This window comes from Uranotaenia lowii, chromosome 2 (assembly GCF_029784155.1).
Source record: "Uranotaenia lowii strain MFRU-FL chromosome 2, ASM2978415v1, whole genome shotgun sequence".
NCBI classification, from domain to species: Eukaryota; Metazoa; Arthropoda; class Insecta; order Diptera; family Culicidae; genus Uranotaenia; species Uranotaenia lowii.
Genome location: NC_073692.1, coordinates 270,301,322 through 270,423,217, shown reverse-complemented (window position 1 = coordinate 270,423,217; position 121,896 = coordinate 270,301,322). Strand labels below are relative to the sequence as shown.

The window sequence follows — 121,896 nt, the reverse complement described above, 5'->3', positions numbered from 1 at the left end:
GCTCCTACAACTTAAGGAGCAGTCGCAAAGGATGCACGAGCAATTTCTGCTGCTTGATGAGTCCATTTTAAGTCGTTCAGGGAACCTTACTCATCCGACCCAGCAAACTGGAGCGATTCCAAAACAGCCGCTGATGTCAACACGTTATGAAACTAATGCATTGGCGTTTTCTAGGGCCCAAATGACGGATACCTCAAAGGAAAGCGGAAAGGCGTCTAGTAAAGGATCACAGCGTTCAGCAAGGAGTCGGGAACAGAAGTTAAAGGCGCTAGAAGCTAGGCAAGCTCTAGAACGGAAGCAACTGGAAGAGCGACTACGGTTGGAGGAGCAGTTATCAGCGCTCAACGAGACGGATTCGGAAACTACTGAAAGTGTCGAAAAGGTCGAGAATTGGTTAAATAAAACTCATATTGTCGAAAACGTGTCTTTGGATGAAACTACGCTGCCCGGTTATCCAGGAAAGACTCCAAAGTCAGTGAGAATACAGCTGTCGTCCAATTCTTCAAAAAACTCGGATACAAACACGGTGTACCCTTCTCAAACCGTATGTACCAATTCTCACGTCATACCACCTAGAAGCGTAATTTATTCTGATGCAATTCCCACTGTGCTTCCTCCCCGCGGGTCTCAGTCTTCTGTCGTGATAACAGGGGTTTCACAGTCGATTCTGCCGAACGAAAACTTCTTGTCTTCTTCCACGTACATCCCACCGTCAACTAGCGAAGCATTTCAAGGTGCAGTAGGTCTTCCACCAAGTGATCCTGCACAATCATATGTTTCGAGATGTCCACCAAGTTCTGTCCCAGCACAAATATATCCGCCCGTTTATACTTCTCAGCAACCGAGGGTAGCCGTTGCACAGCAACACGCTCCTGGATCTTTGGGGGCCTGGCAACCTGTTCTCGTGAATTCTAACCCCTACGGCAATCCGCATGGTTCCAATCTGCCTCCGGTATCAGCATCGACACCACGACAGTTCTCTTCGTTCCCGCATTACCACCCAAACGCCGATGGTCTCTGTAATACTGAGAACCCGTTGAGTACGGAGCATCTTGCAGCTAGACACACTGTGACAGAACTGCCTAAATTTGGTGGAGATCCGGAGGAATGGCCAAGGTTCATTGCAGCGTACGAACGAACCGCAAGGATGTGCTGTTTTCGAAATGATGAGCTTTTGGATCGTCTCGAAAAAAGTCTGCAAGACAGAGCTCTCAGCACCGTAAAAAGTCTTCTTCTGCATCCAGACAATGTTCCTATCATCATACACCGTCTTAGTACCCTGTTTGGAAACCCGGAAACCATTGTAGACACGATGATGAAGAGAGTTAAGCTGATGCCGCCGCCGAAAGCAGACAAATTAGAGAGCATAATTGACTTTGGGGTTGCTGTTCAGAATCTTTGTGCAACTATTCTAGCCTGTCGGCTAGACGAACGTTTATATAATGCTACTCTGCTACAAGAATTAGTGGAAAGTCTCCCAATTAACCTCAAAATGAAATGGGCAACACATATACAGAAGACTGGAGCGATATCTCTTATGGATTTCAACATTTGGTTAACTAAGAAGGTCGATGCCTTCAGCAGAGTAACACGACCACAAGCATGGACGAAACCTTCCTCTAGAAATAGGAGAGAAGAAGCGTTTTTGCACGTACACTCCGAGCAGCCGTCCGTAGAATCCACTCGAAAGGTATGTCTAGCTTGTGCTGGAGATTGTGCGAACATAGAAAGCTGTAGTGTCTTTCTTCAGATGTCAACGAAAAGGAGGTGGGCATTAAAGAACGAGCATAACTTCTGTCGTAAATGTCTGGCTAAACACTTAGGGGCGTGTGAGAGAAAAATTCCATGTAACGTAAACGGCTGCAGATTTCTTCATCATTCGCTTCTTCATGACGACCGCAAGCATTCAGGACCGCCTTCCCATCCAACACAGAATTCGCATTGCAATACGCACAATTGTTCGCTAGGAGGGGTCTTGCTTAAGTACATCCGTATTACCGTACACGGTAAGAAACGATCTATCACAACCTATGCCTTTCTCGATGGTGGTTCTACCTGCACTTTGATGGAACATAGCCTGTGGCAGGATTTGGACCTTGCAGGTGAACAGTACCCACTGTGTATTAACTGGACAGCTGGTCAAGGGCGATACGAAGCAGGTTCAGTGAGATGTTCTATCGATATCACCGGAAGTCAATCAGACAATCGCTTTCATCTAACGAAAGTACACACAGTCGAGAGCTTGGCACTTCCTCCGCAGACAGTCTCTGGACCTGATCTAATAAATCGTTATCGTTATCTCTCAGATGTTCCTATTGACTCGTATACCGATATTAGGCCACGTATCTTGCTGGGAATGGACAATATTCGTCTCGAATACCCCTTGGATTCCAGAGAAGGTCTCGAAAATCAGCCGACGGCTGTTCTAACGCGCTTGGGATGGGTAATTTTCGGACCCAATGATCTTGAAAACGATCAGGCCATTACTCGAAAATCTGAGTTCAACTATCACGTTTGTCAGTGCGATGAGCTTAACGCAGCGGTACGAGACTATTTTTCTTTTGATAGCCTTGGAGTTCAAGCAGGTGGTAGGCAGATCTTGTCAAAGGACGACGAGCGTGCAATGGCACTTCTCAAGAAGAACACCACACGTAATGGCGCACGATACGAGACGTGCTTACTTTGGCGGTATGATAACATCGATTTACCCAGTAGCAAAAATATGGCACTAAGCCGGCATAAGTGTCTAGAACGACGTTTGATTCGGGAACCAGAGTTGGCGAAGGCTTTACAGCAGAAAGTATGCGAATACGAGACTAAGGGATACATTCGTATGCTGACAGCAGAAGAGGAAAACATGTATCGCGATCGTTGTTGGTACCTGCCGATCTTTCCGGTAACTAATCCAAACAAACCCGGCAAACTCAGGATCGTTTGGGACGCCGCAGCTAAAGTAGGCAAGGTCTCTCTAAATTCGTTTCTATTGAAGGGTCCAGATCAGGTTGTACCGCTTCCACATGTTCTACGCCGCTTTCGGGAGTATCGTGTTGGGATTACGGGTGACATACGCGAAATGTTTCACCAGGTTAGGATAAACAACAAAGATCAACACTACCAACGTTTTTTCTGGAATAAGGGAAACTTTGGAGACGTGCCAGCGACATACGTTATGGAAGTCATGACATTCGGAGCAAGTTGTTCGCCAAGCTGTGCTCAATACGTAAAGAACCTTAATGCGATACGATTCAGAGAGCAGTACCCCCTAGCAGCTGACGAAATAAAAAACGGAACCTATGTTGATGACATGCTTTGCAGTGTTGAATCAGAAGTGGAAGCGATTGAATTAGCAAAGAACGTGCGCATGATACACGCTAGCGGAGGTTTTGAAATTCGAGGATGGTTGTCCAACTCCAGGAACGTGATGGAAGCAATGGGCGAGAGTGATGTTGCCCCAAAGAATATGAATATAGGTGCTGCGCTCGCAACAGAAAAGGTTCTTGGAATGTGGTGGGACACAATCTCGGACACCTTCACCTTCAAGACTCCGAAAAGATGTCGTCCGGAATTAATGACTGGCTCAGAAATTCCCACCAAAAGGGAAGTTTTGCGGGTTCTCATGTTAATCTACGATCCACTGGGATTTCTCGCAAACTTTCTTATGTACCTGAAAGTACTTCTGCAAGAAATTTGGCGTTCCGGCGTTCAATGGGATGAACCAATAAACGAACAACAATTTGAAAAATGGTGTGTTTGGCTGAAGGTTCTACAACAAGTAGAAAACGTTTCCATTCCAAGGTGCTACAGAACCAAAACTTCTTCTTCTCCCGACACCAATCACATCCAAATTCACGTGTTTGTAGATGCCAGTGAAAACGGCTACGCTGCTGTCGTCTACCTACGATTTGAAGAGGATTCCGTGGAATGTGCCTTTGTAACCGCCAAAACTCGTGTCGCTCCTTTGAAGTATGTATCAATTCCACGCCTGGAACTTCAAGCAGCAGTGATTGGAGCACGGTTAGCGCAGGATGTAGTAGAACAGCATCGATTACCAATAACTCAGCGATTCTTTTGGTCCGATTCTCGAGATGTGCTTTGCTGGTTGAAATCTGATCACAGGAAATATACAAAGTATGTTGGAGCTCGTGTTGGTGAAATCCTGGAAAAAACAAATGTTGCAGAATGGAATTGGGTTCCTTCCAAATTGAATGTAGCCGATGAAGGTACAAAGTGGCAAAAAACACCAGATTTGCACTCGAGTAGTAGGTGGTTCAGAGGTCCAGACTTCATTTGGCAGTCGCGGCAAGAATGGCCAGAACAACTCAAATGTTATGGAGTAACTGATACAGAAATTCTTCAACATTCAAATGTCCATGTGATACGAGAACCTCTGATAAACTTCGGTGATCATTCGAACTGGTGGAAGCTAGTACGCCTAGTTGCGTTTATTCGTCGATACATCGGTAACCTTCGCCAAACATTATATAACAGAGAAAAAGCAGTGGGCATGTTGAAACAATCAGAATTGCTGAATGCGGAATACGAGATCTATCGAATGGCGCAACGAGAAGAATTTCGCGAAGAAATTAGCTTATTATCAAACACAAAAAACGTTAACCCTCGGATTCCCAAGACCAGTGTGCTCTACGGACTTTCACCCTTTCTCGACGAATACGGAGTATTACGGATGAAAAGTCGAATTTCCAATTGTCGGTTTATAGATCAGAATACTGCCCACCCAATCCTACTCTCGAAAAATCATCAAGTTACTAATCTAGTTGTTAAATTTACTCATGAGCACTACCATCATCTAAACCATGAAACTGTGGTGAATGAGCTACGACAGAAATACCATATCCCTAAGCTTCGCAGAGTATGTAATAAAATTCATCGCGACTGCCAAGCATGCAAGAACGCTAAAGCTCGCCCACAATCTCCGATGATGGCTGACCTACCCCCAGCAAGGCTTGCAGCATGTTCAAGACCATTTTCATATATCGGGATCGATTATTTCGGTCCAATGAACGTAGCAGTAGGGAGACGTGTCGAGAAGAGATGGGGAGTGTTGATAACCTGTTTGGTAGTTCGAGCGGTACACTTAGAAATAGCCCATTCCTTAACTGCCAGTTCCTGTATCATGGCCATTCGAAACTTCATTGCGAGACGTGGCACCCCTATCGAGATCTTCAGTGATCGTGGAACCAATTTCGTTGGATCAAGTCGAGAGTTGTCGGCAGCTGTTCAAGAGTTAGATCAAGACAAGGTTATGAAGGACCTCGTATCGGCCGATACAAAATGGACTTTTCTACCACCCAGCAGTCCGCATATGGGCGGAAGTTGGGAAAGGCTTGTGCAATCAGTTAAAAAAATCTTGAATAACATGAACCTTCCAAGGACTCCCACCGATGAAGTTCTTCGTAACAGCCTACTTGAGATCGAATTCATCATAAACTCGCGTCCCCTCACCTACATCCCTATTGAGAACGCTTCAAGTGAAGCTTTGACGCCCAACCATTTCCTGCTTGGATCCTCACACGGTTTGAAACCATTGGTGTCGTACCATGACAGCCTCGCTACACTTAGAAACACATGGAAAACATCACAAGTTTACGCCAATCTTTTCTGGAAAAGGTGGTTAAAAGAGTACCTGCCAACAATTCGTCGTCGTCCTAAATGGCATCATCCGGTGAAACCTATTGCAGTCGGTGATGTCGTGGTCATCGTTGATTCCGATTTGCCCCGTAACCTGTGGCCGAAGGGGCGAGTGGTTAAGGTCAACGAGCATGCCGGCCAAGTTCGTAGTGCAACTGTGCGGACTTTGTCAAACGTGTACGAACGACCTGCTGTGAAATTGGCGGTTCTTGACATCGGTGCAACAGAGTGTAAGCCAGGAACGGGATCAGGCTTACCGGGGGGGAGTGTCACGTCACCTACGGACGCACCGCAGTCACGCATCGAACCCCCACATCATTCGCCGTCACTGACAGGCGAGAAACGTCAAGGTGGTAAAGTGCATGACCAGCAATAACAGAGTTTGGTGACTAGGCGTTTAATCAGTAACAAACAAATAAACAATTTACAACAAATTTATTAAAGTTTAGTTACAATTACAGTACAATTTAAACAAATAACACTGGATTACACTACACTCGTTTGCAAGGAACACTTCAAATCAATTTATAGCTTCGCGCAGGTAAACTTGTTGTGTTAAAAGTGCAAGAATGAATTATGTTACTTAGGTCTATATCACAGGTATTGATTCGTGGCGTAAACCTAATTCGTCTGCTAAATTGAGCAGTTTCACAGTTAGTGCCTAATAATACTTGAAACAGGTAAATCCTAGATATAAACATAATTATTTATCGAGCATAACATTGTCCACATACATTCACCATATAGGTAACAGTAAGTGCTAGCAATACCGTACGGCACCCGAATTTCGGACTGAACACAAATAATTACTAAAAAGGCATTAAACGTAAGTTGAAATTTAAGATTATATTCAATGAAACACAATGCACACATATATTATAAGTAATCAAATCCCTAAATGCATGAATTGTCTTTACTACAGGGATAATTTAACGTTCTGTAATACACCGTTGAAATTACCGGAAGCTTCGTCGTTTTCTTTCTTGTTTCGGCAACAAACTTTTTATGAATCAGTACCTTTTATTTAATCCTCGTCAAATTCATGAGTCATTCTAGAAATGAGGGTATTCACTTTCTCATAACCACTGATCCACAGCTATTTTATGAGATTACTGCTTAAGTTTGTAAGTTTTGTAAGATTAAAAAAAAATCTAGCGCTCTCAGAAGATCGCGTGGTGTACCGTTATTTTGGACTCGGGTGAGTTTCCGTTTATTGATTATTGCATGAACTGCAAAAGTCGAAAATTTGACACTTCAGACTGGGTGCGTAGTAATGTTTTCGTGAATGTTATTGGGACTGAAAATTATATGTGGAATAAAATTTTGGGACTTAATTTTCTCAACACTGACCATGTTTTCGGTGAACAGCTTGCACTAGCTGTTGTTGTACAGAAAAAAATAAATGAATAAGGCTGGTTTATGCTCTGGGTCGAAATAACGACTCGTAAACATTGCATTTTAAAAGACGTACACCGTTTTAGCCGATTTAGGCTTTGCAGACTGAATAAATGACGTGGGCAACTTAAGATTTATATTTAATACCCAGTACCGATATGGGAATCAGTGGACCAGCGATCACTGTCTTACCACGCTAACCACTCGACCATCGAGACGTACATTTTTTTTTAAATGGGGTGTCACCAGTTCTAATCATGCTCCGCTTTGTGGCTTATAAGAGGTTGAGAATAAATGCAAACATTTCAATTTTATTAAATACACTTAAATAACCCCACTTCGTGGAATGTTTCAAATGCCATATTTAAAACCGAGTCAAAATGAATTTGAAAAAAAAACTGTGTTCAAAAAAGTGCTGAGCTAGTCCAGCGGGAGATAGCGTCTATGTAAAGATCTATCACTAAAATTTGACTTGCTTAAAATCAGTGCTTTAAACTGTATTTTGGAGAAAAGTCTTATTGAACTTATTAAGCCATGGCTGGGAGTACTTTCCGCATTTCACAGGTTAAGTAACAGAATCCTTTTTTTTTGAATCTTCGGAAGTAGAAGCTTTAACTAAATGTAGGCACGGTGAGTCAAAAGCTTCTCAAAGGTGATGAAGTGGAGATGGAAGACTGCTGATCAATTGCCTACGTGAAAGTAGCCTGGCTGCGTTGAACTCTTATAGTGGTATGAATTGTAACGTTACTGTAGCTGAGCTGAGAGATAAGATTTCATCCGATCTTTGAGTGCGAACTGCAATACTTGAATGAAAAGCTGCAAAGCTTGAACGATCCCATCCATCTGTTAAAAAAAATAGCCCGCGTATCTCAATACTTTGGTTTTACCTATTATAACATCTATTTTATGACTTCGTTCAAGAGAATATGAGCTTCTGATGTTGAAGGTCAAGATCGAGTGGTTCAAGAAAGTTATTGCCAAATATAGTCTAACCCATCATGTAAGCCTTAGATGTCCCACTACCAACGTTTATTGTCATAAGAAGTTTGTTCAACTGTAGCTGATATTTCAAGAAAGTTTTCCATTATTTACTGAGATTTGGACTCGCCCTAAGGGACCGCTTGATTATAGCGATGCCCGTGTCTGGGTACAAAGTGCTTTTACTTCTCGAAGCTATATAGACTATGGAACTAATTGGGAGTTATGAGCGTGGCTGCCAGTTTGTCTAAATTGTAAGTAGTTAAAATGTGATACATAGTTTGTAATTACGCAAAACCGGAAAGGCAGGGAAAAAAATTGACAGCATGACGTTAGTAAATGTTATTTCCTCGATTTAGAATATCGGGGAAACAATTTTCTTTTTCCTTTTTCCTGGGAGAAGAGGGGAGATCTGTGGTAGTCTATTGAACGATTGTGTTACATAAAGCTGTATAGTGTGAGAGTGTTAGTTATGTACCATCGCTCTTCCGATCACTGCTTGAATGTCTAAGCGTTTGCCTCTCGTAGAGCATCATTCAGTAGTTAACACTGCGGGAGATAAGACGTGTGTTGCTTGTTGGGTGATTCCTTGTGAAGGACCAACTTACATAAATCCTCCTTATTTATAGCTTACTCCGATTCACTGGTTTGATTTTTAAAACGAGCGGCCGAACTTTATTCGATTTTTCGGTTTTCTGTTCTTCTTGCAAGTCAATGCAAAATATCTTCTAAGTTTGAAGTTTTTGTTTCAAAAAATTATTCTTTTCAGTTTAAAACATTTTTCTTCGGTTGAAAGAAAATTTACTTTGTTTCTAAAGAAATATGCAATTGAACAAATTTCTTTTGAATCAAAGAATTTGTTTGATATCAAAGTCCAAAGTTATTCAATTCAAAAAATTTATTCTTTCTTTCAAAAATTATTCTTTTCAATCAGAACTATAATTCATTGATTCAAAGAAAACATGAGCTGTATTCAAAAAAATGAATGTTTTGAATCAAAGTCAGATTTAATTCGTTCCAAAATTCAAGTTTACTCTGCGTGAATACACGGAATCGTCCATCTTGTGACAGGCAATCGTAATCATAGGCATGGTAGGCGAACAATTCGCTGTCAAAAAGCGATCCGTCTCCACCCCCCACCAATGAGAAACTTTTGGTACTCCTTGCCTACTGTTGCTCAATATGCAACCACCCGTAGCTGTATAGGCACGCTGGTTATTACTTTACAAAAGCGTTGCCAGTAATGATATTTCACAACGTCGCTAGTTGGCAAGGTTGCCGATCACCAGCGCGAAAACTTCGGATTTCAACTTCAATGACAATATCTAATCTGATGTGAGCCTTTTTTATCTGAGGTTCAAAAATATTGATTTGTTGTGATTCTAAGTAAAATATCAGGTTGAAGGTCAGAGTGTATGATCTGAAAATGATTTTTTAGTGGAAGATCAGAGTCTTCGCTCAAAATCTAAACTATAGATTGGAATCTGAGATCTAAATCAAGAAATTAAGATGAAAAATTAGGGATAATATGATTTCCGTCTGATTATACTGAACTTATAACCAAAACTAAGTCTGACAAATTAAATAAATAAAATTATAAATTTTTGTTTGTTTGTTTCTGGCACTCTGGTGGTAGCCAAGGTTGCCGAAATCACAGAAAAATCTGTAATTTCACAGAATTTTGAGCAAATTTTCATCACAGAATCTGTGTCACAGAACACAGAATTTTGAAATTTTCACAGATTTCACAGAATTTTTTAATTTTGAATTGATTTCCGAAATAATATTTTTTTGGAGAATATTTCTTACGATGAATTAGAAAAGTATGATAAGATAAGTAATGTCAATTGATTTTTCTCAACTAAAATGTGAAAAAGACCCAATTTATCATGAACTTTCTATAAAATTCAAGGAAATAGCATCACAGAAATCCATCACAGAATTTTTGGGTAAAATCACAGAAAGTCAGAATTATTTTTCTCAAAAACACAGAATTTTTTTCGGCAACCTTGGTGGTAGCAGCTAAAGCCAATGACAGCCCATCTGGCCGTAAATTTGAAATATTGAACATTAATTTAGAGGCAAAGAAAAATCAGAGAGCTTGGCATTTGAATTTATTCTACTTTTAAGATCTCACATCACAATCACATTTTATTTTGATATTAGCAGATGGAGAAGAATCTGAAGCTGGAATTTTGTTTTGACTGTTCAAATTTGTCTTATGTACAAATCTTTGCTCACAGGGTGGTCTAAGTTTGTTTCTAAAATCTAAAAAACTTATCTTAAAAAACTTATTATGATTGTTGTCATATGCCTCATTAAATATTCTTCAATTATTAAATTTCAATGTTCATGGAGAGTAGGGGAGAGGGAGAATGTAGAGTATATGATGTGGAATAGAATAATAGAATGACAATGTTTGAAGAAATTAGTTAGGTATTCATCTCAGTGCATCGAGGGCTCAATTCTTATGAAGTTGCTCAGTTTCGAAATGTGGAAACCGACAGCAAAGATTTGTAGTAGGCTTTGACCCGGTCAGCTAAGTGAGAGAGCAAAATAACGAAAAGAGAGAGAGCGAAACAACGATAGAAACTTGGATTGAGCAAACGAGCGATTGAGCTCAACATGTCAGTTTATGGAGTAATTTTGGACGATATAGACGCGTCATGCGAAAGCTTTTAAATGAAACGTGGGCCAAAGGATACGACACCGTCTTCCAGAATGGTTGAGCATCAGGAGGTGCAGAAGAGATTTAACAATTAGTGTCAATGAGTGTATCACAGTGCATTATACATTTTGTTTTATTTGTCCCCGGATCATGAAGCGGGAGAAGTCAAGTGTTAATAATTAATTGAATAAATAATTAATTTAATTGACTCCATTCGATTAAATTCAACCATTTTATGAAAATGATGACATCCAAAAATAACAATAAATATCCACCATGAGCAAAGATTTTATTTACAGCGGTTTAACATTTAAAATCATCGGATTTTCATGGTTTTACTATGAAAAATTGGAAGCTGTTATAACCATGAACTTCATATTTTTGGGCTTCCGAATGTATGGAAAATCGCCATTTTTTTCATGGTCACGCTGCATAACAATACCCCTTTTTCATGGTTATTTTCGTCAAAACGATGAAATGTATGGTCGAAAAATATGAATTTCAATGTGCATTCACGGTATCGAGGACGATAATAATTAATGTGAAAACCGAATAATTTATGGTTCGTGAACATGGAATTCATGGTTTTTTCATCATACTTTTCTATTCGGGCTGTGAGCAGATTTTACTACGCGCAAATTATTTGCACGGGGGTCTAAATAGGTGCAATCTGCGCAGTTTGTTGAAGAAGGCAACGGTGCATATGAAAGTTGATTTTTTTGGTAGAAATAATTTGAAGTAACTGAACTCTGATGTTGGTCCTTTTTTCATATAGTCCCTTTCCAACTTTTAGCTCATGATAGTTTATATAAAGAATGTTATGGTATTAGTGAGTGCGGAATTGTTACCTGTCAAATCAGATTCTCTCAATAGTAGGTGTGTTCAACGAAACCCAATCGAAATCAATTGAAATGGATTGACAGTTGATCAGCTGTTTTTCCAATTGACTTCGATCGATTTCTATTTGGCTGTTGATTGAACAGTCATTCACTAATACTAACGCACAGGCGCAGTGTTTTCAGATGTAATTTTGTTTGCCAGCTTCGTTCAGAATTCGTAAGGCGGTTTACTCAAGGCAAATTGTAATAAATCTATCATTTTGGCCATTTCAATGGCAATTCTTTCCCGTACTCAAGTTGTCCGAAAAATTTTAGTTTAGGAAGTTTGTTGTTCGACTCGAACTAAATTAGAATATATTCGATCGAAACGAATCCTGCCTCCGAGCTTGATCGTTTTCGATTGGTTTCGATCGATTTCGATTGGCTTCATTGAACGTCAATTGGATTACACTGAACCCAAAATCACACTTAAAATACACTTGAAGATTCACTTAAAAGTAAGAATTCAGTGGATTTCTTCATTTCAAGTTACTCATGTACATTTCCCTTACCCCTCACTTAAATTTAAAGTGAGCGAGTCAATATTCACTTCCTCATCACTTGAGTTTTAAGTGACTGGCACTTGAATTCTACTGGGCGTCCACTTTCTTTTCCGCTCACTTGACCGATCACTTAAAATTCAAATGAATCTACGAATAGCGCATGTCAACAATGTTGGGATTGAATGTATTTATTGTGGTTTGGAACGGAAACTCAAACGAGTTGTGTTTGCGCTAGTAGACGCAGAAAAGAAGCTATTTATTAGTATGAAAACAATTCTAGAGCTCGATGAAAGTATTGCCATGATGGTTGTTTGTTATAAAAAGTAAATTGTGATGAATAAACCGTAACCAAAATATTAAATCATATTTTTCCTTTATTTCTACTTTTTCAATTTCAGAATTTCAATTCAGAATTTTAAAGCTCAACAAAAATAAAAGTAAGTATAAAATCAAGTGAATACTCAAAAGTACTAAATTTGTTTATTATTATTTGCAGAAAACAACAACAAAAATTTCCTGTTTGAGTGAAAAACTGATGGGTGTTTTCAAGTCGGAACATTTATTTGGATCCAATAAATTAGTTGCAAGAAACTGATATTTTTCCATTTTTTATTTCAATAATAAATTGAATTGAATCACAAAGTTAATGGTATATTAAAATGCCGAAATTCCACCTGGAAATTCTCTTTACTAAAAGATTTAAACGACCTGAGCATACATTCAAAAATTCACTTTGCTGCTAATTTAAATTTCACTTCGCCGCTCTCTTGAAATTCACTTGACGGTCACTTAAAATTCACATGAAATGACAAATGGCGCAAATTCACTCCAATCGTCACTTACATTTTAAGTGAAAATTATTTTCGGTGTAGATTCGATCAAAACATTGGCTGAGTGAACAACCATTTACCAATCGAAATCGATTTCAATTGGCTGTTGAACGGGCTTAGTCTAAAAATTCATGTAAAGCGTGTTCAACAGGCAATTGAAATCGGTTTCAATCGATTTCGATTGGTAAATGGATGTTCACTCAGCCAATGTTTTGGTCGAAACTAATCCAATTGACGTTCATTGAAGCCAATCGAAATCGATCGAAACCAATCGAAAACGATCAAGCTCGGAGGCAGGATTCGTTTCTATCGATTTCTATTATTGCTGATCCACTCTTTTTTTCTATTTCTGCGATAGCTGATTTGGGCTCCCGTAGGGTACCACTGTAAAAAAAATTACAGTATTCAAGCAAAAAATGAGCATTGTTCTACATAAGGATTATTTATCGACTGAAATTAAATCGGATGAACAAGCGGAAAACATTGAAAGATGATTTAATAAAAAGTTGTCCAACAAACGTGTATACCAAATATTATTATCGGATTATCTATTGTTTATAAAACAAAAAATTGTGTTTGTCTTGAGCAACCCCCTGGCAACTTGACGTTTCCCATACAAATCGCGTGTGCCAGTTTTTTCTGGTTCTCTGGTTCTGTCAAATCGAAAATCGAGCTACTCAACATGTCGAAAGGACCCATATTGAAATATGTTTTCTGTTACTGGTTCAATAACTAAAAAAAAGTTTTGAAATTAGAACTTTTTTCTATGTTTTATGTGAAGTGAATCTGTTTTCAAAAGTTTAGTCTAAGAAAACGAGTAGAGCGTTAATTTGTGTGTCCTACATAAGGTATAAAAGTTCTGGACTGCTTTAAATAAATTACTGATATCCAGTAGTTTTTTGGGACAAGTTTACCTTCCACCGAAACTGTTGAAGACACTCAAGCACAATAAATGTAAAATACAACACAACCCTATCAAACATTAAGAGATTTCCCTAAAGTGCGATGCATATGAGCATTTTAAATAACAAAACAATCACATTATCGCAGAACTTTTGCCATTTTATAGAAAAACTGTTCCTACACAATATATAAATCGGTAGAATATTGAACAAGATTAACAATTTTGGTTAAAACTTTTTTTTATTCATTCAAAAGTTATGAATTTGCCTGATTCTCACTACATTTAATAGTGTGCCCTTTCCATATGCATGACTCGGAAAGTATGTAAACAAGCGGCACACATGCGACATCTGCGATTTTGAAACAGACACACGAAACTCGACCAAACTGTCAAGTTGCCAGGGGGTTGGTCTTGAGCTTGGTCAATCAGCGGTCAAAATCACGCAAAAATGAATAATAAAAAAGCCTGTTTGCGATGAGGTCAATCAGCGGACAAATTCACAAAAAAAAAATTAAAACCTGTAGTTGTTTAAATAAGTTTAGAGTTTGACGACACGGTAGCGATCATTCATTGAATGTTGGATTTCGTGCTATGTTTTGCAATCGGAGTTATCCGTATAAAGTTTAACTGAAAAGCGGTTAGCGTGTAGAAAACCGTCAGATTTTATACTGATTTGACAGATCGCACAAATTTCGCAGTTATGAGTGCGCAGTCCAATTTTTTGCGATGCGAATGGTATTATTTCTTATAATAGATTATTCACCGCACACAACTCCTTTTTTTAACTTCTCATATACGATTTGTTACATTTTAACGACAACATAATTGAATTCGACCAGCATATAAAGTATCAAAGACGCATTTATCGCATCAAAAATCTTCGTCATGCCAAATTCGTTAATTCTCAGGCTATGGAAAAATGTGTTTTCAATAATGTAGATTGTTTTTTGTTTTGTCTGGAATTTTAACGCCCGTAATTAATTCAATCTCAATGAATACTAAGAATAATAATATTTCATTCCGATGACTTCATGTTTTGTCCTCTCTTGCAAAATAATGATTTGAAGATTGATTCAAGAATTTACTTCTTAACTTTTCAATGAAATTAGTGAGTAAGAGTGAATTTTTTAACTGTGTTTACTGCTCCGGCTAGCCTACCGCACGGAAGCCTACCGTCGCGCGATTAGAAATTTTCCCAGTAACCGCAATATTTACACTAACACAAATGCAGTTGTTTTTTTTTTGTCAAAAACAGCTGATTTGGTTTGTTGTGAAAAAATAATTTGAAGAAATGACGGGGTGTTAATCGGTGCGGTGTTTTCTGTCGTGTGCTAAGTCGGTGGTGCAGTGCTAGTCGTGCGGACTCAGTCGTGCTGATCGGTGGTGCTATGTCAGCCATGCTGGATCGGTGGTGTTGTGCCAGTCATTCTGAGTCGGTATTGCTGTGCTAGGTATTCTGGATTGGTGGTGCTGTGCTAGACGCGCTGGTCTGGCGGTGTCAGACATGCTGAGTCTGCTGTGCCAGGTATTGCAGTCATGCTGAGTCGGTATTGCTGTGCCAGGTATCCTGAGTCGGTGGTGCTGTGCTAGTCGTGCTGGTCCGTAGTGCTGAAAGAGATGTCGGTCGATGTGGCGTCACTGTGCTGTGCCAGAGGTGCTGTGTTAGTGATGCATTAAGTAGGAGCATCTTTCAGTATACTAGAAAATAAGTTTTATGTGAAATTTATTAGATGAAAAAAATTACAGATACATAAAATTAGGCACTCAAGCAGATTGATCAATGGAATATTAAAATAATTATGTAAATAGTACACTTAAATTAAAATAAAACAATTGAATTCAAATTCCAAATGTTTATTATCCTTTCTCATTCTTTTGTATCTGCCCTGTATGGTTGCGTACTTTATAATGCTATTTTGTTATCGGATTTAACTATAAACCACCTGTAACCGGAACCATCAACAAATTGACCCAATGCTCCTCCCATGCAGCGTCGTGTATTTCTCTCATAATGCTGCTTCCAACGCAGCCTCCTACACCATCTTTTGAGAAAAACGTCCTCACGCGTGTTGTCTTCTGGTCGTGGGAGATGCCAGTGCAGAGGGCTTGAAGTTCGGTGCTGCTATGACCTGGGACAGGACCATCAGGGTGATGTACCATCTCTATGCAGTTGAACACTGGCCTGCAGCACCAAAAATGTCACCAATCGCAACAAAAAAAAATTAAAATAAAACGCCATGACTCACTCAAAACAAAAATGGTGTAACCAGGTATATAATCAGAGCCGGTTCTTATTACCGTGTGTTTCCGGGCATTGTTGTTAACATAGGAGGGTTGTTGGTTCGTCAGCGACATTGGTATATGATGACCTTTTTTTGAAGAATTTGAACTCGAGCTGCCGGTTTATACAGATCTTGCAGCTGTGGGAATCAGTTTTGTCGCATAAGGTGTAGACCCGGCACATTATCGAAGCCGGTTTCTGCTTCCAACTTCAGGATGGCCGTTCTTTGTCCCTCGAGCACATCAGGATTGTTTCCGTCCGTCGATATTGGAAAGAAAAATAGAAGTATCTAAAGAAGATTACGATTGAGCTTGAGCTTGAGCTTAGATAAACCGTACATTTCAGTAGTTGCTACTCCGTGATTGACAAGAACCATCTAAATTGTACATAGATCCAAATAAATGGGGCTTGGGATTAGCTTACCATTTTCTGTGTACACGTTTCGAAGGTTCCTTATCTTATATGGTCAATAACGGCGCCGGCCACGTCCTCACGGTTCATCGGGGAAAGGGAGGGATTGTTAGTTCGACTTCCGTTGCTACTAGAGACCGAATACACCTCTAAATCTCCACGGTCGTCGTAGGAAGGGTGGTTTGTTAGTAGGGAAGGTAAATAAGATCTGGATTCCCTTTGGGAAGGGATGTGATCAAAGCAAAGTCAAATATTTATTGATCGTCGCGTTGCACACTATCGAGTACATTGCGTTTTTATTTAGAGCAAATACGTCCTAACGTGGCATTGTCATACACGTACAATGCACTTGGCACCGGTGCAACTCACCGAAGATTATCGCGCGCTTAAAACTAGAAGAGCAAAAACTTCCTAGCGTGGCATTGTCATACACGTACAATGTTCAATTTTATCGCGCGCTTAAAATGAGAAGAGCAAAACGTCCTAACGTGGCATTGTCATACCCATGCAATGCACTTGGCACTGGTGCAACGCACCGAATTTAATGTCGCGTTTAAAACGAGAAAAGCAAGAACGAGAGAGAGTGAGAGAGAAAAAACGAACCGAATTTAACCGCATTGGAAATAATCAATATTGGAATCATCATACACGTACACGTATTTTTATCGCGCACTGTAAACCAAGAGAAAACAAGTCCAAACGCGGCATTGCAATACACGTACGAAATAAACGCGGGAAAATTATCCTTCACCGAACACTGTACAAGACTTCGATTTCACGGCGGGTAGTCAAAAAACTCACTACTATACCAGAAGTATCTAAAGAAGATTACGATTATGTTTTTTTTTAAAGTGCACAGCCGAATAAAAAATGACAATAAACACAGCGCGTTAGTATTAGTGTCTGGCTGTTCATTCAGCAGCCTGATAGAAATCGATCGAAGTCAATTGGAAAAACAGCTGATCAACTGTCAATCCATTTCAATTGATTTCGTGTTACAATTTAAATTTCATTTGATGTTTCTAGTCCTAAATAATATGATACGATAATTTGGCAACCAAAAAACCCATCCCCATGTTGATAAATCATAGCGTGTCGTTAAAATTTACCCAAACAAACGACAAAATACACGGCGTGTGAAATACACGAGTACACTAAGTTTAGCGTGAGGTGGAAAACCCGGGAAATGTCATTATCATTTCCGGGTGTGAAGAAAAAAGATCGCCACAAGTGCGAAGTGTAGCGCGGCAGTGTTTTACGGGAATAATCCGAGAAAACCCGTAGAGGATACGACAGTTCCTCAGCCAGAAAATAAAAATAAAAAGGTATGTTAGCATTCGAGCGGGCAAAGTGCCGTAAAACTAACGAGAAATCGTATGTTTCGCTTTAGCTCCGACAAGCGCCTACCAGCCACGCGGCACGTGCTCGAGGAAGAAGATTAGAGGGCAGAGCCCCACTGGAAGGTGAGACACCTTGTTAACTAATCTTTTTTAAAAACTAAAACGAGTCTACCACGGCTTCTAGGTGTTCTCCCGCCCACCTAAAAGGGTGAATTGGCGCGAGAGGGAAGCGTAAAGCTTCGGAAAAGCAAAAAGAACAAGAGGGTCGCTCAGGTAAGACGCCACTTTCGGAAAAAAAAGCCTGCAACCTTTTCCTCTAACAAACGCCTGATATTCAACACAGGCGGCCTTCTTTTTTCCAATTAAATTGTCAGCACCTTTGGCTCGGGGAAGAAATTTCCATCGATTCCCGCAACTATCGCCGGAGGAAAGGTGGCATTTAGCCATTCAGCATCACCGGAACTCTCGGCCACAACTGCTTGCCTCGCCTCGGCCACAACTGCTTGCCTCGCCTCGGCCACAACGTGCTCGCGCTGGCAACTTCAAAGGTGGCAATTAGCCATTTAACATCACCGGGAGTCTCGGCTACAACTGCCTGCCTTCTCTCGGCTAGAACGCACTCGCGGGGCAACATCAAAGGTGGTTTTGAGCCACACAACATCCTCGTCGAGACACTTTGTTTCTAAGGCTCCCGTAGGCGTAGCATCTATTGTGGCAATTAGCCATTCGACTTCACCGACAGTCTCAACTGCACCTTTCGGCTGCACCTGCAGCGGTGCAATCAACTGTGGCATCTGGCCACTTATTGTCATCTGCAGCTTCGACTGCACTTTACGGCTGCACCTGCGATCCTGGAATCAACTGTGGCATTTGGCCACTCATCTTCATCAACAGTCTCGTCTGCACCCTTCGGCTGCACCTGCAGTGCTGCAATCAACTGTGGCATTTGGCCAATCAGCATCATCGGCAGCTTCGACTACACTTCCGACTGTACCTGTGTTCGTCGAATCAACTGTGGCCTTGGGCCATCTACTATCACCGGCAGTTGCGACTGCATTTTTTCGGCTGCACCTGCAGTAGTTTAATCAACTGTGGCATTTGACCACGTATCATCATCGGCAGTTGCGACTGCACTTTCCGATTGCATCGGTGGTCGTCGAATCAACTGTGGCATTGGGCCACGTATCATCATCGGCAGTTTCGACTGCAATCTTCGACTGCACCTGCCACCATCGAATCAACTGTGGCATTGGGCCATTCATCATCAACTACTCGTCACTACTCGACTGCATCTGTGGTCGACGTACCAGCGGAGGCATCGGTAAATTCGTTTGGGGCATGATGCCGGAGGCGGCGAGAGGAGGTTTGCCCACACCAAGGCGGAGGAGAAAAAGCTTCGTGGCCACTCAGTGCGCTGCAGCGCCTTCATGGAGGATGCCGTAAGTGTGATAGAATCTGAATGAAAATGCTATGGGGGAAATGTGGGTGAAAAATGTTGCAAAAATTATAAACTAAACTCAAATTTAAAGTTTTCGATCATTATTTATTTCGTTGGGTCGTCAACGGTAAGCCTCCGTAACATTCGATTGAGTTCTGTTGAACACACCTGTAATAGACAATATCTCGGTTATTAATTTTTTGCGACATCTCGTGGTAGAAAAAACAAGTTTCAGCCAGGACTAATAGCAAACGCTTGAAGCTGAATTTAAACAAAAACAAGCAAACGAAAATCATGTTGTTTTCGTTTGGTTTGCAAAGTCTATTTGCATCATCATGACCATAACACCATAAGCATAATACTTGGTGATGTTGCTTTCATTCACCTTATATTCAAATTTAAAATAATTGAAGTCAGGATGAAAGCAACATGCAACCATGCAAGCTGTGTGAGCACCATGTCACAACTGAAAAATTTAGCACGTGCTCACATACTGGTTACACAGTAAACGAAAATTACCGAATTCGGTAATTTTTTTACCGAAATCCTAACATGTGTAACTCGTTAAACTGTTCGGTAATTTTTTCGGTAAAAAATAAACGAACATCGGTAAATGAAGGATCGATTTACAGATGTTCGTTTATTTTTTACCGAAAAAATTACCGAACAGTTTAACGATTTACACATGTTAGGATTTCGGTAAAAAAATTACCGAACTCGGTAATTTTCATTTACTGTGTAGCTGGGACTCAAACGCACAAAAGATAAAGCGTTTGTTTAAGAAATAAATATCTCGTAGTTATTTATTAAAGTTTATGCATTGGATCGCAGACACCAGATACCCAGACTGACCACTGAAGGCTGATTTTGGCACTAATTCCGCAGCGCTATCTACGGGTTATCGTGAAAATAACGGCCACATACACAAAAGGAAAAATCTCGATATATCACGCACACATTTGCATTATGCTATTTGTTTGAATCTGAATTCTGAATCTGAATTCTGGATCTGAATTCTGAATCTGAATTCTGAATTCTGAATCTGAATTCTGAATCGGAATTCTGAATCGGAATTCTGAATCGGAATTCTGAATTCTGAATCTGAATTCTGAATCTGAATTCTGAATCTGAATTCTGAATCTGAATTCTGAATCTGAATTCTGAATCTGAATTCTGAATCTGAATTCTGAATCTGAATTCTGAATCTGAATTCTGAATCTGAATTCTGAATCTGAATTCTGAATCTGAATTCTGAATCTGAATTCTGAATCTGAATTCTGAATCTGAATTCTGAATTTGAATTCTGAATCTGAATTCTGAATCTGAATTCTGAATCTGAATTCTGAATCTGAATTCTGAATCTGAATTCTGAATCTGAATTCTGAATCTGAATTCTGAATCTGAATTCTGAATCTGAATTCTGAATCTGAATTCTGAATCTGAATTCTGAATCTGAATTCTGAATCTGAATTCTGAATCTGAATCTGAAATCTGAATCTGAATTCTGAATCGGAATTCTGAATCTTAATTCTGAATCTGAATTCTGAATCTGAATCTGAATTCTGAATCTGAATTCTGATTTTGAATCTGAATTCTGAATCTGAATTCTGATTCTGAATCTGAATTCTGAATCTGAAATCTGAATCTGAATTCTGAATCTGAATTCTGAATTTGAATTCTGAATCTGAATTCGGATTTTTTCCAATATAAGAACTGGATTTGAATTCTGAATCGCAATCTTTTTTTGAATGAGTTCTTTTGATAAGTTGTACCCGAACAAAATTTATAGCTTCGGTTTTGAAAGGTATGAGTCGATGAAATTTATCGCTGAGAATTTCGGATTGGATTTATTTTAGTAAAAATATATTTGAAACGGTAATTTATTTTAATAACACTATTTACTAAATTTATTCCTCAACATGTTTTAACCTTCAGTTTATTTCACACATATTATACACATTTCTAATTCAGCTTTTATGCTAGGTAGTATAATATTCCTGCATCTTAAAGAATGAAGTATTTTAAAACGTTTTATTTCTTTCTATATCGCCTTCTAGCAGAATATTGATGGTAGTTCTAAAGGCTTGTTAGAATATAAGAATATAAATTAAAGAAAAAAGTTTAAGGCGGTTTGAGCTCAGAAAAATCAATGAAAAATGTTAAAGTTAAAGAAAATAACTTTAAAAGCATACAGAAAAATAAAACAGCGTCCCATTCCGGTTTACAAATTCGTTCATCCTACATTCCAAAATATATTATATATTCACGATACTATAAATACAGCCTTTTCAAGTACTTCCATTTGTTTCTCTTTTCAAATGGTCATTTTTTTTTGTAAAATTTAGTTTACTAACTTATCATCGCTGTTGCTTCTGCTGGATGATGTTTTCCCATTGAGCTATAAGTTTGTGCGAAGATGGAGCCTCTTCGGGATCCAGATCACATAACTGGGCCAACGACATGGCTGGACGCATTCCTCCGATGCGCGAGCGATTATCGAACTGTGGCGATGGTGTTTCTCTGAAAGAATGAAGAAAACATATTCAAATTAAAAAACAACAATCAGATTAAAATATTCTCTCTTATTTTCAACCTTGGCGAAAGACTAGAACTTGTGAGTGCGTCACACAGCTCGCCGATCGATTTGGCTGATCGAAGTTTTCTTGAAAGTGGGAAAATGTGATCCTCAGCGTGGCCTTCGTCGGACAACTCTTCACCGGAATCGCTAGAATTGGAAATGTAAAAACATGTCATAAAAATCTTTCACGGTACAAATTCCACCAAGATACATACCTGTTACAATCCTGATATTCCAGGAGATCCGATTGCGACGCTACCCTGTGTTTGCGCAATCGTTTCAACTCGCTCTCTCGACTTTTGAGATCGCGGAGCTCTTTTTGAATTTTTTCCTCGACAGGAACATAGCCCCGGCGGATAGGTTTTCCATTGGAATCACGCTCGATTGTGGGAGGTGCGCTGATAGCCGTCGGTGGAATCATCAAATTTGAGTGCCGCAACTCGATAGAAGACTGAAAAAAAAAGTAACAACTCAATTGCAAATTCGTAAAACATAAAGTGATATGATATAAAGAAATTATTTTTTAAATGCATAGTATATTATAATCTCATTGTGTGAAATAATATTTTAACTTGCGATACTTTTTTCCTGCTATCTGAATCTGAAATCTGAATCTGAAATCTGAATCTGAAATCTGAATCTGAAATCTGAATCTGAAATCTGAATCTGAAATCTGAATCTGAAATCTGAATCTGAAATCTGAATCTGAAATCTGAATCTGAAATCTGAATCTGAAATCTGAATCTGAAATCTGAATCTGAAATCTGAATCTGAAATCTGAATCTGAAATCTGAATCTGAAATCTGAATCTGAAATCTGAATCTGAAATCTGAATCTGAAATCTGAATCTGAAATCTGAATCTGAAATCTGAATCTGAAATCTGAATCTGAAATCTGAATCTGAAATCTGAATCTGAAATCTGAATCTGAAATCTGAATCTGAAATCTGAATCTGAAATCTGAATCTGAAATCTGAATCTGAAATCTGAATCTGAAATCTGAATCTGAAATCTGAATCTGAAATCTGAATCTGAAATCTGAATCTGAAATCTGAATCTGAAATCTGAATCTGAAATCTGAATCTGAAATCTGAATCTGAAATCTGAATCTGAAATCTGAATCTGAAATCTGAATCTGAAATCTGAATCTGAAATCTGAATCTGAAATCTGAATCTGAATTCTGAATCTGAAATCTGAATCTGAAATCTGAATCTGAAATCTGAATCTGAAATCTGAATCTGAAATCTGAATCTGAAATCTGAATCTGAAATCTGAATCTGAAATCTGAATCTGAAATCTGAATCTGAAATCTGAATCTGAAATCTGAATCTGAAATCTGAATCTGAAATCTGAATCTGAAATCTGAATCTGAAATCTGAATCTGAAATCTGAATCTGAAATCTGAATCTGAAATCTGAATCTGAAATCTGAATCTGAAATCTGAATCTGAAATCTGAATCTGAAATCTGAATCTGAAATCTGAATCTGAAATCTGAATCTGAAATCTGAATCTGAAATCTGAATCTGAAATCTGAATCTGAATTCTGAATCTGAAATCTGAATCTGAATTCTGAATCTGAAATCTGAATCTGAATCTGAAATCTGAATCTGAAATCTGAATCTGAAATCTGAATCTGAATCTGAAATCTGAATCTGAATTCTGAATCTGAAATCTGAATCTAAAATCTGAATCTGAAATCTGAAATCTGAAATCTGAAATCTGAATCTGAATTCTGAATCTGAAATCTGAATTTGAAATCTGAATCTGATATCTGATATCTGAATCTGAAATCTGAATCTGAAATCTGAATCTGAAATCTGAATCTGAAATCTGAATCTGAAATCTGAATCTGAAATCTGAATCTGAAATCTGAATCTGAAATCTGAATCTGAAATCTGAATCTGAAATCTGAATCTGAAATCTGAATCTGAAATCTGAATCTGAAATCTGAATCTGAAATCTGAATCTGAAATCTGAATCTGAAATCTGAATCTGAAATCTGAATCTGAAATCTGAATCTGAAATCTGAATCTGAAATCTGAATCTGAAATCTGAATCTGAAATCTGAATCTGAAATCTGAATCTGAAATCTGAATCTGAAATCTGAATCTGAAATCTGAATCTGAAATCTGAATCTGAAATCTGAATCTGAAATCTGAATCTGAAATCTGAATCTGAAATCTGAATCTGAAATCTGAATCTGAAATCTGAATCTGAAATCTGAATCTGAAATCTGAATCTGAAATCTGAATCTGAAATCTGAATCTGAAATCTGAATCTGAAATCTGAATCTGAAATCTGAATCTGAAATCTGAATCTGAAATCTGAATCTGAAATCTGAATCTGAAATCTGAATCTGAAATCTGAATCTGAAATCTCAATCTGAAATCTCAATCTGAAATCTGAATCTGAAATCTGAATCTGAAATCTGAATCTGAAATCTGAATCTGAAATCTGAATCTGAAATCTGAATCTGAAATCTGAATCTGAAATCTGAATCTGAAATCTGAATCTGAAATCTGAATCTGAAATCTGAATCTGAAATCTGAATCTGAAATCTGAATCTGAAATCTGAATCTGAAATCTGAATCTGAAATCTGAATCTGAAATCTGAATCTGAAATCTGAATCTGAAATCTGAATCTGAAATCTGAATCTGAAATCTGAATCTGAAATCTGAATCTGAAATCTGAATCTGAAATCTGAATCTGAAATCTGAATCTGAAATCTGAATCTGAAATCTGAATCTGAAATCTGAATCTGAAATCTGAATCTGAAATCTGAATCTGAAATCTGAATCTGAAATCTGAATCTGAAATCTGAATCTGAAATCTGAATCTGAAATCTGAAATCTGAATCTGAAATCTGAAATCTGAAATCTGAATCTGAAATCTGAATCTGAAATCTGAATCTGAAATCTGAATCTGAAATCTGAATCTGAAATCTGAATCTGAAATCAAAATCTGAAATCTGAATCTGAAATTTGAATCTGAAATCTAAATCTGAAATCTGAATCTGAAATCTGAATCTGAAATCTGAATCTGAAATCTGAATCTGAAATCTGAATCTGAAATCTGAATCTGAAATCTGAATCTGAAATCTGAATCTGAAATCTGAATCTGAAATCTGAATCTGAAATCTGAATCTGAAATCTGAATCTGAAATCTGAATCTGAAATCTGAATCTGAAATCTGAATCTGAAATCTGAATCTGAAATCTGAATCTGAAATCTGAATCTGAAATCTGAATCTGAAATCTGAATCTGAAATCTGAATCTGAAATCTGAATCTGAAATCTGAATCTGAAATCTGAATCTGAAATCTGAATCTGAAATCTGAATCTGAAATCTGAATCTGAAATCTGAATCTGAAATCTGAATCTGAAATCTGAATCTGAAATCTGAATCTGAAATCTGAATCTGAAATCTGAATCTGAAATCTGAATCTGAATCTGAAATCTGAATCTGAAATCTGAATCTGAAATCTGAATCTGAAAGCTGAACCTGAAATCTGAATCTGAAATCTGAATCTGAAATCTGAATCTTAAATCTGAATCTTAAATCTGAATCTGAAATCTGAATCTGAAATCTGAAATCTGAATCTGAAATCTTAATAAAATAAAAAAAATTAAATTGTAAAAATTGTGTTTTATATTAGGTACTTTTTTACTAACGATCATTTGCAAAAACAAATTGGTACCTACGTAGAAACATTAATTTTTTCTCTCATCGGGATGAATAAGCCACAAAGATGCTTAAAATCCCTCGAGAAAAAAAAAATAATTTTTTCTCAACTTTTCCATAAATATATTAATAAGTCCGCCATTTTCAATGCATAATGAATTTGGATGGTTTAATTAAATATCAGGTCAGCTTCCACACTACTTACTGATAAAAAACGCAGTTGAAACTGTTTAAATTTATATGTATCACATAAATCAACACTAGGCTTCTTTTATTCAAAACCATCAAAAGATAGGATGGCATACTTTCACTCTGACTGAGCAGTTTGCATTGCGGCTCTGATTCATAAAATTTTTTGTTTTGTTTTTATTTATTAATATGCTTGCGTTGAAATTTATCAAGCTGCCACAAACGAATCAAACAGATAGGTAGGAATACATACGCAACTGTACGCGTACAAGTTCAAGATCAGTTAACCGATGCAATGTCGAATCCCGCTGATATGGAGAGCTGAAAGCTGTATTAACTTACCACGTGCTGTTCGTGTTTGATAGCGTAATCGGTGTTGATTTGTCCGGTGCCTGTGCCGAAAACGCTTAGATTTCCATTGCTCCCCATTCCGTTATTGTTGATGGCGGCGCCGGCGCTACCATTGGGCGTCGTCGTCGGCGTCGATTGCATTTTATTGAGCCGACCCCGGGAGGCAATGAATTTCTGCATTATGCCGCGTTGATTCGGATTAACGTTGAAGCGCCGATTGCTGGGAGAAATTTGGAAGAGCTGTGGCGTGGAACGGGCACGGGTCAACGCTTTCGATGGAGGCGACGCCGATGGAGCGACTACTGGTGACGGCGACTGTGGCGCGATGAATTGCTGCTGGTGCTGGTGATTTCCGTTAGCCATCGTCGCCTGATGGTGTCGCAGGTGACCGTTACTAGTGCTGATTGGCGGCGTCCCATTGTTACGAGCCTCGATTTTGTCTTTCAGATTGGACACCGACGGCGAATGGACCGGGCTGGGCGACAGCGAAAGTCCCGAATCGTCCGAGTTGGCCGACGATAGGCAGTCATCGTTCGAGTCGGTCAAGCGCTGAGACTGCCGTAGTTCCTGTTCACGTCGTGCCACTTCGTTGATCTCTTCCTGTATCCGTTTAAGTGGATCTTCCGTCTGCAAAAAGAGAGATGGTTGATAGACAGATTAAAATTAGTGAAAAAAACAAAAGAGGTAGTGGGTGCTATAAAAGTTTTTATTGTTTTTATTCCACGCACTTAGCTATTAGGGGGAAGTGTTCCTATATGCGCATATTGGGTAATATGCGCATACAGCCGATTGACGATATGGCTGGAGATTCATCATATCTAATTAGTGCAGTTTGAGGGTAATACGCTTTTAACATATGGCATAAAAAAATTAAATTATTATATAAAGTCGAAAAAATTTAAAAATTCAAACAAGATTTTGGTCAGTTTTGTTATAATATATTGAACTTTCATTATTGTGCATACAGATTCTGTGAACAAAAATTTTAGTGGTTTTTCTTTCTTATTCATCTGGAAATCGGAAATTCAACAAATCGAAGCTTTTTGCAAAGTTGTAAATGATAAGATATTGGAATAAGAGACAGGTTCTGAATGCCCATATCAAGGTAGGTTAAATGCTTATATCAAGAAAAACAGATTAGTCTTATAAATTTTTTACTTTCTATCATTTAAACATAAAATCTACGCTCAAATCACGATCTTACAGCGAAAAAAGAAGAACTTCCTACTGATCCGATAAAAATACAATATGAACAAAATATTACCCTGAAATATGGCCATATGGCATACTTAACTATGTTTCATGCAAAAGAACTAGTGATGTTAAAATTTTCACCAAAATTTCAGCCTTGACGTATGCTTAACATCCGTTTCTACCATTTTCAATTAAATAATATCAAAATATTGCAAGTGGTAATGAAATATAGCTAAAAACATAAATATGCGCATTTAGCCCGCCAGTTTCGGAAATCGGCTATTTTGACTTCTTTTATTATAAAATTATTTCACAAAAACTGTAAGAGATTTTAACAGAAAAATTTCACTAACGTATATAAAACAGATGTCTGCTCATGTGCATATAGTTTTCAGACTCCTATCTTTTGGAGTATAGGAGAAAATGAGTGCTTTCCTTAATATGCGCATATAGCCTTCCTCTCCCCTACTTTACTTTTGAGTTCAAAAGAATATACTTTCTAACGTATGGCGAAACGTTAGAGAAAAAATAAAAATATTTAACCTTGTATGTTTCTATCGTTACTTATTCTTAAAAGTTTGATCAATTTGTTAATTCTCGAAATAACATACCCTAAGAAAATGGATAAACCACACCACCTTTATTGTTTTGCGACGCAGCTTGACATTGGGGAATGGTGTTGTCGAATCAAACTATAAGGTGGTTTCTAAATTGACGTTAATTGAAGTCTATTCTTTTCCAAGAACTACACTAAATGGCATAAATTTAACGCCGAAAAGATAGGAGTTCCGGAAGAAGAAAAACATACAAAATAAATCCATACAAAAAACAGAAGGTAATCAAATGGTACTTCCTTTGAAAAGAAACTGAAGAACGCAGCAGAAACTTATAGCTCATATAGGTTAAGTCAAGGTTTTTCATGTGTATGAATTCCGTTCATGTGTCAACGAAGGGATATGAAAAGGACGAAAAAACACTTCAACAAACTCGGTCCGTGACGATGAGACAACCTCGGGCATTTACAAAGGTAATTTCCAATCTAATGATTTGGCTAAGCAAAGATTTGTGTGCTGAACATATTTAGTTTCAATTCTTAAATTCACGAAATTTAATTTCAATTTTTTCTTAGTTTTGTAGGGTTTATTTGATTTTATTCGATGCTTCTTCATTTATTTTATGTTCTATTTTCAGATAATATTCCTCTACAACCATTTATTTTTACGTTACGTTAGTCGAAGAAAAAAAAATCGAAAAATCATGCTCCAAAAAGGGCTGTAGGCTCAAAAAAAAAACTACTCAGAGCAAAAGTAAGATTACATTCCTAGAATCGGTATGAAATTCCTATTCTTGTTAATAAAGTTTTTTTTTGCGAAAATCATGAATATATATTCTCAAAATCCAGGTAGATACAAGTTGCAGGTTTAAAATAATCTGAGAATCTGAGAATACAACAACCACACAGTGCGGTTATCCCATAGAGCCGATGGACAAAAGTAGTAAAAACGTGATATTCGGTATAATATGAATACAACAGTTTCCTTTTCAAGTGTACATGGAATTCACCGGAATTTGGCCCATGCATGCTTTATTTCAGCTCAAAATATTTCAAAACTCAAATCACAAAGCTTCATATAACTTTTTTAATGAGATTTTAAATTCACAAGCATATCGAAAAAACAGTTTTTTTTTCAAAATTACTTTTATGATATAATAATGATTAGTTCAAGAATAAAAATAATCTTTATTTCGGTTTTCGTTTTAACACAGTAGGTAGTTCTTTTTCAAAAAAAAAATTCATTCCTGTTATGTAAATATGACCCTTCGTAAATTGCTAATATCTGCGAAAAACGCAATTCAGCATGCATAGTGCGAGAAGACGGGAGCTCACAGACGATTTGTTTGCATAAACCAAGAACTAATCTAACAAATGGAACCAAATATGACATGAGAACAATCATACAAACGAGCAAATGGAACAAAATTGGGCATGAGAGTGTATTTAATACACGGAATGTTTGATCTTGATCCGTTCCTACCAGATAGGGAATATAGGCAGGAAGAGGGACTCCGATACAAATTTTATAGCACAGCTCGACAACTAATGAAGCAAACGAAACCAAATTTGGTATGAGAGGGTATTCGAGCACAAGAAATGTTTTTCCGTTGGTTTGTTGGCACCCCTCCTTCCATTCAGTAGAACGATAAAACGTGGGAAAAGAGTTACTCATCAATTTCAAAATTTCGATAACCAAATTTGCATGGGAGAATATTTTTGTTCGGGCAATATTTCTTCGATGGTTTGAGACCCCTTTCTCTTGCCAGAGGGGAGATCTAAAATGAGGAGAGGGTCACCCATTTTTTGAATAACTCGAGAACTTATAGAGAATGAAGCTCCATATGATGACATGGGATCGAATTTGTATACAAGAATTATTTTCTGATGTTATGTTCCTTCCATTAGGGATAAAGGGATGGGAGTGAGGGTCAATCTCACAATTTGTACAGAAATTCGAGAACGAAGAGGTAAAGTAAGTGTCCCGTGACGTTATTTTGTAACAAAAAATGTTTCTAGGATAGTTTGAGACCCTTTCCACATTAAAAAGGGACAGCGAAGATTCCATTTATAGAATAATATTTTGGCATGAATTATAAAATTATGAAGCAAAGAAATCCAGAGTCATGAAAAGGATTAAAACACGGATGCAAAAAAAAGAATTCAAAATTAAAAAAAGCTATTTGATTTTGAAAAAACATTTTAATGATATTGAAATAGAATTCAGAATTTTGTGCAAATAAATGAAAAGTTAAGTAACTAGGTACCACAAATTTCAATAATTTTCGGAAGGTGTAGCAAAGCGCACCGGGTCAGCTAGTTTGAATATAGAATGGTAGTGACGTCTTGTGACGCAAATTTGTTCAGACTAGCTGAAGCTGAGCAAATTTTGTTGATGAAACTTACAAAACTAATGGCAAATACTGAAGTAGCTGTAAGGACCAAAAACAATTTTTTCTTGATCAAAAGAACAGGAATTTGCTGCAAAACTTATCAACAGTAAACAAAAAATTCAAAAAAAGTTGTTGTTTTCGAATAAAAATTTTGTTTTGTGCCTTTTTCATGCATCCACTTTGAACCAATCCTGTGCGTACACGCTAACTTTTGGCTACCCCTTAAAGGCGTAAAATTGACCCGTTATTGAGAACCTCCACTATCTGTCAAACAACGGGTCATTTTTGCGGGTCAATATTACCCCTTATTTCGAAAAGCTCGAGTCCGCTTCAAAGGAGTAGTTTCAGATGTTGTTACATTCATAACGTTGTTATTTGTCCGGTAAAATGGCAGCGATTAGAAAGATTGTAAGTATTTGATTGAATACATATTTGTATTGCTTTCTTTCTGAAATTATAATGCCGTCATCTTATTATTTCAGCGCTGCGCAGTTCCCGATGATGAAAATAAGCCGTTGATTGGAGCCGATGTTTAAAGGTCGATTCGCGATGGAGGGTAAATTAAAATTTTGAAATAATAAAAAATATTTTAATATTATTTTCATTTAAATAAACTACATGAAACATATGATATTTTGTTGTGATTTATTTCCCAGCAAACATTTCCCATAATAAGCTCCTAAAAATTCTCGACAAAAGCCTTTCAAATAAGGGGTAATTTTGATCCGTTACAAGCATTTGGAATAAGGGGTAATTTTCATCCGCTGAAGCGTTATCAGGCTGAGTACCCCTTAAAGGGTAAAGCGACTTTATCCATAAAAAGGAGTTCTCCCAGTCTTATCGAATAACGGGTCAAAAGTATTCGTTTAGTGGTAGCCAAAAGTTAGCGTGTATAGGAAGCAGAATTATCGTATACGCTAACTTTTGGATACCCCTTAACGAATACTTTTGACCCGTTATTCGATAAGACTGGGAGAACTCCTTTTTACGGATATAGTCACTTTACCCTTTAAGGGGTACTCAACCTGATAACGCTTGTAGCGGATGAAAATTACCCCTTATTTCAAACGGAACAAGTTATAACTCCATGAAACTTGGTAAAGTTGGTTTTAGGTTTGATAGAGTAATATTGATGACCTTTTGTCCACTGGACACCGCACTGTGTTACCGCTTCAATTTAGTTTTTCGAAGTCGGCAACAAACCTACGGATAACCCAAACATCTTTTTTTCTTTATTTGTTCGCGTTTAATTTTGTTTTTCTTTTGTTATTATGGCTCGTTTAGATGTTAACGTTTAAATTTAAATTTAGCTTTAATTAACTTGTCCAATGTTGTCCTATTCGGGTTGGTTGTCAACTGACAGTTGACCTATTTGAAAGTCTCTACTCACCGGATCTTCTAGTTTTAGCGAGAGAGAGAACTGGGGTCAACGAGAGAGAGACTACCGGAGATGATACGACGGGGGTCTTGGGCGAATGGAACCCAGAACCTCGTTCACTTAAGTCGAGACCAGGAAAGCAACCACAAGTAACTTTTACCCAAAAATCCTCACCGTGCAGAAGTTCGGATCTTTGTGCGTAGTGTGGCCCACGCGCCTACTTTTCCGGAAGTGTACGGGTGTGACAAGTGTGTCCGGTATACGGTGCAACATTTCCGGGCTTGCGAGCCGGAATCAGTGAGGTGCTGTCGCCACCTCCGTTACATTGGTGCGTCAGTTGGCGCCCGTACCTTCCCAACCGTTCCGAGAAGCGTCACGTCGCTTTCCAACGCTTCGTCGGATTCCAAGGTCTCGAGCGCACCCGCTAAACAGTCAAGGTAGCGGATCCGAACGGCACCACTGGTGTAACCCACGTGGTGTAATCCCTCTGGAAACCATCATCATCAACCGGTTAGCGGCCAGCATCCCCTTTGCCGAACCGGTTGGTGTTGGTAAATAAATCCCCGACGGTCGGTCGACCGTAGCTCCGTGTGGATCCAAGAACCAGACAGTCCCCGGGAGCCCAGGACGTTCCACAAAATCCGGTGTCCGAAGCAGCAGAAGGCCTCCCCACCTAAGCCTTCCGGTGATCACCCCCATGGCCCACAACCTGAAGAAAGGCATCAAACGGCAAGTTTAATAAAAGCATGAAATCGTAACTTTACACTTTTTTTAGCTTCATAAATAATTGTCGAGCCATACCCTATATGTTTGTCTTGTCCGCCAGAGTTTGTTCCACTTTGAATTACGATTGGTTGTTCCCATTCTCCCTAGGACGTCGTAGCGACCCTGAGAAAGCGTAAGTATCGTCTGAGCTAGCTGGGAGTATTGGCCAAGGCCTTTACTTTCAATTGGCGATCTAGCGGAAACGGAAAAATACTCTATTAGTCTTTTAGTCTATTAGACTATTTTTCCAACGTTCCTCAGGGAGACACGACTTCCAGTCGTATCATTAGCGCGAGTTAATTTATTTGGAACGTTTGTCTCAAAGGTTGCTAAGAGATTGTGAAAAATTAAAACTCGCTTAAAAGTGTACCCGAGCGAGAGGGGGGCGGGGAGATTTCGATTTAGGCGTTTTGAAGAGCTGCTTCGGCATTTAAGATCGTTCGTTTCCTTGCACCGCCTAGTTGCTTCGTTAAGACTGGTTTGCAGGATCTAAGCTTTCTAAAAATATTTAATAATTTTCGGTTACTTCTAGAGCTAGCTCATTCGTTTTTGCCATCCATAATGGGGACAAACACGAAAGAGTTAAGGGAGAGATTTGAAAGCCAGTATTTGGAGTTACGTCCAGATTTACTTGGAGATGTGGAATTAAATGCCGAATTAGAGATGAGAGAAGTTGAGATCACTGGTGATAGCTCGTTAGCCAGACGTCGTAGGATTTTACGTGATTTATTAAGACAAGAAAAGGAAAAAGGTCTACCGGAAATGGTAATTCTGATAAATCCTGAACAGGAGTTCATCATATGTAAGGAACGATTAAGCCTGATTGAACAAACATCTCAGTTCTCAAGTAGAGATCCCCCTAAAGTTAAACATACCCTTCTTCATTTGGCCAACCGATTGGCAGTCTTGGGTGGTAATTGTGAGCCTCCACTCAAAACGGAAGTAATCGAGCTTCTAAACCGCGTTTGTGAACACCTTGATATATATTTTCCGAAAGATAGTTCAAACTCTAACGAAATGCAAGGCCTCGTAGAAGAGCTGTTCGATAAAGCGGAAGGCGGAGAGACGGGAGATTCTGGCGCGGAGAAGGAGGCCATCGAGTGCCTAAAACGCATGGGTGTCTTGTCGATAAACCCGGAAAAGCCGGACGTTAACATGTTTCGCGATTCCTTAATTGCTCTAGAGATGGAACTAGCACAGAGAACAGACGTACAAGCTCGAACAAAAAATCTTCAAAAAAGTGTGTAAAATTTCAAATGCAGACATCCAAAAAATATGTTGAAAATTGACTTTAAACAGTGGCACCTATTGCGCCGTTCAAAAGTTACAAATCAAATTTTCAAGTGTACAGTTTTCGAAAAGGCGTAACCGTATATATGAACTCATAATTAAACTAATACCGCTGGAAATTTTACACAAGTTTCGTGGGCTAGCTTGTACGTCTGTTCTCTGTGGAACTAGCTACCCTTCGAAATATGCATCCGCAGACGGTTTCAAATTGCGCGTCAACGGTAACATCGAACCCCATACCATCTTCTAGCATTCCTCCGCGATATACCGGTACGATCCGACGACGACGTTACGACGTCCCTAACAGCAGTACCATCGTTACTGATCAATATTCGCGACCGATCACAACCCCGATAATTACATCTTCGATTTTTACCAGTAATTCTTACCAACCTTGCTCAACAACAAACCCAATGTCGACCCACTATCAGTACAAATACCCTGAGTATGCCGTTCATAGAACCTTTACCCATTTAAATTCGAACCCTTACAACCCCTTACCAAACTCTTCAGCTTGGCCAAACAGCTATACGCAACAGGTGGCACCCTACGGTGCACCTATACCACTTAATTATCAAAATTCATTACCTACCGTGATAAAACCAAGCCTGTGGCCGCAACCACCAAACTCGTGTGCTAATTCATCTTACCATCTACCACTACCGGCACAGCCACCGACAACTGACAATTTCGAACCACCGAAATCATACGCGCCAGCCACACGTGCTCAACCAATACTTACGCCTCAACCTTTTGCCCACGCGGGTGGATTTCCACCAGGCTCTAGCGCGTTACCGTACGCACCGTACAATCCATCGCCCCACGCGTATCCGCCAAACGCAAACGCTGCTTTTGGTCACAAAACCTTACCTGTGTCCATGTGGAAAATAGAGAAGTACTCTGGCACCGATCGCGGAACGAAACTCAACGAATTCCTCGCTTTGGTAGAACAACTCGCACTTTCCGAGCGCGTGTCTGAACTGGAATTGTTTCATCTATTCGACGGTCCTGCTAAAACCTGGTACATGTCGATGCGCCATCCGTACCCAGGACGTCTAGCGAATTGGCAACATTTAGTTTTCGAACTTAAGCGTCATTTTGCCCACCCCGAACTGGATGTTCTTTTAAAATCCCAAATATATCAGAGACGACAACAAAGAAGCGAGACGTTTCAAGATTTCTACTTCGCGATGGACAAAATGTTTCGGAGCATGATGTCCCCAATGGATGAACGGGAAAAGTTAGAAATCCTGAAACGCAATTTGAGGAATGATTACAAAAAGTCATTACTTTGGCAACCCATCTACGATCTTTCTCAGCTAATCGATGCTGGCCATATCATAGACTCGTCCAATTTTTCCATGTATAACCAAGTCTTCGGTCAAGACAGAATCGTCAATATTGTTACAAAAAATAATAACCCACACCCTAAATCTGAAAACGCGCGCCCCTCTCGTCCTTACCAGAATTCAAACGATAGCTGGAAAAATCAAAAAAAATAAACCCACCCACAACAATCCCAACAATAAATTTGAACCCAGAGATGCTAGAAAAGCTCCTGAGTTGAAACAGAACCCTCAAGAGGGCCCTTCTTCGGGTCCATCTCAACCACGTCGTACGATTGATTACCTGGTAGCCGGTTTCCAACCTCCGCCCGCGAATGTTTGCCTCAATTGCCGCCACTCTGATCATCAGGTTGAAGAATGTCGTTCGCTAAAAGGTTTGATCTGTTATATCTGTGGATTTAAAGGTTTTGACACACAGCATTGCCCGTATTGTCAAAAAAACGGAAGACCGACAACCGAAAATCGCCGAACGTCGGAAAAGCACGCGTAAATTCGAACCCCCCTGAACCATCCCTATATAATTGCGAACCAGTCCGTTCCGAATGGTACGAAGCTGGCCCCTCTCAAATTCTCAAAATCACTTTACCAAACCACCGCGATAATCGTCCTTACGCCTGGGTCTACGTACATGACACACGTGTCAAAGGATTGTTGGACTCGGGTAGTAACCGAACGCTCATAAGCGAAAAACTTTACTTGCGTTTGCGCATTAATAAATAAAGACCTCAAGCTGATAATGTGGAATTAAAATCAGCCGATGGCGGAAAACTGTCCATATTAGGTGAAATATTCGCTCCTTACAAATTTGAAAACCAAACTAAAATTATCGCGACCTTAGTAGTTAAAGACTTAGTGGTTGATTGTCTGCTAGGTATGAATTTTTGGTCAAAATTTAAAATTTACCCCCGTGTTCAACAGTGTGCCCTTCTCCAAGAAGAGAGCGACACCGAACCACTTACCCTAGAATGCATACTTACCTCTCATGAGACTCTAGAATTGGAGAAAGTTAAACTTTTGTTCCAAGCAGCGAAACCAGGTTACTTACCTACTACACCTGTAACGGAACACACCATCGAAATATCCGAAGAGTGGAAGTCCAAACCCCCTGTGCGACAGTACCCCTACACAATGTCCCCCAAAATACGGGAAAAAGTTCGCGAAGAACTCGACCGCATGCTCCAGGTCGGGATCATCGAAAGGTGCCAGTCAGACTGGTCACTTCCGGTAGTCCCAGTTATCAAACCTTCGGGCAAAGTAAGGCTTTGCTTGGACGCTCGCAAACTGAACGAGCGCACCGTTCGGGATGCGTACCCTCTTCCCCATCCGGGCCGAATCTTGGGACAACTTCCAAAAGCACGTTATCTTTCTACGATAGATTTATCCGAAGCATTCCTTCAGATTCCGTTGGCTGAAAATTCGAGAAATTATACGGCTTTCAGTATCCAGGGTTCCGGAATGTTCCGGTTTACCCGGTGTCCTTATGGATTGGCCAATAGTCCGAGTCGCCTAGCGCGGGCTATGGATTTTGTGCTAGGTAATGGAGAATTGGAACCCTATGTGTTTGTCTATCTCGACGACATAGTGGTAGTCAGTGAAACTTTCGTTCACCATCTACAACTACTAGTCGAGATAGCTAGACGACTTAGGGAAGCCAATCTCTCCATCAACCTGGAAAAATCCCATTTCGGTGTGAGCGAGTTGCCATTCCTAGGATACCTCCTCTCAACAGAGGGGCTGCGAGCAAATCCCGAAAAAATACGGCCGATCGTCGAATACGAACGCCCAACAACAATTACTAAGTTGCGCAGGTTCCTAGGAATGGCCAACTATTACCGCCGTTTCATTGAGGACTTCAGTGGAACGACGGCGGCCTTGTCGGAGCTTCTGAAAACGAAATTGAAAACGATTACATGGACAGAGCAAGCTGAGGAAGCTTTCTGTGCTATTAAGGAAAAATTAATTAGCTCCCCAATACTCGTTAGCCCAAACTTTTCTCTAGAGTTTACTATTCAGACTGACGCAAGCGATGTCGCGGTAGCAGGCGTCCTCACTCAAGTCCAGGATGGACAGGAGAGGGTCATAGCCTACTTCTCGCACAAGCTTAGTACGCCCCAAAGGAACTACCATGCGTGTGAGAAGGAGACTTTGGCTGCTATCCTGTCCATCGAGGCTTTTCGGGGATACATTGAGGGATCCCACTTCACTCTTGTGACCGATTCATCTGCGCTAACCCATATTCTTCGAACTAAATGGAAAACATCCTCACGCTGTAGTCGGTGGAGCCTGGCACTACAACAATCCCAAGCAACCAAAAGTTCGAATATCACTTAAGGAACGAACTAATAAGTTCATATATAGCTGTACAAAAGTTCTGTGGAACTTTTTTGCTGTTAAAAATGCTTATTCGAGGTCCATGGAACTTTATTCTTTATCAAGTTGAGCCAATACTCAAAAAAAGCTTTAAAGTACTGTTTTGGTTTCTGTTTCTACTTTTTGGGAACTTTAAAGTTTGTATGAAGAAAAACAATCTACTTGTTACGTACTTCTTATTTTTTTCAAAATCAAGTAGCTATCAAAGGGTTGCAAGTCTTTTTGTACAGCTCAATAGTTCGTAAAAAGTCTCTGTTGTACTGTTTTGTAAACTTGAAAGTTTTTAATTAGTCCCAACGGGCGTTCAAAAGCAACTTCGTATTATAGAAACTTTGAAGTAGATTTAAAGGCTAAAATCTACTTTTTTCGAACTTCAACACGTGTTTGCATAAATAAACACATCGTTACTTGGGAAACAACTATATGAAGTACACATTAAGTTCCGGAAGAACTTTTTAACAGCTTGAAAGTGGGAATTAAGTAGAAATAAAGAACCTGAAAGTCGTTTTAAAGAAAATCATCACATCGAGTAAAATCGTTGCCTACTCATGATGTTCATATAGTTCAATAAGTATGGATCTCAACTTTCAAGCGGTGAGCTCGGGTTCGAGGCTTGGTAAGAACATGTTTTTAAATGTAATGTGAGTTAGTAACAAATATAGTTGATTAATATGAATCAAAATAGCAGACTTGAGAAGAGGCAATTGAAGGAGCAGAAGAGTAATTTTTTCGATTTTTTATGCTGCTTATAAAGTGGATTTTGAAGCTGGTTAAAAGTTGTTTGACGATTTATGCGAACTTTTTGTCAACTTTAAAGTTCGTTTAACTACTTAAAAATTGAGCTGAAAAGAAGTTATATTAGCATCCTCGATTAAGCTGATCAAACCTGATAGAGGAATGTTATCCGAACTTTTGGTTGCTTGGGATATCACATGACCATCCGCCACCGCAAAGGCAAAGACAACATAGTGGCCGATGCCCTTTCTCGATGTGTTGCTGTAGTGTCGGCCGAACCTTCTTCAGCGTGGTACGATGACCTTAGGGAGAAGGTTATGGGCCAGCCAGATGAATATGTCGATTTCCAAATAAGAGATGGTCTTCTTTACAAGTTTGTTTCAACCGCAAATCTTCCCTACGACCACCGGTTCGAATGGAAACTGGTTATTCCACCCGAAAAACGAGAGTCGATTTTAAAAGAGTGCCACGAAGAATCCATGCACATTGGCACAGACAAAATGCTTGCCAAAATCAAACAAAAATATTACTGGCCAAAAATGACCAAAGAAGTCAAAGAACATATAAAATCATGCACGATGTGCAAAGAAACGAAACCCGCTTCTGTTCCTGTCGTCACGACTATGGGGGAACAGAGAATAACGACCCACCCCTGGCAGATAATCGCCGTCGACTTTATCGGTCCCTTGCCACGAAGCCGAAAAGGTAACCAACACTTACTGGTGGTAACGGATCTCTTCAGTAAGTGGTGCATGCTTATCCCTGTCCGGAGGATCCAAAGCACCACCCTTTGCACAAACCTACGCGACCAATGGTTCTTCCGATTTTCAACTCCGGAAACGATAATCACGGACAACGCGTCAGTTTTCCTATCGCGCGAATTCAGAAGGTTTCTCGAACTGTTCGGCGTGCGGCATTGGTTAAATTCGAAATATCACTCGCAGGCAAACCCTGTCGAGAGAGTAAATCGAACCATCAATGCCGCAATCCGAACCTACGTTCGAGAAGACCAGCGACTTTGGGATACCCGTATCTCCCAGATAGAAACCGTCCTAAACACGACTAAGCACGCCGCGACCGAATTAACACCATTTTTCGTGATACATGGCCACGAGGCCTTTACGAAAGGTTCAGACCACCGGTGGTTTGAATCCGAAGAGCAACCGACTCTTGAATCCCGCGAAAATAACCGCAAAGAGCTCTTCGAGAGAATCTACGAATTGGTTCAAACCAATCTCTCAAAGGCTCACGAATCCGGAAAACACCGATATAATCTGCGTCATCGAAAAAACGCTAAACCGTTCGAAGTTGGACAACTCGTTTACCGGCGCAACACGAAACTATCAAGCGCGACGGAAGGCTATAATGCCAAGTATGGTCCGGTTTACTTGCCCGCGCGCGTAAAAAAACGAATCGGCTCATCCTCCTACGAATTGGAAGGAACCGACGGGAAAAATCTGGGGGTGTGGCCGGGCGTTCACCTGAAACCAGCGTAAAAAAAAAAATCCTAGCCTATCTTAATTCTAACTTAAAACTAGCACTATCTCGCAGGTTGTCGTTACAATCCACTGCCAGGTTCGCCGATTCATCCTTATCAAGATTCCTCTCTTCCGGTCGGTCAGTCTGGGGGAAAATATTTAATGGCCTTCCAGTCCAGTATGTGCCGCGGTACGGTTGCCTCCTCGAACATCACATAACCCGTCGTGAGAAACTGCCGAACCATTCTAAAAATGGGAAAAAAAAAACCCATCACAGAGGTTAGCATTAATAATGTTATTTCACATACCTGTTCCAAAAAGTAAACAAAAGCGATTCCCTTCTCCGGGCCACGAATCTCCCAATCAGCTTCGCTTGATATACCACCTGTTTCGGATAAAAGAAAAGCGCTTTGGTTAGTAACTTGTGTAGGAAAACGAGTGTTAATTAGCGAAATTACTTACCAATTTAGAAAACTAAGTTGGTTGAAGCACCACACCAAAACTTTGCACCACCATTTTTGTTGTTTTGTTTTGTGTCATCGCGATGACAGATCGAATCGGCTGAAAAGCCAGTCCGTTTCATTCAGACGTGGCAAAGTCAACGAATTAGCATCTCCATTCGATAGGAGTGGGCGTTTTGTAATCGCTCTTTCGTTTAAAGAAATTTATTTCGAACAGAGGCGTAATTAGGTGTAAAATAAAATAAAATTTTCAATGAAAAGTTTTTTTTATTGATAAATTCTGGATCTTCTGGTAGTTCAAACGTATGCCAGTGGATTGACCGAACGTGTTGTGATTTAGAACTGTGCGCTGGAGACCGGAGTCTACAATGACGCTGATGGTCAGTACTCGGCGGCTCGATTCTGAGCCTGCAATGAAATTTGAGCGGAGTTGATTACAACATTGATGCCCTATGACCCCGCATAAGTTCTGGTCACAAATATTGTTTCGGTCAATTTAAAGGTGAGGCGATTGAGCCTTCTGATGTTTCCAAAAATAAGAGACAGTTGGTTTTTTGTCTCTCGAAATTTGTAAATTTAGGTAATTAAGAATGAATGTGTGTGTGACTGATTTGAGTGTGTGAATTGGAGGACGCGTCCATTGAATGAAGTGTGTGAGTGGAGATTTTGAATGAATGTGTATGGGTTTTTAGGTTTTCCCTGCTTTTAAGGGAAGTAATAGAAAATTATTAAATATTTTGGGAAAGTGGATGTCTTGTTTTCCTGTGGAGATTTAGCGATGTGTAAGGGGATTGGCCTATGAAAATAGGGAATCTATGGAAGTACAAGGAGGGGAACGTGACTGTGGTGTACCAATAAAAACACACGAGCGGTTTACTTAACTAGTTACTGCTTTATTGAACGGTGAGAAAAGACTGAGCTAATTGGGAAACGGGACGCTTTATTTATACTCTCTCATACTGGTGCCGTTCTCTCTCGATTATGCCATTTTACTCTTCGTCGCCTCGGTCGGTCTCGCTGGTTGCTGTGTTATATATGAGACAATACACTGCAACTACTCCCTCTCCTAGTTCCGAGGCGGTTTCACCACTCGATTGTATCTCGTAACATAGGTACCATCCGGTTGATGACGACCAACGCTTGACGGAACCGGAAAGGCTTCAGATGATGGTTCTTCTTCCGGTAGGCTCTCCATTGGATCTTCGTAGATTGAGTCGTCAATCGGCTCAGGACCAAGGGTGGCTCCGTCAGCTTCGTTACCATCAAAATCGTCGTAGGGGTACTTCATTATTTGGTGGCTGCGACGTTTGACAGTTCCCATCTCTTGAGTGTGGCATTCGTAGAGCACAGAGCCTAGCCTTGCCACGATGCGACCACGAATCCAGGACTTCTTGTTGGGTTGGCGGTAGTCCCGGACGTAGACCGTTTCGTTGATGTTGAAGCTGACATCCTTCTTGGTACGGTTTTGGTATTCGACAGTTTCTTTCTGCCGGATTGTAGACCTGGACTTCAAGTTGTCGAATCTGATGCGCATTTCCCTTCCAAACATTCGCTTGAAAGGACTTTCCCCAGTCGACGTGTGTGTTGTGGCTCGGTACATCTCCAGGAATGAATGTAGTTGGACACTTATCGGCTTCTTTGCAAACGAGGGGTCACTCGCCAGCTTCTTCAGTGCCGCCTTGACCGTCTTGACCGCGTTCTCGGCTGCTCCATTCGAACACGGGCTATACGGTGCTGTCGTCAGATGCTTAATGCCACGGGAAGAACAGAATGCCTGGAATTCTTCCGATGTAAAGGCAGTGCCGTTATCCGACACCAGAGTGCTGATCAGACCGAATCGGGAAATATATTCGGCCAACTTTTCCGACGTCTCCTTGGAAGTTAATGTTCGAACGGGGTAAACTTCCAACCACTTGCTGTAGCTATCCACCAGGACTAGAAAATCGGCACCTTGGAACGAAAAGTGATCGACATGAACTCGATCACCCGGGGCAGATGTCAACCGCCACGGTGAAATTGGATCACTCCTCTCCGGCCGCAGTTGGAGACAAAATTCGCATTTCTTCCCGATGTCCTCGATTTCCTTGTCTAATGATGGCCACCAGAAATATGACCGTGCTAGAGACTTCATCTTGACGATCCCCATGTGTACGACATGGAGTTCACTCAGCAACGGTTTCCGAAGCTTCGCCGGGATGACGATGCGGAAACCCCAGAGAAGGACGCCTTCCTCCACGCTTAGTTCGTCTCGTCGCTGGAACAGCTTCTTGATTTCGCCGTCCTCAAGGTTTTGAGGCCAGCCCGATTTCAGATACTCCACGACTCGACTAATGACCTTGTCCCTTCGGCTTTCGATTATGATCTGCTTCCGCTCCACCAATGAGCGGGTTTCGACTTCGATGAAGTTGAGAAAACTGATGGTTTCTTCCTCGTCGACCTTCTCGTCTTGGTTACCTGTGCATGGAAATCGAGAAAGAAAATCTGCTACGACGTTGGATGTACCTTTGATGTGTTGGATCTCGAAATCGAAGTTGGACAGATAGACTGCCCATCTTTGCAAACGCCCTGCTGCGGTTTCCGGTATGCCTTTTTCCGAAAACAGACCGGTCAGTGGTTTGTGATCTGTCATCAGGATGAAACGACGCCCAGAGAGATAGCTGCTGAATCTCTGGACACCGTAGTAAATCGCCAGCGCCTCCCGATCGATGACCGAATAGTTGGACTCGTGCTTCTTAAAAACTCGGGAAGCAAAAGAAACTGGTCGCTCCTTGCCGTCTGGGAAGACGTGTACGATCACTGCTCCAATGCCTTCCTTCGACGCATCACTGTAGAGTTTAATCGGCAGATTATGGTCATAATGGGCCAGGACCGTGTCATCCGCCAAAAGCTGCTTCGCCGCTTTGAATGCCTCCTGGCACTCCTTGGACCAACGGAACTTCACCTCTTCTTGCAGCAACCGGTACAAAGGCTTCAGATGTTGTGCCAAACTGGGACAAAACTTGGCATAATAGTTGACCAGTCCCACAAAGGCACGAACCTCCTTGACGTCTTTTGGAACTCCCAACTGGATTATTGATTTCACTTTTTCAGGATCTTTATGTAGACCATCACTGTCGATGTAATGTCCAAGATAACTCACACCACTTTTGAAAAACTCGCACTTGGTCTTATTAAGCACAAAACCTGTTTCTTTCAACTTACTAAGCACTTGTTCCAGGTTCTCTAAATGTTCTTTCACTGTTCGTCCAGTTACCAGCACGTCATCCAGGTAAATTATCGTTCCTCGACAACCTTGCAGGACTCGTTCTAGGGTTGCTTGAAACACTGCACACGCCGTTTTGGTCCCAAACGGCAATCGATTCACGTAGTACACACCACGGTGAGTACTCCACGCCAACAGATGCCTTGCTTCTTCATCCACTTCCAGTTGGTTGTAGGCATTCTTCAGGTCCAGCTTGGAAAAATGCTTACCACCTTGTAGCGCTGCGAAAATGTCGTCAATTATCGGGAAAGGGTGGTGGTCGTCCTTCAACCACGGGTTAACGGTCAGCCGATAATCTGCACACAAACGTATCGATGAATCCTTCTTCAAAACTGGGACGAGGGGGGTGCCCCATTCTGCTTCGGTTGATGGCACCTTGGAGATAATGCCGATGTTCTCCAATCGATCCAGTTCGTCTTCGACCTTCTCCTTGAAAGCCAACGGTACCCTGCGCGGCTTGAAAAACTTGGGGACAGCTCCATCCTTCAATGGTAGGTGAACTTTGCCGTATCGATAACAGCCTAATTCACCCTCGAAAACTTCTTGGTACTTGGTCAGCAGCACGTTCAACGGAGCTTTAAACTCTTTCATGCTCTCCGTCAAATGGCAAAAGTTGATCCTCAGTCCCCAACGCTGCATCGTCTGACGCCCTAGCAGTGGTTGCCGGTCACCCTCGAAGACGAAAATTTCCTCCCTGGACTTGTGGCCTTCGAATTTCATCTCCACCTCGAACTTTCCTGTTGCTTGGAAACAGGACCCATTTTTTTTTATAAATTACTTTATTTGAAACGGCTCATACCTTTGAGTTTTAAGGAGCCAAACTCGTTTTGTGTTTATAACAATTGATTACTTAGGTCTAGCACTTTTTGTTTCAAGAGGAGAAAAAGAGAGAAAGGGAAATAGGAAATTGAAAAGAATTATAGACGGAGATCGATAGCTTTTAGAAAAAGATAAATTTCGAACATGTAGTCCAAATCTAGCACAGCTAACACATCTCTCACTGGAACATAGGGTGGTTTTCCTCGGGCCCGAAGGGAGTCTATCAAATTCGTTCTAGCGACAAGATGGACCTCGCACGACCAAACAATATGCTCGATGTCGTGGTAACCTTGGCCACAGCCACACAAATTGCTGCCAGCAATATTTAAACGATAGAGTACCGCATCCATGGAATAATGATTGGACATGAGACGGGAGAATATACGAATAAAATCCCGACTCAGGTCCAACCTATTAAACCAGGGTTTGAGGCTTACCTTTGGAATAATCGAGTGGAGCCACCGACCCATGTCATCCTCTTTCCATTTGCGCTGCCAGTTGACAACAGAGTTCCTTCGTGCCAAGAAGTAAAATTCGTCGAAGACGATTTCACGGTGATACGTGTCGCCTTCTGTCGCCCCCTCTTTTGCCAGAGAGTCTGCCCTCTCATTACCCATTATCGAGCAATGTGAGGGGACCCAAACAAAGGTGATGGCAAAGCAACGTTTTGATAAAGCACTCAGAATATCCCGTATCTTCCCGAGGAAATACGGCGAGTGCTTTCCCGATCTTATTGAACGGATTGCTTCAACAGAACTAAGACTGTCCGTTACAATATAGTAGTGTTCTGTTGGCCGTGATGCGACGCTTTCCAACGCCCAAAAAATGGCTGCTAACTCTGCAATGTATACAGAGCATGGTGATTGGAGGTTATATGAGGCGCTAGCTATTTCGTTGAAAACTCCAAATCCCGTTGATTCTTCTATTAGAGACCCGTCGGTAAAGTACATTTTGTCAGCATCGACGTGTCTATATTTAGCATCGAAAATTCTTGGAATCAAAAGTGGACGATGCGAATCCGGGATTCCACGAATTTCTTGCTGCATAGACAAATCAAACTGGACAGAAGAGGTGTCGTAGTCAGGGATGAAAACACGAGTTGGAGAGTACGAAGAAGGATTAACCTGCATGGACATATAGACATGATATATAGACATATATCTTATATGAAGATTTTGCTCAAGTAGCCTTTCAAAATTTACGATCACCAATGGGTTCATGACCTCACACCTGATGAGGAACCGAAGTGATAATAAATTAAATCGATCTTTTAGTGGAAGTATGCCTGCTAAAACTTCAAGACTCATGGTATGCGTTGAGGGCATACAGCCCAACGCTATGCGGAGACAACGATATTGAATACGCTCGAGTTTGATGAGGTGAGTTTTAGCAGCTGACTGGAAACAAAAGCTACCATATTCCATCACTGAGAGAATAGTTGTTCGATACAATTTTAAAAGATCTTCTGGATGGGCTCCCCACCAGGTGCCAGTGATTGATCGGAGAAAATTGATTCTTTGTTGGCATTTTCCTTTCAGATACTCAATGTGGGCTCTCCAGGTACACTTGGAATCAAACCAAACCCCAAGATACTTGAAACACCTCGATTGAGTGATCGTTCTACCTAGGAGTTGAAGCTTGGGTTGAGCAGGTCTATGCTTTTTAGAGAAAACAACCATCTCCGTTTTCTGAGGGGAAAACTCAATCCCAAGCCCCAAAGCCCAGGAAGACAATCTGTCTAAAGTATCTTGTAAAGGTCTGTGCAGATGAGACTCGGAAGATCCTGTGACAGACACCACGCCGTCATCTGCAAGTTGTCTTAGAGTGCAGCCTTCAGAGAGACAACTGTCGATGTCACTTACGTAAAAGTTGTACAAAAGTGGACTCAAACATGAACCCTGCGGGAGGCCCATGTAAGAGGTTCTTCTAACTGCATTATCTCCGTGAGCAAAGTTCAAATGTTTCTCACAAAGCAAGCTGTATAAGATGTTGTTCAATAGAGGAGGCAGACCACAGGAGTGCAACTTGTCAGACAAAACCTCTATTGAGACTGCATCAAAAGCTCCCTTTATGTCCAGAAACACTGAAGCCATTTGCTCACGTTTTGCGTACGCCATTTGTATCTCTGAAGACAGCAAAGCAAGACAATCGTTTGTCCCTCTGCCCCTTCGAAACCCAAATTGAGTATCTGAAAGGAGACCATTTGTTTCTACCCATTTATCCAAACGAAACAAAATCATTTTCTCCATCAATTTACGTATACAAGACAACATCGCTATTGGACGGTACGAATTGGGATCAGACGCTGGTTTTCCAGGCTTTTGGATAGCAATGACTCTCACTTGTCTCCACTCTCGGGGAACAATGTTATGCTCCAAGAATTGATTAAATAAATTTAACAAGCGAAATTTGGCAGCGTCCGGAAGGTTTTTCAACAAGTTAAATTTGATTTTATCAATACCCGGAGCTGAATTGTTGCAAGAGAGGAGGGCAAGTGAGAATTCGACCATCGAAAAGCTGAAATCCATACCACACCTATCTGAAGGCACATCCCGTATTATTTTTTGTACAGGCGTAGAGTCTGGACAGACTTTCCGTGCGAAGTTAAATATCCATCTATGTGAATATTCCTCACTTTCATTCGTAGATGATCGATTACGCATGCTGCGTGCCACTCTCCACAAAGTGCTCAAGGATGTTTCTCTTGATAAGCCACCCACAAAATTCCTCCAATACGCCTTTTTCTTCCCCTTGACCAATTTTTTAAACTGATTTTCAAGGGAAACATATACTTCAAAAAGGGCGAGAGTTCCATATTTCCGAAAATCTTTGAATGCTTTTGATTTGTCCTTATAAAGCTTGGAACACTGCTGGTCCCACCATGGGTTAGGAGGCCTTCGAGGAACTGATGAATCTGGGATGGGTTTTGTTTGAGCGCGAAGTGCACTTTCATGTATTAAACGTGAAAGAAAGTGGTACTCCTCTGTAGGAGGTAAAACATTCGTAGAACCGATAGCTGATGTTATTTCGTCCGAGTACTTTTTCCAGTCGATGTGTCTTGTAAGGTCATATGTCATATTTATTGTGTTTGAAGAGCTGACCCCATTGGTGATTGTAATTTTGATAGGCAAATGATCACTACCATTGGGATCAAAAATCACCTTCCACTGGCAATCCAATGATAGTGAATTTGAGCAGAGTGAGAGGTCAATTGCACTGTGTTTTGCAGGTGGTTTAGGGACTCGTGTTTTTTCTCCCGTGTTCAAAACTGTTAAATTGAAACTATCACAAATGTCATAGATAAGAGTAGAACGACTATCGTCAATTTGTTCTCCCCAAACAGTTCCATGCGAGTTGAAATCACCCAGGATCAACCTTGGCTCAGGCAAAACTGAACACAGGTCCTCTAGGTGATTTCGATCCACTGCAACTCTCTGAGGCCAGTACAAACTGACAACACATAAGTCCTTACCTCTTATAGTCGTATGACATGCAACAGCTTCAATTCCGCCTGATAGAGGAAGGTGGATTCTAAAAAAGGAGTGGCTCTTTTTGATCCCCAAAAGCACCCCTCCATAAGAATCGTAACGATCCAGACGGATAACATTAAAATCGTGGAATGAGATGTTCGATTGAGAAGAAAGCCAAGTTTCGGACAACGCAAAAATGTCACAATTTATTTCATGAAGAAGATGTTTGAACGGATCCATTTTCGGAATTAGACTACGACAATTCCACTGTAAAACAGTGATATCTCCGACCTCTCGGCTTAAATTAGCCATCGAGAGAGATAAACACTGAAAGAAGGGGCCAGGTTTGCATCAATTGCTTCAAAAATGTCTTTGCCAAGGGGAGCATTGCGAAAACAATGTCTCTTATGGATTCAGATACGTTGAAAAACGATATTATTCCATTTACGATATCAGTTAGCTTGAAAATTCCCGCTTGGGAGGTTGGTTCTCCCGAAACTACGTTGGATATTGGAGACTTCGAAGATCCTGCCACTTCTGGTTTACTCTGGGGTATAAATTTCATGGGGAATCCAGGAGGGCCTGTTTTGGAATTGCTCGAACTTGATGGTTTTTGTCTATTATTTATTGTAGAGCTAACTGAGGGTACTTTTTTTGGAACTTTGGGGGTTTTAGGAGCAGGTTTAGCCCGTTTCCGGGAGTTTCCAACGAAGATAACTGGTATATCCTGATCAATGGAATCAGTGTCTTCACTGTCAACTGACAGCACTGAAAAGATGTTACTGCATTGGGGTTGGGTCGGAGGCGCCGCGCTCTTTAAAATTGCGGCATAGGAACGTTTTGACCGTTCCTTCAAAGAGCGCCTTTGTTTATCCCAGCGGCTCTTGAATGCCTCGCACAGGGAGATATCATGGGGTGAGCCCCCGCAATAGACACATTTCTGCTCTATTGCTGAGCACGCCCCTTCCCCATGAGTCTCCCCACAGTTGGGACAACGCGTCTTGTTGTAGCAGTGGGACGCTGTGTGTCCCAATTTTATGCAATTTTTACATTGCATTGGTCGAGGCACAAAGAGCCGCACAGGAAGCCTCAAAACTCCGTCAATCAAGACGTAGTGAGGGAGGGCGGTACCTGCGAAGGTAACACGAAATGAGGCTGAAGGAGTGTACCTTTTATCTCCATTAACGACGGTGGTAGTTCTGAGTTGGCGACAATCCAAGATTTCAACCGAAGTCGAATCAAGGCTCTTGAACTTACCAACGCCGTTGGATTTAATGTACTCCTCCTTGAGACTCATCTCTGTGATCACGCCCTCGATCTCTACGTCTCGAGACGGGATGTAGACACGGTACTCAAGGTTTATGAAATTGCTGGCTACAATTTCATTTGCGGCTTTCCGGTCAGCCACAACAACGCGCAGCTTATTCGGACGTACTTTTGTAATACTAAAGCTTAGTTCTTTTAGAAATGGGACACTTTCATTTGCTAATAGCTCGTTAACTACTTATTGGATATTAAAAATTTTGACAGCATTTTGTTGCCTGTAAAAAGTACTATTCGACCTATTTTTTTCAAAATTTAAAATTTACGCGTTTTTGAGATATGTACGATGCAAGAGAAAAAGAAAAAAATAATTTTGCACAGTTTCCTTGAAAATACGTCATCATCAAATTGATAGCTGACAAAACCGTTGATTATTCAAAGAATTACTGAGTTTTTGTGGTGGATAAGTATGCAAACACTGTCAATAATGTCCACAAAGTTCAAATCAAGCATTGAAGTGAAGCACATGATCGGCAACAACGGTTAAGGATCATCAAGGAAGTCAAGTCTCATACCAGCATTTTTAATTTTCAATAAACGAAAAACTAAGGGTAGATCGCTGAAATGTCCAAAACAATTTTCTCCGATAAACTGAAAGTGTTGCGTAGTAATGACTCATTGAAATCCAACCTCAAACAACCATTTTTTGATAGTTCCAAAGCTCTTAAGCTGTAAAACCGATACCGAAAAAAAAACGTTCAAAAATGTGGTAAAAAATAATCAAATTTGTTCATTTCGAAACAACTGAATCCACTAAAATGCTTCCAGTTTCCAGTTTCCAGAGAAGTATTGGACCAAAAAGTATCAGAAATTGAAGAAGGAGGGTGAAGCCACCTTAAATATAGATTTTACGAAGTATAAGTTGGAGAAACTGATCAATACCACGACTGAAAAAAGTGTGCGTCGGCCAATGGGAGATACCAAGAATAAAGTAAAAATTTCTTTAACAAAAAACGGTAAATATTTTTTTTTCAAATTTTTTCATGAAAGATCATAACATTACCTTCTTTTTCTTCATAGAAAGTATTTGGTTCCAACGAATGGTTTTTGAGATACAGGCATTCGTAACTGTCCCATTTCTAAAAGAACTAAGCTTTAGATACAGAGGGCCACCTCGCCAGATCTTTGGTGATCTGTACCACATTTAGTTGCTTACCGTTTTCTTTGGGCCGGATGAAAACCACCCAAGGTCCAGTGAGAGATGAGCCCTCTGTGTATTTTCGGAGCCGGGTTGTTCCACTCTTAATCGAGGGCGATAAAGAATTATCACCAACCTGAGTATGGATCGCATTTGAGGGACCAGAATCATCTGTATCCTCCAAATGCTCTTCATTCTCGTAGGTGAAATTCTCATCGTCCTCGGTTGAGTCGTTTAACTCCCCGCCTTCGTCCATTTTTATCAACGGAGACACAAGTGCCTTCCGTTTTCAAAATATAAACGAAGTACAAAAAATCCAAAATATAATGTATGTATGTATGTATGTAGATAATCCACCATGGGTGCACGGATTCACCGCAGTTTCGCCAACGTATGCGTTAATTTGCATCCTTTAGATTTTTATTTCGGCCAATCTTCAATGCAAATCATCACATACCCGACACCATGGCTTCGTGTGAACTGACATGAAATGAAAATGTTTCGTGTAGGTGTATGTCTTACTTGTAGAACGAGCAAACTGTTTCGCAGCCGTATAAAATTCATAACATATTTAGGGTTAAGAATCTACAACAGGTATTCCGCATACGTGTAGATACCTGCCCAGCTGGCAACTTTTTGTACGTTCTTATATAATATATTCAATCAATGAAATATTTGTATGGTGAAATAATCTTACCTTTTTACCTGTCTTACCTCAAGACACTCTCAGCTTACCTGTAGCTGGACCCCACCTTGTTTAATTTCAAAACCTGTTCACTTTCCGTCCGATCTAAAACAAACAATGTTTATATTATTACAAATCATCATCCCTCTATTCAATAAAACCAATAATTTGAATGCGTTGAACACTAGGAAACTTAAATTATACACATTAATTTTTTTCAATTATTGTTCAACACATTATTTAACGTATTTTGTTTCCTAATTGTTTGTAAACGATCTGATTTATAAACTTTTCATTTTTAGGAGCTTTGTAACTTTTTTTTGCTATGTAAAACTGTTGGAACTTTTATTGGATTTTGAGCGAAACTGTATCAACGATAAAGCATTTGAGGCACTTACCGTGATATTATTTAATTAGTTTTGAATCTATGTGAAAAACATATTCAAGCAATATACACTTATTTACTAAAACACGTATCATATAATATTCAAGTTTTAACTTAAAATAGATTTGAGATTTTAAATATTTTCTGAACACTAGTTCTATAATGATAATGCTAGCATTGAACTTGTCTTGGGAAGAGTAATGCGAGGAAATTCTTTAATTAAATTGGATTCTTTTTGGAAAATTTTGGTGCAAATGGTTGTTTCTAAAGTCTCTTACGACTTCTACTAATTATGAGATAAAAAATATGAATTTCTGTACTTCATGATAATAGTTCTTTGAATTTGATAATATTCTTTTGGATAGTTAATTTTGCAATATTTTTAATATTAGTCCAAGAAAATTCTACGGATTTTTAGCGTTTTTCATAAGGTTTTTTGATGAAGCTAACTCATATTAATTGATAATAGAATACCACATAATGAAAAAAAAAACTAATGATGTAATAAGAATAGATACTTATCTTTAAGATGATTCATGAAGATTTTTTTTTATAATGACGCATAATATTCATCAGCAAATAATAAAATAATTTCCAATCTTATGTTTGAAAATGAATATTTCATTTTTCTTCTTTGATTTATTCCTTGGAATTGGTTCTATATGTTGCCATCACTGAATATTACCCAGTCTTATTGAATATGTTTAATTGAAGAAGCACGCAGTTAATTTTTTTCACAAAAAAACTAATAAATTCAAAATTTTACTTGATTCGATTTAGTGGGATGGAAATCGTGACCCGTTTTCCTAACATTTTTTTTTAGATAATCGATTTTCAGATTCTTTGACGTGTTAAGACGACTCTAAGTATGATAACTTTTTTTTTTAAATACTACAAAATTAATTTATACATTGTTTTTATTTTATAGTGAATTTTCAAATTCATCTAAAAGACTTTCTAATGAAACTTTTTTTAAATCAATTCATTCGTCAAAAAAAGTTCGATTATAAAGAATCGCACGACATGGCCTGATATTAAAGACATCCAATTATCCAGCAAGCCCAATAAAAAAAACACCCAATTTGCAACCATACAACAAAAAATGATTTAAGCGTTCAGTGTACATCCGAATGGTTGTCTTCATTTTGTCATTTGGTGCTCACGACATAATATTTTTTATATATAAATATGCAACTAAATCCTTTGTCCTATCCAACAATTTTCTCATTCTCCTTCGAAGTCATTCAATCAAGATTTGAGTGTCAAATGACCCACAGAAATGTGAAGGAAAAAAGATAAGAATAGCATCATTTCGTTTTTAATAACTATGAAAAAATTAATACAAATTTTAAAGTATAATTTTACAGAACAAAAAATACATATTTGCTAATTTAATCGTTGAGACATCGTTATTTAAGTACGGATATTTCAAGAGAATTAGGTTGAAAATCGAAATCAGATGGAAAGAATAAACTGACAGCAACTTGGTTCCCCTATAAAACTTACAATTCCAAAACAAACCTGTTTGTGCTCTTCAGTGAGTCCAAGAAAAATATCAACCATTAAGCCTCGATACATTCCAAAATCAGTAAATATTTTAGTAAGAACGAATGACATCTAAAGCTCTTCCACAACAACCAAATTTTCAAAGCAATCAAAGCAGAATCGGATTAAAACAAAATTCTTCACCAGGCGACGTCTGCGCCCTTCTGACCCCTGCTACGTATCGCAGGCCTCTGATGCTGCCCGGGAAACCCCAAACAACACGGGAGACCCGCGACCACCCACAGCAACCAAAATAGTACCGTCGACCTTTTCCATCAAATTGCAGCGAACATAAATTGAATGGACTATGTCCTAAATTGTATGAGTTACTTACTGCACATTTAAACATTCTATTCTTATCAGGTGGACTTTGAAAATGCGAAAATATAAGGCAAATTGGATTAGATATCAAATCGATAACAAATGAAAAAAAAAAACCACTTATCTTTCGTCTTGTTGAAAGTTTCGGACATCAGCAGCAATCGATTTTCATCGTTCTCATCTGTTGTTTTTGTCATCACTAATCAAATCACACAACTTGACGTTTGGTAGCGTTATGGTTCGTTTTCTTCTGTTTCAGTAACGCCACAGGGTGCCCACCAAATTAGCTGCGTTACGCCAAACTTCCTTCAACAAAAAGAAAATGTTGGCAACACGATTCACGACACACGATTATGATGGAACGCGGTTGAAAGTGGAACTATTAAAATGCTTCCGACAGCAGCAATCAAATTAAAATTTTCACCACTTAACAGGCAAATTTTTGAAAACTTCCATCAATTACAAACTCCACACACTTCTGCTTGTTGAATAAACACAGAACTTTTATTCAAAACGATATTTTAATCACTTAACAACGATTTTCTCCTGCACTAAAATAAACAACAACGTTTGGCTTGCAAGGTTGCCAGCGATCTCCAAGTACAAAAAATCCAAAATATAATAAAGTGAAAATGATAGTGTAGGGAAAGAGAAATAAAAAGAAGTTACAAACTTGTTTCCTTAATCTTAATCGTTGATTTTTTTGAGTGTCAGCGATGGTCCAAATTTCCAATCTCCACAATGGCCGACCGCCACGTGGTTTTCGTCTGATCTGATAAAACTCCGTACGTATTGCCTGTCCGCCTTGACCAGGACGCAGATGGTCGACAAATTGTGGTTACCTGGATCTGTTGGTTCCCCGATAACGGCAATCAAGTCCGAATTATTCGGGCTTCCAAAAGGATCCACCCGCCGTTGCGGTAGATTTTATCCGATGGATCCAACTGTCTGGAAGGAATACTCCTTTTCCGATCGTGTGATAATGCAACCACGGTCTAATTATAATCGCACTTGTACTCAACAGGACCCATTGTAACAGACGAACTGCTCCTTTCCGCCAGTCTCAAGATGCACTGTTTTGAAATATTGACTGTACAGCGCATTTGAGATGGCATTAACCGGACTCCCAGTGTCCAGTTCGAACTCGACCAAATGTCCGCCCACACGGACAGGAATAACCACGGGAGGGGGCGCATCCAACTTGTTCAGCGCCAAATGGTGAACTTTCGGTTTCCGGTCCTCTTTCGTTGCATCTTTCCTATTCGGGCAAACTTTGGCTAGATGCCCCTTCTTGTCGCACACCTTACACACATAGGACTTGTACTGGCACTTTCGGAAATTATGATCCCCCTTTCCGCACGCATAACAACGGAAATTTGGGCTCGCCGGTTTCTTCAGCTTGTTTCCTTGGTCTGATTGGAACTTGTTAACCTCCAAGGACTCCCGCTGGCGCAACGTTGACTCCTTTTTCATCGCCACCTTAACCAGGGCTTCCAAATTTGAGTCAGGATCCTCCTCGCACACTCGTTCATATACTGGGCCACGTTTCAGACCCACCACAAAAATGTTTTTGAGAAAAACCGGAAGGTCGTTCCCAAATTCGCAGTCAGCGGCCAACTTCTTGAGACGCGTCGACCACTCTATCACCGTTTCGCCGTCGCCTTGACGCGCTTCGATGAATCTCGTCCGCTCGTGGAAAGTCACCAACGTTGGGGTAAATCGTTGGCGCATCAACGAACAAAGTTCGTCGAACTGCTTTGTTTCCGGCTTGTCCGGAAAACACAGGTTCCGAATCGTCTGGTAAACCTCCATCGACACCGCTGTGAGCAAAAATGCCGAGCGGCGCTCGTCTGCTTCCTCCTCGACTCCATAGGCCACGAAGAATCTCCTTAGCCGTTCCTCGTATAGGGACCATGAATCGCCAATATTAAACTCTGGAGGCTTGACGTTCATTTCGAAATCCCTTTCGTCGCCAATTTGTGGTGTACCAATAAAAACACACGAGCGGTTTACTTAACTAGTTACTGCTTTATTGAACGGTGAGAAAAGACTGAGCTAATTGGGAAACGGGACGCTTTATTTATACTCTCTCATACTGGTGCCGTTCTCTCTCGATTATGCCATTTTACTCTTCGTCGCCTCGGTCGGTCTCGCTGGTTGCTGTGTTATATATGAGACAATACACTGCAGTGACGAAATACGAACAGTTTGGAAAAACGTTTCAATCGGAAAAAAAAAAATTATAAGGGTCCGATCTGGAGGCAATTTTGGAGAAAGCGTTTCATTTGGGTTGAATCAGATGATGATGGATAAAAAAATTTTCTTGTCAAAATTTTTTCTATGCGACCTGGGGAGAATTGTTACCGCTTCAATTTAGTTTTTCGAAGTCGGCAACAAACCTACGGATAACCCAAACATCTTTTTTTCTTTATTTGTTCGCGTTTAATTTTGTTTTTCTTTTGTTTTTATGGCTCGTTTAGATGTTAACGTTTAAATTTAAATTTAGCTTTAATTAACTTGTCCAATGTTGTCCTATTCGGGTTGGTTGTCAACTGACAGTTGACCTATTTGAAAGTCTCTACTCACCGGATCTTCTAGTTTTAGCGAGAGAGAGAACTGGGGTCAACGAGAGAGAGACTACCGGAGATGATACGACGGGGGTCTTGGGCGAATGGAACCCAGAACCTCGTTCACTTAAGTCGAGACCAGGAAAGCAACCACAAGTAACTTTTACCCAAAAATCCTCACCGTGCAGAAGTTCGGATCTTTGTGCGTAGTGTGGCCCACGCGCCTACTTTTCCGGAAGTGTACGGGTGTGACAAGTGTGTCCGGTATACGGTGCAACATTTCCGGGCTTGCGAGCCGGAATCAGTGAGGTGCTGTCGCCACCTCCGTTACATTGGTGCGTCAGTTGGCGCCCGTACCTTCCCAACCGTTCCGAGAAGCGTCACGTCGCTTTCCAACGCTTCGTCGGATTCCAAGGTCTCGAGCGCACCCGCTAAACAGTCAAGGTAGCGGATCCGAACGGCACCACTGGTGTAACCCACGTGGTGTAATCCCTCTGGAAACCATCATCATCAACCGGTTAGCGGCCAGCATCCCCTTTGCCGAACCGGTTGGTGTTGGTAAATAAATCCCCGACGGTCGGTCGACCGTAGCTCCGTGTGGATCCAAGAACCAGACAGTCCCCGGGAGCCCAGGACGTTCCACAAAATCCGGTGTCCGAAGCAGCAGAAGGCCTCCCCACCTAAGCCTTCCGGTGATCACCCCCATGGCCCACAACCTGAAGAAAGGCATCAAACGGCAAGTTTAATAAAAGCATGAAATCGTAACTTTACACTTTTTTTTAGCTTCATAAATAATTGTCGAGCCATACCCTATATGTTTGTCTTGTCCGCCAGAGTTTGTTCCACTTTGAATTACGATTGGTTGTTCCCATTCTCCCTAGGACGTCGTAGCGACCCTGAGAAAGCGTAAGTATCGTCTGAGCTAGCTGGGAGTATTGGCCAAGGCCTTTACTTTCAACTGTGAACCGGAAGAGGAAAGGTGGCAGCTAGCTAGGCATATTCAAGCATACTAAACTATCGAAGTTTGCCGAGAAATATCTCGTTTGCGAGCTATCTGCATCTGTGGCTTGAAAAGCGATATTTTTATTGCAACCTGGACCGTCAACTACGCGAAAGAGCGTTTGCTGCCTTTCCTTAAGATACATCGCTTCTCTGTGCTGTTTTGCCCGGATTTGGAATCCTGCCATCATGGGAAAAAGGCCATGGAGTGGTATGCCGCTTACAACATTCAGGTTGTGCACAAGGATAAGAACCCTCCCAACACACCAAAACTATGCCCAATCGAAAAATATTGGGCAATAGTTAAGCCCTTAGGAAGACCCAAAAATATTGGGCAATAGTTAAGACCTTAGGAAGACCCAAAAAACTGTTAGCAGCGAGAAACAGTTCAAAGCAAACTTGCGACTTTACAAAATCTAATGGCAGGCGTCAAACGAATCAAAAGCGGACCATAGACTACACAAATGGCTTGTGCAAATTCGATGAATCCGCGACGATTGTTTGATTCTATGCTCGCCCACAAACGCCCAAAACTCTTTTTTCCTCATTTTTATTTAGTTCCGTTCAGGTTCACAAATTACGCCATGGAAATCCAAACTTTTGGGCAGCCTCGACTCCTCAAGCAACATATGTAAGTGTTCCGTTTTATTTTGGCCGGATTTGGTGTCTTCCTGTTGAACGATGCGTAAATTGAACCAAAAGACATGAATCATCCCGACGCACCGAGGCTTCGGACAATCGAACTTCATTGAGGCCTGATGTTCCTTTGAAATCTATATTTACATAACGTAGAAGTCAAATTTCCCACCATAGCCTCTATTGCTATTGGATTGAATGTATTAAGTCGATGCGGGTAATAGCATTAAAAGCCGTTGGCTAGCCTTACGAAGCTCAAACTGATTTCCCGTATGATAAATTCTGCCCACCGGAGATCGATAGCATCATAAGCATACACTCATCAACTGGAATCCTTTACAATGTTGTGCCGCTCACTCGCTAGTGAATGTCACATTAGCTGAGTAGCAAAACTTCAAAGAAAGCTGTCAGGCATAGCACGAAATGCAAAAAAATAGATCTGGCTCAACCGGTTTTCGGTGGGAAAAATAGAGTTCTTCTGCGCTCAGCATATCTACCTCATCTACCTACAGCAACTCCCGTAATAAGTTTTCGATTTCTTTCGGATGAAAGTGAAATGCTCTCGCTGGATGCTTCTTACCTGTATGTACGATGATACGCGATACTAACGTTTTTACTCTCGCTTGCGTATTTGTTTACATTACATGATCGATCAATCCTAGCCTGACTCCATGTGCTCTTTTGCCGCTTGCCTCAGTTTGTTTTTTCCTTAATTTTCCACAATCAATTCATTTTCTGTCTTCCATTTTCTTCGGCCAAGAAACAAAAACAAACGGCAAAAATAGGAACCGGTAAATAGTGTTTTGATTTACACGATCAATCGCTTCGTGCACTATGTCGAGGCATTTTTTCGAACAGTTTAAGTATGTATTGTTGAAGAAAAAAGGTTAAAGCGTTTAACACAGTTGTGCAACGAAGCTCGAACGATATGCCCTTGCGGGTCTTGAATTGCTTCAGCAAACCCGGAGATACACTATTTGGTTGGGATGAAGCAATGGGAAGAAGGAAAGCGACAAATGTTAATAGTTCAAAACGAAAGACATTTTACAAAGCGGCCTTCGAATCTTAGTAAAACCACTTAAACTTTTTGTTATAAAAACATTGTTTGGAAAATAATTACGGCACCAGGAAAAAATACCCAAAGCTTACCTTATACCACGGACCATACTAACTGGACACTCGATTTCGTTTTCTGGATAATTTTTCCAACAGTACGCAATGTCGATTCCAGAGTGCGCATCGATCGATTTGAAGAAACCCAACTTTAAAAATAAAACACGCAATTTCTACGATAAAATCAGGCTAAACAGGACCATTTTTCCTACAGGGCATTTTTTGTCAAATTTTTCAGGTTCGCCACCTACCGTCGGTATTGCGAACCTGCAATGTCTGACAACAAAAAATTAGACAGAAAATGGTTAAATTTTTGTTCTAAGTGTCATGTCAGTGTGGTCAGTGCTTATACCGTATTTGTCTGTCCCGATTGTTGCCCTACACAGCAAATTTTTTTTTGCTGGAAACCAGCAAAATTTTGCTGGTTTTTGTCCCGCTGACTTTCCAGCAAATTTTCCAGCAATATCGATTGCTGGAAAAATCAGCAAACATCAATGCTGGTTTCCAGCAATTCAAATTGCTGGAAATCAGCAATCCAGATTGCTGGAAACTAGCTATTTCAATCAAAGCATTCGGCTGTATTTGGTATCAAATTTATTTTTCAAATCAAATTTAAATATTGAAACTGGCTGTGCACATGATAAGTAATAAACAACATATTTTTCTTCCATTTTTTTATTATGAATTAAATGAATTAGCAGAGACATATGTTTTGTCAATATACTAATACCGCCTCCGGGGTGGCAGCTTTGTGCCAATGTGATAATCATCCGCCACCTGAAATAGAGATTCGATTAATACCTTTCATGAATCTGATAAATCCATTTTCCAATACAAACTCACCCTTGACTTGATGTCTGGTTGCTAGAATATAGAGGAAAATGAAAAAATAGTATTAACATAAACAAAATTCGTGAAAAAGAGTCTTACCTTGCTTCAGCGTACGAAAACAAACAGACTCCAATTTGACAACTCGATTGCTGATTTTCCAGCAAACTAGACCGATTGCTGGAAAGTCCAGCAATTTGAAAACCGATTGCTGATTTTCCAGCAAAAATGACAAGAACACAACCGAATGCTGAAAAATCCAGCAATAAGAAAATCGATTGCTGGTTTCCAGCAAAAATTTGGATTGCTGAACGTTTCCAGCAATTTTTTTTGCTGGAAACCGAGGCAAAAATTTACAGTGTAGGTTTGCAATGATGCACAGAGGTGCCAGGTCGTTTAATCAAAAATCGGGACACCGCGAAGAAAAGAATCAGGATTTTTCAGGACACCACTATATTGGTTAAAATGACATGAAGTTCTGCTCAAATTGCATAACTAAAGGCGAAATATAGGTGCTGAAGACGCCTCGAATTATGCAACTGAGGCGAGAATAAGCTTGGCTGGCCTGCAGTTAATATCGAAAAACACCATTTAAATATCATTTGAACCGAAGATTATCATTGGTTTAACTGGTTAAACAATTTTATTAAAGATTTGTTTGATGTTCTCATCATTTAACAATAAATTTAGTTTTAATTTAGATATTTTTTAAAAATCAGGACATTTTGAGGGCCATTTAAAAAAAATCAGGACAATTCATGCGTTTTTGAAAAATCAGGACGGCCTCTCGAAAATCAGGACAAATCCTGATAAATCAGGACACCTGACACCCCTGCTGATGCACCACGTAGTGCTGTCATCTTGTTTGTTTATTCGAACAGTATTGCACTGATTTTGACCTGGTGTGGCACCGCCAACAGGCAGTAGTGCCTCGAAAATTTGCGTGTTGAGTGTGAGTGAGTGAGGTAGTAATACACTGACGATGATTTGTGTTTGTTTTAATCGGGTTAAGTGCAAAACTGAAAGAGGGGAGAAAACATATATGGCTTTTGCACAGTGCATTAATATAATTGCGTTTTCGTTTATTAGCAGAGGAAACCTAGTTATCGATGAGTTTTGCCCTAACTGCTGTCATTGTGTCCGTTTATTAAGTCATAAGTCCACTAGTTTTGCCCTCAAGCAGGCGGTTGCAACTCGTAGAAGTTGTCAAAGGTGGGAGCATAAGAGTGAGTGCAGCAACCTTATATTTGCATCGCCCGGGTGATGATTTTGTTTGTTTATTAAGAAAAAGTTTGCCCCCGTGCCAGTGGAGAAAACGAAAACGCTATAATTAAGCCGTTGGGCAAACAAATGTGACTCTTGTATTTGTGTGTAGCAAAAGCCCTTTAGATACATAGTGATATGTTTATTCGTCTATTGCTTCAAATGTATGATTTAAATGCCGATGAATTATGCAACTTTGGTTTATTAAAGTCAAACTTGATATCCTAATCCTAATCAATATCCTAATCAACAGAAATTGACAGGGAGTCCGTGTCATAAAGTTATGTTAGTAGACAATTACTAGTTATACAGTAACTTTTCATCTCAGCTGATTGTGTCTAACTTTGGCGACCGTGTCATAAAAACCTCGATGAACCTTTACGCGGTAACTAAGCGAAGTGCTGTGTTGTGACTTGTGCGCAATCCTACGTAGGAACATATCCTCTCGCTTTATGAGTCTCCATAGATAGATTATTAACTCAACGTTGTTTACCATCCCCTATTTTTCGGACTCTTTCGGTGGCGAAAGTAGGAAATGCCAGACTTTTACTAGCATCGCAAGCTCGCATAATGTCAATGGCGGAGTAAAAAAAAAATAAGCCCACTAATTGACTCAAACCTGTGCGGTGGTGTTTTGGAATCGTCATTAAAGAAGATTACGCCTATGACAAATAAGTACATACTCTGCTGGCTTATGATGGTGGGTGAGCGCAGTTCGGCGCATAGCTACATATACACAGTTGATGTTTCACTTAATCCAAACGACGAATCCGCTGCACAGAAACAACACGGAAGGAATTTCGAAGGTATACGCGTATGCAATGCTTGGACCTTAATCTTTATTGAGTGATGAGAAAAGGAGCTCTCGGGTTGTGCAATCTATACCTAACTGTCTAATTTTTGTCTTTAATGTAGTTTTTTTTTGTTCCATTGAAAATATATGTCAAACTGACAAAAATGACAAAAATTACAAAAATGACAAAAATTACAAAAATGACAAAAATGACTAAAATGACAAAAATGACAAAAATGATAAAAATGACAAAAATTACAAAAACGACAAAAATGACAAAAATGGCAATAATGACAAAAATGACAAAAATTACAAAAATTTAAAGACTCAATTCTGCCGGAGGCGAGCCAAATTTCTGATTTGCTTTTTATCACTTACTAGCTGATCCCATACGAAATCCGTTTCGCTTTCAATTTGGAATATGTCATGAACAGTTTGTATGAAAGTCAAATGCCAAGAATTTTTCAGATGCATTTCTGAATTCATTGTTGAGCAATTATTGCAAAAATGTTGGACGATCACTTTTTCTGTCGTCTGCTACTAAATTTGAAATCAGGAATCAATTGCCGTGCCAAAAAACCTCCGTATATGAATTTCCGTCCTATGCGATACAAACTCACCTAATTGTTGCAAAAACAAATTTGACAGTTAATTCAATGAGCCCCTTTTTACACTTTATACAAATATTGAAATAAGAAAACAATTGACCTCCCAACTCCCGTGTATAAGTTTCGACTCAATCGTTGGATAACAACGCAATTATTGCCAAAAAGTTAAACCCTTTCGGTGGCCTCTTATACTATCTTGGATCTGAAATCGATAGCCCTTCCCTCAAAACTCCCTTGTGCAAATTTTCAAACCAATCCATTGTATAATAACGTCAGTATTGCTAAAAACAGTGAAAAATTAATTTATATGGACGACCCCTTTCGTCGACCCATAGCAAAACATATGTCTTCTGAAATCGATTGCCCGTCCCTGAAAACTACCGTGTGCAAATTTTCATCCCAATCTGATGTATAATAACGACGATATTGCAAAAATATTGAAAGGTTTATATGGATGACCCCCTTTGCCGACCCTTTTCACTGAATTTAATACCTGAAATCCCTTGCTTATCTCTCAAAACTCTCGTGTACCAATTTTCGTCTGAATCCGATGTATAAAAACGACAATATCGCATCAACAGTGAATAGTTAACATGGACGACCCCTTTGGTCGGCCCCTGATTTTAGTTTGGATAAGTGAAATCAGTTGTTTGTCCCTAATAACTCTTATGTGCAAATTTTCATCCCAATCCTATGTATAAAAACGTCAATATCATTAAGATACCGAAAATTTAATATGGACGACCCCTTTTGCCGGCCCTTACAATAAATTTGATACCTCAAATCGATTGCATGTCACTCAAAACAATCGTGTACCAATTTTCATCTGAATACGATGTTTAATAACGTTAATATCGCAAAAACAGCGAACAAATAATATGGTCGACTCCTTCGACTGACCCCTTACACAAAATTTGACACCTGAAATCGATTGCTCGTCTTTCAAAACACTCATGTGCAAATTTTCAATAAGATCCGACGAAAAGTAACGTAAATATCGCGAAAACAATATTTGTCTTCTATGGACGACCCCCATCAGAAGGGGTCATCCGAAAATCTGAAAACATTTTTCGTCATTCCTGGTCCTAATGAGCAGCCATGCAAAATTTCAGCTCTCTAGCTCTTAAGACGGCTGAGTCTATAGAGGATAACAAACAAACAAACAAACATACAGAAATTTCTTTTTATATATAGATATAGATTTTTAATCATCTTTTAAGATCAAGTAATTTCTCGATACTACAGTGAAAATAATACTTGGGAAAAAATTTCCGTGAGGGGAGGCCTTTCCGATCGTACGGACTTTTACTTATTTACACGAGTTACATGAAACTTATGAGACATTTAACGCATTTTTGAGACATTGGGCAATGCCAATGGGCCCAATGGGCATACATAAATTTTTTTCGATGTCCCCAATTACTTCAACTCCGTTTAAGATAAAATAAATAATTAAAGAGATATATTTTGTCTCTATTTAATTTTTTGTAAATTCTTTAATCATTTTTAATTGTTTTTACTATTTTAACATTGGAAAACCTATCCCTAGTTTTAGCGTTCCGTGACTAGGAATCTAACTTTTAACAACTTTTTTTTCAATAAACTCTGTATTTTATTCTCTTCTTCCTTCTTTTTCTTTTACCAACATAGCCAAAACATGTAAGCATCCTAGAAAATGAAAAACTTGTGTCCATCATTTTTCTTTTAAACGTAATCTCTGTTACATTGAAATATGCATTGCAGAGATTCCTACGTCCAGGACAACCATGTGGTAAAAACCGCAAAAGATACTGCAACAAGGGCAGGAATAAAGCGTGGAGCTCCCAACCAAAAGCTTCTTATGCTTTATGGAAAATAACTTTATATAAAAATCCTACATGACAAATGTTTAAAATCGTAAAAAAGTATGGATCTCACCAAATACGCTATCGTCGACATATAAAATTGGCAGGAGCCACTGCTGTTTTGATATCGAAATCTACTGCAACCGAAGTTTTTGAAGCAGAAAAGTTTGTTTCCACATCCTTTAGTTTTTTTTTGCTACAGCACCCTTAACAATTTTGAACACCTTTGCGGTTATTTTCAACTGGATTCGTTACAGTTTCTTTCTTATCTAAACTTTTTTCTTCCTCAGTTAGAACGACTTTTTCACGGAGCGAAAATTTTTGACGTCCGCGCGAGTCAACGCCTACTCGAACCTCTTCAATAAACTCACGAAATTTGTTCATGGATTTGAATAAAAAGTTTAGTTCAAATATAAATTTTGTCATTGAAACCAAACACGATTACAAGTGCATTGCATTTAAGTGAGTCAACAGATTAAAAGCAAAAATAAATTCCAAACCGAACTTTGCAATCAATTGCGGTATCAAAAAAAAAAACCAACAACATCACAAGTGCACCGCATGTGACGCACCAATATTGATTTTACTGGTTGGTTCTGAGATAAAAGTTTGCCCAGTTTGCGTTATCAGCGCGAGCAAGCGGAGTCCACGTAGCAAACAAGCACCAATTCACCTTTGTAATATTTATCGCTCCCTGGAATGAGCGCATCTTTATGATTAAACGAAATTCTCAAGTGCACATTCGCGACGCAAAAAATATAACAAAAAAAAAACATTGCGCAAACGATCATTTAGAGATAAAATTAAATTATGTGGGTAGATAATTTTTCAGTGGGACTTTTTTTTTATGTAGTAAGAAAATAAGTTAACATTTTGTTAAAAAGTGTCTAACTTTTCGCAATCGTAGCCTTTTGTTTACAGCAATATGGATTTCTACCGAAAATCTTTCTACGCACGCTCTATTCAAAATGATATCTTTTATAGCTTTGTGTTAGCCTACCGGTTGGTGTTGGTGTTCAAACATTGACTAATTTATTTTCTGCTGCAACGCAGCCGTATATTATTTGTTTGTCATTCGAATCTACCTATAAAACCGGGAATGCCTCGAACCACATATAAACCTTCTCTATAGTCCACAGTACCTTAAAGGCGGCATTCCGGATGTGATTGCTTCTAATGCCCTTGCTTTGAATGCCATTCAACAACTGAATTTTTTGAGTCCATCTTGACTGACCAATCTCTCAGTCAGTCCATCCATTCCGTTAAGCAATTATTGCTTTGAAATCAAATAGAGCTCAACTCGTACCTCAGATGATGAAGGAAAACACATTGAAATAAAAGTTATCATATAGGGTGAGTGCTCCTACTTTGGACCTACAGCCTACTTTGGTCCTAAAATGTCGAAAATCGGAAATAACTCATTCTGTTTGCATAGATTTAAGACATTCGTATACTCCCATGAAAATAATGAGCTCTTATTCTTCTTTATTTTTCCTTTATCCTATCATAGCGCCATAAACAGTAATTCTAATAACATGTTCAACGTTTTTGAAAAAGTACTTTCTCGTTTTAGAGGTAAAACAGACAGCTGAATTAGTGGGAATCATTTCGGGAAATGAGATAGATTGAGAATGAATCGCATTATTGACCAGGCCAAGACTAAATTTAAAGGAAAACTACAATTGCTGTGATGAATATGAACTATATATACCTACTACCTGTTTTTCTTTAAATAAAATAGAACATCATTGGAAAACCCGGAAAATAGGTAAAGGATCCAAGTATAACTTCTAACTTCTAACTATTATGCTGAGGACAAAAAAAATTGAAATATTCATAACGGGAATTAAGGTATTTGTTGGAATCGTTAAAAATCCATAATATCAGTTCATGGTATTCACAGGGTAAAAAAGGCGCTTGGGATTAGAAGCACATCTTAAGTGTAGAAAACCAATGCTATCCCTTTTCACATCGATAACGGCGCCGGCCACGTCCTAGTCGTCTATAGATAGGTATAGAAAAGAGAAAGGGATGAAAGAAATGAATTTGCGCTTTAGGACCGAGGTTACCTTTGCATCCTAGCAAATAATCTTACTTGGGATGGTGGGTAAAAGGATAAGGTTGGGGGACACTTTTGACATGCGTTTTGATTCTTAATTATAAGTCCTGTTCTTATTCTACTGTTTACTTTTAATCTGTGATTGGAACAAGATGCATCCCAGCAAACACAATTAGGTATACCAGATGAAAAGATTGTATTCTATTAAACCTACCAAAATAGCATATAGCTACAAAAGTGGAGGCGATATATCTACAATGACAAGAATCCAACGATTCGATTTCCATACAAAATGCAAAATAAACGATGATAAGTAATTTGAGTAAACGAAAAAAAATCCTCGACTGAGATTTGAACTCAAGTTCTCCGAGTTCGCTGTTCGATATCTTACCACGATGCCAACTCATCAGTTGATATGATTCACGCTATAGCTCTATAGGTGAGATTTTTTTTACGAACCGGTCAAAGGAAGAAAGGGAGAGATCGGATAGAGTTTCAATCATGGACCGCCCATTTATCGTAAATCATTTCACTCAAATCGTAAATGTCGAATTAGCATATTCCGAACTTTTTGGGAACATATTTACGAATTGACTAAACTGCTATCCGACTCAACTATTTTTGGGCAAAGCTTGTCGTAAATGAATGATAGAAAATCACTCAATACCAACTTGTTTACGATGGTTATAGGAAATGTCTAATAATCGATTTGGTTTATCATTACTATTACGATTTCATGTTGGCTTGGATATTTTTATTTTTGTTGTTATTTAGTATAAAAAGCTTTTATGAAGAAAATTTATGATTGTTTCATTAATAAATTATCACACAAATACAATAACTGAAAATGTTGCTAAACAAACTAAATGTTTTTACTCTAAAAAAATGTAGAATTGATTTTCTGATGGGCATTTGGTAAAAATCGTTTTGCGCTCTGTAGCTTACACTGCATCAATCAATCGTTTGCAAAACGATTCTACCCTTGAAAATAGTGTAGCAAAAAATAATTCTGGTGCCTTCCGAAATGTCTTGTTATTGGGCAATCTGGGATTCATGCTTTTTCATCAGCATTTTTCTTCCTTGCGAATCGCAGCTAAAAGAAAGTATCCTTCCTCCTGGAAATCGACCGAATCAAAACATTGACAGTTTCTCACAATTCATTTTTGCATAAAAACCATAAAATATTATATCGCCGAAAACACGTCTATTACGTACAAACACAGCCTAATGAGCAAGGTTGAAGAAAAAAAATCTGTTTTTGAGAAAAAAAAATTCTGACATTCTGTGATTTTACCCAAAAATTCTGTGATGGTTTTCTGTGATGTTATTTCCTTTAATTTTATTGAAAATTCATGATAAATTGGGTCCTTTTTACATTTAAGTTGGGTCAAATAAATTAAAATGACCAATGTTATCATACTTTTTTATTTGAAAGTAAAAAACCTTAATTTTATATTGGCCATAAAAAATTATAATTTTGGAAATTCATTCTAAATTTAAAAAATCTGTGAAATCTGTGAATTTTTTCAAAATTTGGTGTTCTGTGACACAAATTCTGTGATGAAAATTTGCTCAAATTCTGTGAAACTACAGATTTTTCTGTGATTTCGGCAACCTTGATAATCAGTCCGAAAGTGAAAAATAATAGTTTTTTTCGATGAAAACTTTTCTTCTCTTAAATTCGAAAAAATTGGCAATGACTTGAAAATTAGTCAAATTGCGTGATATGTACGTACGTGTTATTATAAGTAAATGTATGGGTAAATAAGTGAGTCTAAATGTAGGGCCTCACCTTAAAGTGCTTGAAGTTTTTATTTTTATACTTTCAAAACTTTATTTTATTCATTTTTTTTTTCATATCTAGGAAATTTTAACCAAACCTGATCATTTATCCTCTCTCTCTCAAAAATAAACTAAGAGAAAAGTAAAGGAAATTTGGGAAATCCGATGTTATTCCAAAAAATTTTGGCCAAACATTGACTTTCTGGGACACCCATATTGAATGATTAAAAATTGGTTTGTGAAATAAATCTTAATCGATAAAAACTATCCGTTTCAATGTTTAAACGGTGTCTACAATTTTCCACTTGGGTGGTCCAAAAATACGAAGAACGGAAAAGAGAATTAAAAACGTAATCTAAAGTAGGACTCTTGATTACACGTGGATCGATACAATTTTCCAAAATCATTTATCACGGAGTTCTAATAAAAAAAACTAGAAAAAACAAAAAAAAATACAAAATTGAAAATATTGCAAAAGTGTTTATTTTCAAAAACTTTTGTAATTTTTGTAATTTTTGTTTTTTTGTAATTTCTGTATTTTTGGTAATTTTTATGATTTTTGTATTTTTGGTAATATTTGTCATTTTTGTAATTTATGTACTTTTTGTAATTTTTGTAATTTTTGTAATTTTCGTAATTTTTTGTAATTTTTGTAATTTTTGTAATTTTTGTAATTTTTGTAATTTTTGTAATTTTTGTAATTTTTGTAATTTTTGTAATTTTTGTAATTTTCGTAATTTTTGCAATTTTTGTAATTTTTGTAATTTTTGCAATTTTTGTAATATTTGTTATTTTTTTGAATTTTTTTAATTTTTATAATTTTTGTAGTTTTTGTATTTTTTGTAATTTTTGTAATTTTTGTAATTTTTGTAATTCTTGTAAATTTTGTAATTCTTGTAAGTTTGTAATTTTTACAATTTTTGTAATTTTTGTAATTTTTGTAAATTTTTCAATTTTTGTAATTCTTGTAACTTTTTTTATTATTGTAATTTATGTAATTTTTGTAGTTTTTGTAATTTTTGTAATTTTTGTAATTTTTGTAAATTTTTTAATTTTTGTAATTCTTGTAACTTTTTTTATTATTGTAATTTATGTAATTTTTGTAGTTTTTGTAATTTTTGTAATTTTTGTAATTTTTGTAATTTTTGTAATTTTTGTAATTTTTGTAGTTTTTGTAATTTTTGTAATTTTTGTAATTTTTGTAATTTTTGTAATTTTTGTAATTTTTGTATTTTTTGTAATTTTTGTAATTTTTGTAATTTTTGTAATTTTTGTAATTTTTGTAATTTTTGTAATTTTTGTAACTTTTGTAATTTTTGTAATTTTTGTAATTTTTGTTATTTTTGTAATTTTTGTAATTTTTTGTGATTTTTGTTATTTTGGTTTTTTTTTTGTAATTTTTATAATTTTTGTAATTTTTGTAAATTTTGTAATTTTTGTAATTTTTGTAGTTTTTGTAATTTTTGTAATTTTTGTTATTTTTGTAATTTTTTTAAAGTTTTGTAATTTTTGTAATTTTTGTAATTTTTGCAATTTTTTAATTTTTGTAATTTTTGTAGTTTTTGTATTTTTTGTAATTTTGGTAATTTTTGTAATTTTTGTAATTTTTGTAATTCTTGTAAATTTTGTAAGTTTCGTAATTTTTAGAATTTTTGTAATTTTTGTAAATTTTTTCATTTTTGTAATTTTTGTAACTTTTGTTATTATTGTAATTTTTGTAATATATGTAATTTTTGTAATTTTTGTAATTTTTGTAATTTTTGTAGTTTTTGTAATTTTTGTAATTTTTGAAATTTTTGTAATTTTTGGAATTTTTGGAGTTTTGTAATTTTTGTAGTTTTTGTAATTTTAGTAATTTTTGTAATTTTTGTAATTTTTGTAATTTTTGGAATTTTTGAAATTTTTTATATTTTTTAATTTTTGTAATTTTTTGTAATTTTTGTCATTTTTGTTTTTTTTTTGTAATTTTTGTAAATTTTTATAAGTTTTGTAATTTTTGTAATTTTTGTAATTTTTGTAGTTTTTGTAATTTTTGAATTTTTTGTAATTTTTGTACTTTTTGTATTTTTTATAATTTTTGAAATTTTTGTTACTTTTATAATTTTCTGAGTTAAAGACCATTTTGTTTCGCAACCGAACCTCGGTTGTAACGAACGGGATGATAACAAAATGAGAAGGCTACACATAGATAGATCCTTTTCTGAGTTAAAGGGTGCTTATCTGAGCGATCACATACCATCTTTATGTTCGTTCGCAATGCAAGTTTTCCGCTTGTGCGGCAAACCACGCTTGGGATACTAATGTTTGGTGGTAGATGCAACTCTATCTGTATCTAAATAGCACTTAATAGTAATTGGCCCGTGCCGAACAAAAATTTGGCATGTAATGATAATACTTCTAATAAATTCTAACCACTCATTTCACCATCTTTCATTTCTTCTAACTTTCTATCCGTCTATAAAAAAAATCATAATATTAGGATGTTCTAACTAAAAAGGACATCACTTTTCACCGATAAGGTCGATAAATTAAGTAACAAATCATAGATGTCAAGAAGCTTTTTATACGCCAGCGTTTGAGAAATTCGAAAATAATCCCAAAAAAACTCAGTCTGTGGTATGTGTGTAGCTACTGGATACCTTCAATGCAATTGAAGCAGTAATTGATTTTGATGAAAGTTAACGATAACCTTTATCACAAGCGGCAGACGATTTTGAAAGTTAAATCTTCTCTCCCTTCAACAATGACTTGGTGGGTTAACGTCCGTCCGAGCACAAGCAGATTTTCGTATGCTCTTAGGTCATCCGGTGGCATGAATACCACTAACCCATGCATGGGCCAGATCAAAAGACGTAACCTGGTTGCGCCTCGTAAATTACCCCCGGGTGTATGGCCTCCAATTTGGAGCCAAAATTTCAAACATGCAACTCCCATTCATAGGTGGTTGATTCGACTTGGCCGCCAGGTCTTAAAGTGGCCTGGCTGGCTGAAGCACTTTAGGTGCACGCACTAAGTATTATAATAGCGCCGTTTTATTGTGATGGCTGCAGCAATAATCGGATAGACGTCGTAGCCCATACCTACTTACTTGAACCAGAGCAAAAGAAAAGATATGGGGAGCGAGCTCAGTTCTTCTATGACCACGGCAGGCAAGATATTTATGACGCGTGGGGATCAAGCCAAAGGATGATCCGCAGTTCAAAACAAAAATTCACATAAACACCGGGGGGCTGCATGCAGAAACAGCAAAAGCTCGGAATGTTGGCGTTGCCTTGCTGCTGCCTTCTGAGCTGGCTGAGCTCAAAATTAGACGATTACGAAATCAAATTGAATTATCGAATTAATTTACATACCCATGCTTCTCATGCATGCGTTTCTTTGAGCAGTTGGGGTACCTAACTAGGTATATATGTATGTATGCTGCTGCGCTGTTGTTGTTGTCTATGTTGAGTTTTTATCCGGCTATTCTGTGCCAGTTGGGGGTAGGTATGGTTTTCCACTTGACATGGCGCGTAGTGAGAAATGGGGCCATGCTGTGTGCCTCCAAGATCATTTTAGCAAGGTATTTGACCTTCTTAACCGGTGAATTTGTCTCATTAAGTTTTAGCCATTTTAGTCGCAGTAGTGCTTTTCCATAGCTTCTAGAGAGCAAATTATGACAAAATTCAATATAAATTGAGCATTACTACAGTGCAACCGGCATGCTCTGCACTAAGGAGCTGAAAATTGGTGAGCTCCATGAATTTTATTTAGAAATTAATCTCTTTTTTAAACACCGTATTACACACAGAGTGGTCCGAGATATAATGTGATCAACGGCGTTTCGACAGTTCAAAATTGAACCTAGCTTATTTTTACTTACCTCTTTACTTTAAGCATTTTTAACTGCAATCAAATCTGACAAAAAATGTTTAATTACATTTCCATAATTTTGCTCATCAATATTTTCGCCGCTTTATTTCTATTGCCAGCCCGATACAATTTCATTATAAAGAATTTAATGTTTTGAGTCTATCATAAGGAGAATGCCTTAGATTTCATAAAACAGATATTATCCAGTGTAGATTTTTAACACTCTTGTAACGCTAGGTTTAAAATACTGTTAAAATGTGTATTCTCAGCCATAAGGCAGTGAGAATAATCAAACGCTAAATTTTGTATTTTTTTGGTCCTAAAAACAATTTGCCACCCAGCACTTTGTCACATTTCTGGAACCTAAAGAAATCTAGTTAGAAAATCAATTTTATGGTTTTTACAGGGAGAAACAAACTAATATTGAATTATTGAATTGTGACTGTCTCCCTCACCTGAAAACTGCATTCTGTCTTCAATATAAAATATCATAGAAGATACACCTTAATAACAGAGATTTCGTAAATTTTCTTATGTCATGCCAGTCATGTATCGTTATCTGAACTTTTCTTAAACCGTGGTTGAATTAAAGGGAATCTTTCGGTTTCTTTGATTCAGGATTAATTTCAAGTTTATTGAGGAATATTATTTCTTCAAAGTAGGCTCAATATTAAAAAAAATGTAAACACTTGCGTTTATCAATAATTTCCAAAACCACACGATTCGAAATCAAACGTAAGTTTATTTAGGTTTCGTTTTGCTTTATGTGGCATTTGTATCTAACTTTTTCTTTAAAATTCTAGTTTCAAACAAGATAACTCCAAGCGGTTGGTCAGCAGGGTTTCTTTTTAGAAAATCTGACAACGAAGGTTTATTTCAACAAAAGTTTAATGGAAAACCAAATTGAACTCATGAAGAAAGTACGGTTTTTTTTAAATTGAGTTTTTTCTGTTTTGTACCAATATACTGCCGTTCTACGCAAGAATGTCCCAGGTGACTTTTGAGTCATTTTCACTTTTTTGCTGGAAACTGCTTGTTATTGTGTTATCTATCGAATACAAACACAAAAAAGTAAGTATACTTTGTTCTGAACATCTACGAAATTTTCATCTAAATTTAGGTGGTTGTCTCTATGTTGATGTTTCTACGCAAGAATGTCAGACTGAGAAAAACTCTTCATAAACCACTCGACTGTAACAGAATTCCTTAAAAAATAGTTTTAGTGGCACATTGCACTGTAATGTTGAACGTTAAATGTTTTATTTTTTATGAATGAAGGTCACAAGGAAGGGAGTCACTTCAGTGACAGCTTTTTCTCCACTTCCGGTTCAGCTTCATAATTTTGTCTTATTTTTGGTTCCTTATAATGAGCATATTTTCGAATACTTATAGTATTTTTTGGCCTTCGTTATCCATACGGCTAATATGGTTATGGCAATGCTTCCGGCATCCGCAGGAAAACAATTAATCGATGCGCAATATTCCGCTTCCGCGTAGAATCTTCCTTGATTATTTCTTTCACGGTTCCAAAAAAAGTTGAAAAAAAAACTTGAATCGGATTCATTCAGATCATCCTTGTACTTAGAAAAACATTATAAGAACCGTTCTGATCCAATTCTGATTTCAGTGTCATTGAATCTGAGGAAATCTTCATAACTGTCACTGTTCTCTAAACTTGACTCCAAATCGTAAACTTTCAGCATCAATGCACTCATCTTATCTATAGTTTTAATTATAATTTTTTTTCCGAAACACTTTAAAGTCCTTCCCGTTCCCGCACAATAACAAAGAAAAAAAAAAGAGCTCGTGTGACAGTTTTTCCATAGAAACGAAAAAACACACGCTCATATTCTACGCAAAAGTGTCACACGAAGCGTTTTTGACGATTATCTTCTGCTTTGAGAAAAAAAAAACAAAATGTAAGTATAGTTTTTAATGTAAATTGACCAACTTCAAAAAACAACATGCATGAAAGGTGCGCAAGAGCCATAAATTTAACGAAAATCCGAAAAACAGATCAAAATTTAAATCGAGATTTTCTCGCTTGCTTATTTTTCCACATGGGACAATCTTGCTTGGAAGGGCTGTATAAGGTTGCCAATTTTTTTCCCAAACGTATCCGGACCAGATTATTTTAACTCAAGACTTGGCAAAACCCAAACATTTGAGTTTATAATATTCAAATCAAAATCCGGGCAATATTCAGGCAAATGTGATCAAAACCACAGAATTATTCAACTAAAAATCAAGAAGAACACACGGAATATTGTTTTTTTTTTTCAAAGTTTCAAAAAAAACTATTCATAATTCTTCAGACAAAATGTTCCTGAAAAAATCATTTTTGAACGCAAAAAAAAATTATTTATAACTCCATTCGAGTTTTTGATAGATTTTGCAAATAAAATGAATAAATCCAAAAAAAAACCTGGATTTTTTCAACGAAATCCGGGCAACTTTTCCTAAATTTTGTGTCATATATCCAAGCGAGCCCGGGTAACTTATCAAATTGCATTGCACACATAAATGATGAAATCTGGTTTTCGAATCGTGATTTCGTTGATAGTTTCAGAATACGCATTCGGAATCAAAATTTTCAGTCTGAATCAGATTAATAAATTTAAATATTTTATTAATACGAATCCCTAATGCGAAAAATGATTGGAATTCATCATTTGAATGAAAATTGGAATTCCAAAACAGATAGATTATTAATACTGCATTTTTTTCAATTCTATTCCCTGAATCTGAATTATGAAGCGAAATCTTTATATTTTTGTATTTGAATTCTCACTCAGTATAAAGAGTGCAAATTCGGATATACACTGCCGGCCAAAAGTTTTGGATCACCTCTCCAAAAACAAAATTTGGATCGGCCATATCTCACCCACCTTATGACACATTGCAATTCATTTGATCTCATTCAAGAGATCGTGAGCAAAACATTCTTTGGATGTTTTTGACCAAATGAAAGTGTTAAGTTTATATGATTTAAATTTAGCTTAAAGTTGAGACATTTTCCAAAAACTGAACTTAAAGCTTAACTTAAAACTTAACTGAACTTAAACTTGCTCACGATCTCTTGAATGAGATCAAAAGAATTACAACATGTTATAAGATGGCTGAGATATAGCCGATCACGTTTTCATGTTTTTGAAGGGGTGATCCCAAACTTTTGGCCGGCAGTGTACATTAGAGTGCCCCAAATGACCTGACTTTTGAAAAAGTTATGCGCTGCAGGCTTAAATTGATCCTAGTCCTAGTATAAGATCTCATGCCAAATTTGGGCCAGATCCAAATCACCCAAATCACTTTAAGCCTGCAGCGCATAACATTTCACAGGTTTTAAGTTTCCCATACAAATTTGTGGCAGTCAGTGTACATACAATTTTTTATTATATATACCTATCCTATTATTCATCCTGATTTTCAATGATTTTTTCACGTTCATTATATTGTAACTTTTGTTGATTACAAATAAATACTTGAATTTAAACCATCAAAACCATCAAATATATATAAAAAGCAATTTCTGTATGTTTGTTTGTTTGTTTGTTTGTTTGTTTGTTTGTTTGTTTGTTTGTTTGTTTGTTTGTTTGTTTGTTTGTTTGTTTGTTTGTTTGTTTGTCCTCTATAGACTCAGCCGTCTTAAGAGCTAGAGGTCTGAAATTTGGCATGGATGCTCATTAGAACCAGGAATGATGAAAAATGTTTTCAGATTTTCGGATGACCCCTTTTGAGGGGGGTCGTCCATACAAGACAAATATTGTTTTCGCGATATTGACGTTACTTTTCGTCGGATTGTGTTGAAAGTTTGCACATGAGTGTTTCTAAAGACGAACAATCGAATTCAGGTGTAAAATTTTGTGTAAGGGGTCAGTCAAAGGGGTCGTCCATATTAACGGTTCACTGTTTTTGCGATATTGACGTTATTATACATCGTATTCAGATGAAATTTGGTACACGATAGTTTTAAGTGGCGTGCAATCGATTTGAGGTATCAAATTTAGTGTAAGGGACCGACAAAAGGGGTCGTCCATATTAACTTTTCAATATCTTAGTGATATTGACGTTTTTATGCATCAGATTGGGATGAAAATTTGCACATTGGAGTTATTGGGGACAAACAATTAATTTCATTAATCCAAATTAAAGTCAGGGGTCGGCCAAAGGGGTCGTCCATATTGAGTATTCACTGTTAATGCGATATTGTCGTTATTGTACATCGGATTCAGATGAAAATTGGTACACGAGAGTTTTAAGGGACGGGCAATCGATTTCAGGTATTAAATTCGGTGTATGAGGCCGGCAAAAGGGGTCGTCCATATTGACCTTTCAATATTTTTGCATTATCGTCGTAATTATTCATCGGATAGAGATGAAAATTTGCACACGGTAGTTTTCAGGGACGGGCAATCGATTCCAGATATCAAATGTTTTTCCAGGAGTCGACAAAAGGGGTCATCCATATTAATTAGTTTTTCACTGCTTTTATTAATACTGAAGTTATTGCTGATCCACTCTTTTTTTCTATTTCTGCGATAGCTGATTTGGGCTCCCGTAGGGTACCACTGTAAAAAAAAATTACAGTATTCAAGAAAAAAATGAGCATTGTTCTACATAAGGATTATTTATCGACTGAAATTAAATCGGATGAACAAGCGGAAAACATTGAAAGATGATTTAATAAAAAGTTGTCAAACAAACATGTATACCAAATATTATTATCGGATTATCTATTGTTTATAGAAGCTTGGTCAATCAGCGGTAAAAATCACGGAAAAATGAATAATAAAAAAACCTGTTTGCGATGGAGTCAATCAGCGAACAAATTCACGAAAAAAATGAAAACCTGTAGTTGTTTAAATAAGTTTAGAGTTCGACGACACGGTAGCGATCATTCATTGAATGTTGGATTTCGTGCTATGTTTTGCAGTCGAAGTTATCCGTATAAAGTTTAACTAAAAAGCGGTTAGCGTGTAGAAAACCAGATTTTATACCGATTTGATAGATCGCAGAAAATCCGCTGCTATGAGTGCGCAGTCCAATTTTATGCGAAGCGAATGGTATTATTTCCTATAAAAGATTATTCACCGTACACAACTCCTTTTTTTAACTTCTCATATACGATTTGTTACATTTTAACGACAACATAATTGAATTCGACCAGCATATAAAGTATCAAAGACGCATTTATCGCATCAAAAATCTTCGTCATGCCAAATTTGTTAATTCTCAGGCTATGGAAAAATGTGTTTTCAATAATGTAGATTGTTTTTTGTTTTGTCTGGGATTTTAACGCTCGTAATTAATTCAATCTCATTGAATACTAAGAATAATAATATTTCATTCCGATGACTTCATGTTTTGTCCTCTCTTGCAAAATAATGATTTGAAGATTGTTTCAAGAATTTACTTCTTAACTTTTCAATGAAATTAGTGAGTAAGAGTGAATTTTTTAACTGTGTTTACTGCTACGGCTAGCCTACCGCACGGAAGGCTACCGTCGCGCGATTAGAAATTTTCCCAGTAACCGCAATATTATGCAACGGATTGCTTTGAAAATTTGCACACGGGAGTTTTGAGGGAAGGGCAACCGATGTCGGATATTAAAGATTGTATAAAAGGCCACCGAAAGGAGTTTTACTTTTTGGCAATAATTGCGATGTTATGCAACGATCGAGTCGAAATTTATACTCGGGGGCTTTTGGTACGGTCAATTGATTCCTGATTTCAAATTTACGAGTTTGAATTATTTATTTGATTTTGCAAATAATGGGGAAATCCGGGAAGTTTTTAACAATTTCTGGGTATCCTGGACAGATTTGTCTTAACTCGAGTTCTTTATTGAATTTATGGACTGACCCGAGTATATCCAAGAACAAACTATAATCAAAGCGCACCAATAAAGTTTTTTCATTATTTTTTCCGCAATTATGAATAATTCGTGCATTAGAGAGTGAAATGTTTGATTTAGTTTATATTAATTACATCCAGAAACCTGCTAGGTAACTGCCATAGTTGTTCATAGTTTAGATGCTTTCTTCTGATACAAACTATCCGACATGTGGAATATCATCAGCGGCCAGCGCTTGATTACACAATTCATGACACTGTACTAGAGCTTTTCTCACATTCCTCAGATTTGTGAATGCTAACAACTTGAGTACAAATACCTAGAGCTTCCTTCTTACGGGTCTATCTACACAGATTGACTCGGCCCAGATTACAACCATTATGATTGTTTTCACTGAAATACCGAGCGGGCGTCGGGCAAAATACAACCAGATAAACATAAAAAAACTGTACGTACAAGGTAACGATGGAAGAAAACTATTTTCCCATGCATCGTTATACATTTTTCATTATCACGAACAAATATAACTCGGGCAGGCGCCACCCAAAACCGGCAGCTTCCCATCGGCCCAAGTAGCAATGCAATGAAACCTGAATGCAACTTGTGGGGGTTTATCAACAATACTTAGCGGAAGGCCTAATGTATTTCATACTTAGTCGGTTGCGGTCAGAGTGGATTCAGATTCGGTGATAGGCGATATGAAACGAGTAGGGTAGGTGTTCCTAATTTGGCATGTGTACCTAATGTTAACATACCGTTCGATTTTGACTGTTTTTGACGTAATTTTTCATTTATTACAATTATAAAAAAAAAATGATAATGTAACGGATCATGTGAACTTTCATTTTACAAACAAATGAGTTTTCTAACTCACAGGATTTTTCGTAAAATCCAGATTGTTTCAAAGTATGTCCTAACTGAATATAATTGTTAGCAAATTTCTTAAAAAAACACCTATTTAGAAATGGAAGATAAAAGCTGAATTTGTCAACCGATTTTTTTGAAATTTTTTGTCGGATTGTTTTTTATCATGATTTAAGTAATTAGTATGTTAGAACCATGTTTTTTTCGCGTAAAAACTAAAAAAAAGCATATGTCCACAATTAGGAACATTATTTTCAATGTGTTCCTAATTATGGACATAGTCAAAGTTTTCCAAGCTATATCAAAGACATAGAATGTATTTGAAATAAATTTGATTGAATAAATTGTGTTTTAACTTAATGTTCAACGATCTGTTAAAATAAACTGTTTTGAGTTAATAAAACATGATATTTTTCAGTGTATCTTAAAGCTAAAAATGTGGAGAAAATATTTTCGTCAGGTTGTAATGAACGCAACCTACGCGACAGAAAAGGAAACCATCAAGTTACAGAGAGCTTCTCAACGAAAACAGATTCGAAAGGAAAAATAAAAAAAAATCTAAATAAAATACGTTGTTTGCTGTCACCTGGGGCATCATGCATCACTTTTCAACTTCAATGGCTTCTAAAAACCGAAAATCCACAGATAATCATACCGCTTATACATCAAAAGTTTTAAGGTTAATGGGACATAAAATTAATGTAGTCGGAAAAATAATTGGTTTCACCAGTTATTTTTAAATTTACAAAACATGCGATTTTCAATCTACTAAGAAAAAGAGGTAAGTTGCAAAAACCTTTGTTTTTTTTTTAGGAAAAATCAAATAAAAAAGTTTGAAAAGTTATATTTTTTTATATATATTTGTGATTCCTTCACGCGTAAAGCACGATCTGAAGTTATTTTTAATTTTGATCGAATTAAATTTGATATTTTTCTGGTCAAAGATTTAAAAAAAAAAAAGAAAGCATAAGGGTGCTGCATACATTTAGGTATAAAAAATACTACAAAAAAAAATTTAAAACTATATTCCACCATCCATCTTGTTTCCATAAACAAGATTAAAACTGTGAATCATTGGTTTGCATTTCGATGCATTTCAGCTCAGGCTTGTAACGGAATTTTAAAACGATTTATTTAAAAAAATTAAATGATTGTCCGAAAAATATTTATTCACCAACAGTCTTGATATAGGATAATAAAATCAGTTAATAAAGTTCGTAGTTGATATCATTTAGCCAATCCGTCATACTGTGTTAATTTTTTTACGACAAGAAAAATGTAAAACTTTCGATTTTTCAAATTTCCTATGACAATCATAAACTTTAAAAACTATCTCACGATGTGAGAAACTATGGCATCATCATTTTGTTATCATTAAATGTATTTTTTACATTATACTAAAATAAATAATAAATAAGTGTTGTGTTACACAAATGTCGCATCTAACCATGCTGTTGCATGATGCTCTTTTTGATTGTGTCTTATTTGTAACCATTTCAACGAATTTTATACTTTTTGGAATATAATAAATGTATCAATTGGAAAAGGTAAATTTTGAATTTTAATAAGCTCAACATCCACTATTTTTTTCAAAATTGTGTAGGATTTAAATAGCCCTTATTTCTTTATTCATATTCCAAACACGTTGTAAAATTCATAAAATGGTTAGTTTTGAGATTTTTCTCATTAGAATATTAAAAAAAACAGACCCATATGCAAAATCAGGAACAAAAAGTGTAATATTGGATACGCGGATAAAATTTTCCTTATATGTTAACATTGGGAACACCCATATGTTAACATTAGGAACAATTAGTGCCAAATAAGGAACATCGACACACTTTATAAAACATGATATTTTTCGTAAAGTAAAGCTTGAAATGATTATTTCAATTCGTAAGAGAGTTCAGAAAAAAATTTGGAACTTAATTACCAAAAAATTTAAAATCTAAGAATTAAAGATTCGGCCTACTAATATCAAAACTAAAAACCTCTGACATAATATAGCGAAATTAGGCGCACTTACCCTACCTTATAAAAAAGAACGCTTAATATTTCAACTTTCCACCGCAGTTCAATGCGAAAAAGGTTTTCTACTAACTTTCAAATACTCTGCTGAGTGAGGAGTTTTTATTCTATTAACTTCAGTCGATTATTAATACTTCCAATCGAACATGGAAAGGTTATAAAAGATTTCAGAGTGCGAGACTTCTAAATGAAAACAAATGTGAACGGAATGTTTAAGAAAGATTCACCTGAGTGATCCCTTGTATAAATGAAACAAACAACTGAAGAAAAAAATCATCATATAAAAGCAACCAAAAGACAACAACAAGTAAAGTAAACAAGAATATAAAAAAATAACTACAAAATCTAAAAAGTACAAAAATTTCAAAAATGTAAAATTTGCAAAATCCCAAAAATGTTTGAAAAAAAAAAACTCAAATCCAATAGAAAGACTAAAATGACAAAAATAAAAAAACACAAATGTAAAACATGGACCACTTTTATTTTTTTTTTATCATTTTTTTTTTATTTTTATAATTTTTTACATTTTGTCATTTTTGTAATTTCTGTCATTTTTTGTCAATCCTGTCATTTCTGTCATTTTTCGTTATTTTTGTCATTTTTGTCATTTTTATCATTTTTGTCATTTTTATAATTTTTGTCATTTTTGTCATTTTTATCATTTTTATCATTTTTATCATTTTTGTCATTTTTGTTATTTTTGTCATTTTTGTCATTTTTGTCATTTTTGTCATTTTTGTCATTTTTGTCATTTTTGTCATTTTTGTCATTTTTGTCATTTTTGTCATTTTTGTCATTTTTTTCATTTTTTTTAAATTTCTATTATTTCTGTAATTTCAATGTTTTCTGTCATTTCTGACATTTTTGACCTTTTTGTCATTTTGACTTTTTTGTAGTTTTTTCGTTTCATGGCAGCCTCGTATGAATTAATTCAGAAAAAAATCATCAATTTTAGACAGCAGCACGTATGAATTTCATAAGTAGCCTGATTTGACTACTTTTGTGACTGGTATTTTATTGTATCATTTTGTAGGAACAGGTTTTAGAAAGTTTATCTATGAGATGTTTAACAGGCTATCAACAAAACTTTACTTCATTTACTTACATTACTTACATTTGATTTTATGTTTCAGTGGCCCATATTTAGTAGCTCTTTGAAGTGTTTTATTGAACATTTCGCCATATTTTCGGCATTTTTTGTTTGACCGTCATAGACAACAAAGTCCATGGCAGACAAAAGGTACATTTCCGACAATTCGCTGCCTCACTTGTCAAAACAAATTAATGGTTTTGGTAACATCTCTCTCGCTCGACATTGCCCAGCTGAAAATAGGCGAGTGGTGCCTAAACTCCAGGCTGGCAAACGCAATTCGATGTTTCTTTTTATAAGACTGCCAACACGCGTTTTACAAAGTAAATGAATTGAACGTGTGTAATCAACCGGATGAAAGTAAGACATCCAGCATCAGGAAAAAATCGAAAGGCATGTGGTGGGTATTGTTTGCATGGTAGAGGCAAAAATAAACCGTACTACGGATGATACTTGTCGTTGGAGAGAAGAAAAAAAAACGTTACAAGTATCACGTCAGTTTAACAACAACAGAAGAAAGTTAAGTTGAGGTGAATTATTCGTTTATCTTCAGCAAAATCAACCTCACCCTGCAATAACCATCAAGCGAATGATGTCGTTTTCTCCGGGCCGGGAAATTTGCATCTCTTGAAGTATTCAAATCAGCATGGTACACTTACCATCACTTGGTTATAATTTGCAAAATATCGAACGTAAACAAGGTCACCGAAAATCCACACATCGACCCTCGATTTCTAATTATTGAACATGTTATTAATTTTGACGTGATGTATTGTCTTATTTTTTCGAACTTCTACGCGAAAATGTATGACTGAGCAATCGATCAGTGTTTTCCACCATTCACGTCACGTTTGTCATCATCGGTGGGGTGTATGATGATGAACATGCAGACTGTTTCAAGCAAGAACACAACTTGCCGCGAATCTTGCTTGACGCTAAACGAAAAACAGTACAAGTACAATACCATGTTAGCAAATGTATTGTACAGATAAGTCTTATCATCAGTCTGTTCGAGTCATACGATAAGTGGTCTTCTTCGAACCAATGCACGTTTCTGTTTACCTTAGTGTCATAAATAGGAACTTCACCCTTCCGGTTCGATATAGATTTCTGTGGTTATATCGCCAATATGTGCTTTTCTTCGCGAACTTTTTCCCCGTCCACTGATAAAAATTGTCTATGATTGTTGATTGTCAATTCAGCTATTTGTTAATATCTACTAAGGGTAACTTGGAGCTGATAAATGCCACCCTGGAACAGTTAAGTTATTAGAAATCAATCGAAAATTCAATTCGTTTCAAAAGATAGAAAAAATCTTGTTTCAGGTAACAAAGTCTATTTTCGGTGAATATAAAAAATAAGACTTAATCATACTATACATGGTATGGATGGTAATTCAAAAACTGATGCAGAATACAAAATCAGAATTTAGTTTTGAATAATAAACCAGAATAACCTCACGCAAATTAATTTAGAAATTAATTATACGGAATTTTTCACGTAAACTAAGCCTTTGTGGCTTCCCATCGATTCTACGTGTGCTTTGTAGTGATTACTGTACTTACATGTAACTGACACATGAACTTCACGTTAAGTCTAGGTGGATGAGTTTGAACCCTTTTTTGAAATTTTCTCAAGCTTGTGGCTATTTCTAGTGGAAAAGGTATTCGTTGTCAGTTAAGCCTAGTCCACATTCGGCAACTTGAACTGCGATTTCGGTTGATGAGACTTGTTTATGTTTACATTTTGGTTGCTAAAGTTTCCCATACTTGTTGGGAGACTTACATGCATTTCACCGTATAGTTCTGAATGTAAACATAAACAAGTCACAGTAACCGAGATCGCAGTCCAAGTTGCCTAGTGTGGACTAGGCTTTAGCTTACTTTATTTTGCTCGCTATATTTTTAATTATAAAATATTCTCCAATTTTTACAGGATTCAACAAACCAACTCGCTGGAAAGAGATCCCGGAATTGTTTTTTTTTTAATCTGTGTATTGACAGTGTGAAGAATAATAGCGAAAATAAATTGGATCTATGATGAAATTTAATTTGTTTTCATGTTATTACCTAAAGTAAAAAACGAAAAAATAGTAGAAAAGATCCAAATATCATTTCAATACTAAACACATTTCACCTAGTTTTCATCCTCATAGCACAGATTATTTTGCGTGTATTCAAAATTTGAATTCAGAATTCTGAATTGGAAGCCAGAGTCATACTTTAGAATCAAGCACGGTATCCCACTCTGAATTATATCTTTATAACTCGTGTAGTCCTCTATAATTTCCTTAAAAATCTTCAATTCTACGATTCAAATTTCAGAGATGTAATACGGAATTCGGAAATCGGTGAAAATTGATGTCCTTTTTAGTAGGGACATCTAAAGATTATGGATTTTTTATAGATGGATAGAAACTTAGATTCAATGAAAGATTGTGAAAATGAGCGGGTAGAATTTATTTAGAAGCATTATCATCACATATCAAATTTTTGTTCCTCACGGGCCAACTACTATGAAGTGGTAGATACAGATAGAGTTCGTTCGTTCACACTGCAATTTCTCATCTTGTGGGGTGAACCACGCTTGGTCTACTAATGTGTGGTGGTAGATGCAACTCTATCTATAATTAAAGTAACAAACATAAATTACGGTGATTAATCCTTCATAAGATTCGTATTCAGAATCAAAATTCTATAACTCTCAATGTTTATAATTGAGCTTCTTTTCCATTTTATAAAATGTAATATATAAAGATGAGTTGGGCTATATATGTTTATATATGCACCTTATACAAATCCACACCGCCTAACCGATCAGCTTGAAATTTGGTACAGAGATATAATTGGACATGAGAAAGGTCGAGGTAATAGTTTTAGGCCCCTCCCGCCTGAAAAAAGGGACCCATTTTGCCAAACGATTTTCGTTTCCTTTGGCGGGGTTGTTTTCACCATCACCATGGGCCAGGCATTAGAAACGACCATCCAGAGTTCACGTGTATTGGAAAGCAAATCAAAGCTTGCTGAGCCTTGAAAATTTGAAAAGTGAAATTTTGACGGGTGTTTTTTCCTTCTACTGTTCAAAGCACGTGGTACCGGTTCGAGGTATTTGATTGCAATAATGAGCCTTCATTAAGGATAAAAAAATACTACTCGCCTGTGGTTTTCAAATCGGTATCAACCGTCGATGGGCGCGTTGAGATTCTACAAGAATATGCATTGTGTATAGTATGGATACAATGATTCATCTTCGTTATGAATTGACTTCGTCAGTTGAATAAATATTTGGACTGAAAACTCATGTTCCAGCTTTTAAAAACCAACCATTTTCATAATTTGGGAATTCCTAACAGTAAGTTCAAGGCTTGGATCTCATCACTTTGATTGGCGTGTAGGAATTTAATTTACAATAGGGATAGGACAATTTCATTTCATGAAAAATGAAGAAATCTATTCACAAATTTTAAAGTACTAAATACAACTTAATAGATATCATTCTATGGGGAGATCATCCATCTTGAAAAGAGGTCGTTCACATATGTTTACAAGCTAAATATTCTGGTTTTTCACTCGATAATACATGGAAAAAATAAAAAATACATTGTTGTCATTTGATTATAAAAAAAAAGGTAAATAAATTTAAACTTCCTTTAAAATGGTGGGTGTGAAATAAGGTTGCCAGAATTTTTCCGGACGTATCGGGACCGGACAATTCCAGCCAATTTTATCGAAAAACCTGGCAAAATCCAGCATTTGATTTCGAAATGTTCAACCCGATATCCGGCAATATCCGGGAAAACTTGGTCAATAACGTGGAGTTTTGTAGTAAAAATAACGAAATCATCAAACCACATCAGCAGATTTTAAATTGTATATCAAGCTTCCAAACACAAGCGATGATTGTTTGGATAAATTTGCTTTTAAAAATTTCTTTTTGGACGTGAAAATAAAAACTATAATATTGAATTCAATTTTAGTTATATGTTACATTTAAAAAAAGAAATGGATACATCCGGGCTTTTTCCAACGAAATACGATCAACCGGGCCGGACCGAACTTTTCTCATATTTTTAGTCAAATGTGCCGGCAAGTCCGGAATAATCCGGGCAAACTGGCAATCTTAGATAAAAATATTTTTCGTGATAGAACGAATAAACATTCAAACAAAAATAATCTCATAATTTAATAAATCTAATAAATAATCTTATGATCTAATAGATCATTTTTTATTCAAGGGTAATTATTTCAAATATCTATTAGCAAACCTATTAACTATTAGTTATTCAATAATATGGAAGCGATAAACTTTGTTGATAATCCCAATTAAAACTTTAAGAAGACTATCAAAACTTACAAAGCTTACAAGGCCAAACAGTCAAATTTGTTCTGATGATGAACGAAAAGCTTTCAAAAAGTTAAACGACTCATTTTGATTTATATTTTATGTGAACCCGAGCAAGGCCGGGTAAAATCAGCTAGTATACTTATAAATATAAACAGGGCCGTAGGAAGAACTGCCCCAAGAAGAGAGGGAGCGGGGGGGGGGGGGGTGTTTGGTGACAAAAATTTTCCTGTAACATATTTGCTTGAGGAATAGTAAAAAAAAATGTGATTCTAAGATTATCTCATTTTTCTCATTAAGTTTTTTTATGTTAAAACTTTTTCATTTAAAATCTTTACTTAAAAAAGGTCCTTAAAGTTTCCAGTTTTTTTAAGCTTTCAAAATAATTGAGGGATCTTGGCTTCATTTGAAAAAAAAAATACTTTGATGAAAATGAGTTCGGAGTTAAAATCAGAATTATTTTCAACTCTGATAAACTTGATACATTCAGATTTTAGTTTAAGTCTTTGTTTTTGAAGTATCTTTAAAATAATCTTTAAAAACAAACCAATAAAATGTATTTCCAACTGAATTTTCCTGAACCGGAATATTTAGTACAAGTTATTTTATCAACAAAAAATTATGATTGATAATTCAATAGAATTATTCAAGTCCTGTGAAAGAAATTAATTGAAATTAAGATTTTCCAAACCACGCAATCTTGAAAATGATTACAGATCCTATTTTATAGTAGTGGTTTTCATCTGTTTTGTATTTTTTAGGACAAATTTGAATTTTAATTCCGTAAACTGATTTCTGTATTTTTAAGTTGACTAAAAATTCCAAATTTCTAATTTGAAATCGATTCCTGAATCTTTATTCGAAACAAAAATTCCCAAAAAATTATGAACCTAAAAGGATATTTTATAACAAAATTCTTAACCAGAATTTTTTTTTTTTGAATGATGAATCTTTGATTATCTATTTTCTATTTTTCAATTTTTTATTCGTAATAAAATTGGTGAATCTGAACGAAAATTGAACGAAAATGATGAAAGTCTGATATTTCAATTCTTGATCACCGATATAGAACTTGTTTAAGTTTCAATTATGCGTAAGAATAAAGAGTAAACATTTCAAATCCAAATCTTAAAATGGTTTGTTATTTTAAATATTTTCTTTCAATATTCCGGTGTGCTGAGTTTTGAACATGGACATTCTAATTTAAGTTTCAAATGCAAAACCAAGATTCAAATCAGGATTTTCTTGCAATGATGAACCGAACTGGAAATCAATAATAATAAACTGGATACAGAGAAACATATTTTTTTTTAATTTGAAACCAGAACATTGGAAATGATTAAGCTTACCAGATATTTTTCCGCACTTATCTGGGCAAGGCAAATTCGGCTTATGTTATCTTGAAATCTTGCCAAATCCAGGTATTCGATTTCAACCAAAATCTAGGCAATATCCAACTAACTTTGGGAATTTTTCAATCAAAATCAACAAGAAAAAAACGCGAAAAGTTGTTTATTTATTGGATAAAATTTACTCAAAAATTATTTTGGACGCAAATTACATAATTATGATCACGCAATTCGAATTTTTCTTTGATTTTGCATATAAAGTGTAAACATTCGGGAAAAATCCGGGCAATCTGGCAACCTTATTTAGTGAGTCTAATCTTGTTATTCGAATTCTTGTTATTCGGTTCTAAGGACTGAAACCAAAATTCATGCAAATACTTCTTTTGTGAATAACTTTAGATAGCGTTTTTCTAGTACAGTTTTTAAATTTCTATCAACAAGTGAATTTTTTTTTTGAAAAACTGTAGAATTTAAAAATTTTGAGACATTGTTGGATCCTCATGGGTAGGGTTCAAACCCCAAACCCCCCACCCCCCTCCCACCCTTTCCTACGGCCATAAACATAAACATACACATATATTAGAACTTTATGAAATTAATTTGCGGCTTTATCGGTGAGGGTTAAAGAGTTGAAATAAAAGACGGATAGAATATCAGAAGAAAATTCTAAGGTGGTGACAAGAGCGAAGAGCATTTGAAATAGAAGCTTGACCACATACTAAATTCTTTGTTCCGCACCAATTCTATATTCTATCCGTCTTCCATTTCAACTCTCACCGATAAAGCCGCAAATTAATTTCATAAAACAAATTCATGGTGATTTCTCTTCTTAAATAATAAAATATATTAGAATTATTTTTCAAATAATAAGTATTAAATAACTGAAAAGTGCAACATAAACAATCTGGCCTAGTTGATATAATATCTCACTGGCGATGGTGCAATTTCTGAAAAGGTCCCCCATTTCCACATGGGACTCGTCATTGCATCCGCAGAACTTGTCGGGGTCCTATACCTGAATACATTCGTACGAAAATACCAAGTAGATAGGTAGTTGAAGAAAAGTAAAAGTGGATTGGCTACTCCAGCTTCTCGATCGATGCCTTGCGGTCGATTATTCCACGGGTAGATTTATCGTGTTTGTTGTTGGCAGTTGCTGGTTTTTTTTCTGCGTTGAGTTGTGTTTTGTTGTAGCCAGGTCGTCACAGCTTCCAGTTGCGGATACCGACATCCGACGACCACCAAACAGATTGAACTTACCCACCACAAGAAGAATCCTGTTTCCAGCAAGCAGCGAGCGAATAACCTCTTTAGCGGCTGGTTTTGGAAAGTTCCAACGGATAGAAAAATGTAAAATGTTGTGCAACACGCGTGTCGGTCGCTCGATTTGCAGCGTGCGGTGCATTGTTATGTAGGCATTAACGATGACGACGTAGGCTTGACGTGTGTTACGGGTTTCGGGCATTCCTAGAATAGGTCAAGTATTTGTGTTAACCCTCGAAAGGGTGTCACATAAGGCTAACGATCTGGATTTCAATATTTGAGGGTTAACGTTGTTTAGTAATTAATGGCTTAAGCTGAATTAGGAGGATTCAGGATGGAGAATGGTAAGTGTATGTTAATCATAGAGTGAATATTTAAGATTTTCTAGAAGCGCTTGCTTTGTTACAGGATCACATCCGACGGATAGTTTTCCAAGTTCCTGGATGTTTAAAAAAAAGTGAAAGTTGCACAAAATGACACCGCCCTAAATTCAGCGGTCAGATTAATTTCGGCCCGAACTTTAGCGGCAAGCGGAGTGAGGAGTAAAGCCAACAACCGGAGTGGCTTCCGTAAGTCGAATTGAAGCGCGAAGAGCGATTGAGTCGATTGAGATTTATTTAAAAATATATTCCTAATATAAACTTCGAAACAACAAATAATGTTTCTTCCAATTTGAATAAAATTTCTGTCTAATTTCTGGATTTTGAAAATTTTTTCTATTGACCCTCGAAAATCACGTAAAAATATTTGGCCGAAAATCGACTTTATGTGACTAAGTATCAGAACCTCACCGGGTGATGCTTTCTTTTAATAATGTATCACAATTACTGTTTCCATAAATAGATCGTTTTTCATAATTAAAAAAAACACAATTTAACAAGTTCGAAGCCGTTATTTTGATCAAAGTTAAAACATAGTTTTTGAATTTGTAAATTTCTACCAACCATTATTGTTCATTAGCTGCAGGAGGATGTTTGTTATTCAATTGTTATTTCCAAAAACAATTATTTACAAAAAAATAAGTAAATCTCATTTTTACAATTTTTGCATAGTAGGTATCTCTTATTCCTAGCAAATGACTTAAAGTTTAACATTGAAAGTCTTCTAATCACCAAGAATATCCGCAGTTAGTGTTGTTTTGCATTAAAGAGTTTTCTTTATTATTTTCTTTAATGGTGTTCCATTTATTTTTCATTAGGGTGATACCAAAAATAATTTAAACCCCAAAACAACTAAATCAAAAATTTTTGTTTTTTTTTCCCTTTATTAGTGACACTTAAAATTTTTGTTTGGTTGGCAAACTAGAATAACAGACAAAAATTACAAAAATTTTGTTAGTGAAATTTTTAAAACATTATTTTTTTTATTATCGCTATATTCTGTTTTTGGTATTTTTATTTTTATTTTAATAACATTTTCTTCTTTATTTATGGCATGTAACTGTTTTTACTTTTTTCGTTTTAATTAGTTTAGGAATAGCTCCAATGAAAAATAATGTTTAAAAGTCATAGACAGCTTTAAATGATTGATATCCCAAGCAACTAAAAGTCACATATTTACTTGAATGAAGGCATTGAAAGTTACATATTGGCTGACAAAGAGAATCAACTGCTCAGTTCTCTTCAGTGAACTTTATGTATCTACTCATTAATGAACTTGAAAGTTGCAAAAGTGATAAATATGTACCTTGTATGGGACTTGTTTTGCCCAATTCCCATTAGTGAACTATATGTACTCATTAACGAACTTGAGAGTTGCAAAAGTGATCTATACGTACGTTATACGGGACTTAAGTCACATAAAGGGCACAAAAGTGCTCAATACAGGATTCGGTAAGTCACATAAAGGGCACAAAAGTGCTCAAAACGGGATTTGATAAGTCACAAAAAGTGCATTGATGTGCTTTCAAAATCAAATCACCACTTCGAGTTTTAGTGTCAGTTAGAACAACATCTAGGTGTGGTCTTGTGGTAGCGTGTTCGATTCTCACCACGAAGGGTTCGATCCCCAAGCCGGGCAAGTTTTTTTTTTCAATAAGTAATTTAGTAACTGAGTGACCATTCTGATGTGATATATGTAGGAAATGTAGGAAAGAAGCAATTGAGCAAATTGTCGAGTTTGGAATCCGGCGCGTGGCATCATGGCGGCACCGGTACAGAACACAGTAAATGATCAAGAGAAGGTGAAATGAACAGAAGCCAACGGTTCAGCTGAGATAGAGATAGAAGATCATTAAGACTTGTTTCGGAACTTGAAAGTATCAATAAGAACTTAAATTTTGAGCTGCATAGAACGTACTTCATATCAATGAGGGGCTGAGTAAGCGTTTTTGTATATGTTTTATGGGACTTTTGGTTGCTTGGGATGTGGTTTCAAGTGAGCTATGATTTTTTTTCTACCAACCAATTCTTAAACATTACAATTAACAAAGATCTTTTTTCGTTTTTTTATTTTGAATAACACTAGATCCCGGCGTATGATGAGTTTTAAGTCATTTTCTAAATTCTAAATTCTTTTTTCACAATTTCATGTTGATTCAGATTTGAAAACTCAAATAATCTTTTCAGAACGGAAAAGTCTTCGAAATTATATTAATGGATTGAATGACGTTGAGCCAACCTCTCTGCAGAGAAAAAAAATGATTGATTGAATCAACAATTACTTTGGCTCTAAAAAACCTCCAAACAATAAGTGATATAAGTTTGCCTTCGGCATACTTTTTTTTCTGAACCCTATCTTGAAGCAATGTCTCTCCTCAACTTTAGGTTTTTTACTCTAAGCTTTTCCACCTTGTAAATATATTACCGTTCAAGGTCCGCATGAATAAACATAAGCGGATTGTTTTGCCTTCCTTAAGCCGACCGTTACCTCACACCTTCTATCTGGCGTCCGTCACCAAGTAAGGGTATACCTCCCTATTAGAGGGGCGCACTCCACTCTACTCTACAATGCGCAATGAGAAAAATGCATTTGTCTGTTTTTGTGATCGCGTTTATTTTTCGGACACGATCCCTCCCCCTATAGATTATGGTTGGTAACAATTAGTTTAAAATATTTAGAGAGCATAGATGAAGAAAAAAAACGTGATGACTCCCCCTGGATTTCATTCAACCACACCGGCGCGCTGTTGATGTTAATGAACTCTTCACGCATTGCTTTTGATGCACGCGGAAATGAATTCGATTCTATGTGAGAAAAGTTTGAACGTATTAAGCTACGGATAAGTATTGTGGACATTATTGTTTGACCTTTGAACGGTATGCTGAGAGGTTCCATCGAAGTCTGGCTGTAATCTGTATGCGGATCAATTCAATTGTTCAAACAGTTCAGATTTCTCACATCAGAGAGCTAATCGAGAACGAACTCAAACTGTTTTATGTTTCTCCTTTTTCAGGCGAATAAACGGTCACTTAACCACTAGGTATATAGCAGGTAGCACACAACGACCATTTCTCAAGTTTCGTTTCAGATTTACTCTAAATCATTAGACTCTTGGTGGTTTTTGCCGCCTAACGCAATCGTCAACGAGCTATAGTCAAGTTCAGCATTAATGTCGGTGAATTGAAAATCAGCTGTGGGAACATTAAGAACTACAAATTACCAAATTTATCACCAGAACGGGAGTATGGCGGAACTGTGTTGCTGCATTTTGTTTCAGCAACAAAAAAATATGTTTAGGCTTTGTATATTCATGTTTGGAACTTCGAACACACAAGATTTTTAATGAATGTTTAATAAAATACCCAAAAAAATATCACTTCAAACGTCTTCAAACGTTTACGATAAGTGAAACAATATGAATAAATTTTTTGGATTGAACTTCGCGGAAATTTATATAAATCACACGAATCATAACCGTCATTTGAAGCAAAGCAAAAAAATGTATCCAACCAAACCAACGATTTCACGGTCACTAAATTTTTTGCCATTTGGATTAATTTTTCTTTAGTTTTTTTTCCTCTCCACCAGTGAAGCTCTACTTTACAGTATAGGAACTTGTTTTTATCATCAATAAAACAGAACTGAGCTCTTAAGAGCACCGTATGGACGATACGGTAAGTGGTCTGATGTCCCATTTTTTCGGGGGTCATTGAGAAAGCTTTTTTGCTGAATGGGATTAACATATAATGTTCTGACTGGCTGAAGGAAAGAGCAGTGCAAAAAACGCTATTTCAATTTACTACCTATATGTTTTTTTTAACTCGTTTTAGAGAAATTTGAGTTTTATTTATACACAAAATCGTTCATAATTCTACAGAAATTTGATACGTGCGCACTGTCACTTTAATTTTGAATTTCCGAAACATTCACTTTGATGATATTTTTTGTATCAAATTGCGTACTAACGATAGGTGACCACATTATTTCTCACGAAATTTGAAGTTTTTAAAATATTTGTGATCTGATATACGGCGATTCTACAAAAATGGAACAATCAAACTTTGGAATTTTGGACGATTTTAGCAATTTTCGGTGAAAAATTTTAAAACTGATTTTGGTTGAAAGGTACTATAGTTTCCCAGGTATAGTCCAACATTTTTCCAAAAAGCCAAATTTTCGTAAGAGAACTGTACCTCAGGTTTTAAATATAGTAGAAAATCGAGTTATACAACAAATAGTTGTTCTAACTATAATATGGCTGCCCGATTACTGTCTATCGTCAAAATTTATCGTAACTGCTTCTCACCTTGACCTGAGGAAAGTTTAGCCTTCAACGTGTATTATTTGTAAAATTTCCAAGATAAGTCCCTTACTAGTTTTCACCAGCACGTTATTCGATTCTTCAGGTACTATTCACGGTTTCCACTAAACATTTGCACACTTAAATGATTCAACTGTACTCATTCTATAACATTCTCCATTATTTTTTTTCTAGAAGTATCTTAACAATTCGTGTTTATAGTTAAATATATAGACACTATAATTTCATATAGGGTAACGGACCTATTTTGGACCGCTTTGGGAAGTGGCTATGCTATTTTCTGGAATAAAAAAGCATATGTTACAATTTTCGACTGCTTTATCCGTTCATAACGAAGATCAAGGCTTTTTCTATCGAAACATATCGTCGTGTGTTGCAATATAACAAGATTTAAGCCTAAAAACACGTTTCTTCAATCATTACTGTGGTCAGTATTTTGGACCACCAGGTTTCTATTTTGGACCACCCTTTGGACCTATTTTGGACCACCCTTAAACTAAATAAGTTTTTTTTTCCTAAATTTTGTTATATTTCGACAGCGATTGATGCGCAATTATACGAATTATTCAGATAATTTTGACTTTTCTTATTGTTATAGACTAGTCAAATTTTGTTTGTTCGATAAGAATGAGAACAGTGAAATTCCTGTTATATAGAGAACACTAAATGTTATGAAAATTCTGACAGCACACTCAAATCTTGACGAAATTTGTTCTGCAGTGTTCAATACTGGCCAGTTGGCTTATCTTTTGGCTCAATTTTCAGAACGCAAATCTCATTCAGGCGACCCAATGATAAGTTGAAAAAGTCTGATATCATGAACTTCGCGACATCAATTGATGCATTTTGACTTGCAAAACCTTAGTGGATTTGCTTTGGCTTCAGTTCTGTAGATAGATTCAAAAAGATAAAAATGTGCGAGATTTATGCTATCTTTTTAGCCACTAAAAGCCAGATTTTTACAAAAATTCAGTTTTATGTTTGATACTAACTATGTTCTAGGATAAAATTTATCGTTGGAGTAATTCCAACAGATTTTTTTTAATTGCATAACTACAGGGGCTGAAAAACTACATTTTAGTACTTTATTGCTTCTAAAAATTGCACATTCCAACCACTTTTTCTCAAGTTTTGAAACATATATAGCTATAATTGAACATATTATTTGATAAAATTATTCTAATATTAACTGAGATATTTCGATTTTACCAAAATTAAACTCGTTGCAAATTTGCCGATTTGTTGTCGTTTTTTTCCAAACCCTCCTCCTTTAGACGAGTTTTATTTTTCGTTTCTTCTACCTACCCAAGTTTTTTTCCTCGAAAATTATTCCTGAATGCACTCATTTTACTGGCAATCCTAAATGGTTGAAACTTTTAGACCAAACTTTCAATAATTTTTCATGAAGCATAAAAAACAATGACTTAAAAAAAATTGGTGCAAGTGCAAGTTTTCATGTTTTGAGGCTTCTTTAAGCTGTAGCTTTTCACAACTGCTTATCAAATTGTTGCCATTGATGTAAATTTTTAGATTCACGTGATTCAAAGCATAGTGCACAAAAAGTAAGTTAAAACTATGATTGGCTTGGTTTTGTGCCGATTAAAGTGAACCTCGTCTAATGGCGAGTTTGAGCTTCGGCGAGCTGATTGAATAAAATCATGCTTAAATTTGAAATTTTATTCATAATGAGTGATTAAAATAGTGTGCATAATTCTTTCATATCGTCGTACAACGTTATTACGTTCATGAACATTTGACATCAAGTTAAATGCCCACGTTATGGTGATGGTGAGTGGTCCAAAATAAGTCCCTAAGGAATAAAGTAGGACCTATTTTCGACATGGGTCAAATTACGATTAAATCCAGTTATTTTGCTTTATCGAGCTTGCAAAATAGTTTTCACGTGTTTTATCATAGCTGTGAACATGTTTGTATTTGTAAAATTCATCACAGCTATGCAGCAAACCTCTTGAAAGTTGGCTCCAATAATGGCACGTCCTCCTGAAATGGCCCAGATTTGGTCCAACTGTGATATATCAAAACTTAATTTTCAATTTTCTCTCCGTTAACAGCTTACTTAAATAAAACTTTAGATGTGATTAGAATCATAAGAAGTAGCTTTAACTATATTTGTTCAAAATTTTTATGAATAACATGATTTATGAGAGAAATATTGCCAAAAAGCTACAAGGTGGTCCAAAATATGTACCCGGTCCAAAATAAGTCCGTTACCCTATAGTCTGGCAAAGAGAATGATGGGAGCCAATCGAACTGTCATTCGGGCGGAGCCAATCGAGCATTCTATGATAATGTTCAAACTCTTCATAACTCTCTTCAGTTGCAAAATAAAAAATTGTTTCTCAGATTCTTAAATTACATGCTATTTTTGTCAGTTCAACTCGAAATCGCTTTTAAAAAATATATTATAGTCTATAGGTTAAAAAAGAATGAAAATTATGCTAAATAACTTCAGTGAATGTTACTAAAAAGCCAAAATAGCTTTATGAATCACAATACTTCAACCATGATTTTCCAATATTTAGAAAGTTTGCTCGATTGGCTCCCGCAAATAACAGTTCGTTTGGCTCCCGTCATTCTCTTTGCCAGACTATATGAAATTATAGTGTCTATAGTTAAATACATAGAATGTATACAGAAAGTATCGTAAACGTGTGTTGACATCTAAGAACATGCCTACTTTTCAAAAAAAATCGATAGAGGAGAGGCGGGCTAAGTGCGCATATTAAGGAAAGTACTCATTTTCTCTCATATTCCAAAAGATAGGAGTCTGAAAACTATATGCACATGGGCGGACAATTGTTTTATAAACGTAAAAGTGATTTTTCTATTAAAATCTCTTACAGTTGATGTGAAAATAATTTTATAATAAAAGTAGTCAAAATAGCCGGTTTCCGAAACCCCCAAATGCGCATATTTATGTTTTCAGCTATATTTCATTTACACTTGCAATTTTTTGATATTATATAATTGAAATTTTTGGAAACGGATGTTAAGCATACGTCAACGCTGAATTTTTGGCAAAATTTTAGTTATCACTAGCTCTTTTGCATGAAACATAGTTAGGTATGCCAAATTTCAGGTTAATATTTTATTCATATCGTATTTTTACAGAATCAGTATCAAGCTCTTCTATTTTCACTGTAAGATTGTGATTTGAGGTAGATTTAATGTTTCAATGATAAAAAGTAAAAAAAAATTGTAAGACTAATCAATTTTTTTTTTGATATAGGCATTTAACCTGCCTGATATGGGTATTCAAAACCTGTCTCTTATTCCAATATCTTACCATTAACAACTTTGCCAAAAGCTTCAATTTGTTGAATTTCCGATTTCGAGATGAATAATGAAGAAAAACCTTTAATATTTTTGTTTACAGATTCTGTAAGCCGATAATTAAAGTTCAATATATTTTAACAAAACTGACAAAAATCTTGTTTGAATTTTTTTAAAATTTTGACTTTATAAAACAATTAAATTTTTACATGCCATGTGTCAAAAGCGTATTACCCTCAAACTACACTCAATTCAAATTGTAGAAATCTCCAGCCATATCGTCAATCGGCCGTATGCGCATATTACCCAATATGCGCATTTAGGAACACTTCCCCCTTTGTAAATTTCTTGCTCGTTTTTTTCACAAAGCAGTCCGATCGATCATAAAAGTAACGATGGAATGATGTATATAGTTCACAGGTTGTACAGAACGCTGCTTCTTAAGGTCACACGTGCTTTCATTTTCCAACGAGTCAAAAAGAGGTAAGTTTAAAATGTGATGATGCCCCATGATGACACAAACAAAGCGCTATGGAGACGAGACTTCAACGCCAAAATGACGAACCCGATTTGAATTTGAATAATCAATCAAACTTTACAACAAATGATCCATCCCAGTAAGCGTTATTGAAATGGGAAATGGGAATTGAGTTTATGATCAACTTTCAGCATTACTCGGACATTTTATTTCCTACTCTCCAGATTAACTCAACGCTGTAATTATGAGTTGAACCTTTTAAAAAACTTTATTTAACTGTGCCCGAAGTAATGCTTGAACACAGCACGATGATTCATTCAGTAAAATGTGGTTTATTATGTTGAGAGGAAAACCATTTCAACTTTTTCGGGGTGTGTTAATTGAAAAGAGAAAGGGCAGTTGATAGCGTTGGAATTTAACCAAAACGGTTAATGATCATTTAAAATTGGTGAAAGCACCTGAGACCTGAACTGACACAGTGATATAAAATGCGCTTATCGACGGTTTAAATAACGTTTGCAAATGATTAAGTTTGAATTGCGATTGCGAGAAACCGTTCTGTTGTGGAGCATCATCATCAATGATGCAAGCAGGGAGGCAGATACATTACTAGTTTTAAATTGACAACAAACATAATAATACTAACCTCAACGGCAATTTGCTTCATATCTGAGCCTTGTGATGGTTTGCTGCCTAGCTTCTGCGTAATGGTAATCCGGTTTCGATCTTCACTGTTGTCCGACCTGCTGATATGATTTATGTGTCAATGGCCGATGATGGCTTCACTTTTACCCACCGGCGATGCTTTCAAATATGATTACACACAGCACAGCTGACGGTTGTGAGATGTGTCGATTTTTATTTGCCCCTTTGCAATACAGCATCCACCTGTCACCTGCAGATTGCGCGAAGATTAAGTTGTCATGAGATGAGGTAGCCAGTGAGTGACCGCTGCAAATAATTAGCTCGAACAACTACAGGACCCAGTTTTTAGATTATAACCATTTGAATGAAAAGAAAATTATTGAATGCATTTCTAGTTTTGTTACATATTTGTGAAGGAGTTGAACAGTAGGCTAACAATATTGAAGCACTGGTCAAAAAGTTCACCCCGTGCGCTAAACTTATCTCGAACGATAAGAAAAAAAAATCCCAATGTAATCTTTCCTGGCATTTGACTGACGTATCCCTCTATGGTTTGCATTGTCAAGTGATTCATCAGAGATTGATTAGTGATTGCATATAATTTGGACGCTATACTTTGGTAAGAAAGCGATTCGGTAAAGGTTGAATTTGAAAATTGAAGATCCGTTGATCTATCCGTTTTTTTTTATGAAACTTAACCCAATTTAAGTATGTAGGTCCATTCAGATAACCAAAATCAGTTGAACCCAGGGCTGGGAAACAGAAAAAAATTTAAAAAAAAATCGCTCAAATGTCAAATTGGTGTGATTAAATCAATGATCAGTGAGTAGTTGACAAATTTTGTTTCTTGGAAAAAACCTTTATAAAAACTTTTTTGAGTATTAAAGAAAGTTTTTAATTGATCAGGTTTGCAAATTTCATCAAACTGAGTATGCCTCATACAATAGTTTTGTTAATTTTGTTTCGTTTCGGCATAAATTTTTATCTTAAACGGTTACAACTCTTTTCGAAAACTGCTCAGTTTTTTATCGAAAAGTTGAAAAATGCTGCAGCGAATTTCTATTTGCCTCACCCAGAGTCGAACTAAAAGTTAATCGTATACAATAAATAACAATAATTCGTAAAATTATTTTAAAAAAAGTTGCAATCATATCAAACCAAAGTAGGCAGTGAAAAAAATGAGCACAGATTAAATTTTTCGATTGCATTTTTGTTTTACATAGTATAGCCACAGCTGTAAGTTCTGTACTGCGCAAGTACTCTTGTTTTGAAAAATCAACATCGTTTTTCCTTCCTCTGTGAAGCCTTCTAACTTTTTTGTATCAAATTAAAATTTATTTGAAGGAAATTTTCTGCTGAAACCGATTTTAGGTGAATGTTTCTTTTATGGCACTTATTGATGAGGAGACAATTACCTAAATTTGTTCATTGAGTCTTGATTTTAAAGGGGATTCAAACAATGTTTGATCGTACGCAATTTTATTTTACACTCTCTCCTCAACTGAAATCACTTTAAAATAATTGATTAAATTATGAACTTTAAATTTACTCAAATGGACAAACTACTGTTAAATTGATGATTTATTAAGAAGACGACGAAACTTTTTTTGTGGTTATTATTTAAAAAACAAAGGAAAATATGTGTGCAAAATGTACCTATCACTTAATTTCAGAAAAATGATTTTTTTTAGCATTTGATTGATTGGTAATTGAAATCATGAAACATCTAAAGGTTGAATTGATTTCTGCATCTTGTATAATGAATTTCTCAGCTTGCATCTACTTAGTAAAAACAAAATCAAGCTGAGCAAAGCTGAAAGGAGACCAAAATACTCCAGATTCCCCTTCTATTCTGGGTGCATAAAGATTTTTCAATAAGTAACGCATTTAGATGCTGTTGAGTTTATGAAGAAATTGAGCCACTAGAAACTTGAAAACTGTGAAGTTAAGCATTTTGGACATAATTTTTTTGTCAAAAATTAAGCGAATTCGATTGCGATGATTATTTTCCAATCATATTGCTTTTCGTGGAACAGTTTTGACTTGTAAAAAGAGGATTAAAAAATTTTGTTGCCTATCATATGGTTTATGGTAAGATTGCTAGATTTTTTTCCGGGCCGGTCAAATCTGGTCATATAAAAAAAAATCGACCAAATTTCCGGGAAAATTTAGTTAAAACCCAGATTTTACTTAACAAATCAAGAAAACAATTGAAAAAAAAAGTTTTAGGCTTCCAAAAAAACTTTCATGATTATTTTTATAAAACTTACTAAAAAAAATCGTTTTGGAGTCATAAATAAAAAACTTTTAAATCACAATTCGCTTTGTTTTGATTTGCCAAATGAAGTGAATAAATCCGGGTATTTTTTCAATTAAATCCGGGCAACCGGGCCGGGCCGGACTGTTCCCGAATTTTGTCCTGAAATATCTGGATAAAACCGGGCAAACTGGCAATCTAAGTTTGTGGAATCAAGGCAAGCATTTAAACTTTTTAGACAAAATCAATCTTTTAATCATAGTTATGGCATGGCCATGAGTCAATATAATAAACACTGTTATGATCACCAGCCCGTTTGAAAAAAAAAATCTCTTTAAACTCTAGAGATTTGATGAACCTTAAGTAACATTTTAGAAAACTTGTTCTAAAAAAATAAGAGGTAACACAGCACTGTATTCCAGTTATCATCTAATGATTACAAAATGATGATGACATAGTTTTTCACATATTAAGCTAGTTTTTTTCAATTTTTATTCCTCATTGGTTTAATGATACCATCAAGAAACATTGTTTTCAATTGTTTATTGAAAATAATATCTGACATAATGATTCTAATAATAATTGATTTTATTGCTCCATATAAACACTGTTGGTGAAATAATATTCTTCGGACAATCAAATTATTTTTTTAAATAAACTTGGTTTTATAATTCAGTATCACATCATGGCCAAGAGGCAACAAAATGCAAATCAAAGTGATGTCTTGTAAATCTCATTTCCACACGCTGGAATATGACTGTTTTGCATCTGACGATTGTTAACATTTAATTTGAATTCATCCAAACATTTGTTATTACAATTTCAGTATTTCAACATGTTTTACCCCTTAATGTATGCAGCGCAGCGCCCTAATGTTTCTTTTGGAATCAGCTTTTGTGTCAGAAAAGATGTAAATTTTAGTTCGAACAAAATCAAAATAATTGCAATTTATGTTTTTATGCCTTCTGAGCTTTTAATGGCATCAAAAATTGTCAAAAAACATACACTTTCAAAGGTTTCATTAGATTGTTTCTAAATATGCCAATGTGATGCCCCATCAACCTTGAAACCTTTTGGTGCTTAAGCCGTATGGTAATCTGTGGACACATTTTTTTAAGCTTTTGAAGTTGAATGTGTTGCATGATACCCCAGTTGACGTTTTTGCTAAGAAAATATGGCATTATAAAGTTTATAGGTATACCTATCATTCAACAATTGACATATTGGAATACAGGTTTTCGTATAATTTCTTCATATTGGAATGGTTTGAAAATTATAAAAAAAGATCTTTTAGTTACATTTTGCTCATTTTTTCTTCTTTTTTTTCAGGTGCCTTCGTTTGGCACATTTTCCTAGAACATTAGATCGTTGTCGGGGATTTCAGTTACGAAATATTACTGAGAAATCAACTCCACACTCTGCCCAATAGCTACTATTGAGAATAGCAAATTCCTGATTTCATAACGTCCACCTTGATAAAATGTTAGATAAGGATTTAGTGCAATGTCTATTGTTTAAGCATTGATGCTAAATTTAAAATTTAGTTCCAAAAAGCACGAAAGACTTTTTTCAAAGCAGGAAGAAGAGTAAATTTGAATGATTAAAAATAACTAAAAAGCAACATTCGCGCAAGAATTGTTTTTTTATTGGTTTTAAGCCAATTTCAAATCACCCTGAAGTAAAATATTTTGTCATTCCACTTTTTCTCGTATGCACTCTCCTATGACCTACGGTGTCACAGTCTACCATCAACCATAACATAATCTTCAAACCATCGTCGCCCCTTTAAAAAAAACTTAATCCATGAAACCATTTTCCCGGTCTTTGGAACAACAACACACGGTATTCAGAGGGCAACAACAATCGGTTCAAACGGTTAGTGATTGAGCCCAAAAGGTAAAACGGCTACAGCGCAGGCACCAAACAACTCCAATTAAAGAAACAATTAAGTCAACTTTTATTCCCTCTCTCTCTCCCTCTCTGTCTCGCACTGGTCACTTCCGGTCCGTTCTGCACTAAACTCCAATTTACAAAAAAAAGCCCTCCTCTTCTTGTAAAACGAACCCGCGAACACCTCTCTAAATAATACGGGCCACTTCTACTCGGTGCCAGGCCGAAACGAAATCCGCATCATTCAAGAGAAAGGGGGGAGCTCACACAAAAAAAAACAACACCGTACCACGCACAGGTGATTCTCCGTCAAATAGCACTGGTGACTGACTGGCGTGGATATGTCCAAAGGGTTCCAGCTGCTTCGGTATTTCACACAGCCGGTTGCGTTGTAGTTTTGTGGGTTCTACGGTATTCGGCCCAAACGAAAAACTGCCTTAACACATTCACAAACGACTGATGGGAATCTTGAAAACAGATACAAAAAATTGTCTACACATTTGCCCAGTTAAGCTGTGCTGTTAACTCGACCACCATCCATGCACCCCAACGGCTCAAAGAGTACTGAAACGTTAACTGAGGTGAGTGTAGTGTGTAGATGATGGTACAAACCAGGCTAGCGCAGGCCGGAGATAGCTCAGCCAGTACCAGCAGCAGATAGCTGACCTGTGTGAGGTTCCAAACAAAACCCCCAGCTCAGTTGTTGAACAAAAGGAGAAGTTTTATGTTTGCTGAAAGTGTAGCAGAAGCAGCAGCGAAAACCATGGATGGATGGATCACCCCGTTCGTACCACACCGAAGGGAGAGATGGGTGGATATCGCCAACCATTATTTAGAGACAGGTCTTCGGCAGCAGAATCTCACCGTTTGAGATGCGACTCCGAAAATCAACCTGGCGGGATTATCTATTCCCCAATAGGTACGTACTAGAGGAACAGATCGAATTTTCCTCGCGCACGTTGTTGGTTTGGTCTGAGTAAGACTCAGCCAGCAGATCAGAAAATAGTAACACTCGCCATATGAAGCATTCTCTCACTTTTCCTCACAGTGGAACTTTTCTAACGCGATTGCTCACGAGATGGATTTACGAGTGGTTGGCGGTAGACTAAAATTTCAATAGAATGTTTATATAGGCCCCATTCTTTTTTGGCAACACACTCGTAAATTTTCTGTTGCCAAAATCGAACCGTTTTTTTCATCAAATTTTTTCATATCTATATATATAAAAATAAATGTTTGTCTGTCTGTCTGTTCCCTATAGACTCGGAAACTACTGAACCGATCATCGTCAAAATCGGCATCTGAGGGTTTTTGAGGCCGGGGATGGTTTCTGTAATAGTCAAAACTCCATCCGACTTAAGGAAGGGGAGGCTTCCATACAAAATTTGTAGTTTTTCGAAACAAATTAAAGTCATGACATCCATTTTCTCTAGATTTTTTCTTCCTTTGGGCGGTTTGTTTTTCGTCTCCATGGTCGAGGCGTCGCGAGCCAACGTCGCAAAAAGATAGTAACCAAGGCATAGCATACTGATCAGTGGGAATATTTTGGCGCGTATTTCTCAACCAAGAATATTTTCAATGCAAGGCGTGGCGATATGAAGCCTTGATGTGATTTTTTTTTCTACCTGATTCCTAACTCATTTTGAGATGAGACCCAGGGTTTGTTTTTCGTCTCTATGGTCAAGCAAACGTCGTCGCAAGTGGATAGTAACTAAAGCATACTGTTCATTAATCGCTGGAAAAATTTAACAATCAAGCGCCTGTTTCTCAACGAAGTACCTATGTTTCTTATGCACGTGGGGCGATATGCAACCTAGATGTGTTTTTTTCTTGCTTAATTGCACGTGGTAATAAATGACGCCCAGATGTGACACGGATTGGTATTTTATGAATCGAATCATAACCAATTGAAAGATTTGCAATAAAACTTCCATATTTAATTCGTGGTCATGTAGGTAGCATACGACTTTTCATTCAAGGAACATTAGAACATGTTCAAGCGTTCAACTTTTTCTGTAAAAAAAAATTAAAAATTATGTTCTCTTCCAGAAATTGTTACTTCGGCCCAAATACACAACTGAAACAAATTTAGAAATGAAAATGGGAGCTTTTAATATTAAATAATTCTGAAAAAACAATCGTACTTTTTGATTACATACCAATTCAAATACGTACTTAACATGAAAAGTGTTTTTGTGTTACATGGCTGCATAAAAGAGACTTTTGATCCGCTTCGTTTTTGAAAAACGAGGCTTTAGAACTGATATTCAACTGAACGCAAAATTTTAATGAGAAATTTTTAGTATACCCTTAAAGTGTTAAAAATATTATTCCCTCCTGTCAACTTACACGATGGGAACAACTTTTAAGAAATTCATCTTGGAAAGACCAGAAGGGGTATTCCGAATGTTGAAATGAAGCGGATATTGAAAATTCTCAAATGTCTTTTGAAATGAAGGTCTTTTGGAAATGCCCTTTGAAAAGCATTCGTTAAAAGTGGAGTAACAAACATAAATTTATATTGCAGGAATACTACAGATATATCAGTGAAACTTGATAGAACAAAAAACAGGAATACGTACGAAATCAATTTTAAAGCCATTACTCTGACGCATCTGTAAATAAGCTTTGCATTGCCACTTGCCCCAATATACGGGACAAATGTAAACTTAGAAATTTGTTTTTGCCAACATTTTTGAATATTTGACTTTCAAAGAGAAAATAAAAAAAAAACGCTGAGAACTTATTTAGTGATGCAACTGATATTTTTTTAAATATTTATATTTTTTGCCGTAGTAAATTTATTTAAAAAAAAAAAGAAATTTGCACTTTATTTATTACATAACTAATTAAATATATTTTTCATTACCATGATAAGTGCTGTTTGGGAAAACTTCAAGCTATAATTTCTCATTTCCAAGAGTTTGGAATATGGCGAAAAATTTTTTTAACATAATTTTGGCACAAAAAGGATAGAAATTCAAACTACTTCGAACGACGAGGATGGTGAAAAAAAGCTGTTTGAAAATGGTTATTAAAAATCCTTTTCATCGTTTTTTTTTAATTTCTATAGCTTATTTTTTCTACTCCAAAAATACCCCATCTAAAGCTTATCAGGAGCTGGAAGTGCTCATAATACAGAATATTTGGAATGTACTCAAAAAACTGTCTCAATTCACGCTATTCATCGGGTTTAAAAAGTCTATTTCCATAAAGTACAATTTGCAATAAATTCCAATATGCGAATCTTTTTCTTTCAATTAGTAATTTATGTAAACTCGAGCCGGTTAAATTTGCCTACCTTCTTCAAGCAGTGGGGGACAAAATTGGAAAAGATGGGGGAGCTTCCATGTAAATTTAAGATAAATAGCTTTTAAAAGAAGGGACCATATTTAAAAAAGTTTTTTTGGGTACAGAGTACAAATTTCAGATCTTGAAAAACGAGTTTTGAGATCAAGTTTCAGTAAATAATATATACCATCTTTGAATTGCAATTTGGAACTCCAGCTGCAGCTCTCATTTCAAAGTTGTTGGTTCTGAACTATGATGAGGTTTGATTTGAAAAAAATGCTCTCTAAAATCTAAATTTGAATAAATTTTTACAAATTACATTTATTTTCGGAATGTGTAGCAAAGCACAACGGGTCAGCTAGTCTTTTAATAAAAATAAATAAAAATAAAAATAAACAATTTTCATAGTTTTTTGATAATTTTCAGTTTTTTTATCATGTTTTACACAAATTTAGAACTTTTTTTGTTTGTTTGTTATTTTTATTAGATTTGTTACTTTATCATTTTGCATCTTTTTTTAGATAATTTGTGGCATTTCTATTCTTTTGTTTGTAATTGTTTTTTAGTTTTTTGAAATTTTTATGTTTTTCGTCATTTTTGGGTGCCTTAATTTTTTTTGATTTTATTTACTATTGTAGTAATATTTTATCAACATTCAAGAACGTAAAAATGCATTTATGGTGTTTGTCTAAATTATATTGATCCTGTTATAGCGGAAACTATATGACAGTCGTTCCAAAAAACCGTTTGGCACATGTCCTAAAATTGGTTATTGCCAAAATCGAATGTTGCCAAAACGAACGAGGTCTGTACCTAATTGAATCAATAATCGAGAAAAAAAAATTCTAGACCCAAAGTTTTGAATTCAAAATTAATTTATGTAGATCCACTGCAATTACGGTGATCTTTGTAGTGGTTTGTACAGAAAATATAGGTATTTTTAGCATGCTAAAATGCAAATGGTGAGAACATAATTTCTGTATCCGTAACCTTAGTTTTATTCTTCCAATGTTTCATTTGTTTAACAAAAATGCTCACCTTCTTCTCAGTTTTTGACAACAACTTCGATGTCATTTTTAACAGAAACTCCTTTATTTTTAAAATTCGAATTTTTTGAACATCAACTTGGAATCTTAACCACCTTTTTTTCAGAAAGTTATATTCTTAAGAGTTCGGCAGATTTCTTATAATTTTTTGAGTAGGTTTTGATGGTCAAGTTTTTGGCTTTCCATTGATATATAAGTTTAGGACAGATTTTTTTAAAACTAGCAATCAATAATGTGCTTTTTGCTCTAGAAACACTTTTTAAATTCGAAGAAAACCCCTCAGTTTTTGCTGTTTTTAGCTCATTATTCATTGCTTGTTTGCAAAAAACTGTCCAAAACTGATGTTAACTTTATATATCAATGGCCACTTGACCCACAAAACCCACTCAATTTTACGAACTCTGCCGAACTCTTAAGGTTATAACTTACTGAACAAAAGGAATTATTTTGGATATTTTGTAGTTTATCTCCTTTCTTAGTTGAAATATGTATTTGTTGACATGTTCCATAAAATTGTGTGTCTTAACAATTTGAACAAATTTCTAAAATATACCAAGCTTTAAAATCGTATACCAAAAAAGATATTAAATAAAAACTCAAAATTAATTGTATTTTGTGAAGACATCAAGTCTCTAAATTTATTATTTTAGGAAATATTTTTTTTACTTGTTTTCTTTCATGAATTCAATAGATCATCAAAAAATATGAAAATGTAGTGAAGACATCAAATGTCTATCCACGGCGTGTTACAGTAATGCTAATTTTTGCATGGGCAGAAAGCAGAGCTTTTCCCGGTTCATTTCCACCAAAAATTAAAATAGTCGGTCGGTGACCCCCCATATAATTTTGTTTTTGAAAATTTTCTATTTGAAATCTTCAAAAATATCTATTATATTAAATTCTCTTGTAACGGTGTTTGCCCTACTCCTCCGAAATTACCTAAACAATTCGAGTGAATTATTTTTAGAATATTCTGTAGGCATGCGCATCGGTTTATATCGAATAAAAAAACACAAAGTCGCATCAATTGTCCGTAATAATTAAATTTGTAGTTTTTCGAAACAAATTAATCATGGCTTCCATTTTTTCGAAATTTTCTTTCCTTTGGGCGGTTTGTTTTTCGTCTCCAAGGTCGAGGCGTCGCGAATAAACGTCGCGAGAGAAGAGTAACCATGGCCCCATGGCATACCATACTGATTAGTGGGAACATTTGGGCGCGTATTTTTCAACCAGGCATACTGTCAATGCACGTGGTGGCGCTATGAAGCACACATTAATGAATGCCAGGCCTAGATTCCAATTTCGTGTTTATTGAAGCAGAAATTGTTGTCTAAAAATATGAATTTAATATTTACTGATGCAAAAAAGGAAGTGGGAAGATTTACATACAATTTTATAATACAATACGCCTAGCAACCATTTTTCTAACATGTACAAATGTACTTAACTGAAGATGTGTCAAGCGCCTTTAAATTTTTAGAACAACAACAATATCCGATGAAAATGAACTGACACATGGACTGAACTAGAGCCTGTCCTTTAAAATGGATTGTATAGGATTGATGTTTATTTAAAGGCCAAATGCTAAGAACTTTTTGATTTTTTGGAAGCATAAGTGAAAGTTATCAATAAAATAAACCACTTTTTCATAACAAAAAGAGAGGATATGCATTTTTCGGAACAATTTTCAGTTAGGAAGGTGATAACGCTTATCGTGATGTGATCTAAAGCATGGATCACCCAAAATCTGGATGCACTGTTTATTACATCATAGCGATCCTAGTAGTCGGATTTGAAACGTTTTGACAGTACTTTGTTGGGAAATGTTTCCTCTATCAGTGCTGAAAATTTCATTACGGTTCGTTTTGTTCCAAAAAAGTTACACGTGATGGAAGTCGCGAGACGAAAATTAATTTTGGACACCCACGTCAAAAACCAGACGTGGTCGGGTTCAAAAATCGCGAAATCTGTAAAAATGGTCAAATCGTCCGTGTGCAGCGTTCTCAAATGGTTCCGTGAGATGCATACTATCGATCGGCAGGTTCATACCAAGCGTTATAGTGGGCCTAAGGATCGGAAACTGCATTTGAAGGTGTTGAGAACGATCAAGGTAAACCCAGGGCAATCGGACTATGACATCGCCAAGAAATTCAATTCCGACCGGTGCACCGTCAGAAAGATTCGTCTAAGCAAAGGATTACGATCTTATCGGGCCAGTAAGCAACCAAACCGGACATTGAAAAAGAATGTAGAAGCCAAAGGACGGGCCCGGAAGTAATACAACAAGGTTCTAACGAAGTACGAAGAATGCATCCTCATGGATGACAAAACGTACGTGAAAATGGATTTTGGGCGGCTTCCTGGTCAAAAATTTTACAAAGCCACTGGTCCTGGTGATATTCCCGCCAAGTTTAAATTCGTTTTTGCCGATAAGTTTGCAAGAAAGTGTATGATCTGGCAAGGTATTTGCAGCTGCGGAAAAAAACCCGGTTTTTGTGAAAAACAAGATCATGGACTTCGAAATGTACAAGGAGGAGTGCCTGAAAAACGTTTTTCCGTATATTAGATCTCACAAAGGACCAGTAAAGTTTTCGCCAGATTTGGCATGTTGCCACTACAGCAAAGAGGTACTACAGTGGTATCGAGACAATGGGGTGGATTTTGTCGAAAAGGACATCAACCCACCCAACTGCCCTCAATTCCACTCTATCGAAAAATTTTTGGGCAATTGTCAAGCAGAAGATGAAGAAGAATGGTAGGAAGACTCGGGATGCAACAGAGATGAAGAGATTGTGGAACAAAATGGCCGCTAAGATCAGCGAATAGGGTGTCCAAACTATGATGAGTGGTACTCGATGAAAAGTTCGAAATTTCATCAAAACAACATTGGAATAATTTTTTATTATTTTTCCTTTAAAGTGCAATAAAAACCCTACATTTTGAGTACAAAACATTTTTATTTCGTTAACATACACAGTAAACGAAAATTACCGAGTTCAGTAATTTTTTTACCGAAATCCTAACATGTGTAAATCGTTAAACTGTTCGGTAATTTTTTCGGTAAAAAATAAACGAACATCGGTAAATCGATTTTTCTTTTACCGATATTCGTTTATTTTTTACCGAAAAAATAACCGAACAGTTTAACGATTTACACATGTTAGGATTTCGGTAAAAAAATTACCGAACTCGGTAATTTTCGTTTAGTGTGTAGCTCCGAGATAGACCCTTTTTAATGCGTCCAGATTTTGGGTGATCCACGCTTTAGAATAGAAACGTTTGTCTTAATTTAAGCTTTGAAAACATTAAGAAAATCAGTATTCAAGAGAAACGATTCGTTAAAAACAATTTTAAATGAGAAATCAGTTTTTATACTTCTTCTGAGTTAAATGTCTTAAAATACCATTCGTACTTCAGACTCAATGCAAATCGCTACAGCAGTTTAATCTTTCTTAAATTTTGCCTGTTACTTTCTTTTGATACAATGGTCATTATATGCCTAGGGCATAGGTCGGCAACCTGCGGCTCTTTTGATGTGAAGCTGCGGCTCTTTAGTTAACTGCGCTAATATTATAAATATTTTTGGATTAAATTATTTATAAGATCGTGCTCAAGTGATAATTAAGTCTTATGACCTGGCACACGTATTTTCATAGGTTCAGAAAAGAATTTTAAAACTGCATCCGCTGTAGGAACAAGCCGAAATGACCAAATGTCAAAATAGCATTTTTTGAAGCCCAATTTTACAATTTCTTTGCTTTTTACTGTTTTGGAAGCATCAGCATAGAAATCAAAAATTTGTTTAACCATTAAGTGTAAATGCAAAGAATAACTGATGTTTTAAAACAACAGAATTAAACTATCATCAGATTACTTATTCCCAAACGTTTGTATATTTTTGAATCAATCAAACACAAACACAGGAAAACCAAAGTTTATCATTTAAAAAAAGTAGTTTTTGGACAAACTCTTTTTTGTTATCAAACAACGTAAAATATTTTATATTTCAAGCATTCATAATCACTTATTTCCCTCTATAAAAATTAATTAGTTAAAATTTCCAGAATATTATTAGAATTAATCAACCATTTCAATTCAATCATCGATGGAAAATATAAAAAATTCTAAATCTCCAAATCTAAATTCAATATTTGAGTTCGAAATTTGACTATCTAAAAAGTTGCTATTTGAAAATAAACGAATCAAAACACTGAGAGAATATAAAACTTCCTGCAGATTTTTCATCTTGCAGATTACATGTTTCTTTATCAGCAACATGTTTTTTTATCAGTAGCATGTTTCTATATCTTCATTTAAAATCATTTCCAAAACAAAAATCCTGTAGATGATTTTTTTTTCATGAACAGAAATCAGTTGTTTTTTCTTCATAAAACCATCTTCCAAATAAAATCAAGTTATGCTTTATATTTGTGATCTTCAGCTGAAATTTTAAAATTACGTTACCAATCAACGTTATAAAACTGAATTTACTATCTAAATCGGAGATTGAATTTTTGATATTATTTTTGTGTTGCGAAAATATCACAAATTTTTAATATTATTTCTAAATCCAAATTCTGAACCTGCATTCTAAAATTGAATTTTGAATCTGTTTCCGAATTTCAATACGCTTTCTAAATCTTAATTTAAATTCAGAATCAAAAAAATGAACCAAGATGTGAAAAATATTCCAGAGCCCTCAAACATAAATCTATAATTATAGATTGTTTTTTTTATCCGACTTGCGAATCTGAATTTTGATATGAGTTTCGAATGAAGATCTGGTTCCGGGTTTTCAGTTGTGGATGGCCATTTTAAAGCTTGGCTATACCTAAGTTTAGCATAAGAACTAAGTTCAAGAATTTTTAATCTTAAATCAAAACAAATACTCAGGATGGTTTCTAATATTCTTTTTACAAATACTGAAAATAAACCTTTTTAATTTTGAAAATGCATATGCATTGTGAAATTCATGGATCAAATTTTGTATGAACCAGGATTTCCAAACTTCATCTTTCTGTCAAAAGTTTCCAATCATTATTCAAATTTCAAATCAAAAATCTTATACTCACAAACAGATAACAAAATATAAAAACAGAAATACAATTATGATTTTGACAGTTTGGAACCAAAAGTGCTGGAATGAATTAATTCTCATTTAAAATTTAATATAAAGAACTGAGTTTCAATCAATAAGTGAGAAAATTTTGAATAACTGTTGCAGAATTTTGAACCTGAGATTAGTGTGGGTTGACTTGACTTGATTTAGAACTGATGCTAAAGTTCTAAGTCAAGTTTGTTACTCGAATAACCTTACTCAATCAACAAAATTTTATTGAGAACCAAAAATTGAGTGTTGAGTAAAAAACCTCGCTTGCTTTTCTTGGACCCTCATGGGAGAGGGTTTAACCCCCAAAACGGCCCCCGTTCTTACGGCCATTAGCATCCCAATTTACCGCTTCAGCCGGGGCTTGCCCAAATTTTTAAAGAAAAAAATTGATGATGCTAGGCCCGGTCTGGTTGCCGTATGTGGAGGAAAAAGGCTCGGTTTTTCCAGGATTGTTCACAATTTTTTTTATGAAATTCCAAATTTTCCACTAATTTTACAAAATAAATACGCATGCATTTTTTGAAATTGTTAAATAAGATTTGAACGCTTCTGATGTGCCTCGGAAAAGAAAATCAGCTTTTTTCTTGTCTTTTTCGAAAAGTACGTTGGTTTTGGATGGATTTGCCGGATATTAACCGATTTAGAGTTTTAAATTTAGAAACCCAATGCCCGGATTTGCCCGGCCTGGATACTTACAGAAAAGTTCTGGAAAGCCTGTTCAATAAATAACGGATTAAAAAAAGTGAATATATATTTACATTTACAAGAAATTGAAAAACAATATTCCAAAACTAAGAATTGAGAATTAAAAATTAAAGTTTGACAGCTTTTTAAACTCCAATCATCATTGAGACTAAAAAGTAATTACAATTCGGAAAAACTATTTGAAAATTTCACCACAGGTTAAATATTTGTTTCCAATAACTAAATTGACGTTTTCGCCATGAGGCAGTTTTTTCAATAATTTAAAAGTATCTATTGAAAAAAAATGTAAATCTTTGAGTCTTTGAACATAAATATTTAAAATTTTAAGTGTGATGCGTGCAGAAAATATGCACAAAAAGCACACAAATTTTTAAACAAATTTTTAGCAACGGTTTTTTTCATTTGCGAATCATCGTTGATTTATTTTTATTAATTTTTTTAAAACTTTAAAAATATTGATAAAACTGATTTTTGCCAGTACAAATGTACTGTTTCTTTATGATTTGTCACGGTTTTTACATGAAGGCTACATAATTTCATTTTTTTAGATTCATACTGGTCAAACAACATTTTACTCCTACAAACTAAGCTTCGACAAGCATTTATGAAGAATATACAATGTATCAAATTGTTTTTTTCATCGAATTTGACGCACAATATTAAAGAATCACATGTGACATGAAATGAGATTTTTGAATTTTCCAAATGCATAAAATTCTGAAGACTCGTTCGCTTGAAGTCATGAATTTTTAAAATTCTACCAGTTGTCAGGAGCATAATATTTGAAGATTAAAATTTTCTACTAAACAAATTTTAGTTGATTTTTACCTCATACTTCTAGATTTTGGAAAGGATTTACTAAATAAATTGATATACATTCAAACCATGTAAGAAGAGTTGACGGTCCAGAAGAGTATCCATTTTCTTAGAGATAATCAGAAACAGAGTTAGAAAAAACTCTAACGCATTTGAAGTTATTTTCGAAAAACTAATATTCATTGATCATTCATTTATTTTGATTTTTTTGATTTAAAAGAAATAAATCTTTAATGTGGCTCTTTCAAACTCCAAAATTTTGAAAATTTGAGGTTTTTGGCTCTTTCGACTCAAAAGGTTGCCGACCACTGGCCTAGGGTGTTTTATTAAACGTTTTATTTTAATGTTTAAGCCTTATTTTAATAACCCTGCTGTACACTGTGGTTCTTCAATTTCATTCAAAGAGCCAGCATTACTGTTAAGGTTAAATAATCTTTGATTCTACAGTTTTCAACCCACTGTATTATTATAATAACCTCTTGAATTCTTTGCTTTAACACTAAACATACCGACACTTTGTATATACCTATTCATACCGCGAGCGGTCAAATGACGGCAAACACCGTTTTCGCTAAAACTCCCTTGTTTCTCAACCGATTTCTACCAAATTGATAGTTTTGAAAAGCTTATAACTCGACTCAAATATGTTTCTCAGACAATTTCCAGCTACAATCAATAACTTTAAAGTTATTTACAGTACAAGAAAAATTTTATGAAAAAACATGCTTCAGGACAAAGGTTGTAAATCAGTTATTAAGAGTTCGAAAAAAATTTCACTTAGTGCCTGAGAAAGCTGAAGTTAGAAGCTATATGTTGCACATATGGAAATTTTTTTTAAAAATTTTCTAAGATCATGGCTACAAAAAATGTAAAAAAGTTGTGTAAAACCCGTACTTTTCAATCAATCAACCGCCAAAGCTGTTCCTGTTACAGTAGAAAATTTTGAAAAAGTGTATTGAAAAGTAGACGTAATTTGTCACATTTTGGCATCTTTAGATTTTTAAAATACTAAATACATAATTTTTGACGGCTTTTCAAAGGTAGTTGTTTTGCGAACTTTTTATGAATCTGGATTTTCTGAGACAATCCTTACACCTAAATTCAGCTTTGCTCTGGATTTTGAGTACGTTAACGTATAGTTTAGGCAATAAAACTATATGCAAAAGAAAGCAAATTTCATGCCAGTTCTAGTGATGTAACTGCATTGGCGGTGCAATGCTTTACAAAAATATAATAAATATATTTCTGAAAGTAAAACCAGAAAATTTGAGCGAATGCTCGTTTATTTTGTCGTTTCCTTTCACCCGTCTTCGTGTGCAAAATAGCTTTGAGATATTACCACCCACGGCGCCCGTCTGCCAAGCAAGAATTTGTGCTGACTTCTCAAAATTCAGAAACTAGTTCACTGTTTTATTTATCATATTTTTGCCAAGCATTGCACCGCCAATGCAGTTACACCACTAGAACCGGTATGAAATTTGCTTTTTTTTTGCATATAGTTTTATTGCCTAAACTTTACGTTAACGTACTCAAAATCCAGTGCAAAGCTGAGCTTAGGTGTAGGAATTGTCTTAGAAAATCCAAATTGATAAAAAGTTCGAAAAACAGCTACCTTTGAAAAGTCGTCATAAATTATGTATTTCGTATTTTAAAAATCTAAAAATGCCAAAATGTGAAAAATTACGTCTACTTTTCAATTCACTTTTTCAAAATTTTCTACTGTAACAGGAACAGCTTTGGCGGTTGATTGATTGAAAAGTATGGATTTCGCACAACTTTTTTACATTTTTTGTGGCCATGATCTTAGAAAATTTTTAAAAAATTTTTCCATATGTGCAACATTTAGCTTCTAACTTCAGCTTTCTCAGGCACTAAGTGAAATTTTTTTCGAGTACTTAATAACTGATTTACAACCTTTTTCCGGAAGCATGTTTTTTCATAAATTTTTTCTTGTACTGTAAATAACTTTATAGTTATTGATTGAAGCTGAAAATTGTCTGAGAAACATATTTGAGTCGAATTATAAGCTTCTCAAAACTATAAATTTGGTAGAAATCGGTTGAGAAACAAGGGAGTTTTAGCGAAAACGGTGTTTGCCGTCATTTGACCGCTCGCGGTATGAATAGGTATACCACATACGTTATTCGAAAACCGTAACACTTAAAAAAATTTTAAAAACACAAAAATACTTGCATTTCTAAAACAAAAATAGTCCTGTCGTTAAATTTGCGAAAAAACAATTATATAAGGAGTAATCATCGTTTAAAGTTCAAAAACCGTCATTTGACCGCCTCCGGTACGTTTAGTGTTAAGAAGAATACTGATTTTCTCAAATATTGCATCGAATATGTGTACAAAAACTATAGACACGTGTGCAGGCATCTGTTTTCTATACATTGGAGTAATTTTTATGTTAAAATTTTCTTCTGTTTCCAAGAAAATGATTTTATTATACGTGTTGTCTAAAATGCCGAACCTCAAACCGTGCGGGCTAAATGCGCCTATTTATGTTTTGAACAAAATTTCTGTTTTTTGGGAAATATTTCCGTATAATTTCATTGAAACTGCTAGAAAGTAATAATTTGCGTACGACAAAGCTGAAGTTTTATGAAAATCTATGTATATTATAATTTTATGGAATAAAACAAAAGTTAGGGTTGCCATACTATGGGGCCAGTTCATCCATGAGAAAAACTTTATCAAATCTGTTTTTAGATCTTCAATTCTCACTTAAGATATTATTCAGAGCTTAAATTTGAAGGTTCAATGATAAAAATCATTTATTTATTCTATTTAACCTGTTATTTAAGGATGGAGGTATTTTACAAACATGATGGGAGCATACAAAAACACTCTATTAAACATAATCATTATTAAACCTCCACAAAAGCTGAAATATGTTTAATTTCTAAAGTTCATTTGAGTAAGAAACAAAAACCATCCTCGTTTTTGTTTTAAGCTTCTTTACGTATAATTTTTAAAAGTCGAAATATTACATCAAAATGTATCAAAACCTTGTATGATTTTTTAAATTTTTTTGAGTTTGTAAATTCATAAAATGCATTGGTCAGATAAGCTGTCTAGTCAGCCATTTCATCAAACAGCCGTAGGGTCATTTAACCCGATAGGCCCATTTAGGAAACCGTTCCCCTAATGCTAATTTTTGCATGGGCAGAAAGCAGAGCTTTTCCCGGTTCATTTCCACCAAAAATTAAAATAGTCGGTCGGTGACCCCCCATATAATTTTTATTTTTGAAAATTTTCTATTTGAAATCTTCAAAAATATCTATTATTTTAAATTCTCTTGTAACGGTGTTTGCCCTACTCCTCCGAAATTACCTAAACAATTCGAGTGAATTATTTTTAGAATATTCTGTAGGCATGCGAATCGGTTTATATCGAATAAAAAAACACAAAGTCGCATCAATTGTCCGTAATAATTAAATTTGTAGTTTTTCGAAACAAATTAATCATGGCTTCCATTTTTTCGAAATTTTCTTTCCTTTTGGCGGTTTGTTTTTCGTCTCCAAGGTCGAGGCGTCGCGAATAAACGTCGCGAGAGAAGAGTAACCATGGCCCCATGGCATACCATACTGATTAGTGGGAACATTTGGGCGCGTATTTTTCAACCAGGCATACTGTCAATGCACGTGGTGGCGCTATGAAGCACACATTAATGAATGCCAGGCCTAGATTCCAATTTCGTGTTTTTTGAAGCAGAAATTGTTGTCTAAAAATATGAATTTAATATTTACTGATGCAAAAAAGGAAGTGGGAAGATTTACATACAATTTTATAATACAATACGCCTAGCAACCATTTTTCTAACATGTACAAATGTACTTAACTGAAGATGTATCAAGCGCCTTTAAATTTTTAGAACAACAACAATATCCGATGAAAATGAACAGACACATGGACTGAACTAGAGCCTGTCCTTTAAAATGGATTGTAGAGGATTAGGCCGAATGCTAAGAACTTTTTGATTTTTTGCAAGCATAAGTGAAAGTTATCAATAAAATAAACCACTTTTTCATAACAAAAAGAGAGGATATGCATTTTTCGGAACAATTTTCAGTTAGGAAGGTGATAACGCTTATCGTGATGTGATCTTAAGCATGGATCACCCAAAATCTGGATGTGTAGTAACCTTATTTTAAATATTAATTTTATTCGAAAGGACGCCAACTTCAGATTGATCCAGCTCTTGGATACTACATTCGCTTCTGTCTCTACTCTGACAAAATGATGAAATAAAAAGTATCAAATACTACTGATATTTCAGGAAACCTTAACAATACAAACATTTCAAATAAAAAGTCGCTTAAGTTAGAACAAAAAATGTTTTACTGCTGTTGGGGACCATGATCAAAGCTCAGCTTTTCGTATCATATGCTTGATTCCATTTTTTTAAGGATGCCGATATTTCGCTTTAATTTTAAATATAATTTATTTTTTTTGGATTCATATTATAAACAAAACTCATAGTAAGTTGTCTTTAATTTTCTAATTGTATTCGTGCTGTTGCATTTAACTTTTTTTTTTGTCTTTACTAAATAGACATTCGACTGTAAATGAATGTTTAAGTATAAAAACCCCTATTCCCATTCAGTTTTCTAACTTAAGTGCAACAGATTATATTTTTGAACCAACTTATTGATATGTGACCTGTCTCAAAATCTTATGGTGACCTCATTCTTCAAGTCGTCTTTTATTGATAAAGGTTGGATTTCGCGCAACGTGATTTCAAAATAAAATACGGTTAATAGATATTTAGATACTACGATGAAGTTTACTGTTAAATTGAAAATCATTGTTCGATTATTATAAAACCATGGTCTTTGCTATTCGGGCGTTACATCCGCAGCAATCCGAACTAATTATTACAAGCAGGGCTAACTACACAGAAAGCTACACATATAAAAAATTCATTAGGCACCTCTTTTTATCCAAATCATTGCGCATGTAGGCTCAAAACAACAGCAGAAAACGAATATGTTTCGAATTTTCATAAACATATCATAAATGACCTTGAAGCAAATCCAAGTCTCATGGTTGATATTTTAATTTCAATTGACATTGAAATTTCATAAAATTTTTTAGGCGACCGTCGCACAAACCGAAACGTTTTTGAAGTTTCGTTAGAATTTTTACCCTTGATCCTTCAAACAAAATATATTTGTTATCTCTATCTTGACTTGCTCAAAACCTTCCTTGCCCTGGTCATAATTTCAGATATCTTTCTTTTTCCACTAAACCTAGCTTGCACAAACCAAGCTCATCTGACTTATTGCAAGCTTATTTCCAGTCATTTCCATCAGATTTGATTTGTGGCCTCTAGTGCAAACTATAACTCATTTAAATAAGTCTCAACATATCTGTCATAAAATATTGTGTTCAAATTAGCTTTCATAACGCTTCATAATGATTTCTTAGAAGCTCTAAAGTCTTGTTTTGATTGTTTACCATCTCAGTAACCTTTCCCTTCCCTTTAAATTTCGTCTGTGACCGTAGAACAAATTAATCTGGACTTGATCTCTCTCAAGTTTTCTTTTTCATACATATACAATTTGATTGGTCATCGTCTCAAAAACATTCCATTTCAATAAAATTTGGTTTTTGACTCTTGCATTAATAAAACTGATCTTGATCTTCCGCAAGTCTTCTTTTGGTTAGTCATCATCTCAATAACTTTTCATGTATATCAAATTTGGTTTGTGACCTTCGCACAAATCAAACTGGACTTGATCTTTCGCAGGTCTTCTTTTTTTCATATTCACAAGTATTTATATAAAAATATTTCTTTCAAATTTGGTTTGTGACATTCGCACAAAACAAACTGGACATTGCCTCTCGCAAGTCTTCTTTTGATTGGTCATCATCTCGATAACTTTTCATTCATATCAAATTCGATTTGTGACCTTCGCACCAAACAAACTGGACTTGACCTTTCGCAAGTCTTCTTTTGATTGATCATCATCTCAACAACTTTTCATTAATTCCAAATTTTGTTTGTGACCTCTCGTAAGTCTTCTTTTCATTCACTGCCATCTCTATATTTTTTTTTCATTCATATCAAATTTGGTTTGTGACCTTCGCACAAATCAAACTGGACTTGACCTCTCGCAAGTCTTCTTTTGGTAGATCATCATCTCAATTACTTTTCATTAATTTCAAATTTGGTTTGTGACATTCGCACAAATCAAACTGGACTTGACCTCTCGCAAGTCTTCTTTTACTGATCATCATCTCAATAACTTTCTATTAATATCAAATTTGGTTCGTGACCTTCGCACAAATCAAACTGGACTTGACCTCTCGCAAGTCTTCTTTTGATAGATCATCATCTCAATAACTTTTCATTAATATCAAATTTGATTTGTGACCTTCGCACAAATCAAACTGGACTTGACCTCTCGCAAGTCTTCTTTTGACTGATAATCATCTTAATAACTTTTCATTCATATCAAATTTGATTTGTGACCTTCGCACAAATCAAACTGGACTTGACATCTCGCAAGTCTTCTTTTGATAGATCATCATCTCAATAACTTTCCATTAATATCAAATTTGGTTTGTGACCTTCGCACAAATCAAACTGGACTTGACCTCTCGCAAGTCTTCTTTTACTGATCATCATCTCAATAACTTTTCATTCATATCAAATTTGGTTTGTGACCTTCGCACAAATCAAACTGGACTTGACCTCTCGCAAGTCTTCTTTTGACTGATAATCATCTTAATAACTTTTCATTCATATCAAATTTAATTTGTGACCTTCGCACAAATCAAACTGGACTTGACCTCTCGCAAGTCTTCTTTTGATAGATCATCATCTCAATAACTTTTCATTCATATCAAATTTGGTTTGTGACCTTCGCACAAATCAAACTGGACTTGACCTCTCGCAAGTCTTCTTTTGATAGATCATCATCTCAATAACTTTTCATTAATATCAAATTTGATTTGTGACCTTCGCACAAATCAAACTGGACTTGACCTCTCGCAAGTCTTCTTTTGATAGATCATCATCTCAATAACTTTTCATTCATATCAAATTTGGTTTGTGACCTTCGCACAAATCAAACTGGACTTGACCTCTCGCAAGTCTTCTTTTGATAGATTATCATCTCAATAACTTTTCATTCATATCAAATTTGGTTTGTGACCTTCGCACAAATCAAACTGGACTTGACCTCTCGCAAGTCTTCTTTTGATAGATCATCATCTCAATAACTTTTCATTAATATCAAATTTGGTTTGTGACCTTCGCACAAATCAAAATGGACTTGACCTCTCGCAAGTCTTCTTTTACTGATCATCATCTCAATAACTTTTTATTAATATCAAATATGATTTGTGACCTTCGCACAAATCAAACTGTACTTGACCTCTCGCAAGTCCTCTTTTTATTCACTGCCATCTCTATATATTTTTTCATTCATATCAAATTTGGTTTGTGACATTCGCACAAATCAAACTGGACTGACCTCTCGCAAGTCTTCTTTTGGCTGATCATCATCTCAATAACTTTTCATTAATATCAAATTTTCAAATGAGGGTTGCGGCCTACTCACAAAACAGGGACTTAAACTCTCGCAATCATTCTTTTGATTCATTCCCCTTTCGATTATATTAAACTTCGTTTATTTTCTCAAGCACGAACCGAAATCTTCTTCTGAACCCTTCATTTCATCGTTTTAAAAGGATGGACATAATGTGTACATCAAGAAAAAATATTAATATTAAATACTATTATTCACTTTTTCCATACATTTATTGTTGCAAATTTGTAACTTTATGAAACGAAAGGTTAATAAAATCTGATATTTCGTTCTTTTACCTTCAATGTTCATCTTCCGTAAAATAAACATGATTATCACCAAGGCACATCATTTTGCAAAATTCTTGTTGATTTTTTTTTACCCACGTAAAACTATTCATTTTCATTTTTTTTTATATATTTCAAAAATTAAAATTTTCTCCTCTACAATATTATAAATTTATCATTATCATTTTTTTATGCTTATCGTCCTCAGTTTACCAATCCAAAATCAATAAAGATCAGAGTCTTTCCAAACCTAAAAAAAGGTTTATCGTTATAAGTTCTTTTTAAGGTATTTAACTAACACAGTCCGCCTTGCCTGAACAACGAGGAAAATTTATCCAAAACCTGTTCTTTGAGAGATCAGACATTATTGAAAATTCTTGTTTTTTTTGCTTTTTGTAGTGCCAGAATTTCAAATTACATGAAGCGGAATGTCATAAGCACAATCGAAGTGTAACAACATTGCCTAAAGGGAGAAACATGTTGATAATCGACAATCACAGTTTTTTTTTATCACCTTCAAACATATAACAGAATAATATAAAAACAGATTTCGTTCATCATATTATCATTTAATCAAAATTTCAATCATGGTTCTTATTGCTGAATCCTTGTCAAACGGAGTTATATTAATTTCAAAGAACGAACGTTTTATGCAACTTTTTGGGCAAAATGATCAAATTGAACAGGAACCCAACTCGCCTTTTTTTAAATCGTTTGAACCCACTCAATATTCATTTCAAAATGTACCTTAAATAAAAAAGAAATACTCCTTCGACACATCATAAAATTGTATTTAAACTTCTAAATTTTCATCCAGCAATTATCAAAATATTTTTTTAAGTTCACTTACCGTTAGTCGCCAACATTTGCTTCTCTTCTGTCTAAGAATAAATTCAACTTAAACCTGCAAGCCATCCAAAACTTACCAACGAGTACGTGCTACCCGCTCTTTTATTTTAACACAAAGCACTTCCAACCAATTTTTTTCTGCCAATAATTTAAAAATCATACCTTTACTTATTTCCACTCAAACCACTGCACAATATGCACGTCGAGACAAAAGCCGGCCACAATCAACCAATTTTTCTTCATCCTACAATAAGCAACACCTCTTCACACAATTGGGAGAAGTTTCTTTTCCCGTTTTCTTTCCGATTCCTTGCATTTATTAATCCTAATTGCAGCATCTACACCATAGATTTCACTTAACGTTTACACCCAGTAAAATTTCACTACCGTCTGCGCCATTGTAGTAACCTTATTTTAAATATTAATTTTATTCGAAAGGACGCCAACTTTCCTTCCCAAAAATCGTTAACTGAATGACGCAATCAAATGAATGCATCAGGATCATCAATTCCAACAACATGCCTTTTCATTTACACCTTTCCATTCACTGCAAGTGAATACGACGTCATCGACATTCATCTCGCTCTCACATCATCATTCCATTGATGATAAGTTCACGCACAGATTCGATTCTTCAAGTGTGCGAGTGAGATGCAGCAAACATTTCGCATTTTCTCTATGAGCGATCACTCGCCTTCGAATTTTTATTTTACACACTAATTCCCAACTCCTCATTCTATAAAATACACGTAACTTTTATAATCAGATTGATCCAGCTCTTGGATACTACAGGATGCACTGTTTATTACATCATAGCGATCCTACTATTCGGATTTGAAACGTTTTGACAGTACTTTGTTGGG

General features: G+C 36.3%; 2 protein-coding genes and 2 long non-coding RNA genes across 11 annotated transcripts; 2 read left to right on the top strand and 2 right to left on the bottom strand.

Annotated features, from left to right (window-relative positions):
* Positions 1–3,486: 3,486 nt before the first annotated feature.
* On the top strand, positions 3,487–6,642 carry LOC129749715 (uncharacterized). Of its 3 annotated transcripts, none has more exons than XM_055744768.1 (4): positions 3,487–6,190; positions 6,250–6,329; positions 6,397–6,475; positions 6,572–6,642. In XM_055744768.1, the coding sequence occupies exon 1, from the start codon at positions 3,503–3,505 to the stop codon at positions 6,023–6,025; it is 2,523 nt and encodes an 840-aa protein (XP_055600743.1). In that variant the 5' UTR covers positions 3,487–3,502; the 3' UTR covers positions 6,026–6,190; positions 6,250–6,329; positions 6,397–6,475; positions 6,572–6,642. The 3 variants fall into 3 exon arrangements, with proteins under 3 accessions (XP_055600743.1, XP_055600742.1, XP_055600741.1); XM_055744767.1 differs by having other exon boundaries at positions 3,487–6,053; positions 6,111–6,190; positions 6,397–6,636; XM_055744766.1 differs by having other exon boundaries at positions 6,397–6,636.
* Positions 6,643–17,656: 11,014 nt separating this feature from the next.
* LOC129749257 (uncharacterized) lies at positions 17,657–19,325 on the top strand. Its single transcript, XR_008737988.1, has 4 exons — positions 17,657–17,822; positions 17,888–17,960; positions 18,022–18,110; positions 18,181–19,325. It is a non-coding gene; the product is annotated as an uncharacterized LOC129749257 (long non-coding RNA).
* A 1,814-nt stretch (positions 19,326–21,139) lies between these two features.
* LOC129744315 (uncharacterized) lies at positions 21,140–101,934 on the bottom strand. 6 transcript variants are annotated; one of them, XM_055736791.1, is made up of 6 exons: positions 101,653–101,934; positions 97,240–97,488; positions 26,067–26,702; positions 22,069–22,304; positions 21,869–22,000; positions 21,140–21,795 (listed from the first exon to the last, which is right to left on the bottom strand). In XM_055736791.1, the coding sequence occupies exons 2-6, from the start codon at positions 97,258–97,260 to the stop codon at positions 21,633–21,635; spliced, it is 1,188 nt and encodes a 395-aa protein (XP_055592766.1). In that variant the 5' UTR covers positions 97,261–97,488; positions 101,653–101,934; the 3' UTR covers positions 21,140–21,632. The 6 variants fall into 6 exon arrangements, with proteins under 6 accessions (XP_055592766.1, XP_055592764.1, XP_055592769.1 ...); XM_055736789.1 differs by having other exon boundaries at positions 101,675–101,934; XM_055736794.1 differs by having other exon boundaries at positions 97,240–97,336; positions 101,675–101,934.
* Positions 58,762–59,489, bottom strand: LOC129744330 (uncharacterized). Its single transcript, XR_008736893.1, has 3 exons — positions 59,232–59,489; positions 59,145–59,165; positions 58,762–59,078 (listed from the first exon to the last, which is right to left on the bottom strand). It is a non-coding gene; the product is annotated as an uncharacterized LOC129744330 (long non-coding RNA).
* Positions 101,935–121,896: the final 19,962 nt, after the last annotated feature.

Excerpts from the sequence above, each read along its gene's own strand:
- LOC129749715 (XM_055744768.1), top strand. The coding sequence starts at position 3,503 with ATGTGGTGGGACACAATCTCGGACACCTTCACCTTCAAGACTCCGAAA.
- LOC129744315 (XM_055736791.1), bottom strand. The coding sequence starts at position 97,260 with ATGAAGCAAATTGCCGTTGAG. Across the intron at positions 26,703-97,239 it reads TGAAGCAAATTGCCGTTGAG|ACGGAAGATCCACTTAAACG; the intron begins GTTAGTATTATT and ends CTCTTTTTGCAG. Across the intron at positions 22,305-26,066 it reads TCAAACACGAACAGCACGTG|TCTTCTATCGAGTTGCGGCA; the intron begins GTAAGTTAATAC and ends TTTTTTTTTCAG.